Raw genomic sequence first — 141,036 nt, 5'->3', positions numbered from 1 at the left:
TAAAAAATGTTGCACACAAGCTTCTGACAATACATATATAAACAACATGTTTATTGACAGGCCATTAGAGCAGTCAAATTCAGTTTATAAGTATTAAGACATTCAAAATGAAGTAATCAAAACTTCCAAGATTCATATTAGAATACAAACATGTAGTTGGGTTGACTATAAGACATAAAAGGGACAAACACTGAAATACAAAGGACCAGAGTTTCCCCAGGAAGTAACTTAAAGCAAATCCATTAGTGTGACTTCAGCTGCAAACTCGAGCCTCTGGAACCATAAGATGGATTCTGCTTAATGATATTCAGGGGTGAAAATGGCAGTTTCTGTAATATCTCAAGGTAAGAATGGAAGCAACGGAAGCGAAACCATAGATATTGAATCGTCACTGTAAGATGGACCAGAGAGCAGACTGCAACATCTAAGTCAGTAAAGCAAGGGTGATGAGATGTACTTAGTAATTCATAGCCACTACATTATGTACTTAAAAACACACAATAAATCCTGTTAATGTAAATAGAATGAAAGGGCTTGAGTGTACACAGGAGCAATGAGAGGACATGGGTGACGGGCTTGTCTAGATAGTTACTTAACATGTACCACCAGGTCCTTACAAGTATTGTCATCTTACTATTTATGTAATGTAGTTTTTTGAGAACATATATTTGCTAGATGGGAATGGGAGAAATCAGGCTCAGCTTTGCAAAACTCACTAGTCAGATTTTGGCCACCAAGTGAATTGTTTTATCTAAGCTTTGAGGACACTGAAAAGGTCTGAAGAACAGAAAAAAAATTTCTTAGAGATATATAATCATATCCTAAGGCTAGTAATATTTCAATGTATCATTTCTCATCTTTTACTTCCCCATTTTACCATTCTCAGTATCCTGTAGCCTTAAAAATCAACTAGATAGGACCACTGAGCTCCTGGGCAGTTACACTTGGTGTGTTCATTTCCTTCACTCTGTTTATCAGTCTGGCCTAAGAGGGTAAGTAGAATGGCTTCATTCCTTAGGGAAAGGCAAGTTCATCATCATTATGACTAGACTTTTCAACTTCATCTGATTTCTTACTGACTTTACCCCTCTACCTGACTCCTTGATATGGGTGACCTAGCACAGCTCCAGCAAACATTTTCTGTAAAGAGCCAAACAACAAATACTACAAGATTTAGGAGTTGATCTGCTATGGACCAAATATGTCCTTCCAAAATTCAAGTGTTGATATTTTATCTTTGAGAGGTGATTGGATCATGCCAGTAGAGTTCTTGTTAAGAGGGTCAGTATGCTTAGAAGCATCCGAAGAGACAACAGTTCTCCCTTCACCACAGGAGGATGAGGTACCTTCTGTGAACAAGGAAGTAGCCCCCCACCAGACCCAAACATGCTGGTGCCTTGGTCTCTAGTACCAAGTTTCAAGCCTGGTTTTGAATTTCTCTTGGGTTATAAGGTACAAATCTGTTGTCTATACCTATTCATGTTTATGAAATTGCTTACAGCAGACATAATCTCTGATCATATTCCATTCTGACGCTGCACACAAAAGCAGCCAAATAACATGTAAACACTGAGTGTAGTTGAATTTCAATATGACTTATAGGAATAGGTGGTGGCTAGACTTGGTCAAGAATCCCAAATCTAGCTTGCCAGATCCTGCTCTAATAGATGAAACACTGACAAGTAATGAAAGAGTTGGGTGCGTTTCCTTGAATCAGCCATTCTAGTCTGACTTCAAACTTTGTGCTGGCTAGTTTTATGTCAACTTGACACAAGTTAGAGCCATTTGACAGGAGGGAAACTCAGTGGAGAAAATGCCTCTATAAGATCAAGCTGCAAGACATTTTTTAAAATTAGTGATTGATGTGTGAGGGCCCAGCACACCATGGGTGGTGACATCCCTAGATAGGTGGTTCTGGGTTCTATAAGAAAGCAGGCTGAGCAAATCATGGGAGCAAGCCAGTAAGTAGTGCCCTCCATGGCCTCTGCATCAGCTCCTGCCTCTAGGATCCTACCCTGTTTGAATTCCTGTCCTGACTTCCTTCAATGTGGACTACAATGTGGAAGTGTAAGTCAAATAAACCCTTTCCTCCCCAAGCTGCGTTTGATCATGGTGCTTCATTACAGCAATAGAAACCTTAAACAAGGCAGACTCTAAGCCTTTCCACCCAACTTAACCTCCTTAAGTGAGTTTCTGTTCATTCCAAAATGTCTTTATGAAGAGTTCTTTACCCTTACTTTTCACGATCTCCATTGCTACTGAATTTATACTCATTCACCCATCAATCAGTGCTTTCCACTACCACATCCTTTAAACTAGCCCCTCACAGCTTCTTTTAGTCATACAATGCAAAGTGTACTAAAATAAATAATAGATGGAGGGCAAGAGCATGGACTAGGAGGGAAGGGCCCAAGGGATGAGAAACTACAAAACTGTGATTAGTTTTTCCTATAAGTTTTCTATATTTTCTTCTCATAAAACTTGTAATACAGAAAAAAATAATAAAAAGTCGACGTTGAATGCTAAGTGGTGGTGGCATACACCTTTAATCCCAGCACTCAGGAGGCGGGGCAGGCAGATCTCAGTGAGTTCAAGGCCAGGATGGTCTACAAAGGGAGTTCCAGGACAGCCAGGAGTGTTACACAGAGGAAACCCTGTGTTGAAAAACCAACCAAACAACAACAACAAAAATAAAAAATCCTGGCATTGTGTACTTATTTGAGCTTTTGTTCTTGTGTTTCTTATCCTCTCACTGATTTTTGGTCACCTCTGTCACATTAATAACATTAATAGATCAATATGATTTCATCATGTTTACTCAAGAGGTGAGGGATAAAGACCAACTAATATATGGAAGAATAACATGTGAGTAAAACATGAAAGCCAGATAAATGGAAGAATAAAAGATGTTTATCTTTAGGTAGGTCACTTCAGGGCTGTCCCATGTGCCTTCCCCGTGCCTGACAGGAAAGTATGCTACTGTGCTCCATAGTTGCTTCAGCTCTTTTCTTCAATGGGACCCCAAATAAAATAATTCATTGGCCCCTGTCAACTTTTCAGACATATTCTAATTGCAATACACTTAGGGAGTTTTCTAAAAGTGACAGAGCATAGTTTACCGAAAGCTGAGCAATGCAGTAGAATGAACTCTCCCTGATGTTCTGACTATAAAAACAAACAAACAAACAAACAAACAAACAAAAAACCAAGAAAACCAAGGGCTCAAACAGTGCCCAAGATGGGAAAAGAGGACACTGGCAAACAAAAGCCAAGTGAAGACTCTAATCCATTAAGTACTTTAGGCTAACTCCAAGGGAACCAAAAAATTGAATCTTCAAAACAAAGGGATAACAACGTGATTAATGTGAATCAGTGACCAATATTGCTCATGTAATATTATACATACATTTTAGTTATATTCATCAAATTAGCCAGCACTTTGTAGAGTCTGGAATCTTAAGCAACTTTTACCTCTTACCCTTTACTTTCCAGCACATAAATTACTAAGGAAATGATAACATATGTCTGTCTTGGAGTTCAGAGTAATGACTTTGTGTCTTCCCAATGATAAGGCTGTATGTAAGTCTCAAGCCTAACCTACAAAATAAGATATCCTTACTAAATGAAAGGCTCTTACAAAGCATGGGGAAACCAGATCTCACAATGGTCACAGCACTACTGTCTCCCAAACATTCCCTGAATTAAAAAAAAATGGGTATTTGAAAAATTGGAAATAAAAAATTTGAGATATATAGCCAGAGTTTTAAAAAATTGGGTATTTGGAAAACTGGGAACAAAAAATTTCGTGATCTCAAGCCAGTGGTTTTCATTATCTGTTGTTCAAAGTTATACACTGGACAAGTGAAATCATACACATATACAAATGCTCCCAAGGGTCCCATTATGGGCCTTCTATTTAAGCATTCAAATGTTAAACACAGTGATAAAGCCAACTTACATGTCTTAACACTCAGCATGCTTTCAGGGTTGCTGTTCCATGTGAATTCTTTGATGTCGGATAAGAGATGAACTACACTTAAAGCTCTTCCCACATTCATTACATCTAAAAGGTTTCTCTCCAGTGTGAGTTCTCTGGTGTTGAATAAGAGCCGAAGAATGAATGAAGGCTTTCCCACATTCATTACATTTGTAGGGTTTCTTTCCAATATGAATTCTTTGATGTTTAGCAAAATTTGAGCTCCGGCTAAATGTTTTCCCACATTCATTACATTCATAGGGCTTTTCTCCAGTGTGAATTCTCTGGTGCTGAACAAGATGTGTGCTCTGACTGAAAGTTTTTCCACATTCACTACACTCATATGGCTTTTCTCCAGTATGAACTCTCTGGTGCTTTGTAAGGGATGAGCAATGGCTGAAGGCTTTCCCACACTCTTGACATTTATAGGGTTTCTCTCCAGTGTGAGTTCTTTGATGTTTAATGAGTGCTGATGAATGAATGAAAGCTTTATCACATTCATTGCATTCATAAGGCTTCACCCCAGTATGAATCAACTGATGCTGTGCAAGATGTGTACTTCTGTTAAAACCTTTCCCACACTCACTGCATTCGTAAGGCCTCTCTCCAATGTGGACTCGCTGATGGATAGCAAGGGATGAGCTTTCTATGAAGGTTTTCTTGCACTCACTACACTCAAAGAGAATTCTAGTATGAGTTCTCTGGTGTTTAGTTAAATTGGCTCTGTGGCTAAAGGATTTCCCACATTCACTGCAGGTATAGGGCTTCTCTCCAGTATGTACTCGCTGGTGTCGAATAAGTACTGAATGGTAAGTGAAGAGTTCACCACAGTCATCACATTTATGAGGTTTTTTCTCTTTATGAGATCTCTGCTTTTTCATTAAGTTTGATTTCTGCCTCAATCTTTCCCCAAGTGTATGAAAGTCATAGGATCGTCTGGGAATTCTCTCATCAGTCATAAGGAGAGGTTTCTGATTGCAATTTTCCCAATATATATCACGTTTACTATCTTTTTCCCCAGGGAGGGAGTTCATGTGATTAAACATTTGTCTTAAGTGCTTTTCCTGATTTCCTTGCTGATGCACTAACCAATGCTCACAATCATGAGCTATCTCCAAGCTGGAGTCATAATCAGTATTTTGTGTCAGGTTTTCTGCTCTTGTAACATGGTAGGATTCTTCTGTGGAAAAGTCTTGTATTGAAGTTGCATCCTTGCTCTCAGGTCTAGTTTCCATGTCTGAAAAGACATTGCAAATGCAAATTTTGTTTCCTGTGCTTAACAAGAACATAGGTCTATAACACATATGAATTAATGAAGATGAAAGAATGCCTTTGAGGAATCAGTAGGTCTGACACTCTTATTGGATGGTTTTCAGAGGATAAGGAAATTGGGGGAAGTAAATATGAAAATGAATAGACTCTATCCAGGAGAATCAGATGGGGGTAAAGATGATCAGAAATATAACAGGAAGAGGGAAAAGAAAAATGTGTCAGTGGAGGAGCAGGCAATGAGCACATTAAATCTGGCTAGCAAAAACCACGTTACAGAATCCTTCTAATGTTTAAGAAACCACAAACACAAATATGCATAGCTAAATATATACACATTTAATGCTATGTAGGATAGGAGTATAATACTATGCTACTATAAATACTATTCAGTATAGTAATTAAAATAGTATGGTACTAAAACATAGACAAATAAGCCCAGAAAGAAATTCAAATATATATGAATCTTCTCATATTTGTATGTGCAGGTGTATGTATGCACATATTCTCTGGCCACCAATACACATGGATATGTGCCCACACACTTGCATAAACACACACATGATTTAGTGTTAAGGTTTTAATTACATCTAATTTAGGGAAGTCAATGTCACCATTCAGAATATAAAACTTCAAGACAAAAAGGTTACTTCTAGAGAATGAATGAGAGGGCTTTTTCTGAATCTGTAAAATTTCTATTTCTTAAAAAGTAAAAGACATCACATAGCCATAGAAATGGCTAAAATAAACACAGATAGTAGTTATGGGTTGATAAGCACATGGAAAAACTAGATGCTACAACTTCTCTCAGTGGAAATGTAAGTGGAAAGATTTTGTAAACCCTCTTTGGCAATATCTACATTTTACACACACAGGCACATGCACACACACAGCACTAACACACACAAAACACTTATGTGTTCATCAAAAGAGATGTGAATGTCTACAGGAGCAGTATTCATGCAACCCAAACTGCACACTATCCAGACGACTGTCTTTGGAAAAACAGGTACTCTGGGGGACTGAAATAATGAAAGGCCACACAGCACTGTGAATGAGCTAATTCAGCAACATGCCACAACATGAATGTTCACCAGGAGAGCTTAGAGAAGGAAGCTGATCTCAAAAGAATACACAATGACTCCATTTATTAAGGCCCAACAACAATGAAAACTAACTATGGTATTACACTTGGAGACGAGGTTACCCCTGGGAGAGGACAGAATACTGGGCACAGGGTGCTTCTCAGGAGACTAGTGTTTTCTTGATCTGTGCAATAGTTACATGAGTGTGTTCAACTTGTAAAAATCCACATAAACATTATAATGCTTTTATGTATTTTACTGTTACAATAAAAAAAAAAAAAAGAAAAAGAAAAAAAAAAAGGAAAGAAGAAAGGAGCAGAAAGCGAAATAAAACAATTTTAGCGATGGTTACATTATTTTATTTTGACTTATATATTTAAAAGCTTCAAACTCTAAAATATTTTGAAAATTGGCCCCACAGGCATTTCAGACACTCTCCCGAGCACTGCAGAGTGCTACTCATTCACTCTTCTGCTCAAGTGCCCCACTGAGCTCACCTACCTGAGTAACCACATTTAGCAGGTTTTTTCTCAAGCTTCAATAGTTCTTTTTCATCATTCAAATTATAGCTATCAGGGTTGGAGACGGGAAGCCCTGTTCATTAAAAAGAAAAGGAAAGAAAGTAAAATGAATGAAACAAGTATTTAGGGTGCGAACAGAGATCTCTGATGGAGTTTAGTTCCATGCCCTTCATCTAGATTCGATGATGCAAGGCCATCTGGAGTGAGGGAGGAAGGGCCTCTCAACGGGGCTCAGAATATCTGCAAGAGTCTAAGACTGGAGCAAACTTAAACTGAGTTTATAAAGACAGATTTGCTTGCTGTAAAGGAAAAGAAAGCCTCTCCATTTCCTAATTTTCTGTGGGGGTTATAGAATAATAGTGGAGATTAATCTTCACTTCAGAAAAGAATATTAATAATATGGGACTTCAGTGGCACCCCAAAATTGTGACTGTGGAACTATAGTTTTTATCTTCCAATATTTTTCCTTCCTTTCTTTTTCAATTACTAGATTTCTTCCTGGAGATTATACAAGGGTTTGACAGGGGCCACTACAACCTATACTACCCTGAAATAAACAAGTTTGCACGTGCGCACGCACATACACACGTATGTTCACACAAACCCACACAGAGTGATGCAATGCACACAGGATCCAAAATGGGCCACAAGCATCCCCCCCCCTCTGCCCTACACTGTTTATCTGATGGATATATGCCCATTAGTGGGATTTTCAAAATAAAATAAAAGCATCTCCTTTCTTAGCTCAGCTCTCTCAGCTAACTGGAAGAATAATCTAGCCCCAGAGCTGCTGACACCACCTCGGCCACATCGGGGAATCTCAACTAAGTTAACAGATAAGATGGCAAAGACAAGCCAATTTATGTTAAATAAAAACAAAATTCCAATGGCACCTTTGCTTCCCTAAGCTCCTCCCCCACAAAGCCAGTGTACATTAGGCTGTCATTTGAATCTTGACAAACAAAAAGCCTAAATATTTCACCATGGACCTAGGACAGAATGGGGAGGGATAGAGCTCAGTGGCAGTGTGTATGTGATGGGGGATGTCCTTCTGTGTGCTGTGAATATATGTTTCTCTTATTGGTTGATGAATAAAGCTGTTTCAGCCAATGGACAGGCAGGATTTAGTCAGGTGGGAAATCCAAACAGGAACAGAGAAAGGTAGTAGGCAGAGTCAGGAAGACACCATGTAGCTATCAGGAAGGTAGGATGTCTGGATATTCTCCAGTAAGATTAAGGCCATGTGGAGATACACAGATTAATAGTTATGGGTTAATAATTAAGAGAGAGATAGCCAGTAAGAAGCCCAAGCCAATGGCCAAACAATTATAGATATTAAGTCTCAGAGTGGGTGTTTCATAGTGGCTGTGGGTGAGAGAACTCGGTCTGAGACTAGACGGAGAAAATCTCAACATCTCAGCTCAGATTCAATCCTCAGCATTCAACAAAACAAAACATTTTCCCCCTTTTTGCCAAAAAGAAATACTTCACGACTTCTAAAGTGAAAAGTGAAGGCTTGTTAATGCATTTCATTTTCATGAAGTAATATCAGCCCCAGGAGTGGATCTCAGAGTCATGGGAAGACTTACAAAGTGAGACCAGGTTCCTGTAGTTCTCTAGCATCACATCTTTGTGTGCAGGATCCAGTTTCCCCCATTCCTCTGGTGTAAAGTCCATGGCCACATCCTTGAATGTCATGGTTTCCTAAAACACAAATACGCTTTTCTTCATCATCTTTTGGTTGATACCTGTGATGGCTACTCTTGGCTGTTAACTTGACTACATCTAGAATGGATTTTAACCCAAGCAGCTGGGTACACCTGTGAGGGATTTTTAGTTAATTGGACTATTTGATGCAGGAAGACCCACCTTAAATTCAGATCTCTTCAGGTCAGAAGACCCACCCTAAACCTAGATCACACTTTCTCATGGCAGCTGATATAAAAAGATGGAACCAATCAGACTTCTCACAACAGAAGGAAGCTTTTGCTTTGTGCCTGCTTGCCCTCATTCTCACTGGCAAGTTACATATCTTGCTGCTGAGGCATTCCTTCATACAGTAACAGTAGGGCCTACTTCTTTGGGAACCTGACATATATTGAAGACCAGCTGAGATGTCTCTCCTCATAAACTAAATAACTACTGGATTCTAGAACTTTCTGTCAGGAGGAAGCCACTGTTGGATAGCTGGACTAGTCTCTAAGCCATTCTAATAAATCCTTTTTATATATATTTATTCTGTCAGTTCTGTTCTTCTAGAGAACCCTGGCTAAAACAACTCCCCTTCCTTTTATTCTGTTCCTGATGGAAATAATGCATGCAGCCAAGATACACTCACCAAGAGAAGTGATGTGTTTTCTAATAGTGTTTAGATTCCAAATAGTCTATGTACTTTCACTGAATATCAGGCACACTCAGAAATAAGATTGTTTCTACCACTAAGAGACTACCATTTTTCTTTAAAAAAAAAAAAAAAAAAGATATAAGCACTGAAAAAAATCTGTATGCTTTCCCTATAAGTCTTTAATAAACACAAATATAATGCAGAACTTGCAAACAGAGAGGTCATAGAATAAAAAACCTGTCAGCGGACAACAAATCCAGCTAAATGTGCAATTAATTCAAGATAAAGGACATTAAATTAGAAAATGTGATAAACTGATTAAGGTTACAGACGTAACTCAAAGGTGGTTATGAAAAAAACCTCATAAGGTTACATCTCAGTAACATTAGAGAGAGAGAGAGAGAGAGAGAGAGAGAGATGGCTACATATTGGTATTGAATATGCTCCTTTTACTTATGCCATAGGGAATGGGAACTATATCCCAAGTGTGCTGAAACAAATGTGTAATAAATGCTTAATTGGACAGGAGGCATCTTCTATTTAAACATTCATAAGGCAATTGCAAAAACCAACAAAGTAGATTTTAGTAAATTCCCAAATAGGAATAAAGCTATACCTGATGATAATTGTAAAACTACATTGGAACATAAAAATAAAGAAGCAAAATGCAAAGCCCAGTGCTAAATGGCTAAAACTCTGGAGATGCACAGTACTTTTGAAATTTCTTAGATTTTGAAAACCTTTCCTGTTCAAAGCTACACAGGGAAACCCTGTCTCGAAAAACCAAAAAGAAAAAAAAAAAAAAAAAAAAAAAAAAGAACTTTCCTGTACTTTCAAAATATGTAAATACATGAGAAGGCCACACAAATCTTATCAAACAAATTCAGAAAGAGAATTAAAAGACAGAAGCAGAAATTTTATATACAGAAAAGTGAGACATCTGGGAAAGGCCAAAGGTCACTATTATGCTAACATTAATGTCCCAATTCCAAAATGAGGATAACACAAAATAAAATGTTAACTTCTGGAGTTTGGATGAAATGGAGAAAAGAGATGTCCATGTTGCTATTTGTAACCGTTCCTATGTCTAGATTTTTCTCAAAGTAAAGTTTCTAAAAATAATTTGATATTTTAGAAATAAAAGAATCTTTGAAAATGAAATAACAAGCAAACCCCACTCCCCCAGCAGCCACTAAATAGAAAAGTCCTCATTAAAAAAAAAAAAAAAAGTGTCCTTGATTCCAGAACTCAATCAACAGTCAGCAGAAATAAACTGCTCATCAATGGAAAACAAAACAAACAAAACAATCAAAACAGAACAGTAAAAATGAAAATGATTATACAAGGTAGGAAAAACTAAGTAGGAGAAAAACTAAGTACTTAGGAGCACTAAGTACCCACTGTGTGGGAGCAGAGTTCCTTACAAAATGATCTTGTTAAAAGCTCTATCCTCTTTACAGAATAGTTTAACCAAAGCACCCCTCAGGTGGGGGAGGGAAATGGAAGGAAATACAGTGTACCTCATGTCATCTTGACTCAGTACTCTAAACGCAACAAAATACAGACAAATACACCAGACAGTGATTCTTTGTAGAAAGAGGTGAGGGGATGATTTGGGAGGAATGTTATCGTATCTATGCATTTCCATATTCTGTGCTGCTTGTTAAAGCAGTAAGAAATGAAACTAATATACATATTTTCTAACCCTACTAAGAAAAGATTAAAAATTTTAACTGACTCAGGCAGAGTTGAACACAAAAGTTCTAATATTAGCGTTAAATAAAATCTAGTAAAAGTAAAAAGGACAGACTTTAAAACTATCCATAAAAGAGCCAATTCACCATGATGATATAACAGTCTTCACTCTAGTATCAAGGTATAGAAATGCACCAACTGTTCATCCTTCTTTTGGTATCTGTACATTGATTTGTCTGTACCCTGGTGCCACTCAAGCCTGTGGAGATGGGGTAGAGCTGATTCTATCGGAGTCAGGGGTGGAATGTGTCTACATACATGTGCACTGGTATACTCCACAGTTACTCTTGGCCAACACCAATAACGGTGTAGGAAAAGGCCTTAGATGATGCTAGAATTAATCCTAGCTCTAGGGGAACAGCTAACCTTCAATCTTGAAGATGCAAGCCTACACTTGTTTGATGAGAGCACTAGAAGAAAAGCCTATTTCAAAACAACAAAGGTCAACAAAACGGATAAGCTAGCTCTCCATGTTACTGCCTAAATCCTTTACCTTGGACTTTCAGTTAGGTTGGCTAATCAAGACCTCTTTTTGCACAAGCCAGTTTAAGATGAGTATCTTAAGACTCTGCTGAAGCCTCTTGGGTTAGTGCAGTTTGCCAAGACTCCCAAGGCAGTCGAGAAAGTATAAAAAGGGCCAGAAGCCATTTTTACAAGCCTTATATCTAGCAAAGGCTGACTGAGGGATCTTTGGGCTGTAGAAAGCAACATGAGCACAGCAATTAGTGCAACCACCATCCATCCCATGTCCAATAATTCTCCCTTGAAAGACTTGCTCTATGTGGGAGGGATGAAAAGTGATGAGGAAACTGTAGACATAATACTTCAAATTTATCCCCAGGCAGGACTGGTTCCTAACCCCGAGTTTCTGAGCCTTCCTTCAAGGCATAGGGGTTTTTCCTCCAGTATCAGTTTTAACTGAGTATGTACTAGTATTCTAATCACTTCAGCATTTAAGGTGTTTTCTTAAGTTCCTACTTACATGTGTGCTGTTTCCCTTAGAGAAATGCAAGTTTCAAGAAGTATGTACCCTTATATCACCCTTAAACTAGCTTTCCACATTACCAAATGCAGAAATTAGCATAGTGGGGCAGGGGAAAGAAGACAAATGTGGCTTACTTGCCTGTAGAGAGAGAACAAATACCAGAGGGAGAAGAAAGGCACTATGAGTAAGTAGAAAATATTTCCTACTGAGTCCTTAGTCTCTGAGAATTAGAACTCAGGTCTCTAGATGGGTTCTGCGGGCAAAGAAATCCCACATGAAAAAGGGAGTGCATATGTGCTCTGAGACACAAGTTGGAATTGCATCTTAAGCCATGGAGACTCACCTGGGACTTGGCTGTGAGCCTCAGAGAAGCCACTTCCCCTTCTGCACGCTTCTCTTGGGAAAGGAGGGAATCCTGGGAAGACAGAGCTAAGGACAAGAAAGCAGTAGTAACAGAGTCTAGATCCATCTTGATACTCAGATTACAATCTAAAACCCCCTTTATCACACCAAGTGCACCCTCTGTTAACAAAGACTGCAGGGAATCCAAAATAAATGGTTACCTTCCAGTACTGTGGAACATGCCCAGGAACGTTGCTTCTCTGGCTCTACTAAAAACACATCCCAGAAAACAGAACTCTTTAGTCTACCAACTAGGATAAGTAAGTTCCCATCATAGTCTACCTAAAATTTTAGAAGCAGACTCAATGGTTTAAAAAATTTTTTTTCTCTTAAACCTCACTTAAGAAGTAGATTGCTAGATTTCACCTCCAAATTATGACTGGTTGAGTTTGAGGTGACATAGAAATCTGACAAGCACCCCGGGAGGGAATTCTGGCATAGTAGGTCACAGACTAAAGTTCAAGAAACACTGGTTTAGTCATCAGCCTCACGCTTCTTGACTGTTAAATTAACTTCGAGTTATCTGTATTGAGATGTTACCGTTAACTGTATGGATAAAGTGGGATAATAGGTGCGGAAAAAATATATTTGTCAACTACAAAAATGAACTCTTGTATCTAACGATGGAAGCCAGGTTGGACAATAATTTGGAAGAACTTGTGACAACATTGTGACCCTGCTGCCACTGCGGGTTCCACTGTGCAGCACATTTAAATGGATGGGGACTGACCCCACAGCAAGCAGCGCAACTTCTCAGAGCCCATTTATCCTCAAGACAATTGACAAGTCGCCCTCTTTTTCCAAGAACCACCTAACTCAGGGAAAAAGTGCGTTTACCCTTCAAAGGGAAGAATTCAACTTTTCCACGATGCAGAAACAACCCATGGATGAGCAACTCTACCTCTTTTCTGGGGCACTTCAATCAAATCCATCTTCAAGATCACCACCTCTTCAATGTCCCCAATGTTCTGCTCTTCTCTGGATGGCACAGTTAGTCCTCCACTGAGCCTCGAAGGCTTCTTTCCTCTTGGGCTCTGCGGAGAGCGTCACTCACATCACGTGGGACCTGGAAATCAGAGAAAGCATCCTGAATCTGGGTCCTCACATGCCTGTCCCTGGTGCCTGGAGCTGTCATTGGGGAACCAAACACTTGAGATAGCACAGGGTGCAGACAACCATGCCTCACGCCCAGCTCCGCCCGCTGCTCCCGTCTGCACCCGGGTCCCTCAGGGAGCGATCCCCGCGGGCGCGTGGGGCAGGGAGGGGGCGAAGCTCAAGTACTGCGAACTCCAGTCCCATCTGGCGCGGAACCACCAGTGAATCACCGCCGAGGTAAACGGGGGACCGCAGCATCCCACCTCGCAACTCACCTCCCATCCCGGGCCTGACAAAGACACGAACTTCTCGGGGTAGCTCTGAGTCGCGCATGCGTGACATTCTGTGGGGCAAGGCCAGAAACTACGATTCCCAGAAGCTCCTGCGTGCAGCGGGACCCCTGGTTTCTTGGCAGGTGGGACCAGGAGTGGCTCAGCGGCAAAGCAGTCTTCTTCTCTCGCGCGAGAAATTGTCTGTGGTTAGATTCCACAGTAGCCGAAAGTGGGAAGTGGGGGACGCAGTCTCTGTGGCTCTCTCTGTGCCTTGTCTGCGCAGTTACCTCTATGCAGCTTCAGCCCAAATTTCTTTACCGTAGGCTTGAGTATAAGGCTTTAGCCATGGTTTTGCCCTCCCCAAACTCATTCTTTGTCTTTAAACTATATGAAAGCTGTATTTTCTAGATCAGGATCCTGGTTTGATACCCATCCATTCTGATGGTCTTATATCCAGAGACTATTTGTAATCCTAAAAACTCATATGAGCAGAATTGAAAACATTGAGACAGTTTCCACACATTTGAGCAAGACAAAAAACAAAAACAAAAACAAAAAAAACAAACAAAAACAAACAAACAAACAAACAAAAAAACCCAAACCCAAACCAAAAAAAGCAGTTCAACATTTGTCAAAAAAGTTGGTTTCTCAAGAGACCATGGTTAAGTCATTCCAGTTGTGGAACCAGCCCACCCACTTTGAATTCACCATGTCTAAACAGCCCCACCTCTCAGTGGGTGCATTTACTGCCAATGCATTATTTGCATAAGCCAGAATCAGAATATAGTTAACTTTTGATTCTCACCATCTAAACACCAGATCCATTGTTGTATTTTACTCTCCAATTTGTTCATTTCTATTTCCACTAGGCCCTCTACCCTCTTCCCCACTTTCTTCTATGGACCCACACTGCTTATCTTCTCCACTTCTCAATCTATGACCATCACTCTCCCTTGTGATGAAGACATCCCATTTCCTCTATCTCCTTCATCCCCATTGGCTTCCTGCTTGAGGTCTCCTAATGCTATAGGATCCTTAGACACAGCCTCTCCCTTTCCATTGGGAGAAACCCTCTCCCTCCGGAGTCAGAGGGGAATTCAAGGAGAAAAGAGACTGGGAGGGAGGCAGTGCCCTTCCTAATCCATGTCTCCTTTCTTACTTCATATCTGTATAAATGCAAATCCCCCAACATCCCTTTCTCTGAAAAAAAAAAACCAAACAAACAAACAAAAACAAAACAAACAAACAAAAAACCCAAGCCCTGAATTTTCTTCTAGAATTTGTTCTCTTTTTCCACAACCTCAGCTGGGATGATTGACAACTCCTTATGACTCTGTTTACTTCAGTGGAACTCGAACAAGGGACAGAGGCAAAGGACTGCCCTTGACCACTGGTGCTGATGGAAACGGGAGACTGCACAATTTTGACAAAAACTCCCCATCCAAATGCCCCCATTGGGATCCCAATATGTGTAGGATAAAAGGGCCAAGGGAAGAACACCCTGACCCTGACTTGACCCCCAAACCAGGGTCAAGGACTTGAAATCCTACCAATCCCTGAGCTTGCCCCAGAATCAGGCTTCAAAACCCCAACAATCCCAAGCCACCCTGGAAAGCTCCACCATGCCCTCAACCATATATTAACCCCTTGTTCCATGCAGAGGCAGCCCACCCTCCTGGGTTTTCCCCTCCTAACAAATATCTTGAGTGAAGTTTGTTGTGTGGTGTGACATACATTTTCGCTAACGACTCTCAGCAGAGCAGAGCAGAGCTGTAAAGCTTACAGTGACTTTGTGGTATTCCTTGGCTCCTTACCACCGGGGATACCTTTCCGTCTGAGCTGAAACACCAGTTCTCAAGACTTGATCCCTTTTTGCTGCTACCATATGTCTAGGATTTGGGGTTCAGCTTGAACTCCCATTAAATTTTCTAAGATAACCGAGGTTCTCTGGGGACTGGAGGAATCTCCTGGGATGTTTCTTGAGTGATTACAGGAAGGCTTTCAAAGTTACATGCCTTTCCACCCACTGGCTCCAGAAAACACTAGGGCATTGAATTTGTCCTTTGTGACTCAGTCTGCTCCTGATACTTGCAAAAATTTAGCTGGAATGAATACTCCTAGCTCACAGAAGTGGCCCAAAGGGTTTTCTGTAACTGAGAAACAAAAGCAAGCTGTCATGGTCACTGATCAAGTGACACACTGGCAGGAAAATTCATGATGGTTGCATTCCAGTCATCTCACTCCGAGTCCTCAACTGCTCCCACCCAGAGAAGAGACCCACCCCAAACAAAACAAAAAGTGGGGAGAATGGGGAACCCCACACTGGAAAGGGACCCACGTGCCTGTAGTAAGGAAAAGGGACCCTGGAGGAACCAGTGTCCAAGCTGCTCCAAACCCAAGAAAGCACAGACTCTCCTGCAGCAAGGGAGCTGCACAACATATCAGAATGAAGGAACCAGGCAGGGCTCTGGTCTCTTAGGCCTCCAACAGCCCTTGGTTGCAGCATCAGCAGGAGGTGCCCCAGTTAAGCTCTTGGTAGATACCAGAGCAGGGGCTTCTGTTTTTAAAGACTCTGTGAATAAAAGGAAGGAAGTTCAGGGAGCCACTGGCGCAGTTAGAAACTACCACCTCACCCTGAAAGAACAGTTAGCCTGAGCCACAAACAAGTGACATTTCTTTGTAGTGGTCCCAGATTGTCCCTTTCTCCTTCTGGACAGAGGTGGGGGGTGGGGGTGGGGGTGGGGGTGGGATTCTATGTGAGGCCTGCTGCTTCTGTGCTAAGGAATCAGGACTTATGGGAGAGACTTTAAGAAAGATTAGAGATAACCTTGATAGGAGACAACAGGCACATGAGTGAAATAACTCCTGGTACTCCAGACTCCCATGGCTCACAGGTGACCCACAGGCTCACAACCCTCCTCACTGCTCTCGCTGGCCCTCTACCCTTCCTTCGCATAGGACTTGCAGCGGGGCCCAGTATAATAAATTGCTTTTTAAAAATTATAGGACAAACAGATTGCCTCGATTAAGCTAATTACCGCAGGACCCAATATTTATCCTTTAGTCAAAACCAAGGCTTTGAAAGTCACTAAAAGAAATGGGGAAACAAAGTGGCAAAGGCAACGCCATCTTGTCCTGGCTCTATTTTTGTGTCTGCTTAGACACCTCTCAACACTCTACCTCACCCCCACCCCAAGGAGCCATGTCAGTCTTAGCAACACATCCTGGATTTTCTATGACTCTGACTGTGGTCCTGATGTATTAACCCAAACAATTAATGTTTGTGCAAGGTAAACATAAACTAAAATAACTGAAAAAGGTATAAATCAATTGTCATGTTCTGCCAAAACAAATGTTGGGAAGTACCCTGACCCTCATCTAAGATTGATATAATTATGGTCTGTGTGCCCTTTTGGCTTTTAAACCACTGCATTCCCAGCTTCTAAACCAAGAGTCTTTCTGAGGTGTTAGCCTGATCTTGGTTGCTGGACAAAAATAAAGGGCTCCTTATACTCCTTCCTTCCTTCCCTCTGCCCTCTCTCCCTCCCTCCCTCCTTCCTTTTTTTTTTTTTTTTTTTTTTTTTTTTGAGACAGGGTTCCTCTGTTTAACAGCCTTGGCCTTTAGATCTTATGAGGCTGGTCTTGAACTTAGAGATCCACCTGCCTCTGCCTCCTGAGTGCTGGAATTTTGGCTTGCACCACCACTACCCGGTGTCCTTATACACTCAATGGGCTTAATAAGTATGGTGGTGTGGAACTTTTTGTGTGCATTACTTCAATAAGTCATCAATGGGTGAAGTATGCCATGCGGGAAAGAGTGGTGGGTAATCCTTAGAGCCTACCCAACAGCCCCAAAGTACCACATGATATGGAGCAGGGCCGCCTCCTCTTGAGAGCCCTGCTGGTGGATCATTGCTCTGCCCTTCTGCTTGAAACCTGTATGTATGTTTGTAGATTAAACTTTTTTTTTTTTTTTAATTTAAAACTTATACAAGTACCCTGGAGACAGACCTGGGGCTAGCCAGGACTTTAGTCTTAAAACTAGTACTAGTTCAGGGGTAATGTTATTCATGTTCTTCCATAAAGTCTGACTGGTCCACCTAGTGGGCAAGATGGCAGTTATAACCAACATGGTCTTAATAATGTCCAGCTCCACCCCTGCAAGGTTCTGGGGACACAGAAGGGTGTGGGATACATTTCCAATGCTGGAACCTGTTTAGATTGTCACATCTGAGGACAGGCAGCCAGAACCATTTTTTCCAAAGTGAATAACAGGAATTAAGTCTGATGAGGAAGGCAAAAAGCCAGTCAGGGAGGAGAGGTAGGCGGACCATGGAGCGTGAGCAGCAGAAACCATGTCTGTAAGTGGAGAGGGCCATGTGCTGAGGAGCCATATGCAGACTCAGTGGGGTGATCCAAGCTTCCTGGAAGGTGGGGAGGTACAGCTTGAAGTGACAATTTCGTGGCAAAATGCTTTGGTTACTATTGGAATGTGGGCTTAGTGCAAATATTCCTCATTAGGGTATTTCAGGCTATCTGCAGTTCCAATGTAAACACTTTTTAAAAAAAGTATTAGTCAAAGGAGTTATCCAAGATAATGAAGGATATTTATTTGGAAACAACAGCATTTGATGGGGATGCTTATACCATAGTAAAGCTATGGGCACATTCAACACAGTCCAGGCAAAGGAAAGTTTTACAGGTGAAAAGGGAGACAGCTCTTAATTCACTAAGACACACAGCTTCCTGGTCTAATAGATAAGAAGGTTGAGTTCCCACGGCTCACTGGCCTTGCCATTGCTTCGGGAAGAGAGTATCTGTGTGAATTGTTACAGTCTGCAGAAGGTTAAAGACAAACATTGTTACAAAACCTGCACTAAGAAGGCAAGCAAAGCTCCCTCTTAGAACCAGAAGTCTCTTGTGGGAATTTCAAAAGTCTTTGAAACAGAGTTTGTCTCAGACAGGCAGCCTGGCTCTAATTTTGACTCGGGGAGGGAATTAATATTAAACCTGAGAATCTTGAGGAGAAGAGACCAAATCCATGATTGTCCAATCAAAGCAGGTTGTATTTTGGGGTGCACCTGAGACTGACCAGCTGGTTGCCTCACCCTAAGTCTGTTTTAGCTGCTGGCTTTCCAATATGGCAGGGGTACATTTACCACCAGCACTGAGAGCTGTGCTCATTGCCTTGGTCTATGCTGCCATGAAGCAGCATGTTGCTGGCTTGGAGATGTGGTCACTGCTACTGCTAGCTGCTTGTGCACACTGTTCTTGTTTGGTAGCAGGGCCTCTTAAGAGAGCCCTGTAGTTTTTGCTGCTTATGCTGAGTCAGGAAACCTTCCTTAAAGGAGCATCATGAGTCTCTGCTTGTCTCTAGCAAAACAGAGCCCACCCAAGAAAAATGCTGCTAGCAAGAAGCTGTGCCTGTCTCTGTTCTTTTGTTTCTAAAATCCCTTTTTTAAGCTTTTGTCAGGTTTTAAGTGGAAGTTCTTCGTACCCACGTTGCAGGCCCCACTTTGCTATGAGCACTTTCCTGCCAGCCTGGTCTGTATATACATATGTGTGTGTGTATGCATGTGTGTATAAGTGTATGTGTATACGTGTATATATGTATGTGTGTATATATATATATATGTGTGTATGTGTATATATATGTGTGTGTGTATATGTGTATTTGTGTATATGTGTGGGTGTGTGTGTATGTGTTTGTGCATGCACTGAGGGCTCTGAGTCTGTAGTCCTTACTTAGTGTTAAAGATGGGTATGATTTTTTCTAATTACAGTTGTTGAGAAAGAGTAGCATGGAGATGGTTCTCTAAGATTCCTTACTACTCTGAATGTCAAGACATCACTAGTAAAAACAAAAACCTGTATCCAGATTCACCTGTTGGCCCTTGCCTAGCAAGACTGACTTGCCCTGGCTATTGGCTGCCTGAGCTGGTGAGGCATTGAACTTTGATGACCACACCTTGGCTGATCTAAGATAATTCTCCCCTTTATGAAGGTGTGTACAGCTTCCTGGAATGCATGGCACCCAGCGAACAGTAATGTTAGAGGAAAGCACCGTGACTGAGTGCTGGGTGCTGCCCAAGTTCCAGAAGACTGGCAGTCTCAACAACAGTGACTTGGGACCTCTGTCTGAGCCAACCTTGAAGGTTACGTCATGTCCCAGGCAGGAGAGAACATTTCTCACATATTTTAAAGATTTATTTTGCTCTCTGTGTATAGAGTGTTCTGCCATTTTGTTATAACCCATAAAGATAACAAGTGTTTAATTTGGGCTACTACTCTGAGACTTACTATACCATAATTTGTAATACTGTGTGGAGGGTACTATGGCAAGTCAATGAAGCACGGTTCAAATATTCTAAAGAGGATGCCTCTTAAAAGCCACGTTCTTGTGTCTGGAATGTATAATTGGGGTTCGAGTCAAACTTTTACTCTTCATTCTAAGGGCATTACAGATTCCCGTCCCCAGGAGGCTCCACAATGAGGCTTCTGCTAATCTTTGCCTGCTGAGCCTGGCAGAGAAGCTAAGAGAAGTCCTGATTGAGACCTTTTGCCACTCAGGGAGGAAACTTGCTCTGGTGGTTTCTGAGACAGGCAGGTACCTCTGAAAGATCTGAGAGATTGCCTAAAGCTCATAACAGCCAGTTTTCTGTGCCCATAGCCAGCGTCCTCCAGACTTTGCTCTATTTGTTGAGCAAGACAGGCAGGCCATGTTATTCTTTCTGTGCTACTAGCAGGCTGTCCCGTGCATCACAAAAAAGTCATCCTGTGTTTGTGGAGGGAAAGCATGTGCAATGCCCCGGGTGACTCCTTTCCGAGAGTATGCATCACTGTCCCTGAAATGTTGGAAGCTTGGTGATGGGGTGATTACAACAACTATGGTTTGAAATTAGACTAATGATCCCTTAAGCCTTAGATGCTCTGTTCTTCTCTTCATTTTGTGCCCTGGCTTTTCTAGCAATAGATACCAAAGCAAAACAAGGACCTTCTTGATATACAAGGAAAGCTGGGCTAGAGGTTTAGGCCAGGGGCAAGTTCCCCCTTCCTCATCTCCGGGAGAGGCAGAAAACCCAGGGCTTTTTTTACAGAAGGGTGACACAATTTCAGGTTCAGGAGTTCTGAAGTTTGGGGGGTTTACTAGAAATACTGCCAGGTAAAGTTTAGAGCAGTGGCTTGGATATGATCCTTCCACACAGCCAGCTGTCAATCTTGACAGTATTCCTTTCTATTCTGTGCCATTGCCTTGCTTTTGAGTGAAGTTTCCTAGACACCTTGTAATCTGTGTGGGCTTTTATTTCATTCCTGAGTAAAACACCACACCCAGATCCTCACCACCAGCGACAGCATATCAGTTGTCAGGAGCTCAATGCAAGGAATGAGCCATCATTTCTCACCCACCGGCCTACCAGTCATTGGCTGTGTGTATTATGTGAGTCAGCATGATTCTGGATAGGGAAACCTCCTCTTATTTTGGAAGGGGATAGTAAACCTAACTGGTCCTCACAGTCCTGATGACAGGTTTGTCTTTGGAATTAGCTGAAAAGATAGTGGCTTTGATTGGGTTACAGAGGCGCTTCACTTTACAGAAGGCAGAATGCTTGGGCTTCTCATGAAGCCAAGGAGACACATTGAACACCTGGTGAATGTGAGGAATCTCCTCCTCCACGAGGCAAGTGAGCTTCGGATGTGGTCAGAGAGCAGGATCATCAGCTCACACATCTTGAGGGGAAGATCCACAGTGAATGTGAAGTCAGGAGTGAGGAGGGAAATCCGACACATGCTACAGCATGGATGAACTCAGAGGATATTATGCCAAGTGGAATTAGCTAACTGTGAAAAGATGAACTCTTCTACAAAGGACTTAAAATAGTAGAGCTGACAGGAGTAGAGGGCAGAAGGATGGTTTCAGGTTTGAAGGGAGAGGCAACAGGGAGTTACTGGTTAGTGAGCACAGCCTGTCAGCTGTGCAAGATGAAATACTTCAGAGATAGATGATGCCAGATGTAACGTGTATGGTTTTTCTGCCTGCCGCCGCTGGTTTTGTCCTGCTGCCACGCCACCAGCCCCAAATAACACACAGAGACTCTGTATTTGATACAATACTGTTGGCCCGGTTACTTGTTACTTATCGGCTAGCTCTGCCTTTAATTATTAACCCATTTCTATGTATCTTCACATGGCCTTCTCTTACCGGGGAGGCGGCTGGCGTCCAGCTCTCTCCAGACTCTCCATCTTGACTCTCCTTCCTACTTCCTATTTCCTCCTTGTCTCCTAGTCCCTCCTATCTTCCTTTCCTATTGGCCAACAGTGCTTTATTATTAACCAATATGAGAAACATATATACATAATTGCATCTCCCATCAGCCAGATGCTGGGTGCCTGATACCATTGAAACATGTGTGAAAAATGGTTGAGGTGGGTATGTTCTTATTATTTGTGTCTCATGCTATGGGCACTTTGCAATAATTTAAAGATGAAAAGAAACCTAGGTGTAACCAAAAGTTGGTGAGAAGCATTCAGAGAGTTTCTGAGAATAGTGACAGTATTGGGATGGAAAGGGGGGCTGTGACCCAAGAGCTCAAATCTTCCTTCACGTTGGGGAGTGGTTGAGAAGCTGGCAGAAGATAGGCAGGAAGAGGGGGCAAGGTAGTAGTGGGGGCAGTGCCGTGGTTTATGTGACTGTGTCCCCTGTAGATTTGTGTGCTGAACAATTTACTCTCTATGTATGATACTCTTTGGGATGTGGAGCTCACTGGGAATGGTTTGGTTTTAGAAGGCACTGCCCTCAGAAGGATTAATGTAGTTCTCTTGGAATCCTGATTAGTTTATGCAAAAATGGATTGTTATATAGAGAAGTTGGGCTATGTGTCTGGCCTTTTCTGTACATGGCTTTGTTATGTGTGAATACAATCAAGGGGACTTTGACTAGAAGCCAAACAGATGAGATTTCTTGATCTGTGGCTTTCAGCCTCTGAAATGTGAGTTAAACAACCCCCTTTTCTCTATCAAGTTCCAGCCTTGGGTGTTTTATAGCAACAAAATAGACTAATGCAAGCAACACTTGCAAGAGGGCTGGGGAGTGGCGTCTGCATGTTGCAGTGGGGAAAGGGGGCTCCTATTGTACCTACGCTTTGAGAATTATAAGAGATGAGAAAAGGGTCGGGTCCAGTTGAGAAGTGGCAGGAGATAGACATTAGGGGAAATTCAAGTTTCAGTTACTGTGTAAGGCGGCAAAAGAAACTGACTGAGTGACTAAAATTGTCAGAATGTCCTGGGTCTTCATGGAAAGGAGGGGCAGTCATTGCAGAACACTTGGTTCAGTAGAAAGTTAGAGATTAGAGTATAAGAGAACCCATGACTTTATATCTTTAACCTTCTGGTGTTGAGGTTCTGAAGGGCACCGTAGGCTTGGAGAGATATGTTCCAGTCCTTGGTAGTGGGGTCAGAGCTTGGGCCTAGCCATGACCACCCCTCCCTCCAAGACTCTATTTCACAGGTGAATGTTGAAGCAAATTCAGACATTTTGATGACTCCCGTGTTCCCAGAAGCTTGTGATGGGCCCCAAGAGAGACTTGTGTCTTCCACTCTCATTCCCAGGTTGTTCAGGCATAACTTTAGACCTTCTTTGAACCAGTTCTCCAGGAACGGAATCAGAACTGTTTGCCAGCTTTGGCTTAGGTCAATGTCTCAGTTAAGAGGTTTGGAGAAGGTAGATGATATGCCAGGTGAAGCTGGGAGCCACGTTTAGGTTTCACACATTTTCATGGCTATGTGGTATGTGTTAACTCAGGGCACCGATAGAGGGACAAGCACTGCCCATATGCTGCATTAAAGTGTTAGTTGTAGAAAGGGGAACCTAACAGGAAATAATTGCTAATGAGAGATGAAGGGTGGGGATGAGAGAGTAAAGGAATGAGAGATGAGTGGGAGTCACATGGAGACAGCAGACTCTGTTCTTTCTCCTCCACCTTAGAGGCATAGAATGGGTCAGTCAGGGCAACCTCCTCACTTCCTCCTTCTGAGAAAGAGCAGAGTCATGTGGGCAAACAAGTTCAGCTTTTGGTAAGTACTGGCTCCATTGATATAGAAGAAGTGTTGGATGGGCGAGCTTTCTTTTCTTGGCTGGAGATATAAAAACCATGAAATTAAGTTCTGGGAAGTGTCTTCTGGGGAATCTTCCAAGTGTAAGACACTTAGGAACAAGGACACTTGGGTAACTTTTCATGGCTAAAATATAGACCCTAGGAAATTGTGGCATGGATGTTCTATGGTGTCTTCAAAGTATACAGGGCTGTACCTGGGATGAGCTTGCAGACTCTTACGTGCTCTGCTTCTGAAGAGCCTGTGGATTTCTTGGGGTTTTGACATGTTCTGCTCAGAAATATCTTTGTGTCTGTCTAGTTTCATCCCAAGGAAGCAGAACAGCATGGCAGATAACCATAGTAGAACGACCCCAATCCTAAAGTTCAGGGTTTACTGCACCCGAACCCTTCTTCCCCACCCTGTCTCTCTTTCCGTTCCAAACGTTCTCCAAATCAACCTGAGTCCATATAGGGACCTGGAAAAATCCTGGGAGAAATTTAGAACATCTCTTGGACACAGAAGTTGGGGGTACATGTGGCCTAGAATGGTCCTTCTATTAAACAATGTGTTATGGTATGGGTGTGCCGTATCCAGGAGAGCTCTTTCCACCAGGAACCACTTGCTTCTCATTCCATCCTCTGGCCTCATGCCATGAGCAGTTTCATTCCCCCCATCACCTTCCAAATTCATGTACTGGGTTATAACCCCTGCTATCTCAGAACATGACTGCATTTGGAGATAGGTCTTTGAACAGGTAACTAAGGCAAAATGAGGTAAGGTCATCCTTTAATCCAGCCTCACTGATATCTCTCCAAGAAGAGGCAAGCAGGACACAGATAAGCATCAGGAAGATGTGAAGAACGGGGGAGAGGGAGGAGGGCCACCACAATCCAAGGAGTGAGGTATCAGACAAAGGCTATAGCCATCCCCACCCACTGATCTTACATTTGCAGAACTGTCAGGAAATTAATTTCTGTTGTCAAAATCAGCCAACCTGTGGCAGTTTGTTAAGACAGCCTGAGAAGACAAGGAAGCCCTATCTAGGAACACTTTTATTAGATGAATGTAGGGCTAGGCTAATACTTGTCCCACCCTGGCAATCACAGAGTAGGATATGCAGACTGGAAAGGCTGTGTGGAGCTATCTGTGGAAGGAGACAGTGTCTTCCCTGGTCTCCCTGACTCTTCTCCACTAGAAGCTGACCCTGGGGGACCAGGAGTAGAAACATGCATCACACCCTGCAGTTATGGAAGCAGGCTGCTGCACAGGATGGCAAACACCGAGACCATGAGTTTTGCAAAGGAGAAAAATCATATTTGAAGGCAGCTGAGGTGGACTCATAATCAAGTCCAATTCCTGGAGGGTAGGGTCTGGTGACATTTATGGGACAAAGAAGCAGGTGGGGGAAGGGTGGTCGAGGTGATGTAATTGGTCTTCATGGCTCTTCACGGGCAGCATGTTCAGAATATTCCAGCGGTTAGAATGTTCTGAAAGTAGAAGTTTTGATCCTCTGATGTCACAAGCTCACCCACTGGTCACCTGCTCAGATCCAGATGAGTCAATTTCAACAAAAAACCTTCAAGTTTCAGAGAAGTGACCCAGTCAACCATTATCACCAGAACCCCCATGCTAGAGGTGTTTGTGTCAGAGAGTGGAGGGCCAAGAGCCTGCCCAGCTGTGTGGCCTCTCAAACGAGAGATTTCTAGAAAGTCAACTAGAAGCGGGGCTAGGAAGATAGTCCAGGAGTAAAGTGCTTGCTAGGCATGCACGAGGACCTGAGTTTGATCACTGGTACCCATGCAATGGTGTGTGCAATGGTGCTCACCTCTAACCCCAACATGGGGCAGCAGATGCAAAAACATCCCTGGGACTTGCTAGCCAGCTGCTCTTGATGACCTAGCAAGTTCCAGATTCACTGAGAGAGCCTGTCTCAAAAAATGAGGTGGAGAGCAATTGAGGATGACACTGAACTTTGAGCCCTGTCTGTCTGTCTGCTGTCTGCTGTCTGCTTCTCTCTCTCTCTCTCTCTCTCTCTCTCTCTCTCTCTCTCTCTCTCTCTCTCTCTCTCTCTCTCTCTCATGAACCTCCCCACACAAAAACAGAAATAATATAGAAGTCAGTCAGCTAAAAGCAAGTTATTAACAGCAAGTGAAGCTAGATGATATTTATTTATATATGTCACAGTTTTTGTGGTGGTGGGGGATCGGAGCTGGTGGCTCATTTAAGGTAAGTAGCGGCTCTACTGTTAAAGTCCTTACATTTTGGATCCCTTTAAAACATACGAAGCAAAATATGGCTTGTGGGAACACTCAAAGCCACACAGGCTTACACTAGAGCTCAGGAATCTCTTACTTTTTTTCCTGACCCAAAGGCTCATGGGGTCTCCCTCAGAGCCTATGGGAGATGAACGAGTTCCATAAGAATAGAAGTTTCTGGGCTGGACTGGGAATGGCAAGGGGAAGTCTGAGCCTGTGAAGAGACTTCAGAGACAAAGGGCAGCTCTGAGTCTGAGTTTCTAGTTGTCACTGCGGCTGGCTCCTCCTCCAATGCAGAGGAGCCCAGTCCTGTCTGAGTTACTGAGCTTCCTGGGGAGGGAGGAAACAGTTAACGTCTCAGGGCAGCTGCAATCAGCTAGGCGGGGCTCTTTGGTCTGACTTGGGCTCACAGATCCCAAGCCAAGGGGCAGAGGAAGGACGCTGTAGTCCACAGAGCCTCCAGATGGCTGAACTGGATCTGATTGCCCCAGGACCACTGACCGGGGTCACCGTTCATCCTTTGGCTCCTCTCGGCCCAGGCCCTGGGTCAGCTATCCCAGTAGAAGAGGATGTGGACTCTGTGGGGAAGTCAGAAGAAGAAACCCAGGAGCAGGGCTGTGATCCTGCAAAGGTCGGGGCTCCTGGTGACGAGGGGTCGGAGGAGATCCTGTGTGACTTCTGTCTCGGGGCCAGCAGAGTAAGGGCAGTGAAATCTTGTCTGACCTGCATGGTGAATTACTGTGAAGAGCACCTGCGGCCACACCAGGAGAACAGCAAACTGCACAGCCACCAGCTGACAGAACCGGCAAAGGACCAGGATCTGCGGACCTGCCCTGCCCACCACAGCGTTCTGGTTGCCTTCTGCCACACACACCAGCAGTGCATCTGCCAGACATGTGGAGAGGACCAGCACAGGGGTCACGACACGGCCTCCCTGGACGCAGCCCGCAGGAACAAAGAGGTGAGTGATGGGATCTGTCCACACGGGAGGGGCGAGTGGGAGATGGTGCCCCTAGGGAGAGGCCAGACATGCCACCACTCCTGGATCTGTTGATGTCACTTTGTGTTCTGGGTGTTGGTCCGGTGTAAGTAAATATCTATCTATAGCCGTTGGCTTTGGAAACAAAAGTGGGTCACTGTCCCCATCTCTGTGTCCCTGTTGCTGTGCTGTGTCTATTGCCTCTGTCCCTGCGTGGGAATTTCCTGCTGTTTCTTGCTGGCTTTGGTAACTTGTGTTTGGGTGTGGGTTGTAGAAGTTTTGCCTCAGGAGGGTGGTATTTCCCTCTGACAGGATCTGTGAAGCTTGTTTTACTGTCAGCCCACGAAATACAAACCTTGGCAGAAGTCCAAGAGAAAAGAATAAACCTCGTTTCATTTCTTGTTTTCTTTTTACCGCAAAAGAAGCCAGTAAAAAAGGCTGCATTAGAGTTAAAAAAAAAAAAAAAAAAAAAAAGCAAGATAACAGATTTTGAAACACGCTGAGGTTAATGCTAAGAACAATTTAACTTACTGGAAAATAAAAGTTTCTTAGCAGATAGGACTATGAGGAATTGCTAAGAAATACTGTGCTCACAGTCTGAAATTTTACTTCCATCAGCTAAAGAAACCATTTCTGGAACACTGCTTACCTTTGTCCTCAAGCCAAAAAGCCCAGACAAGACCTTGGGGATGATCCCACAGTTTTACATGGTTCTTTCTCCCACTTTGAGCTTTTCCTGGTAGGAAGTGAGGTTGACTCTTGTCCAGCAAGTCCTTCCCAGTCAGGGCAGTTCCCTCTTTGCAGTGCTGACAGGGCCACCGTCATTCTGTGGCATGTGTTCCTGGGCAGTTAAAGGAAGAGGTACCTGGGTAAAGGACTTTCCACCCCAGGCTACTTCCCCTGTTCCTATGCCAGAGGTAGATTCTCTATAGTCCTGGTGGGCGTTGTTCAGGAAAGTTCTGCATTCCAGATGCTAGTGAGTCACCATTTCCGGTATGGGAATCTACTTGCTGACTGTTTCCATTATCAAGGGATGTCCTGTGAGGGAAGTACAGAAATCAGCAAATACATAAAAACAAAGGGCCCCACCCAATGAGGGAGACAGCCCTTGCTGGGCATTGCCATTTCAAAAATACTTTTTATGGAATTTTTTTCCCATCCAAAATTTCAATATGAGGGCTCTGATTGTCTTTACTGTACTTGTTCAAGTTCACACAGTTGAATGAGGCACTGAAGCTTCTAGAATGCCGTCTTATTGGAGAAAAAATGTAGGAAAACTCAAATCACAACATTGTAATCTTAATATTTGTTTTATATGTGGATGTGTGTTCATGTGGATGTATATGTTTGTGTGCATGCATGTGGAGGCGGGGCTAACTTCAGATATGTCCTATAGGTATGCAGTGAAATATGATTATATGTACCTCCCTACTTCTTCCTCCAACTCTTCCAGATACACCCAATCTGTCCCCTCTCAACTCATCAATTTTTGTTTTTTTTATAACCCACTAAGTCCAGTTAGTATTGCCTATTTAAGCATGGGTGTGGGGTCATCCACAGGAACATGGGAACTCTACCAGGACATATCCCCAAAAAAGAGAGTAATCACCTACCCTCCCACCCCCAGCAAGTATCAACTGCCAACTAGCTCCCTGTGTTTTGAGGTAGGGCTTCTTCTCATTTGGATGTAAGTTAACCAAACAGTCAAGGCTGCCTGACCAGCAAGATCCAGGGATCCACCTGCCTCTGCCTCCCCTGAACTGGATTACAAGTACATAACACTATACCTAAATTTTTTTTTAAAACCTGAAATTTGTTTTAGATTTATTTTATGTGTATATTTTATTTTCAGAATGTATGGGCATCACCTGTGTGCCTGGTACTTGTGGATGTCAGAAGAGGGTATCAGATCCCCTGGAACGGGAGTTACGGACAGTTGTTGAAAACCAAATCTAAGAGTCTTCTGCAACTGCAGCAAGTGTTCTTAATGGTTGAACCATCTCTCCAGCCCCCCCAGCTTTAAACAATATTTATTTTCTATATATATATATATATATATATATATATATATATATACATATATATATATGTGTGTGTGTGTGTGTGTGTGTGTGTGTATGTTTTGTCTACATGTATGTTTATGCACCACTTGCATGTCAGGTATCAGAAGTACAGACGGTCGGGAGCCACCCTGTGGGTGCTGTGAATTGAATCCAGGTTCTCTGGAGAGTAGCCAGAGCTCTTAAGGCTGAGCTATCCCTTCAGCATCGCCAGCTTTTTCAAATGTAAGTTCTGGGTATTGAATTTAGGTCCTCATGCTTGCCTAGCAAGCACTTTACTGACTGAACTGTCTCCCCAGACCTAACCTTACTTAAAAAGAATAACAAAACAACTTTTAAAACAGATAAACAAAGCTGGGAGGTGGTGGCACCTACCTTTAATCCCAGCACTCAGGAGTCAGAGGCAGGCAGATCTCTGTGAGTTGGAGGCCAGTCTACTCTACAGAGCTAGTTCCAGGACAGCCAGGACTGTTACACAGAGAAATCCTGTCTGGGAAAACAAACAAACAAACAAACAAACAAACCAACAAACAAAAGCTTCAGATAAACAAACCACCACCACCAACAAAACAACCATGATCTTGTATACAGACATTAGACACATTTGGGCATAGCATGTTGCTATTCTCTTTGGATATAGTATCTGAATTTTACGAATTTTTCACTGGAAAACCTATGCATGAAGATATTAAAGACAATCTCTACTAAACAATGCAACTGATTTGAGTAGGAAGGAAGTTCTTCAGCCTAATTCCAGATCCCATATCCCTTTCTTCTGCTCAGAACTATGTCTGGTTCCCTCAGAAATGCTCTAAGTCTGTACCAACACAGATGCAATACAAACTGAAGGCTACACCACCCAGTGTCACAGAGATTTGGGTGAGCATTTTAGATAGGAGGAGCAGTGTGGAGCACAGAGAGCCCCAGATGCAGACATCTTAGGAGACAGCTGTGAAACACAAAATGCTAGCTGGGAGGCTGTGTATGTGTGTGGGGTACAGTGCCACAGATTTGTGTCATGTGCCCCTCTCTTTCTGGTTTGCTTTAGAGAGCTGTGTCCTTCCCACCCTATATCCTTATTGTCAGCCCAGAGAGCAAGTTTACTCTGTAGGTACAGCCACACTGAGTTACTCCACCAAGTCTTAGAAGCCAAAAGATTTATTGCAAGGAGCCCTAGAGCCCAGCTCAGGAGACAGTATCCTGGAGAGACAAGCACTATTAGGATTGTTTGGAAAGACTTATTTGACATATTGAAGGTTTCAGAGGGGTAATGTTCCTTTCAGCTACCCCACACCTCCAGGAAGAAAACTTGCTTTCTGAAGGTCAATCTGGAGCCAGTCAAGGGCTAATAACTCATGCAGGCATGTTGTGTACAGGAAAAGGCAAAGTAAGGTCAGCTGGGAGGGTACAGAGTGACGTTTCTGTCAGCCATCTGTGTGCTTTCGGAAGTGCCCATGGTTACCACCAGTTAGACTGACCGGTGAAAGCGAGGCGTCTAGAGCTGGATGTGTGTGACCACTGACTCCATTCTGATGAACTTCCAGAGCTTGGCTTCTCCTGATAGAGACTTTGGTGCTCCCCTTAGCTCGATATCAGCGTCCTGAGACCTCCTTTACCTTGTCAGAATTGCAGGCCTGCCAGTGAGGAAATGAGATCTCCATCTCCACTGTTGTCCCCAGCCTGCCCCCGTGTGTGTGTGTGTGTGTGTGTGTGTGTGTGTGTGTGTGCGCGTGCGCGCGTGTGTGCACGCACACACACACACACAATTTAGGTTCCTGGGACTACTTTGGTTATTTTATTTTCTCTGCCACATGAAGTGCATGTGGTTCCCTCCTGCTCCTCAGAGTGCATCTGATGGGTTAAGCCGTTCGTTGGTTGTACTGTGTGCCCTCAGAGAATTTGGGCTCAGGAAGCTATGACACATACTATGATTTCATGGCATGCCAAAGGGTTGGTACAACACAATTGCTGTTTGAAGTGGGGATCTGGTCTGGAAGTGACTTCTGGGCCGTGCTCCTGGAGGAGGGAAGGCCTGAATTAAACCATGCTTTAGGCCTTTGAAGACCACTAGTGCCAGGTCACCAGCTCAAGCTTAGTATTGATTCCAGAAGGTCAAGGTGGATCCTGATTGCATACGGTCTCCATGAAGAGAAGGTACCAACCATTGGAGAACTGGAAGGTTTTGTGCTTGTCTGGAGAGCTGTTACCCAGCATCACCCAGTGTGTTTGCTGGTAGTCAATAGGTGGTATGGGGCCTCTGGGGATAGTAATTTTTCACAGAAACTCAAGTGAGTGTCTTGGGGACAGTATTATGTAACTTGTTTACTCACACGCACCAGACTATCCTGCTACGTTTTCCAAGAGCCATGAGTGCATGACTTAATTTATCTTTCTGGCATGCAGTAGGTCTTGGTCCAGCCATGGAGGAATGGAGTCAGAGTCCAGGTCTAACTCATGTGATATTAAAGTCAGTCTTACAGCAGAGTAGAAACTAAATGACTCGACAAGGTGCTACAGCCAGGAACAAGGTCTTCACACCCCAGTATGGTCCTTTCTCAATGCTCTTCCACTCTGTGCCTCTGCTAGAAGCCGCAGCTGGCTATGCTCCCAGCAGCTCTGTCTTGTTCTCAGGCTGGGTACACCAGGGCCTGAGATGAATGCAGGGTTGCTCTCTTCGGGGACTCTGAGGTCAGAGACTAAGGCAGCCCATCATTTTCTAGCAACAGGAATAACTGGAGAGACAAGACTCTGAGGCAGCCCCACCTTTGTGGTAATCCGGAATGGTGACTCAGAGGGACCCTCCTATGGTGTGTAGGCATCTCTTTCTCCTTTTGTGGAACTCTGAGAGCAGAGGCGAGAAGTCCCTTGCTGGACACCTTGGGTATCTCTCGGAGGCTTAGCTAGAATAGTCACTTTAAAACATACTTGTGGTACCGCTACTCAGTTGACCTAAGCTGCTAGGACGTGCTCTGTCCTGTCTTCCAGTCTCTTCAAAGAAACAGTTCACTTTTCCCTCCTTGACCCCGGGGACTGGGTCACTGCAAAAGATCCCGAGATTGCCCTTAAATAGGCCAGGCACTCCTCTCCTCTCCCCGCTCCCTGCTCCTAGGCATCGGGTCTCCAGGGTCAAGGGTGTGATCCAGGAGGCACCCACAGCTATGCAGCTTCCCTACAGTGACCTAGAGCTTGTGCAAAGTTTGCCTGCCCGCCCTCCCCAATGTCCCGGTGCTCTCCCTACAGCTGATCCTTCACTGTGTGTGTGTGTGGGGGGGGGGGCAGTTAAGGGAGGTGTGAAACTCCCCCAGGCTTCATGGGAAAACAGCCAGATGCTTAATTTATGACTTCTGAGGTCTATTTGGCATAATGACTTAGTTTGAAACAGGCAGAAGCTATTAAAAGCACGGAGAGCTGCTTGTTTATTAAGTGTGGGTGTGTTTTGTTTTTTGATTTTTTTTCTTTCTTTCTTATCTCATGCCCTTGTGGACACAGGAAAGTGGCAGTACCTCTGAGGTTTGCAAAGGCTTAGGGTCTGTATGTTGGCAGATTGTCCTTTTGGCAGATGACAGTGTCCTCTGAGCCCAGGAGACAAGAGTGAAGAGTCAGGGCAGGAAAATCTAAGATTCTCAGGCAGGCACTTGCTCTGGTTTGGGCAGGAGTGAGATGGGGAGGGCAGAGCTTGCCTCCAGGTGCAAATGTGGAGCATGAATAGGAAGCAGCTATGGTAGCAAGCATGGTGATGAAAGTATTGGCACATACACTTACAGTGTGCCTGGTCCTACAGAATTCTTACTAATTTCATTTAGTTCATTATTTCATAACCTGAAAAATAGGCATTTTTATCCCTATTTCCCAGGAAAAGACATAGATATTTAGAGACATGCATAGGTGTCAATTGCTTTTCTTGGTGTTCTGGCCAGATACCTGACAAAGACAACTTACAGAAGGTAGAGTTTTTGCCTTACAGTTTATTTTAGGAGGAGTGCAGTCTGCCATGGTGGGAAGGTAGGATGGCAGGGGGTTGGGAAGCTGATCGCATTGCATCAGAGAGCAGAGGCTAGAGAGATGAATCAGCAGTTCAGAATGCTTGCTGTTCTTTCAGAGGACCCAGGTTCGAATCCCAGCACCCACATCAAGTATTCAAACACGTGGGACTCTGGGAGACATCTCATATCCAAACCACAACATTCTGCCTATTCCTGACCCCCATAGATACATGGCAGTGTAATAATGAAAAATACAGTTGTTCTAACTTCTGAAGTACCATAGTCTTCAACAGTCCCAGTACTGTTCAAAAGTCCATAGCTGCTTCCAAGACTAAAGGCAATCTCTTAATTGTGGCCCTCTGTACAATCAAATGCGGTTTACACGGTTTGGATATCCAAGGCACAGAGTAAATATTCTTATTCCAAAAAAGGAGGAATGGGCATAACAAGGAAAAGTTAAACCGAACCAAGGTTAAAAACAAACAAACAAACAAACAAAACCCCCAAAACAAACAAACAAACAAAAAACAAAAAAAAAAACCGCACAACAAAACAAAAAACCATATCCTATAGCTTCATGACCAGTTCTGACACTTGAGATGGAGCCATCTGGGTTCCAAATGATACTTCTCTATTCTGATGACTGCATCAGCCTTTTCCTAGGCAGGTTGTGTTCCACGCCTGCTCCTTCCCTCAGCAGATATCCTATGGATCTGGAATATCCCAAATTTCAGCTTACCTTCACCTTCACACAGGGCCCCGTGTAGAGAACCAGCCCGCCACACATCACCTGGCCTCATTAGCTGTCTTGAGTGCTGGTGCAAGCCTCCATGATCCTCTTACTCTTAAATCTGCTATGCTTGCAAAACCAGGCTCATGCGAGCGAGACTGCCTGGCTCTCCTGGCTGCTCAAGATGTAGCTTGACCCCCTTGAATGGCAGCTGTAGTGGCCTCTGTGTGCATTGCTGACTGAATCTTGGAAAACACTTCACCAGGTGGTTGTTTTTGAGCAGAGAACCTCTTCTGTGACAGTCTCAGTTCAAGTTTATTTGCATCTTCAAAATACACAGGGCCTTTTGATGAGAAATCTTGCTCTCAAAGCACTTTCCCTATGTCCTACCCAGAGCACGAGACTTCTCTTCAACAGGGCTAACCCCTTTGCTGATTACAGATGATTTAGACTCCACTCTTGCCTGCATCTTCAATTTCTCATGCTAATTCCCTTGACAAGTTGCGTATTTTTTCCTGCCCACTTGTTGCTCTCTCTCACTGCAGACCTGGATGAGGGCAGTGAGCAGTAACTGTGACTCAGCCTAAATGTTAGTCTGTCTTGAGATGTCCTCTGCCAAACAAATTAGTCTATTACTTTTGAATTAACCCTGAATTAACTTCTCAGGACACAGGGAGAATGTAGCTAGATTCTTTGCCAGAGTGCAGTGTAAATGACCTGTAACCAAGCACAGCATTCAAGCTCAGGACATGGTAGCTGGTTCATGTTGAATTCTGTCCTGGGAGGCCACTGACACCTGTCTGACCCTTTGTGCCTCTGGGCTGGCTTCTGAAATCAGCTTTAAATGCCATGCTCTCCTTTTCAGGGGAGAAAGGCCTGGATATGAAGGGCAGACAGCACCATTGCCCTTGGGGACTATCTGTATACACCAGACTCTTTGCTCCTTAATTCTCTCCTTCTTCCATCTTAGGCTGACCTCCGGTGCATGCAGTTGGACCTGGAGCAGAAGCTCAAGCTGAATGAAAATGCCATTGCCAGGCTCCAAGCCAACCATAAGTCCGTTTTGGTAAGACTGGTTCGGGTCACCTCTCTGGCTTCAGCATACTTGGCTGCCACTGCAGGGATAGTGAGACCCAGTTGGGGCCGTAGGACATGGGTTGAAGATCCAGCAGGGTTCTCAGCAAGTGAGAGTAGCAGGCATAGTTGGCCACATTATGAGGTACCTTCACCTTGACGGGGTTTCTTATCAAATGGGCTTAGGCAGGCCGGAGAGATGGCTCAGTGGTTGAGAGTACCAGCTGCTCTTTCGAGGACCCCAGTTCAATCCCCAGCCACCGTGGCAGCTCACAACTGTCTGTACCTCTAGTTCCAGGGGATCTAATAACCTCTTCTTGCCTATATGAGCATTAGGCATGTGCTATATAGACAGAAATGCAGGCAAAGACCCCTACACATAAAATAATAAGAAGAATATTTTTTAAATTGACTTGAGTTTTAAAACTGGTTAAGTGATTCACCTTTTAATAATATGAAATAGATCCAGATTAGTCTTGAACTAACAGCTTTCCTAATGTTATGTGTGCGTATTTGCTCTCTTTCTCATTCTCTCCTTCCTTCTGGGGAGCACACTCACTCTCCTTATCTTTCTTTTGACAGAGTTTCACTTTGTAGCTCACACTAGCCTTGAACTCACTATGTAGAGCAGGTATCACCAAGCTCTTAGCAATTCTCCTGCAGAAGCCTCCCAAGTGTTGCTGGGATTACAGACACACACCACCACATCATGTTTTCTTAACGAAGGGAAATGTGCTTGTATCTGTATGCTTGTGATTGGCTAGTCAGAGCTCCAGGAATTATGTGTTCCACAGCTTCTTCTATCCCTGGAGGGTGGTCTGCTGGAAGCTGATAAAAAGAATCAAGAACTCCTAGATTAGCCAGTGACATTTGGTAAGGTCAGTGCTATGACAGGCAGCTTAGCTTTAGTCTCTTCTGGTTTGATTTTAATTTCCCAGTAGTAAATTCCATAAACACCTCTCATTGGTGACAAACCAAGAGCCACCACTCAGAAGAGAATGCAGAATATCTACTCTGTGGCAGTGAGTTGGAAGTATCATCTGCATGCCAAGAATGAATGATTTTATTCATCTGTCTGTCCACCATTCACCCACACTTTACCTATCTACCTATTCACCTACTCATCTACTTATCTCCACCCATCCATCCATCCATCCATCTATCTATCCACCCACCCACCCACTCATACATTTATTTTAATCTAGTGTCCAACTTAATTTTTGTCTCCTCAGTATTTATAACCAACTAGCTGTTGAAGGATAAAAACCTTCCTTATCCACAACTGTTAATTAGGCCACAGGCCTTCTAATTCCTGTGTTTTCTGTATCTCCCAGCAATCAGGCCACACCCCTGAAGTTTCTCCTTTAGGCACAGAGTTGATAAGCCTTGCCTATCCCTTGAAGCTACAGAATAGGTCCTACTTTGTGCTTCCCTTCATACCCTTTGGCGTGAAGGCTAAGTCAGGTAGGTCACAGTATAGTGCTTACTTCTGATCTCCATGAAAATCTATAAGGTGGAGGGATCCCCTTTGCTGTAGGGGTTGGAAGGGAACTTATATACTTAGAGACTCCTGTCTCTCTCTTCAGGGTCCCTCATGGCTGCCGATAGCTATGAGGTGCTTGCTCTGAACAAAGCTAAGCAATCTTTCATTGTTAGCGTCTGCTGTACAGACTTAACTTTCTTTGTTATAAGCACATATTTTTCTAAAGAAAAAAAATTGCTCCTATAAAGTCTCAGACTTGATTTGCAAGTCCTGATGATTTGGAGGATCACACAGGACACTGTCTGGCTCTTTAATTTGATCCTTACTTAGTTCTCATAATGGCATAGTGACCATTGAGATATTGCAATGGCTCTCATACACCAAGGAATGTGGAGACACACAGAGAGTTGTTAAGACTGTCTTGGACTCTTCATAGTGACTGGATGGGAGGATCTGGGATTGTTGTTTTTTTGGCCCAAGGATGATTCAGTACATTACTGGATATGTGCACCATCCTCAGAGTTTTAAACCACTAACTACTGACTACTTCACTATGTTTATGACTCCCTCTTTGCATGGATTACTCCTCATGGTTTGGGAAATAATTAACCTCCTTCACTCATTCCATTCTTATACAAATAAACATTTCTCAATGGGAAAGTTTAGGAAGGAGATGCCACAGTAGGAGCAGGGGTCTCATCCACCAACATCATCACCAACATCATCCATCATCAGATGCCTCCCTCAGGCTATCCTTCATCAGGATGAACTCTGATGGGATGGGGAGGGATATGACCTTGAGTTTTGTCTTTGGACTAATGCCATTTAGCCTCACCTAATTGTTCTTTTATGAGGAGCCTACATATTGTAAATATGGAGGTTAAATGGACTATGTTCTCTCCCCATGATATCCTCATATTGATTTCCATGCCTTTTCTGTTTCTGGATTTTAGAGTCTGTTTAAAAAGTGGCAGTAAACCAGAGAAGCCAAAGCCTAGCAGTGTGATACTTGCACTGGTCTTATCAACACCACTTACTAGTCTAGGAATTCTTGACTCTTTTCTCCAGCCTCCAGCATGTATGACTAGTGATCTGCTCAGACAGAGCACCCTCCCATGATAGAAGAAGCCTGGGCATGTATAAATGCTGGAGCTCTGAGCAAAAGTTCCACACACCCCCTCCCGTGCAAACACACCCTGGTTCAGAAAGCAGACACTGGACAAACCACTGAATTTGCTGGTGTCTCAGTGTCTTCCTTTCAGTGATAGGGAGCATAAGGGTGCCTTCTTGTTAGGGTGGTTGGGAGGAGATGGGAAGTTTGCCCCAGTGCCTGTAATGTAGAGTAACACTGTACTCATCCTGGTTGCTGTGCTTATACTGTTGTATCATTGTACAAGTAACCAGATAGGCAGCAGGGATCCAAGACTGCTTCACGCTGCCCTGGCTCCTGCACTCCACCACTTCTCCCAGGGCTTTTCTCCATCTGGGCTGGAGGAATTTGGAGGAAATCTGCTCGGTGTCCTCTTTCTTAGTGGCTTCCTGCCCCATCCAGCTGCCCTATAGCCTAAGGAAACCAGCAGAGAACAGAAAAGCTGACATGCAGTGAGTGTGTGGGCATCTCTCTCCAGGATGGATGCCGCTTGCTCTCTTTCCTTGTGCCACCAGCCATAGATCAAAGGCTGGCTGGAGACCATGTGTTCCCGCAGCATTGCATTATTCCAAGGCCCAGCCTGAACCAGGCAGTGGCTCTCCTACCTGCCATCCCTTCTTGCTTTCTCTCTCCAAAGCTGTTGGCTCCCACAGCCACCAGGATAGCCCTTTCCTTACCAGGTTACCCAGTTTGAGTTGCTGCCTCTTTGGAGAAAGGGGTGCTTATGTACCTCACTGAGGACATCAGCTGCTTTCATTTCCCTAGAAGCCTGATATAGGCCTAGTCCTGGCCCTAAATAAGGAAGAACAGACCATGGGGAGAGAGCTCAGTTATGTGGGTGGTGCAGATGTAAAAGTTGCTGAAGCAGGCACAGAGTGGGGATGCTGGGATTAGGGCAAAGGAACCTACTACATCCAAGACTTTCTCAGAAAGTGTACTCAGTGATGGGCAACACAGTTACCACAGTCACCAACACTCTAAACCTTCCTGGCAACTGCCTGCTAGAGACACTGTAATCTCAGATGCATAATGAAATGCTAAGAATACTTTACCAAAACCGCACAATTGTTTCTCTTTCTTGAAACACATTTATCAAATATACTGAATACTGGACTGTCCTTATGACAATCAGTACAGTAGTTCTCACAACCTGTGGGTCAAATAACCCTCTCACAGGAGTTGCCTAAGACCACCAGCAAAACACAGATATTTACATTATGATTTATAACAGTAGCAAAATTACAGTTATGAAGCAGTGACAGAAATAATTCTATAGTAGGGGGTCATCACAACAGGAGGAACTGTATTAAAGGGTCACAACATTAGGAAGGTTGAGAACCACTAGGTATATACCTAGAAGAGGACATCTGTCTTCCCAGGAACCCAGAATTCCCACAATAACAAAATTGCCTTTTACAGTCTGGTGGTCCTTAGTCTTTGGACTTTCTGCTTCCTGACAATGTATGTTGAGCTTTGAGCATGTCGGAGGCCTCTGTAATGGAATCTTGCCTGATTCCCATTCCATCCCACCAGGTGTCGGTGTCGGAGGTGAAGGTGGTGGCTGAAGAGAAGTTTGGGGAGCTCCTTGCAGCTGTGAGGAAAGCCCAGGCTGATGTCATGCTTTTCTTAGAGGAAAAGGAACAGACTGCACTGAATCAGGTCAACGGCATCAAGACCCACCTGGAGTACAGGAGCATAGAGATGGAGAAAAGCAAGCAGGAGCTGGAGAAGTTGGCTGCCATCAGCAACACTGTGCTCTTCCTGGAGGTGCGGAGGCTGTGTGCGTGCGTGCGTGAGTGCGTGTGTGTGTGTGTGTGTGTGTGTGTGTGTGTGTGTTGGGCAGGGGTGGGGGGTTTGCAGGGACCCTCCATTCATATGGCCTCATACACAGTCATGAATGGGACTGTCTTTTCATACAGAAAGCAGGGCGATTCAGGTCTTGACTCGTCCAGGAAACAGTAGTCCAGGAGGGACAGGGAGGACTGTTCAGAGTGGGGAAGATCCTGGAAGGTGGCTCAAGTTCTAAGTTCTATACTTGCTGGATAGAGACCACTATATGCAAAGACAGAGGACTGTGAGAGAGTCCTGTTGGCTCAAGGAGCCAAGGCACTTTGACAAGGAGTGGGTGTGGGGGTCTATGGTGATGGAAGATGAGCCTGGCAGGGCCAGACTGGCATGCAACTGTGAAGGACTTCAGGTGGGGAAGCAAAGAGCATAGAGATATGTTTCCAGCAGTTGTGCAGAGGTTCTCGTGGCAGTGTGAGACGGGAGAGACTGGCTGGTTTTCAGACTGGGCTGTGTCCACTGCAGTAATTGAGAAGGACTTAGCAAAGGGATGGAACTTTCCGTCTCACAATGTATCCCGTGTATGGAGGCATAAACCAGTTAGCTCTGGGCATACACAACATGTAGTCTTCTAGAATAACGAATAACACTACACGTGGTCTTGGATCTGTCACTAGATATCACTGTGTAGTGCTTAAAAAAACTCACCCAAACTCTCTTGGGTATCAAATTTCTCACTTAGCAAACCAACATGTGGGAGTAAATAATCTCCAACTTTTCTTTCAGTTTTACTATTCAAAGACAAACGACTTTTTTTTTTTTTTTTAACAATTCCCTTCTATTTACAGAAAATCAAAAACCTAGGGGGTAAACCAGAAATATAGGAAAGAAAAATAAGCAAAAAAAATTGTTTACAACTTCAGTACCTAAAGATAGCCAGTCTGTCTTTCAGCAAGTGAAAGAAACAGTTATAAAATTTAGTGAAAGATAAGCTATTTTTTCCATGAATAATTCGGTCAAAGTGGCAGCATTTCTTTATTTATGTAGATAGAGTCTCCCTATGTAGCCCAGGCTGGCCTTAAAATTGGGCTCCTCCTGCCTCAGCCTACTGAATGCTGGGGTCACTGGCATCGACTATAACTTACACCGACAGTACCTATGTTTTGCTTCACCTATTTGCATTACTTTTTTCTTGCATGTCACCAAATGAATACACATTATGAAAGTGCTTGTCTACAGAGCTCTTGTTGGACTTCTCTTCTATAGGCTTGTGGTATGACCAATTTCATTCCTATCTATCCAGTCTGGTATCTGAAGGTTCATCTGCATCTGAGTAATGATGTTGTTTTACACATAAAAACAATCTTCCTTGATCCTACAAATGGGGTATGGAACTTAAGTAGCTTAATGGGGTTTACTGATGTGTACATATCTTTCAAATTCTAAAGCAAAGTTCAAGAATAGCAAATGTATGCTCTGGGTTGACAAGGACTGAGGGTTGGCTTGGGAATCCTTAGAACACAGCAGCAGTATCGAGTTCTCCCATTCCCTCCACAACTTGTACTTAAGCTATGGAAGTGGAAAGAATTCAGGGAGTGGATGAGGTAAGAATGTTCTCCTTCTTTGGTCCCCTGTTTGAGTTGTGTATGGAAGCTGCCTGTGGTCATATATCTTTTGACATTAAGAAACTAACTTTTCCACTTGCTTTTAAGAAGACTAGGTTCCTTTGTAGGGTCTAGAAGCATAGAAAAACACTTTATACATGCTTCCTCAGTGAAGCACACAAATTGCCCTCAGCCCATTTCACAGATGCAGAAAGAGACATGTTGAGAAGAGCTGCCTGGTTCTGTTTCCCTCTCTGCAGGAGTACTGCAAGTTTAAGAAGACAGAAGATTCTGCCTTCCCCAGTGTTTACATAGGGTTGAAGGATAAACTCTCAGGCATCCGCAAGGTCATCACAGATTCAACTCTGCACTTAATCCAGTTGCTAGAGGGTTATAAAGAAAAGCTACAGGAGTTTTCCAAGGAAGGTGAGGAGCTTTCTAGAATGGTCACGAGGAAAGAGGGAACCTGGGAAGATAGGGGGAAGGCACCCATTTCCAAGCCATTCTTTGGTTAGGCCATTAATGATTCTTATCTTGACTTTATTTTGTAATTGTAACCCAAAGGAGGTAAATCTGTCGAATTGCATCAACATTTCTATGTCTAACTTCACAGGCTGCTGATGTCTGTATTTTTAAAGTAGATTCTGTGTCCACCTGGGGTCTTCTCCAGCAGGGTTTGTCTGGTACATGGAGTGTGACCGGGTTCCCAGGCACCAGACCCTCCAGAAGCCCGGGGAAGGATGGACTGTTTCTTGGGTTCTCCCAGCCACCTGAACAGGTGCTATTCACAACTCTCTGGTTTTTCTAGAGGAATATGACATCAGAACTCAAGTGTCTGCCATTGTCCAGCGCAAGTATAGGACCTCAAAACCTGAGCCCAGAACCCGGGATGAGTTTCTCCAATGTAAGTTGTGAAAGGTAGCCCCTTCCAACATGCTGACGGCAGTGGAATGCTTTGCCAAAGCAAGAACCACCATATCTTGCAGAGGATTTAGGTTCTTGTAGCCTCTCATCTATTCCTAAATAATATATTTTAAAGTTTTTAATAGAAAAACTACTTCCTTAAACAAATTTTTTAAAATGCAAAAATTGGATAAAAATTCATATATTTGTATCTATCACCCAGTTTCTCTAAAATGTTGATATCATACATAACTATAATACATGATGCAAGAAATTAGCATTGCTGCAATATTTTTAACAACTTTTCTGATTTCTTTTTCTGGCAGTCTTTGTTGCTTTTCTATTGCTGTGATAAAACTCCATAACCAAGGCAGTCTATAAAAATGTAAAACAAAGTGTTTGCTGGGAGCTTAAAGTTTCAGAGGGCTAGAGTCCATGACCATCATGTCAGGGAGCATGGAGGAAGCAGGCATGATGCTAAAGTTTACATATTGAGATACAGCCTAGAGGCAAGAGATAAAGCTAGGAATAACATGGGTTTTTGAAACCCCAAAGCCCATCCCTAGTGACACATCTCCTCCATCAACCTCACATCTCCTACTCTTTCCCAGTTTCACTAACTGGGAACCAATTATTCAAATATAAGAGTTTATAAGGACCATTCTCATTCAAACCATCACATTGGCCCAAAGTTGAACTCAGGAACACAGATGTGTGTTCTAGCTTCCTTTCTGTTGCTGGGGTAAAACATTCTGGGTCTAACCTCAACCAACCAACCAACCAACCACCAACCAACCAACCAACCAACTAACCAACCAACCAACCAACCAACCAAGTGAATGAACAAACAAAGCACAAATAAAAGCACTATAAGGGCTGGATAGATAGTTTAATGGTTAAGGGTACTTGCTGCACTTCCAGAAGACCCAAGTTCAATTCCTAGAACCCAGATAGCAGCTCACAGCTGTCTAATTTCAGTTTTAGAGAAGCTAACATCCTCTTCTGGGTTCTGAGGGCACCAGGTAGGCACATGGTGCACAGATATACATACAGGCAAACATTTATACACAACAAATTAAAGTACCCCATTTCTCAGCAATGCTTTGTGATATAATAATTTAAGAGACCTATCATACAACACATACTGTAGACTTGAAAAAAGCAAGTATCCCTTCCGCCCATGTACAAAAGCCATGCGCATGATATATGTGAACTTACACATTAACCTGCCTGATTTAGTCATTCCATGGTGTGTGTGTGTGTGTGTGTGTGTGTGTGTGTGTGTGTATTTCAAAATATCATGTTGTGTATAATGAACAGAAGAAATTTTTATATGTCAATTGAGAACATAAAGTGAAAAAGTACTCTTGGTAGTCAACAATTCATCAAGTTTCACCTCCCAACACAATAAACTTCACTATAGTGAGTGCTCATTTTTGTGGTACCCTTCTGGAACATGCAACTAAGGCCTGCTTCTGTGTGGTTTTGGAGAGCAACCACTGCCCCACCGTTTTCTCTGGCTATTACATGGGCCCCATAAGCCTAAAACTATGTCTTACCTTTGTTGCAACTCTGAATGTCTTGGCCTCTGTCCACTCTGTCCTCTCCCGTTTCCTGTCTGACGCACACGTATATTTTAGAGACAGACGTAATACCATATATTAAAAGCCACTTGGTCTTAGAATGAAAAGTTAAGCATGTCCTAATATAATTTGTCTTTCTTTACAAGCGCTTTTACATATGTTGAACTTTTTTGAATATTATTTTGGGTAATAATACAATATATCTTTTGAAATATTCTTAATGTGGGCCAGGCAAGAGTTGCCCATGGCTTAGCTACAGGTGAAGCAAGAGGCTTGAAAGGAGTGGCTGGAGTCTACGGGACCTTCTGTTATCTGTATTGTAGGAAGCACGAGGGCAAAAGAAATATGAGAAATGGTTTTGTGTGTGACTTGAGTAGCTGTGCATGGCGGCACTATTATTAGTCTTTGGGGTTGAGAAGAGTATGCGTTTGATACCATGTCTAAGTCTAACCATGTTAAAGCTGGCCAAAGGCTTAACAAACAAAGGAGTGGATCAAATGTAGGAATACGAGGATTGCCTCTCTGAACTCACCCATAGATGAATGCCTGACTTCCTGTATACAGATCATGAATGAATGAATGAGTTAATTTCTTTATTCAGTTCAGGTATTACAGCAAATGCTAATTACCTATTCCTTGTCCTAGGGGAGTGTAGACTGGGTAAACAGAACCAAATGGTGGATGTATTCTCACGAATGCCTTGGGGCATCAGCTGTGTTTAAAGCTGTCTTCTATGTTTCCTCAGATGCATGTGACATCACATTTGACCCAGACACAGCACATAGGTATCTTCGCCTGCAGGAGGAAAACCGCAAGGTCACCAACACCACACCCTGGGAGCACCCTTACCCAGACCTTCCCAGCAGGTTTTTGCACTGGCGGCAGGTGCTGTCCCAACAGAGTCTATACCTGCACAGGTATTATTTTGAGGTGGAGATCACTGGAGGAGGCACCTACGTTGGCTTGACCTGCAAAGGCATTGACCGTAAAGGGGAGGAACGAAACAGCTGCATTTCTGGAAACAACTTCTCCTGGAGCATTCACTGGAATGGAAAGGAATTCACAGCCTGGCACAGTGACACAGAGACCCCACTCAAGGCTGGCCCTTTCCGGAGGCTTGGGCTCTATGTCAATTTCCCAGGAGGAACCCTTTCCTTCTATGGTGTAGAGTATGATACTATGACTCTGATTCAGAAGTTTGACTGCAAGTTCTCAGAGCCAGTCTATGCCGCCTTCTGGCTGTCTAAGAAAGAAAACACCATCCGGATTGTGGATCTGGGAGAGGAGCCCGAGAAGCCTGCTCCATCCACAGCAGAGGCTGCACCCTAGATTCTAGGATCTGTCTCCCAGACTTTGCTAATTGTGACATTTGGGCTGCAGCTGGTATTTTAAGATAGACAGAAATATCTGCTGGGAGAAGCTGGTTCTGGAAACTGTGTGAGTCTTGAACAAACTTTCTTGCCTTTTCTCATTACATTCTTGCATGAATGCAGAAACTCTAAGGCACCAAAGCCTCTCCTCAAATCTAGTCATGAGTCTGCTCACGTGACTGCCACCCTCCACTCTGAACTTATGACTAGGGCTCTTCAGCACACAACAGGACTGCATAGGGATCATAATAAACCACAAACATATCATATATTTCTTATATTCTTGACAATGTCTGGAGTGTTTTCTCTGGGTTATTTCATATCATCTTCATGAGATAAACATTTATATTGTCCTCATGCTACACATTAAGAGAAGTACCAGGGCAGCTAGCTAACTTGTTCATGGTCAGTCTGGTCACTCAGTATATGAGGGGTAGAGTTGGGATTCAAGCCTGAACAGGCTATTGTTGAACTTGTGACTGTGTGTTAAGCTTACCTCATTAGATCACTGTGGTGACTTGAAAGAAAAGGGCCCCCAAAGGAAGTGGCCCTATTAGGGGGTGTGGCCTTGTTGGAGGAAGCGTGTCACTGTAGGGGTGGGCTTTGAGGTTTCTTTTCCTCAAGCTTCCCTCAGTGTGACAGTCAGTCAACTTCCTGTTGCCTCTGAGTCAAGATGTAGCACTCTCAGCTCCAGGACCACGTCTGCCTGTAAGTTGCCATGCTCCTCATCATGATCGTAATGGACCCTGAAACTGTAATCACACGAGCCACCTCAGTGAAATGTTTTCCTTATAAGAGTTGCTATGGTCATGGTGTCTCTTCATAGCAAAAGTCAACCCTATACGAGACAATAATGAACTTTATGTACAAAGTGTAAACCACATGCTAAACTTCATAGCCAACAAACAGTGTCTTCAGCATCCCTCTCAGAGTTTGCTCATCTTTTTGCATGTGCCAGGCTCAGCTTGGTTACCCAGCCTCCCACCATCCAAGCCCTCGCCCCTCACACAGCAGCAGCAAACACACAGTGTTGAACAGCAAGGGTTAGAACAAATGTTTTAGTGAGGTCTTTTAGGGAGGATTCTTTGTCCTCACCTCTAAAGTTACCAAGTCTTCATGGACTTGTCTATTTTCTTGTGCAAAAGGATAGTTCTTCAAGAGTTTGGGGACAGTGCTCACCTCTCCTAGGAGCTAAGTTGATAATTTCCTCCATTGTTCCCATTTCTCCCCCACACTCTGTTGACCCCATTCTCTTTTAGACAGATGACAAACATACATCAAGCCTTTAGGCACACCATCTTTAGATAGATATCTATGGACCTAACCTAAAGTCCCTGGTGGGATTTACCAGAAATATTACTTCCCTGTCTTTTCCCATGACCTGTGTCAATGCAAAATCTCTTCCTGTTCAACCAGTCTTGTGATTCTAGACTTTAGAGAGTCTGTACCTTTGTCGTTAAGGATGTGGGCAGTATGATATTTCATTGTTTTCATGTCCTCATATCTGCTGTGCTGAGACACTTTCATGATCTGTTATTTAGTACATTACCTCTCTTTCTAGCAGAAATAGATTTTTTTGGCAGAATCAAGTCTTCTCTTAAGTCTGAATCTCATTGGCAGATATACTGATTATGATGGGGTCAAATTCAGAATGTGGCAGACTTGCTTAACTTCTGGGTTTAGCCACACATGAGTTACTCAGTGGTAGAGCTGGGCAGTGACACACTTCATTCTTTGCCTCCTTTTCCCACTGAATGCAATGAAACACTTTTTCTTTTCTTTTTATTTGAGATAGGGCCTCACTATGTAGCCTAAGCTGGCCTGGGATGCACTACGTATCCTCAATTGGCCTCAGACTCTCTTTTCTTAGTTTCCCAAGTGCTGGGGTTATAAGCATAAATTATCAGTGTGATGCTCAGCTCCATGAAAGACCTTTCCAGTAGCAGAAATCTATGTCTGCATTTTTTGGATCCAGCTGTTAAAGAATACTCTTCAAAAGAGAAAATCATATCATCTTGGCCAACCCCCTTTTTTAAAAATTAAATTTATTTTAAACTGGACAGTGGTGGTGCACACCTTTAGTCCCAGCACTCCTGAGGTAGAAGTAGATGGATCTGTGTGAGTTTGAGGCCAGCCTGGTCTATAAAGCTACACACAGAAACCCTGTCTCGAAAAACCATATATATATAAAAAACATATATATATATATATATATGTGTGTGTGTGTTTTTAATTGATATGAATAGCTATGTATAGCTATGTATACTTATGGAATTCAGTATGGTTTTTCAATAAATGTATGTAATGTATAAAACCAACATGAAAAGTTAACATGTCTATATCACCTCAACTATTTATATATTTTTTATAAGAACAAATTTTGTCTTCCAAATATTTTGAAATAAAACTACTTTTTAAAAAATTGTTATTATTGATGGTAGTTATCATTTTAATTGCCACAGACTATCTGATAAGACATTTTAGGGTTTTGCATTAGATTAATGTCACATTTGTGAGTCTGTTGTTTCCAGGAGATGATTATTATTATTTTTTTTGAGACAGAGGACTCATAAATGCTGAGATCACAGGAGTGTTCCACTGTGTCTGGTTTACTTGGTGAAAGGGTTGACTCTGAGGTTTCATGCATTCTATATTAATCACTCCATCAACGGAACACATCTCCAGCCCTTTATTAAAAAATTTAATTTATTATTGACTCAGTGTGTGAGGGGGAGAGGGAGAGAGACAGACACAGAGAGACAAAGAGAGACAGAGAGAAAAAGAGTGAGCACACAACATGGAACACATATGGAGGTCAGAAGACAACTTGTAGGCCGCTCCTTCCTTTCTTTATTATTATTATTATTATTATTATTATTATTATTATTATTATTTTCAGAATAGAATTGACTTGAACTTATGACTTTCTCACCTCAGTGTTACCACAAAGCCAGGGATTAAGCTGTGCACCACCAAATCTGATTGTTTTTTAAGGAAAAAAAACATCAAACTGTCTCCATTTCTGCCATTCTCTCCACTTTCTCAAGGATTCAGTGTCCTGAAATGCAACTTGATTAGGCCAAAATATCCAAGCTCATATAAAAAGAGCCATTTAGCTATCTCTTTACCTGGCTTGAACTTTTGTTTTCAGGTTTAAGATTCCTTTTGATATAATAGATCAAAGCAAAGTTTAAGAGTCTCACATATTTGCTTGCTTTATGTCATTGCCTCAAGTGATGGACATATCACTTTTCATTTTCTTTGAAAACTAAAAATTAGCTGTACTGAACAAATAAAAACTAAGCAAGGGGGGAAAAAAGGAGAGTGAGCAAAAGACCATTTTTTGTATGTGTAACAAACTGTGGACTTTCCCCCAAGCTTGTGGAATTGTGTGCCAATTGTCTGTATTCTACTGTTCTCTGTCTTCCAACTTCCCATGATCTGGCCTTACCTAAAAAAACAAAGCAAAAAGCAAACCAGACCTCAGAAGGAACTCACTTTGATACAGTTAGATGGAATTTAGGCACTGCCTGATATTTATTTATTTATTTATTTATTTATTTATTTATTTATTTGAGACAGGGTTTGTCTGTGTAGCTTTGGAGCCTGTCCTGGAACTAGCTCTTGTAGACCAGGCTAGTCTGGAACTCACAGAGATTCACCCACCTCTGCCTCCCAAGTGCTGGGATTAAAGGTGTGTGCCACCACTGTCTGGCTTGTCTTTTCAAGTAAAAATATGTTCTCAAGAAGTTTACATAAAGACAGGTGGTGGTGGTGCATGCCTTTAACACCAACACTCAGGAGCTGAGTTTGAGGCCAGTCTAGTTTACAGAGATAGTTCTAGGATAGCTAGGGATACACATGGAAACCATGGGGAGGTAATATAAAACCATTATCATCCTCCCTTCAGACCCATCCTTCGATTCCTTCTTTTCTCCATCTCCCATTTGATCAAAAGTTTAAGTTTGGTGGGAAGCTTTATTTTCCAATGGGATGACTTGGGCTTACTGCTGTTCTTGTGGGTGATGCCACTGGTGTGGTGTAGCTAAATGCTGCCCTGAACACTCCAATCTTGTGTTGGAAACGTGGGTAGGGCCTGGGTGCTGAGGGAAGGCAGATGAAGTAGTAGACAGGGATTGGCTTAGGGGCCCCTTGCGTAGAGAGATGTTCTTTCAGAGGCAGGGTCCTCATCTCTTTTGCCCAGCTTCCTGGGAGTTATTTTATCCAGAGCTAGGGGGTATAATGGACTCCCCACGAGAGGACAGATCTCTCAATAGCCAACCTGCTCCACAGTATCCTGAGCAGAACACTAGTGCTCTAAACAGCACCAACAGCAGCCAGACACCCACCACCAAAAGCTTCTTGACCTCTGGTCACTCCTCAAGCATGAATGGGAGCCATCTGTAAGTTCAGCCAGCCAAACACTCAGACTCAGGGTCTCTATCTATCTTTAAATATGTCTATGTTGAGGTTCTGATGAGGTCTTTATGTGTCCTCCCAAATAGTCAGATTGGTTTGAAAATTAATGCAAAGTAGAAAGGAGTTTGGCTTGTGTGTGTTTATGTGTGTGTGTTGTCTTAGTTTAGTGTTGCCTTAGCTTGCTATGAAGAGACACCATAGCCATGGCAACTCATAAAGGAAAACCTTTAATTGGGCTGGCTTACCGTTTCAGAGGTTTATTTAGTCCATTATCATCATGGTGTGACATGTCAGTGTGCAAGCATAGGGTGCTGGAGAAGGAGCTGAGAATTCTACATCTTTGATCCACAGGCAATAGGAAGTGAACTGTCTCACTGGGCATGGTTTGAACATATATGAGACTTCCACAGTGACATGATTCCCTCAATAAGTCCACACCTACTCCAACAAGGCCACACACCCTCATAGCACCACACTCCCTTTGGGGCTATTTCTGAACACTGTTTCTCATTTCTTCTCTCACCTAATCCTGGAATGCCTGAGATATAGATACTGTTACGTGGATGGAAGATGAGATGTCACCAAGGTCAGAGAAATTAAGTAATTTGCCCCAGGTCATGCAGCAAGAAAGCATGATAGAGTTAAGCAATACATCCTTGTATCTAAACTGGAGTGGCTGACTCTAAATGCTTCTGGATGTAGGTCAGTCTAACAGATTATAATTCTAATGTAGCCAAACGTTTAAAAACAAGGCAATTTTAGCTGTGGCACTTGTGAGGTTGATCCACCGACTCTTGGGTATTCAGACAGTGTGCTTTGGGCCTCCCTCTTCCTGTCTGCCTCCTCTGTCGTGAGTCAGATTTCAATGCCCTCTGCCTGCTGTCCAGTTCTCTCTACACAGAAGAGGGTGAGCTTTTAGAACTAACCTCATTTGTCCCTGACCTAGTCCCAATATGTGACCACCAATGTCAGCAAACACAGGTGATGATTTCTACTGTCTTCCTCTATCTGCCCTAGCCTTCAGAAGGTCACTGGAAATCATCTAGTGTTATATACCAGAGCAGTAATGAAAATAATAATATCAATTGAGCCCAAAGTGTTTACCTAGACCTATGTATCAGCTATAACACATCTAGTTTTCTCCCTTCAGTTCTTCTAAGTAGAGAAACTGAAGCCATCTCAGAAGAGCTGTGTAACTTTCGAGACCACATAGCTAAGACATGAACCTAGTTTTGTATGAAGGAGAATTATCTTACTGCACCTCAGTGACTGCTGCTAGGCCTTTTCCAGTGATTCCATTCCCCATCTTTATTAGTTATTTGGAAAAATTTCAAAAATATGAAAAACTGAGAAACTAGAACATTGGACACCCATGTACTCTTCATTCATACTCACTAATTCCTAGAATTTGGTTATGCTTGATGTTGAATATTTTACAAAGCTCAGGGAAAGTCTTATTTTCTTCTAGGATGTCAGGGTGAGCAGAAGTCTCCTTGAGGAGCCATATGTACATGTTTTTGGCTCTAACGTCCAAATCATTGTTTCTGGGGATATCATGAGTCAGGGCTAAAGGAAAACTATCCCAGATAGCAGGTAAGACATACATTTCATGTTGCTTTTTGTTTAAAAGCTACACACACACACACACACACAGTATTTCCTTGCATGCATTTGAGTGTATTAACTACACACATACACACAAACATTGTAGTGCACATTGACTCAGATAATTCCAATAACAATATAGCAGCTCCTGTTCAATAGGAAGTTTGGTTCCAAGGTTTCAATGACTCTTCAACACCAGTCTGAACCATTGGTGACATCACAAGACAGGAGGGCCTGTGATCTCAGTAGCTGGGAGGCAGAGGCAAAAGAAACACATTTCAGGCTAGTTTGGCCTGTAGAGCAAGACCCTGTCTTCAAAATAATTTTTTTTTAAAGATGAAAATACACTCCTATACAATGTAAATGTTCTGAAAAGGGAGGCCACATTCATATACTTTTATCATATATTATGGAAAAAATTTTCTGTTTTCTGTTTTGCTGTTGTGCTGGCTCCTTTTATATCAATTTGATACAAGCTAAAATCACCTGGGAAGAGGGACTCACAACTCAGAAAATGAGTTGGCCTGTACTGGGGTATTGTGGGGAACCCCAGAGCAAAGTTAGCAGCTTAACAGCCATCTTTCCTACTACTCTCTTAGATACTAACATACTGGTAATTTTCCATTCTCCTATGACTGTTCTCTTGTTAACCATATGATGCAGCCTGACCCTGAAAGAGTCCCAGCTGCAGGCTTATCATATAGCAGAACAGCTGCATTCTGCTTGGAAGGACATTCTGTCTCCCTCACATCCTCCCTTTGGCCCATCCCCCCATTTCTCTGCTACTTAAACCCTGTGGTTATATTCAATAAATGAAACTTGATCAGAATACGGTCTTGTCTCCATCTCTCGTGTCTCTTGTCCCCTCATTCTCGCTCTCTCCCTTAGGGTCCCCGTTGACTGACCCCACAGGCTGGGGCAGGGTATTTCTTGATTGATGATTGATGTGGGAGGAGACAACTCACAGTGGGTGTGCCTTCCCTGGGCAGCTGGCCTGGGTTGCATAATAAAGCAGGCTGAGCAAGTCATAAGAGCAAGCCAGTTAAAAGTGCTCTTCCATGGCTTGTGTATCTTGCCTCAGGTTCCTGCCCCAACTTCCTTTAATGCTAAACTGTGGTATGGAAGTGTAAGCCTCTCCAGGTTCCTTTAGCACAACAATAGAAACCCTAACCAAGACAATTATGGTTGCACTTTTCTTATTCAGCCTTATTTATTAATTAAACTTTAATCACTGGTATGTGTGTGTAGGAAAACACACTATTCAGGGTTTGATGTTATCTTGTGGCTTTTGCTATCCCCTGGGCTCACAGGCTGTATCTCCCTTGGATAAACGGAGATGACAATGACAATAGGGTGATAGCATGTAGTGAGGGCAATGCTAATTGCTGTGCAGTCTTTTGGGTACTGTGTGTACAGTATCTCACGTAATCCTCATCACTCCTCTGTGAAGTAGAAACCATCACTGTCTCCACTTTCAGATGAGGAAACTGAAGAAGATGAAACAACCTACTGGTGTCCACAGAGCAAGGATCAGCTGGGCTGGGGCCCAGACTCAGAAGCTATATCCCTCACAGTCTTCACTACCAAGCCACACTACCTCCCAACTACATGGGTGGGTACGTGACTGAGGATAGACATCAACTCCTGATATATCCTTGGGACAAGTGGCACTTCTAGACAGGACAGTAGTTCTCTGAAGATTTCTGTCTAGCACTGAGAAGTAATTAAATAACTTATATTTATGCTTTTACTGTGGCCATAACTCGCAGGACACTGGAACAGCAGGCTACAAATGTTACATCTAAGTTTATATTCATGAGTATTTAAAAGTCCTTAATAACAACAACTGAAAGCTCCAGACATTTTTGTTTTTAAAAGGAGCTGTGTATATTTTACATTTGGTTAAGGGCATATCTGCTCTAGAAATGAGATGACCAGCTCTTCCAGAATATACAGCAACTGTCTCTACTTTTCCAGTGCCAGGCTTAGAAGATTTACGGTAAAGCCATGTTTCCAAGGAGGTCAGTACAAAAAACCAGACTTCTACAGGCAGTTTCTGGGTCAGACCAGTTTACCATCCATCGCAGTGGCTTCTGTTTTCTCCAGATGTTTATCACGAAGAGGCTCCGAAAAGGCTATTTTTCTGCTTACCCTCTCCCTCTGTTGTTTGGTGGTGTTGCTAACGGGCAAGGTTAAAATGAACTGGTCATCTGAGAGTTATGGAAAATATGGAATCAAGACTTAAGCAGGCCCCGTATTTTCGTTGTGAAAGGGGACTCGATTGGGTTCCTGTGTGCCAGAAGTGTGAAACCTGTGTCTTAGCCTGGAAGATCTTTGCTACCAAAGAGTGGTTCCGGAGGGTCAGTGACATATCCCAGAGGAGGTTCCTAGTCAGCATCCTGGGGCAGTTAAATAGCCTGTATTTATTACACTATTTCCAGAATATCCTACAGACCACCCAGGGAAAGGATTTCATCTATAACAGGTCCAGGATCAAACATAGCAGGAAGGAGGGGAAGGAGGAGAAGATTGTGAAGTCCTCCTTGAACCAGATGTTGGACGAAACAGTAGAGCAGAAGATGAAGGAAATCCTGTACTGGTTTGGCAACAGCACCCACCGGACTAAGGCAAATTACACTCTCTTGCTGCTGCAGATGTGCGACACAAAGTTACTGCTCACTGCTGCCAATGTGATCAGAGTCCTGTTCTTGAAAGAGTGGAGCAATATCGCAGGTGAGAGCAGAGGCCAGAGACCAGAATGCAGGCTTTTAAGGGGGCACAGGTGCAGGCTGACTTGGGAGGACAGTGACTGCCCACAGTGCAGGGCATGCTTCTGTGAACCTTGTCCTGATACCCACTCGTTTACCCGTTTGCCTGGGGAGAAACTGCTGAGTGCAACCTCATTCTAGAAAACTACCAGCTGAAACACAGAAGGAAGGACAGATCTTTCAACCCGGGGACTGAACACAGCTTTCTGTCTGCCTTGGGGCCAGGAATGGCTGGTTCCAGGCTCTGACCACTGCAAACTGCTGTCATTTCTTTCTTGCACCACGATTTGACTGGGTGTAGGAGGGATGCAAGAGTGAAACTGTGATTTGCTTCTTGGCTGCAATGGGCAGAAGCCGAGCCGAACGGCACAATTTACTGCTTACAAAAGTTTCATCTTACCATGTTTCTTGCTTAAGCATGAAACCAAATCTTAATAAGTTGTTTTAGAGGCCAAAATGTGACTAAAAGTCCAAAATTGCCCAGGGCACTAGTTCATAAGCAGTGGTTTGCATTCGAGTCTCCAACAGAGTTTGGTAAAATACAGACTATAGGTCTCTGTCAGAGCCTGACCCAGTAGCTGGTCCTAGGTGGTGTTTGGTGCACCTGAGGGGCCAGGTGTCTGTTTCTGGTTGATGCAGACATTGCTGGACCTTGCTGAGAACCTTCTTGGTCCTGAGTGTTGACAGAAAAGATTTGGAAGCCAAAGAAACCAGAAGAGAGGAGGGAGTCTATGGATTAGGAGGGGTCCTAGGGTAGAGAGATTTAGGGAGATAAGGGAATGGAGGAGAGGTTTTGCCAGGGGTGGGGAGCAGAGCAGGAGGTGTGGTCACACAGAGGAATTTTGGAGTTTGAGCTCTTGAAGGTGGGTATTTCCTGTCCCCAAAGGATATTTGAGTTGTGATCCTATCTGTAGGCTAATGGGACAACCCTGCCCCACTTCAGAGACAAGGTCTGCTTTTCTTGGCTAGCCTAGATGCTCAAGAGTATCCCTCCTCAGTCTCCCAAGAGCTGGGGTTAACTCATAGGAATGCACCGCCATTCATAACTTCCAAAGAAATTTCACTATACAATTAGATCCTTACACATGTCAATTGCCTTTTCCCCCCCCTCTCCTGCCCCCAGCACACTCCACTGTATTGTGTCCTACTGTGCAATGTGCATGCATGTCCCTAGCTCTCTGTCTATGGTTCTATCCCATGCTGTAAGACTCGGCTATTGGGGTTGCTTACGCCTAGTTAAAAATTAAGGCACATTTCTTTGCCTAGGAGAACATCTCTCTTAAAAAGTTAGAAGTTCTGGGGCTGGAGGGATGGTCCAGCAATTAGGGGAAGGCCCTGCTTTGCAGAGGTCCCTCCCATACTGGACAGTTCAAACCTCCTGCTCCTCCTGCTCCAGTGGACCCCACACTCTCTTCTGAACTCCAAGGGCATCTACACTCTAGTGCCCATATCTCCAACATGACACATAGTTAAGAATAATAAAAATAAATACTTCTTAAAAGTTAAGCTTTCTATTACACAAAGAAACCCTGCCTTAGAAACCAAAACCAAACAAAAGTTAAGATATCTAATCTGCTACAAGGCAGTTATCCGTTGAAGGAAATCAGGGAGAGCTTCAGAGATCCATCCTTCCTGCAACTCCTCCCATGGCTCCACCACTCTCTCCTCAAGAACAGGGTGTTAATGAAATCTGCAGTCTAGGTTTGTTGGCAGAACCCCGGTGGAGGCTTCCTCAGATTCTTACACCGAAACTTAGAGGCCTTGGGTAAAAACCAATAAGCCTCTGGTTTGTTCTATACATATGCTTCTCTTGCTATGTCTGTGTATGTGTGCTTGGGAGGGGGAGCACATGGATTCCAGGACCTCAATATCCATAGCTGCTCACATTCTTTTTTTTTTTTTTTTAATGTAAAGCAATCTGATATTTGTACTGCCTATGCAAACCTCCCAGGAACGTTAAATTGCCTCTAGTTCATTTATAAAACTGACTACAGACCAATTGTTGTGGTAGTTGCTATGCTGAACTGTTCAGAGACTAGTTAACAAAGCTCTATGCCTGTCTGAAGCAGACATGGCTTTCTAACTTTTATTTTATATTTTTAATTTTCAGTTAGCAGTTGACTGAATCTGAGAGGTTTAGGAAACTGGCTATATTTAAACCAAATGAGGAAAAGCCAGACCTTTTCTCCCTTCTTCATTCCCCTCTATACACCTACTTCGATAGCAAACTTGTTTTGGGTTTCATTCGTTCATCAGGCCTCCGTCAAGACTCCAGTGATGTAATATTTTACCCAGAGAAAAACTACAACCCTGCATCTGACACCTCATATATCTACTGGGCAGCTAGACCCAAACCCATGTCTTTCCCGATGTCCAGAGCTTTTCGAAATAAAGTCGGGACTGAAAATGTGGAGAGAGAAGCAACTACTGCAGGTGAGTCAGGTCTCCAAGACTTAGATGGCTCCACCTACAGGTTTTTTTTTTTTTTTTTTTTAACTTTTGGTGGGTCTTTTGTGACTTGATAGCATCCTGTGTCAGAGAATAACTGCACTTAATATAGTTTGACTTAAGATTTCTTTTTCTTTTTTAATGGTTATGGGGTGTCAAAATTTTTTGTTGTGGCTTTTTGGGTCAGTCTTAGTATGTATCCTGGCTGGCCTTGAACACCTGATCCTCCCTATCACAATCATAGTCATGACATTATTTTTACTTATGGTGACTTTTCCAGGATGTGACTTCATGTGACATCAAAGAGCTTCTATATGAGGCTGGGAAATCTCAGTGGAGTTAGGGGCACTGGCGAGGCGCTAGAAGCTGGGGACATTAGCTGTTAAGACTAACCTTCACTTAGCATTATGTGTTGGGCTCTTGGATTTTTTCTTTTTCTTTTTCTTTTTTTGTCATTTAGTTCTTACAGCTGGTAAGGGTAGAAGGATAAGATCACGTCAGTATTACCACTAATGCCCATGCTTTCATGTCCATGGGCTAAGATATTCCTGAAAACAGAGACCAGAAAGGAACTTTGGATTTTTCCCTGTATCCTAGGCCACAGTGTACACTGTCTCCTAAGCTCTACTATGGTACATGGTGGCCCTCTAGAGTTCAGCCCACCAGCGGCTGTGTTTGAAGCACTGGATTCAGTTTTGTGAGGGAAAAATAATGTTGTGGGGAATGTGGCTGTGGACCTGAAGACCTTCCCAAGTTCTTTGAAGTGAGGCACATGAACTCATGGGTCGTTAGTCCTAGCTGGCCTGTAGCTTGCTATGTAGATGACTCTGGACTTGAACTGAGCCTTCAGGTGGTGGAGTTAGAGGTGTACAGCACCACACTCAGCTAGGGATGTGTTTTGTGAAATGTATTGTCAGCTGATTCTGCCATTGTGTGAACATCTGGAAGCAAACTTTCATACACCTGCATGGTATAGCCTAGTATATACCAAGGCTAGGTCACACATGCTGTCCTTTATTGTCTGAAACAGTATGTGATTCATGACAGTCCATGAAATATGTATGAGAAATACAAAATACCTTTTAAATGAAAATTTCAAAACTTAAAGGTACACAGAACAGCACAATAGCTAGTCATACTGACCAATGATGATCAATGTTTTAGCAATGCTAGTATTTTTGTGATGCTGGTGACTGAACCTCAGACCTCATCCTTGCTAGTAAGTGCTGTATCACTGAGCTACACCTCTAATCCTGGAAATTTCAATTCATCACCCTTCCCTCTTTTCAAATTATTTTTTTTCACTAGAGCAGTGTGTGTGTGTGTGTGTGTGTGTGTGTGTGTGTGTGTGTGTGTGTGTGTGTGTGTGTAGATTCTGGGTGGGTCCATGTGGAAGTCAGAGGTTGACATAAGGTATTCTTCTTAATTGTTCTGCATTTTACTATTTTATTTTTTGAGGCAGGATCTCTTACTGAACTGGGAGCTCACTGATAGCTAGACTGTGAGCCCCAGGAATCTTTCTGTTTCTGCCTCCTCAGTGCTAGGATTACAGGTGTGGACTACAGCATCTGGCTTTTAAGTTGGTGTGTGGGACCAAGACTTACTTGGGCAGCAAGCACTTTCTGAACTGATCTCTCTCCATCTCTGATTGGAGTATTTCATAGGAAACTCCAGATAAGATGCCACTTCAGTCTTCACTACTAAAAACATATGGAGCTGATAAGCACTTAGATGTTTGAGTGGAGAGGTTCTATTTCCGCGGGCAAAGAGATTGATGAGAAGATCCAGTGGCCCAGGGGTAGACATGAAGATTTATTTGGGGACAAGCTTTCCAGTGGCTTTGTTTGGGGACTAGAGTTACTACAGACTCAACTCAACCATCTACCCCCCCTGCTTTGCTCTAGAGGAAAAAGGAAAGAGTTCACTCCAGTGTATTTCTGAGATGAATAGACAGCTTTCTGGAAAATCGGGCATATCCAAGTTGGAAGATGATCCCTGCAACCTGCTGCTGAGTCTAGACGAAGTCCAAGTGCTGTCCTCCGGGTCCAGCAAATATCGGGACTTTATCCGTTACCTGCCCCTCCACCTCTCCAAGTACATTCTAAGTATGCTGGGTGGTTGTAGGGACTTGGCAGGACTTCCCATCTGGGTCCAGCTCTGGGGGGGGGGTTCTGGGTGCATCTTCTTTCTTCTTCTTCTCCCAGGAATGCTGGATAGGAACAGCCTGAGCAGGTGTGCCTTTGTGAGCCAGCACTGGGCTGCTCTGACCCAGCAGGTCAAGGTGGACCTGTCCATGCACTCCTTCATTCAGAACCAGATTTCTCTCCTGCAGGTACTTTGGGTCTGAAAGGGGTGTGTCTAGAGACCAGCTCTGTTTCCATAGTAAGGCTGAGCATTGGTGTCTCCCTGCTAGACCCCAAAAGGGCTCCCTATCCACATATGCAGCCGCTCCCTGGTGCTCTGGCTTCCCTGTGGGTCAACATGTATCTTTCTGTTGTCATTGTACTCATCAGGAACAAATACAGAAACCTTTCAGGTGGGCCAGAATGATGGTTCAGTGGGTGAAGGAACCTGCTACCAAGCCGGATGACCTGAATTCAATCTCCTGAACCCACTTGATGAAAAGAGAGAAAAAATTTCTGCAAGTTGTCCTCTGGCCACACATGTGCTGTGGTACATGTGCTCACCCTCTATACACACATACACACAAATGTAGGAAATAATCATTTTCTTAAAAAAATAGAAATCTCCAAGGAGCCCAGGTACTTCCTAACCCTCAGGGGGCTGGGACTCCAGCCCATTGGTGGTGTTCTTTTCTAGCATGTGCAGAGCTCTGGGAGCTTTACCTTGTGAAATGATTTAATGTCATTAGCTAATGACCTCATATAGTGGAGAGAACATAGAACATAATATTTTGCATTTTCAAGAATATAATCTATTGTCATTATCTATTGGAAATTTATCATACAATAGACCTCTTGAATTACCATCTCTAGAACCACAAGATCAAAAACCAAACCAAATATATAGAGAGACAGAAAATTCTTCCTCTGCACAGAGAGTTATAGTGGCTTCTACAACCAGGGAGCCCATAGGTGAACTCCTGAATCAGCTTTGAGCTATCCATATAGTTACAAGGCCCAAATGCACAGGGTTTAGGTTAATAAAGTTTTCTCCAACAGTAAGCATCTCTAGCATTTCTACCTTCATTTCTTACCTGGAACCTAACCCAAACCATTTGTTCAGGTGGTGACTAAGGAAGAGAGGCAGGCACAGTTAGTAGGTCACTGTCAGGATCCACTCCTCTCTCATGTTGGCTTCCTTCCAGGCATTTGGCATTCACCATCTTTCTTGATTTGTTCACACACAATCTTGCTTTAACTGGTCAGGCCTGATCACCTTCAGATTTCACCAAGAACTAGTCTTCCCCCTTTCTTCTGGAGGGTAGAAATGAAGAGGAATCATTCTGTGTGTGTGTGTGTGTGTGTGTGTGTGTGTGTGTGTGTGTGTGTGCGCGCGCATGCATGTGCACGTGTGTGCATGCATGTGTGCATGTATGTGTGTGCTTGTACATGCATGCATGTGGTGTGTGCGTTCATGTGTGCACGTGGTGTGTGTGTGGTATTCATGTTTTGAATATATATTTAAGGCTGGGGATGTATCTCAGTAGTAGAGTGGTTGCTTCAACCCCTAGTACCACAGAATATTTTTCTTGAGGTAATAGATAACATTGTACTATTTATTATGTAGAATATGATGTTTTGAAGTATATGTACATCATGGAATGGTTAAATGCCACCAATGAATGCATCACTTCACCCAGAGAGAGACCACTTAGCTTTGCATTTTCAAGAATACAATAATCTTCATTAGCTATTGTGAACTTACCATACAATATATATGTCAAAGCTCCTCCTGTCTAATTCTACTTATGTGTCCTTTGACCACAACCTTTGCCCCCTACTGCCCTGGAACCATCTCACTATTCTTTACACTTTCCATGAGATCAACTTAGATTCCACACAAGTGAGATCATGTATTTGTCTCTATGTGCCTGGATTATTTCACCTAACATAATGTCCTCTACCTCCATGCACATTGTTCCAAATGCTTTGTTGTATTCCATTGTGGGTGCGCGCGCACACACACACACACACACACACACACGCACACACACACACCTTTTTTCTTTATTCTTCTTTAATGGATATTTACTTAGTTCTATACTTTAGTTATTGTGGATAGTATGATAATAAACCCGAGAGTACAGATATGCAAGTATATTATTTCTTATTTTTTTTTTAACCACACAGGGTTCCTACACAAGGGGAATAGATCCTAACTATGCCAGCAAAGTCTCTATCCCAGTCCCTAAAATCATAGATGAAGGGAAGCGTATGCGGTCAAAAAATCAGAAGTGGAAACTGAGAACAAAGGTGGGTTTCACTGATTCCTGGGGTAAGTAGCTGAAAGTGTCAGTGTTCCTCTTGGCCACTGAAGCTTGACATCCACAAACAAGGACACAGGCTCATGGGAGGTCCTGTGTTGCTACCCACACACAAGTCATTCCTTCTATGTAGTAAGCCTTGATGTCATCATATGCTGGCTGAGTGGAATTCATTGGATTGTCTTCTAAGTGGTCTATGCCAATAGCATTAAGTCATCTAAGTGGAGATTTTAGAGGCTGGGAACAGTGTCAGCCACACCCCAGATTCCCTTTTGTCTTAGGAGACCACACATCTCAAGACTACTTGGGAATGATAAGGACGTAAAAAGAGAGCTAAGGCTTGTTTAGAATGCCAGATTCCTCACTTCACTACCAGGTTCATTCTGATGCTTGATGGAGATGGAGGGGAGAATCAGTTACCTATAGCTCTCCTCATGGGTTGAGGCAATAATATAGACCAAAGGGAAGACACTTGGAGCATTATGCATTTAGGTTCTGAGTTCTGCCGCTCTGTTAAAGCTCCATTTATTCTGAAATCTATTCAGTTGGTACTAAAAGGATATTTTAATAAGAAGTGGTTTGATGTGGGTGCCTATAGAGTCCCTGTGGAGTATAATTTAGAGATGGTTTATCTCTTGTGTGTGCAGGGCTAGGGAGAGAATGCAGAGGGAGTGGTGGCATGGCCTGTGAGGGATAGTGAGACTGTGATGAAATGAGAGCCTGCAGCCCTCCCAAGGGCCTGGTTGCTATGCAACTCCAGTTAATTCTGCCATTGAGGACTGGGGAATCTGACCTTTCAGACAGACACTTTGAATTTTCAGGATAAGGGAAAAATCAGTTATGTGAATCTCTTGCATTGCCAGGTGTGGTGGTACACATCTGAAATCTCAGCTAAGGCAGGAGGATTTCCTAGGCTACGTAGTCATAGTGAGTTTAAAGCCAGCTTGAGCTGGCTCAAAACAAACAAATGGAACCTCTTGCCTTTTTAAAACATGATAGCAGCCAGTTAATGGGAGTTTTCACAAACTACGTAAATTAAGAATCTTATTTACCTGCAAGATTTCAACTCCAAGTTGGTCCATCTGTCCATTTTGTAAATAAACAGGGTCAGAAACTCAAGGACTTCTAGCCAGTTGAGTGACAAAGACATATGTTAACCTCCCCCCCCCACACGTCTTTTCTAAGGCTATTTCTCTTTTATGTCTAATAAGCTTCATGGGTCCTGGAGATAAGGCAAGTGTACAGATCCTTCAGGAGCAAGACTGTTAGGTGAGCATCTCTATGTGGTTAAAGCTCAAGGCCAGTGAGAGAGGGTTGAAGGCATTTGAGGAAGAGTCCAGGACATGGGAGAATGCTGAGTTTGAAAGAGGCTTCAAAAGGGATGTTCCCGGGCTTGTCTGGTGCAAACATGATGTTGTTGTCTTTGCTCTCATGACAGTCGTACACTTTATTTCCTACAAGTCGGGTGTGACTGTTTTTCCAGGTTTTTTTTTTTTTTTTTTTTTTTTTTTTAGGACTGGGGAGAGGGATGGAAATGAAAGTTCGGTTCAGTCTTCTATACCAGAATATTTCATGCCTGGTAGACTGGAGCCATTCAGAAATTGTGCGGGGAATGGCTGGAGGAAAGGAAGGAGGAAAGGGGAAAGAAGGGAAGAAGGAAAAATGAGAAGCAAAGGCAATCACCCCTACTGAGATTTGATGAAACCCATTTTCTATTTCTGAGTCTCAGATACGTCACCTGTAAGGTGATGGGAGTACCAATTTTGTGACATGGTTGGTCAAAGGCAGCTGTAATTTGATGTATGACCATACTCATGTGAGTATGTCTGTGTGAGTATGTCCATGTGAGCATGTCTATGTGATCTAGCCTGTGTGAGCATGTCCACGTGAGCTCATTTTCAGTAAAGTCATGCTCCAGGCAACACTTGGAATTCAGCCACGAAAGTGCATAGAACTGAACTGTAGAAAATTCAGAGGTGAAACATGAATTAGTATTCTCATTTTAGTGTTTCCTCGCACAGGTAACTTCAGTGTCTGTTTATCTTCCCATCAACCCTCAACAGCAGCTACATCCTTGAAGGGAAGAGTCTGTGGGAGATTGGGGATGGGGGCAGTGCATCCAGGACTCGGGGTAAAGTCCATGCCACCTTTGACACCAACTGTCTCTTCTTTAGAATGATTACAACTTGTGGACTGCATACCAGAACCAGGAAACTCAGATGGTCCAGATGGAGGAGAGGAATGTTTTCTGTGGCACCTACAACATCCGCATTCTCTCTGACATGTAAGCACTGGTGTGAGAAGTTAGATCTTTAGGCTTCATTGGACCTTCATTGATGAGGGAAGGCAGAGCTCCTCCACTTAGGCTCCTGGTTTGAACTAGTGTCAGATCCTGATTGAATAACATATGTTTACTTTGCACCCTTCTCTGTAGTATGGAACACCTTCATTAATTTTAGGTATTCTGATCAAAAAGTTTTTGTACAGCTTACACACAGAAATCTTTGGTTCTTTGACAATTTCACAATCGTCTTTCTCCAACTTAAGAACTAACACATGGAGAGAAGTCCTATAAATCCAGCCAGTATACAGAGAAATACAAGTCTCTTGTAATTGTGTCACTAAGAGACAGCCACATACTAATATTTGTCTTAGGTAGGGTTACTATTGGTGTGAAGAAACAACATGACCAAAAGCAACTTGGGAAAGAAAGGGTTTATTTAGCTTACTTATCCTGAATCACAGTCAATTGAGGGAAGCCAAGGTAGGAACTCAAACTGGGCAGGTACCTGAAGACAGGAGCTAATGCAGAGGCCATGGAGGGGTGCTGCTTACATGGCTTGCTCAGCCTGCTTTCCTATAGAACCCAGGACCACCAGCCCAAGGGTGTCCCTACCCACAATGGTTTGGGCTTTTTCATATCAATCACTAATTAAGAAAATGCCCTACCGGCTTTCCTATAGCCCTGTCTTATGGAGGCAATTTCGGTTGAAATTCCCTCCTCTCATGTGACTCCAGCTAATTTCAACCTGACATAAATCTAGTAAACACAATATTGACCTCTAACCTCCAGAAGAGTGTCTTTGAACACATGGCACATACTTGAAGGAAATGGGATTATATTATTTATACATTTCTGTAACATGTTACAACAAAACACTCTGGTATCTATTCTAAATATGAAAATGTACTTATAATAATTGTACCATGTGACATCATTTGGATATGCCACAAGAAGGCTTTATCTATCTATCTATCTATCTATCTATCTATCTATCTATCTATCTATCTATCTATCTATGTGAGGCTGGGAACGGAACATGGGGCCTCACACATGCTAAGACAGTATACACCTGCCACTGAGTCATAACCCCAGCCCCAAGAAAGGGTTTTAGTAGTTTATGTTTTGCCATATTTTTGGCCTGGGTCCTTTCTTTTTTATTCACAAGGTTCTGTGGAGGCCACCTGTATTTTATTTTCAGCCTGTGTGGGATAATTTTACAAATTGTTTGGTGACAGCTGCTCTGTAGATGTGTGGGGGTGGGATGGGGGGTGGTAGTGGTTGTACTATAGATACGACAGAAGCAGCCAGGAGATAAATACCAAGAATTTTTCCTGTTCAAAGTGATTTTGTCTTGTTTGTTATAACATTGCCTCCTTACTCTGCAGCCACAGTGTACTTAATAACAATGTCTTCTTTCACAATGAAGGATGACTCCACTTGGACAAATTATTTGGTCATCTTGTTCATAATACCCAGTTCTATAATACTTTTCCGATTGGGAAATCAATTCATCTCACCTGGCAGTGGTGGACTGACTATAAAGCTCACAGTGAGCAAGGGCCGTGTTACACTCTTGTTTACTGTCAGTGGTACTTACTGGTGTAGAATTCCAGTCCTAAGAACTGCTCCTTGGATGCTGGCTAAGGGGAAAAGACAGGGATAGGAAAGTCAGTGTACATGGGTCTTCCCAACTATATTCCTCTGAAGTTTTCTATGACTTCCATGGTCAACCAAACCAAGTTTGGGAACTGTCACTCAGTCTAGTCTATCTTTAGGGGATTTCACATACATAAGCAGAACATACATACATACATACATACATACATACATACATACATTTAACTCATGTCTTCAGGGTTTAATGCTCCCTGGCATAAATTTCTGTGGTGTGAGGCAGGGGTCATCAGTTGTTGTGGAAGCCCAGGAAGGACACTAACTCCTCTCTCTTACCATCCATCCCCTGCACATCTTGAAACCCAGGAGGGACCAGAATAGGATCATCCACTATAATGGGGGAGACCTGATGGCTGTATCATCCAATCGGAAGATCCACCTTCTGAACGTCATGCAGGCTAGGGAGATGCCCATTGAGTTCCGAGGACATGCTGGCAGCGTCAGGGCTCTCTTCCTGTCTGAGGAGGAGAACATTCTCTTCAGTGGGAGCTACGACCTGAGTATCAGGTGAGAGAGAGGTCCACAGTCAAGATCATTTTCCTGCCTAGGGCCAGCAAAAACTAGGCTTTTGTGAGAAGCATGCATGGCACACTCCCCCCCTTTTGTATTTATTAATAGGTTATCTTTTTTTAAAATTTATTTTATATAACAAAGTCCATTTAAATGAAAACAAACATTTATAGACAATATTTGGGAATTTGGGCGTTGTTCTTTCCAAACTACTTCCTGCTGGTAAGGGGCGCTGTCATGGGGGATTCAAAGAAGATTCAGAAATCCTGGCTGTAGTCTGTAAGGCTGCTTTGTCCAGCTGTTTTGAATGTAGGATCACCTCGTACTGTTTCAGGAGGTCTGGCTTGATCAAACCACATTAGTCTGGAAGGAATCCACATCTTCTCATTTTCTGTGGAAACAAAAATAGAAATCCTTTTCCCCAGTAACTTGTCCTTCAACTTAAATTTTGGAGTCAAAGCATTTTTTTTAAATTTAATTTATTATTTTACATGTTGATCCCAGTTCCCTCTCCCTCCCTCCCTCCCTTCCTCTTTCCTTCCCTCCCTCTCTCCTTCCCTCCCTTTTACCCTCTCAGCCCTCTCACATGCACTCTAACCACCCTCCCCTCCCATCCCCCCACCCCAATTCCATATGTAGGGGAATGCCATCCAGTTGGGGTCATGTAGACCCCTGTCACATGACAGGTCATGTGAAGTAGGGACTAGGGCTTCTCTCCTGTCTCTAGATTAAGGCAGTTATCCCTCCATGGGGGATGTGTTCACAAAGTCCTTTTGTGCACCAGGGATACATCCTGGCTCCAGTGTCTGAGGTCCCTTAGGCTGCTCAGTCCTTCTGGCTGAGACCCATATTCAGGGGGGCCTGAGTCAGTCCCATGCTGGCTTCCCAGCTATCAGTCTAGTGGACGTTAGCTCCTCCTTGTTCAGGTAAGATGTCTGTATGTGTTTCTGCCGCATGGTCTTGTCCTCTCCATCTGCATCTGGGTTCTAGTTCGACTCAGTGTTTATGTATGGGTGTTTGATCCTGTTTCCAACAGGCATTAGTTGAGGGCTCCATGGACGGGAAGGGCATTTATGATAGCCTTTCCACGGAAGCTCAAATTGTCAGTTGGGAGCAATCTTGTAGTTCTCTAGACCTTTCTTTGTGTTCAATTTTATCTTCAAACCAATATTGGCGCCCTCTTTTATGTTCTCTCTCTCTGTCTCTGTCTCTCTCTCTTTCCTGTTTTCTATTCCTAACCAGGCTCAATCTTCCTGGTTGCACATGTTTTTCTTTCCTCCCCCTCGTTTTCTCCCACTTCTCTCTCTATTTGCTGCCCCCCCCACTGCCCCTGAGCTCTGGGGGACTTGTCCCTTCCCAGTTCTGTGAGGGACTTTATATGAATCTCTTAGAATACACCTTGTATCCTAGTTCCTCTGGTGGTGTGAATTATAGGCTGGTGATCCTTTGATCTAGGTCTAAAATCCATATATGAGTAAGTACATACTGTGTTCCTCTTTATGTGACTGGGTTACCTCATTCAGGATGGTTTCTTCAAGTGCCATCCACTTGCCTGCGAATTTCAAGATACCATTATTTTTTCCTGCAGAGCAGTATTCCATTGTGTAGATGTGCCACATCTTCATTAACCATTCTTCAATTGAGGGGCATCTAGGTTGCTTCCAGGTTCTTGCTATTACAAATAATGCTGCTATGAACATAGTTGAGCAGATGTCTTAGTTGCATGGATGTGAATCCTTTGTGTATATGCCTAAGAGGGGGATTGCCGGGTCCTGTGGTAAACTAATTCCCATTTTCCTGAGGAACCGCCATACTGATCTCCAAAATGGCTGTATGAGTTTGCACTCCCACCAGCAGTGGAGGAGTGTTCCCCTTTCTCCACATCCTCTCCAACATAAATCATCATTGGTACCCTTGAACAAATTGGTATAGGAGACGGCTTCCTGAACATAACTCCAGGGGCACAGACACTGAGAGAAACAATTAATAAATGGGACCTCTTCAAACTTAGAAGCTTCTGTAAGGCAAAGGACACAGTGGACAAGACCAAACGTCAGCCCACAGACTGGGAAAAGATTTTCACCAATCCTATATCCGACAAAGGGCTGATCTCCAAAATATACAAAGAACTCAAGAAATTAGTCAACAAAACACCAAATAACCCTATTAAAAAATGAGGTACAGAACTTAAGAAAGAATTCTCAATAGAGGAAATCAAAAAGGCTGAAAGACACTTAAGAAAATGCTCCACATCCTTAGCTATCAGGGAAATGCAAATCAAAACAACTTTGAGATACCATCTTACCCCTGCCAGAATGGCTAAAATTAATAGGTTATCTTACACTATTATTAGTCCTATATATAAAAGTAGATATTTTTTACAAGATAAAGGCCAAGATATTATTTACTATTTAAAATTTTGAAATAAATTTGCAAGTTATCAGATGTTGGCATTGAAAATCTTGTCTTTTAAAATATTCTGAAAGTAATTTACATATATTTTTTAAAAATAAATTCCTTCAAAGGAAGTTAGATTTTTTTCATGGGTGTGAAATATAATGTGGATGCAAACTCATGTTTAAACCATACATATTCATATGCCTCCTGAATGTCTGGATTTGTGGTGTCTTTGCTAAGGCCCTATGTTATCTATGTTATTTTATTTTTGCCTTTCACTTTCAGCTCTCCAGTCTACTCACAACTCATTTTTGTTATGACCTCCTATTAAGAGGCTCTCCAGTTGTGTCCCCAACCGTCTCAGCACCGTTTATGAAAAAGAATGTCCTCCCCACCCTGATCTATATGGCTAGCTGTATTCTGAGAGATGAATCTCTATTTTGCCATTTCTGGGCTCTCAGTTCTACTTCAGATTCCTTTGCTTGCCTTTGCTCAACAATGTTTTAATTACTTTGGTTTTTGAATCTCTATATCTGGTAGGGCAAGTCCTTTATCTCATGCACCTTGTGGCTCTTCTCTGACTTTTGTTTGGTTTGGTTTATTTCCAGGTTTGCTTTTGGACATTAAGGGAAATGAGCTGCCTGTAATGGGCCAGCTCATACCGTATGATCATTACAAGTCTGAACAGGGTTTCATTTCTGTTTTTATCCATCTGTTAGTTTGCTCTAGCTTATCTCTGCCTCTACCTTCCCTCCTATTCCTCAGGGTACTATCTGCCCCTAGCCCCAGTGTTGGGGACTGAACCCATTACTTCCCAAATGCAAGACACTGAGTGTTGCTGTAAACACCTCCTAATCTTTTTCAGTGTGTAGCCACTTTTCCCTTTTTTGAGATAGAGTTTATTACTGTCCTAGAACTCACCTAGCATGCTGGGCTGACTAGTCAATAACTCCCAGGGATCTGCCACCTCCCCAGCACTCACATTACAAACACAGATCACCACACCATGCTTTGCATTGTGTGGGTTCTGGAGGTCAGACTCAGGCCCTTGTCTTTCTTACTAAGTTATCTCCCCAGCTCCCTTCTTTGTTTTGTTTAACACTCTCCTTATACCAGTCTTGTGCACTCTTACTAAGCCTCATAATAATATTTAATTCTGAATGGCATCACAGCCTTGTGTTTTCACATTGGAGGAAGGAATGGTTTTGAGTTTTGTTAGGCTGATCTGTGACCAGCAGACTTGTTCACCTCTATTACTAGTTCTAAAGTGCACACTGTGCTTGCTGATTTGGTTTTCCAGTGAGGACAGTCTTACCAGCGCTATCACTGACTAGGCTCTGTTGCCTTCTGACTACCTAGCTATCTAAAGTATCCCAATATAGTTGGATCCTCTGGGCCTTCAGTAAATCTCTACCCCACTCCCCATTTCTGCAGATACTGGGATGTGACAACTGGGGCTTGCATACGAATCTTCTATGGCCACCAGGGAACAATCACTTGCCTGGATTTATATAAGAACAAGCTTGTATCTGGAGCAAGAGATGGACAGGTAAAAGGTGAGAAATCTGCCTTAATTTTCTTGTTTTCTTCCCTCCCTGTTCCCCCCTCCTCTCTCATTCCCTCCCCTCTTTCTTTCCCTCTTCTCCACCTTAGACAGGGTCTCCTATACAGCCTGGGATGCTTTGAACTCATGATTCTCCTATCTCAGCCCCCTGGATTCTGGAATTTCAGGCACATTCAACCTCATTCAGCTTGTGCTTTACTTATTTCTATAATTAGCCTTTATTCTCTTATTTGTGCATCTATTCATACATCTGTCAATCTATCCACCCAACAATACTTCAGAATCCCTTGCTTAGGGAATGGTGAGTCATGTCACCTTAATTAATGTAGTTAAGATAATTCCCAAAAGACATGTTCTGAGGCCCATCACCCAGGTGATTCTAGATTTTGTCAAGTTGATAGTTAACACCACCATCACAACCACTGAGGCAGAAAAGTAGCCACAGTCGGAGCAACAAAGATAGAAAGTAGGGATTTGAATCAAAGACTGTACGGCTCCCAGTAAAATGCTTCTAGCTGCATGCAGTGATCAAAGGGACAATAGAAAAAAAGAGTAAATTAGGAAAAGCCCCATCAGCAGGATGCCACTTGAGAGTGATCTTAAAGATGAGTAGTTTCATAGGCAGGTAGTGGAAGGTAATCCAAGCAGAGTGAACAAGGACAGACAGATATGTAGGAGGATGAAGAAACTGTAGTGAGCACTTCCTATGCTTCATTGTGGCTGGACTGCTGTGTGTGGTATTGGATATTCTTCTAAGATTGTTTGGGGGTGAGTTATAGAGAGCTTTCTGTATCACAACGCAAAATTGAACCTTACAGCCACAGGTGTGTTTTCACCTGTGAACCTGACGCAATCTAACAATAACTCAGATGAGAGTTTGAAGAACTTGGAAGAGGGTGACCATGTGGAGATGGGGAACAAACTAAGACACTTTGGGGCCTAGAACACTGACACAGTGTCTTCACAATACTTGAGAACAAACAAGCATGAGGAAACTCAGATGGATGTAGCTTCATATTCAATGGCCCAGGTGAGAGATTTCCAGAGGGGAAATTGCCAGGACTCTCTCATCAACTGGATATAAAATGAAGGCTATAAAAGACCATTAAAAAAACCCAGGCTGACTGGCATATAAAAATATAATTCATGGAAATAACATAGACTTTAGAGGGAGAACAAAGTAGGGAGAAAATAGAGAGGAAGTCATGGGTTCAGTTTTGGGCATGTCAAGTATGGCAGGCAGAGACAGCAATGCCCAAGCCAAAGTGTTTTCACCCTAACCCTTGGAACTGGTGCCTACCTTATCTTGTGCTAGGTTGTGTTTCCCCTAAAGGCTCATGTGTTGGAAGCTTGGTCACCACTGTGGAAGGTGGAAGTGACATAGGGAAGCTTTTGAACCAACTTGGGACACTGTTCACAGAAAGGATTATGGGACTCCAGTTGCTCCCTTATATCCAGTTCAACAATGTTCCTACACACACACACACACACACACACACACACACACACACACACACTTCTACCAGTAGTGATACAACCAAGAGATCCCTCTACAGAGCTGAGTACCATGCCCTGAAACCTTCAAGCCTTTGAGCTGAATAAGCTTTCTCTTTGTAAATACATATGTCAGGTATTTTGTTAAAGCAACGGCATACAGACTAAAACATCTTGGGAAGCAAAAAAGGATTTTTTTTTCAGATATGGTTAAGTTAATGACCTTAGAATGTGGAGATTATTCTGGATTATCGATAGTGGGCCGGCGTATTCATGTGGCCCCATAAAAAAGAAGTGTTCTTGACTGTGACCCAATGGTGGTATGACTGTGAAAGAGCGTTGGGGAGATGGAATGTTGCTGACTTTGAAGGTGGAAGAATGGATGAATAATGAACCAAGGGGTAGGGTAGTTTCCAGAAGCCCACAGAGAAGGAGAATGAAATGGATTTTCTGTGGTCCCACTGTAGGGGGACTTATTCATGTTGACTCCTTGATTTTAGCCTTCTTGATTTTAGCCACGTGATATCATATCTCACGTCTGTCAAAGACTATACATTTGTATTTCAGCCAGAAACCTTGTGTCAGTATGTAGCAGCCTAAGAGAGTAAATTCAATGAAGGTAAATTCATGAGGACACTCCAGTGAGCATTTCCTGGAAACAGATGCCCTGGGCGAGGGGGTCTAGATAGGTGGAATCTGATAGTTGTCCCCATGTATTCATAGGAGACCAATGCCGGGAAATGCATGTGAAATAGCATGCCACTTGTATTCGACTTCTATATATCCTCCTGTATGCCTTAAACCACCTCCTCCTCTGCAGTATGGCGTAGAGACAGTGTTTGCTCTGTGTGTGAGAGCACAAGGCAGACACTTCAGTTCCTTGCTCACTGTTAATGTTTTGCAAGTCTCAGATATGGCCATTTTCCTCTTAGGTTACTTGTTCTCCCAATTCAGGACAAAAGAACCTCTGGGAGCTGGGGAAGTAGGACTTTTCAGCATTTATCCTGGAATTTGTGGTCCCCACTGAAGCATCTCATAGCTCTATTTGCTCACATATCCATCCCTCCCATCCCCACCTAACCTTGGGAACTCTTGATAGTGCAGTTGCTCTAACACAGTCTGCAGAGTGAAAATGATGCCACAAAATCCCAAGGTCAGAGTCAGAAATACCTAGAAAGTATGACAACTTGCCTTCTGTTGATGGAAGGTATGGGCCAGGAAGAGAGCACTTGGGGAAAGGTCATGACACTAGATATGCCTTGATTTTCATGAACTATGTTCAATAGCAAGCATGATTTAGGCTTATTGTCCATCAGTCGTCCAGCATGGCAGTTCCAAGGCAGAGTTCCAAGGCAAAGGCCCTCTTCGTTGCTGGCTTTTCCAAGGGTCTGTTGTCAGGGGGCTCTGGGTCATTGCTGGGTGAGTGTGGAGGGATACTAGCCAGGTGATGGTTTCTGGGGAAGACTCAGCAAGCAAGCTCAGCTTTGCAATAAGAAGCAGAACTTCACTGTAACCCTCTCCGATTCCCCCTTGCCTCTCCTGTCACCCTCTCCCCTTCAGAATGGGACATAGAGACAGGGAAGTGCCTGAAGACATTTAAACACAAAGATGCCATCTTGGCTGTCAAGATCAGTGAGAACTACATCGTGAGCAGCTGTGAGCGAGGCATGGTCAAGGTGTGGCATATTGCCACAGCTCAGCTGCTAAAGGTGAGTAGTCAGGAGTAGGAACATTGGTGAATGATTAAAAGGACATGAAAGTCTGTCACTCTGTGCAGCTCCCTACACCATACTCAAGCAATAGAGTGACAGCCAGCAACCAGGGAAACTCAGAATCACTCAAGGAACGGTCTCCAGAAACAATCAGGATAGGTCAGTATCATAGGTTCCACCCCCACACCATGTCCCACGTTATCACATAGTGGGTGGTTGAAGGCTGCTTACTATATGAGCCCCAGGGCCTTGTAACTAAGGCAGAGGTAAAGTACCTTTCCTCTTCTGGAGTAGCTTCCCTGGCCTGAGTGGTGGTCAGGGGAGGAACACATTTTTTTTTCCATTAAATTATTTTCTCTTTTTCTAAGGAAGCCCCATCACCAATTATTTCAGTAAAGCAAGAAATGTTTGTCCTTACTGATAAGAGAACACCTGACATCTTAAAAGCCATTAGAAGTTGTCTTAGTCCATGTTTTGTTACTCTAACATAGAGGTTCATTTAGCTCATAGATCTGGAGGTTGAGAAGTCCAAGGACAGTGCTGGTATCTAGTAAAGGCCTTTGTGTCAGGCCATGCCATGGTGGAGAGTGTCAGATGGTGACACAGACAAAGCATGGCAGACATCACTGCTCTGTTAACAGTCTCTCCCGGGACAAGCCACAAGTCCTTGACCAGATCAGTATGTTCCTGAGAGCAGAGCATTACAGGGCTAACCCTCTCAGAGGCCCAACATTGACTTGTGAATTTGAAGGTTCAACTTCTAACACCTGAATTCTGTGGGGGTACATCCAAACCACAGCATGCATCCACAAGCATTCTTGCTGGATTTGGACTCCTGGCTTTAGTGGGTATTAGCAAGAGCTTGCTTGCACCAAGACCACAAGACCAGAGGGAAACGTAGGATCTTTCCATATATACCCTCTGAGCCATGGCAAAGAGCTGAGGATGACAGTAGAAGAGGGACTTTGGACCGCTCTGTGCTCCATGGATGAAGACAGGATAAAGGAAGCCCACAAGCAACCAAATAAAGAAGTAACAGATATTTATTTGGGGAGCACTCACACAATGATGGTAATTAACTGCCGCGGTCTTCTGCTCCTGGAGATGTAACATCTGTCCTGCAGGATGCTTCCCACCACAACCCAAGAGAGCACTCTAGGAGTCCCTCCTCTTCCTTATAAGGGGTCATATCTGCACAATGAAGCCACACCCTAAGGTATGGCCCATTATCTCAAGTCTATTGGCAGAAAAAGATGACACTACACAGGTCATCTACACTGACCCACCAGAAGAAGAACTTACTTTAGTCACATTCTCTCTAAGTGGAGAAGAGCCTTCTGCCATGAGGGAGGCATGGGCATCTCTAGCCTTCTTACAGGAGAAGTTAAGTTAGATGAGGGACATGCTAAGTGAGAGGGAGTCACAGAGGAGTAGAATATAGCTTGTTGATTTAGCTGAAGAAGCCTCCAGCTCTGGCCAGCGGAGGATTAACAGCCTGAACCGAGAGGGTTTGAAAGCAGTGGTGTCTTTTCTTGCAGACTCTCACCGGGCACGAGGGAGCTGTGAGGTGCCTGTTCTTTAACCAATGGCATCTTGTCTCTGGAGGTGCTGATGGCCTGGTCATGGCCTGGAGCATGGTGGGAAAGTACGAGCGGTGCCTGATGGCCTTCAAGCATCCTAAGTAGGTGCTGGGAAGTGGGGTGGTGAAATATGGCATTCCCTTCTTTCCCTAGCCCTGCAGAGAATGCGGTCTTCAGTGATGGGTCCCTCTGTGCACTGCTGTTCTCCTGGCCCTTCTTTTCCTCACTCCTTTCTGCTTTCTTCCCATTTCTACCATTACCCTCTCTTCTGGACATTCTTTCCTTCCCTAGCTTGTTTCTCCCTAGAAATAATAGCACTAGATACAAAATTTGAGAAGTTGCTGGGGAAAATGGGGTAGAGTGGGAGTAGGTCTCCCTATGTAGCCCAGGCTGGCTTTGAACTTGTGATCTTGCTTTGGTCTACTGACTGCTGAGATTACAGAAAATATGTGACACATGACAAACTCACATCTGCTAGCTATTTGGTGCACTGACAGATTGTCCCAAATAATGCCAACTCTAAGCTCAGGGTTCTTGAATTTGCTTTCTGCCAGGAATTGTGCTTGCAAAACCTTAAAATGATCCACATGCCAAATTTTCAAAAATAATGAAAGACATTTTAAGAGTTTATACTTCAAAGTCTATGGACTAGGGTTTTTTCCTCCCCAGGATTGCAAATGGGTTCATTTTCCATTTCAGTTCAAACCCAGTGCTCATGGCTGCTTGGCGCCTATTAAGAAGTTTCCTGAGGTCACAGATGGGCTCACTTGGAAAGGCTATTGTGGCTAATTAATGATTCTGCTGTGTCTATGGTTTTATAGACTACATGGATAATGCTTTTTACTCTTGGGGCATTAAGTGCTAAGAAACATAATGCTATATTACTTGATTAAAAGAGTAAGTGGATTTCCTAGGGGAATCTATCTGAGGACAGCTGTTTAATAAGTCAGGCTCTAGATTTCCTGATACTCCTTATACACCAGCCTTGTGAGAGGCATATGGTTAAAGGATATGTGTATACATGGGTATTATCTTATTAGCAGGTGGGGGGTGCTGGGAAAACACCCATACCTGGTGAATTGATCTAATTCATAGGGACCTCTGAGCAAGCCATTTATTGTAGTACCTGGACTTCAAGGAGAAAGGCAACTTTATGATGTCTCCTGAAATTTATTAACTGTATGTTTTTAAAACCTTCTAGCTGGGCCGTGGTGGCCCACGCCTTTAATTCCAGCACTTGGGAAGCAGAGGCAGGCAGATCTCTGTGAGTCTGAAGCCAGTCTGGTCACCTTTCTAAACTGTATCCAGTAAGACTTGATGAATGGAAAATAATAGTTTCAATGAACCTGTCAGTTTGGTTGTCATCTCAATAACCCATGGGCCTTCTGTTTGCTAGCAGACAGCTTCTGATACCACCACTCTTGCTGGATGTCATCACCAACATACCATTCATTTTGTTATCTAAAAATTTTAAATTATATTTACTAACTTTATTTTTTGTGTGAGTGTTTTACCTGCATGTAAGTATGTGCATCATGTGAACTCGGTACTCGTGGAGGTCTGAAAAGGGTATCGGGTCCCCTAGAACTAGAGCTATAGGTAACTATAAGTAAACCATTGTGTGTGTGCTGGGAACCAAGTCCAGTTCTCTGCAAGAGCAACAAGTGCTCTTGCTTACTGAACCATTTCCAGCCTCATATTGGTTCTTGATACCTGGCATGGACATAGAGAAACCACAGCTACCTAGAGGATGTGGCTAAAGCTTTTGTTTGTAGGCGCCTCTAGCCCTCTGTAATGGTGTTAGCTGGATACAGGTGCTCAAAAATATTTGATTGAGCAAGCATTCACTTATAGATTGCTTTTCTGAACAGTTCTAGTGACTGGACTGATGCTCATCTTTTGAATGTGGAAGACAGTTACTATCTCGAAGGAGAGCTAGAGAAAGGCACCTCTCTCTCTTAAATTCAATTATATTTTAAACTAAAATTATGAATTTTTATTACAGTGTGGAGAAGAATATGAGGGAAGAATCTGAGTGTGGAGTTAGTTTGACAGTTGGTGATCTTATATTCTGTTTGTTTTTTAATAATCCTCAATGACTTTTCCACAACTCATACCATAATTAACATTTGCAGTTTATAATTCAGACATAGCTTTCATGATATGAAACTCACTACATTAATACGTAGCAGGTTATAGTATAGTCACAATGTTATACAGTTGTTACCATTATCTACCCATAGAACTTTCCATCCATCAGCAGAAATGTTCCCTAGTTTCTTCCTGACATTAGTTTCTTGACCCTTCTCGTTTCGTTTTTCAGTGCCAGGGGTTGAGTGGGTCCTCACAGCTGAGGCAAGCATCCCAAGCCACGCCCCTCGTCTTTCTTATCTTATTTTCTTGGTCAGTTTTAGAAAAGACTTTAGTAAAGGTTTGTTGATCTTTTCAAAGGATTAGCTTTTGTTTCATGATTTGCTCTATATCTTTAATTCTCAACGCAATTAACTCATGCTATGAGTTTTTAATTATTTGTGGCCTTCTGCTTGATTTTGATTTCCCCCCCCTCTCCTAGTTTTAACATAAAAGCTTTGGTTACTGATTGGAGAAATGTACACATTCGTGGTGTAAACGTTTTCCCAACATTGCTTTAGCTGTTTTGATTTCAAGACAGGTTCTCGATATGTAGCTCAGGTGCCCCCCAAACTTGAAGTCTCATGCTTCAGCCTCCTGAGGGCTGGGATTGCAGGTGTGTTTTGACATGCTGTATTTTCATCTTCATTCACTTGCAAAATATTTACTCATTTCCTTTCTAAACTCTCATTTGACCAGTGATAGCACTCTCTTCTGCCTGCACAGAACATCATGGGTAACTGGTGGTGAGAGCTCGAGGCTCTCAGATCTTTCCTAAGCATGAGTTGGACTCCATGCATGTTAGAGTCCATGGATGGGGGATATGCTGGAGATTTTTAAGGCTCCTACACCTCTTATTCCTTTTTTTTTTTGTTAGTGTATCATTTGTGTCAAGGAATTTCTAATTCCTCAGGTAATAAGAGCCCAATTATCTATCTGAGACTGTTTCCAGCAAGTGCCCCTTGGGTGTCAGATAAGCACTGAAAGAATTCTCAGTTAACAAAGACAAAGATTTTGAGACATTCTTCCAAGAAAGACACCATTGAGACAGTCCAAGTAATTTATCACGAATACAACCTGTCTGGTTCTTGAACCAAGAACATGGCTATTTTTTTTCATAGCTTCACAACTGAAGAATGGACTAGGGTCAGTGAACATGGTACAACACACAGCATGCTTACCAACTCTAAGACCATTTTTCTTGTCTTAATGCTCCTTAGGCTGCTGCAAACCTTCTGTAATTTCCCAGGACCCTGAAAACGTGGATTCTGACAGTTTTTTTCAGTTTTTGTTGCTGTTACAGAAGGGCGGAATTTTGTAGTTCGCATCTCCACCATCTTCACTGATGTTACTCTCTGAGTAAATTTGAGACAGAAAGAGCAAAGCAGGAGACACCTACAGGGCAGATAAGACCTGAAAATAGTCTGAGCTTGTCTAAGACCAGTAACCACCACTGTGTCAGGTACTGGGCTGATTGAATTGTCACAGAAATGATGAGGTAGAAGTTACGATCCCTTCCACGGGGTGTGAGGTGTGTATGGGTGTGTGCGTGAGAAAGACTGGAGGTTGAGGTACTTCCTCAGTGATAGACAGCGAGTATATGGTGATGTCAGTTTCATAGTAGGCGTCTGACTCTGAAGCTTCTGCTGTAACCACAGGCTATCCTGGTACAGGTTGAACCACCTAATGTTACAGGAACCTGGGGCAAGTGTAGGTCCAGTTCAGCAAAGTCAAGAAAGACACACTGAGGCAAACCCTTTTGAATAGGACATCTCTGTCCCAGTGCTGGAGTACTGCATGGGCAGACTAAGAGGTGCTTAAGGTATTGAAGTACTAGAACTTAGTTGGATATTTACATGTTTGAATAAAAGCGTAGTTTTATATCTTCTACCACCACCTAAGGAGGAACACAAGCCACACAGGCTTCCTTGCTGTTTTTTAGATATCCTGAACATGCATCTATTTTCCCAGGTCTTTGCTGTTTCTCTTTTGATAGTTGTCAGGGCACTGAAGAATCTTCATCTGGCCCCAAGATCAACCAAGGTTAAGGCCAAATAGGGTAGACTTCATTCTTTTAATATTTCTGTAGCAACCATACTCTGAAAACATAAGTCACCTTTAGAATAAATATATATTTAAGACATGCTACAGGCTATGTGTTGAGCATTCATTGTTAAGTATGACAGGAGTTGTTCCTAAGAGAACCTGTCATCGTATGTGAGGTTGTTGTTTAACAAAGTGGCAGATGAATTAGGCCTTGGCTGGTGATTTCTGGTTGCTGAAATGAACCACCCAAATCTGGATGGATTGTAGAGAAAAGAGTCTTAGCTCACAGTTTTGGATGCTGACGACCAGGTATCCCTGTCTGTCCAAGTCTGTGGTGACCGCCACATTGGTGGCATCTCAACATAGCGGATATCCAGAAAGAACTGCGCGTATGAAGTGCCTTTGCTTCTGAACAATACCTTCCTCGGTTACTGACTGGAGATGTGTACAAATTGCGAACTGCATCATCCCTGCTGAGGGGCAGGGCCTCCAGTGATTTAACCAGCTTCTGCTAGGCCCTGCCTCTTAAAAGTTTTTCTTAACATTGCTATCCCAGAGACCAATATTAACACATGAACCATTTGGGGACACACACAATCTGTACACAAGCCATAGCAGATCTAGGTGGGTAGATCATAACCAACAGGCTTGCTTTGCATGCAAGATCTAGCAAGGTGACATGATCACATTCAGCTCTGCAACACCATCAATAAAAAAGGCATTGTATTTGTCAGAACTGAATAAAGCAACTTGAACCCTGTAGTTGGAGAAAGACTGCTTTGGAGGCATATATCTGGGTTTTTCCCTCGCTCCCTCCTTGTCTATTGGTCAACACAAAAAGACACATGTCTCATCCCAAAGTATAATTTCCTTTAAGGATGATGATTGTTGGAAGGAATGAAAGTCAATTTAATTAAAGACCAACAAAGAGAGTCTATAAATTTAAGATGTCTGTTTATATAAAACTAATCATTAGCCTTCTACTGTCCTTTCTCACATAACAACACTTTTCTAAAAGGAATAAGAAAACAATTCTCAATATAAATAAGTAGCTAAGAATCAAATTGCATGGAAAAAAATAAATGGCCATCTGATGTATTAGACCTCTCTCCCCAAATCCCCCTTAAAAACCCTGAAGTAGCGCCCTTTCTCAAACAAGTGCAGAATGGGAATGGGATGGCTGATGGTTAATGCTTTAAATCTAGAATAATGAAAGATAGAAACACTACCTTAAGGATAGATATGGTTCTTACCTCCCAACTGCATACAGATACTACAGACCACAAGCAAATCCAAGAGTCTTCCAGGAGGGGGGTGCTGCCTGTTGTTCTGTTCCCTTCCAGGGAGGTGCTGCAGGTATCTCTTCTCTACCTCCGGGTCATCAGTGCCTGTGGAGATGGCAAGATCCGCATTTATAATTTCCTCAATGGGAACTGTCTGAAGGTGATAAAAGTCGATGCCAGAGGTGACCCGGTGCTATCCTTCTTTTATCGGGGCAACAGGTGGGTGGTAGGTAGATGTGTGGGGCAGAACCATGAGCAATTCTTTGTGATATTTTTCTTCCTTCTTTGGGACTCTGGATTTATTGGCAGAGCAGAGTAGGCCATGCTTCCCTCCAGCTTGGCTGAGGGAAGTATCCCCTATGGGATTAACTGACCTCTAGCCTGGACTTAGTGATGGGGGAGGCACAATTAGAGCTGTATTTTCTCTTAAGGGTGTCACCATGCCTAGCTTGGATGATTTTCTTTGGGTTTGAGTAAATGGAAACCTGACGGAGACTTCTTAATGGAATCTGATTTCTCAAACTCTGTTTCAGCATTTCTAGGCCAAACAAGACACTTTCCTAGAGTTTACACTGCAAGTTAAAGTCTTAAAACTACAGTATTTAGGGAGGAAACACACACACACACACACACACACACACATGCACGCACACACACGTGCATGCACACACATGCATGTATTTCAGTTTCTTCTTATATGTTCAAGAAATCTAGACACACATAGAGGAAAGCAGCCTGCTTTGTGCAAATGAAAAAAAGAAAATAAAGGTGAAAGATATGAGTGAGAGATGGGAAGTGTGTTGGGAGGGGGTGGGAAATGTGAGTTCCAAAACTTTGTTCACTGGGGAGTGAGAGTGAGAATTAGAGGCAGCTGAAATCACCATGCTTTATAAAATGTCCCCACTATGTCCAGAGATCCCAGAGGACACTATGAAGCTAGCTGTGTGGGGCTTTGTGTGGAAGCTAGCAGAGGAGAGGAGACTTACTCATTGATAGTTTTTATTCCAAGGGTAAAAACAGAGCATTGAATGTAGACATTGAGCTTAAAAAGAAGAAAAAAGTGCATTTCCAGCTATCTGTGTGCGGGACACCTAAGCTTTTGTCTTGGGCATCCTAGGTTCTTGGCACTCCAGAATTGGGAATTCACTGAAAAGGTATTCCAACTTGAGCAGTGAAGCAATCATGATTAACTTACAAGGAACACAGTCACAAAACTACCCATCCCTATCTGACGCTCCACTGCTTTCACCCAGCAACACCCTAAACCAGCCCGTTCCCATGGTCATTGCCTTGCCCCAGCTCCCAAGCCTAGGGATCAGATAAGACACAACTGTAATGTATGTTTTGGTGGTCTCCACGCTCCTTTGTTGGGCACTCTTATTTTGGTTCCAGGATGGTGGTCCAGACGGACAGCAATATTCTCATGTTCCAGTTTGAAAACGTAAAGTGGCAATATACAGACAGAGGCAAAGCAAAGAAGAGTAAGGATAAGGAGGAGGAAAGGGAAGACACCAGCCTTGGGGATGCATACTCCAAGTCTAGCACTCAGGTTCACAGCCTGAGAGATTCTGTGTCTAGTAAACAGACTATGACCCAGGAATTCCTATCAAACAAAGCTCAGAAGTCCCGAGTTCTTCTGAAGTCAAACAAGAGGCTGTCTTCAGGTAAAACAGCAAGATTATGTGATTTCACAGATAACCAGTGGGGATGGGCAGTGTGTGCATGTGTGTGTGCATGCGTGTGTGTGTGTGTGTGTGTGTGTGTGTGTATGTGTTTACTTGCATGTGTGTTCACAGAGACAGATGGGGTGGGGGGAACTATTATGAACATTTAATTAAGCTACTACTTCTGTCCTGAGGAGAGTTATTATTCACAGGAAATTGTTCTATACAGAATGTGTTGTCATTAGACTTCTGAGAGAGAATCCATATACCCAAAGATGCTAGTTATAAGGCAGGCATGTGTGGATGTGTAGGTGGGGTTATATGCCTGGTTCCTTGCTATTTAAGACATCTAAAGAGCAAGACATTTGTGAGTTAGAGTAGCAAGACTCCTTCATGGTACCTGTCCTCTGTGGCATGAAGTTGGATCAGGATCTACAGAGAACACTAACAGGTCACCTTTAAGCACAGCACACTGCAAGTGACCAGTTAATTCTGGAGAAACTGATTGTCAGATGCTGAAATCTTGATATTCTGTAGGAAGGGGAGTCATGGCAGAACCTAGATCTTGGAGCCAGGCTTAGTGTCAGCAACATGGATCTTACAGTGGCACCTCAAGTTAAAACCAGTTGAATTGTTGTAGCTCCACTGCTCAGATCTAATCAAATTGCATAATGACTGTGGTTTTTTCTTCCATCTTAACATAATCATGTTAATAGAGGCACATGAACAAGGAAAACCAAATGCACCCCAGAGGGATGTCAAGAAGAAAGCTGGTGGTGACTTGGAAGATGGGCTAGAGAATCTGGAAGCAAAACCTGACGCTGAAGAGAAGATGAGCGGTGATATTTTACTTTGAATAAGAGCTAAGCTCTTTCCCACCTCCAGTCTCTCTCCCCTAGCTGCTTTTTTTTTTTTTTTCAGCCCAAACTTCTGCTTCTTTGGGAGCAGTGTTAGGCTTTCTTCAAGGAAGGACTGGTTTCCCACTGGCTCCTCCTAAGAGGGATCAGTTTCTTATCTCATTACTAACTCAAGGCAAACTAAGCCTTTCTGAGCCCCTTACCCATTTCTTATTTCTGCCTCCCAGCTGGCTCCCTCTTGCATTGTGTCATTCAGAGTAATGGGCACATCAGAAGAAGGAAGAGGTGTCAGGCTAGTTGGAGGGGATTTCTTGAGAGAGGAGAGAGATTGGAGTGTGAATGGAATGTGGTGTGTGTGGTGTGTGTGTGTGTGTGTGTGTGTGTGTGTGTGAGAGAGAGAGAGAGAGAGAGAGAGAGAGAGAGAGAGAGAGAGAGAGAGAGAGAGAGAGAGAAGGAGATGAGGGAGAGAGTGACAGGAATGAGATTTTAAGAAGTACTGTTAGATACCACGGCTAGGATGCCTCTTTGATATTTTTGAAAGGCATTGGCAAACATTTCTAATGTTATTTGACTAGTAATAATTTTCCTTTGAAACAAATTTCCCATGCAGACTGGTTTCAAAGTGAGTCAAACAATTAAGATTTAATAATGGTCTACCCTAACCATGGACATCCTATATTCGTGCACACATACAAGTGTAGCTATAGAGTGAAGTCCTAGGAATAAAACTGTGTGCCAAAGGACAAATATACTTAAAAACTAGAGAGTTACTGTTATGGTTGAATGTAAAAAACAAAATAAAACAAAACACAAACCCACAGAATCAATTTATACTCACATCAACACTGTGAGTGCCCTCACCACATGCAAACCAGCTCTGAGGACTTCCTGTCTCGTTATACCTGCTTAAGTGATGAACAAAAATGTTATTTACATTTCCTTAAGGTTGCTCATTAACAAATATAATGTCCATCAGAGTAGGCAATGGTAAATAGTAAACCCAACTCATCACTATGGATGTTACATAACAACCAAGATACAAACCATGAAGATCTGTATGTGTACTGACTTGCAGATTTAAGATATATTATCATACAAAAAAATATCCATGTTTTCTGGATTTGGAAGGAAAGAGGACAAGTCTGACAACCTAATTATCCCAGTTATTTAATGTTTTTTTTAAATAAAAGATTGTTTAATTGGCAAAACAAAGATCAGGAACACTTGGAGTTTCACACTATCCCCATCTGTCCCTTTTGGGATACCACCCAATGGCCAAGGGAAATTATATGCGCAATACCCGGTTGCTGTTGCTTTGTTGGCAGAACTCTCGGTTCAGATTGTTGTTAGGCAGCTGAGTTCTCCTTTGCTTGACTCAGTTAGTTTTTTTTTTGAAGACAAGGGCCTTGTTTTTCTGGAGGGAAGAAAAAACAAAAAGGCAAAATGGGAACACTGTAAGAGATGGGTTTATCCAAGAAGACATCTTTGTTTACTTAGTGGTCTTAGATACTACAAGGATTCAGGCAAAATACTAGCCTGCCCCTGACATCTGGCAGAATGTACTTGGCAGTATCATGGTCAGCATGCAGGTGCAAAAAATCCCTTTTAAAAGAAAGACACCTGGCCCCTTTTCCTGCCGTTCTCCTGGGGCAGACAGGACTTTTCCTGTCTCCTTTTTTCTTCTGTCCTCTCACTCTGTGTCTCTTTACCTCTTTTCTCTTTCCTCGCTTTATCATAGTAGATGCCTCGACTATAAAGTGGTTTGTAGAAAGGATTCTGTTTTCTGGTGAATATTTTGGATTCGTAACTATTGACCAAAACATTCTGGGAACTCTTCTTTAAGAATCTAGCTTTAGCCATGCTAGCTAGTATAGATTGCATTAGGCAGGAGTGACATTCTTAGAATCCAGGCCTGATTCTGGGAAACATAAACCAAAGCTGGCTAATTAAATGAGAACTAATCTTTGTAGTATGACTATTGATGACAATGTAGGTATACTATAAATCTACAAGACCTGTTTTAAGTGAGTCATGAATAAGATGTGAGAGTCATTTTCACAGGAATTTTTGAGCATGTAGAACATTAGAATTACATAGGTTGCCTTGAAAATATGACAACTGACATGATTATTTGTACAGCCATTAAAAACAAGCCCTTTCTGCTGTCATCATTTCTGATGTCATCTGGGATATTTGATAGCATGCCTTTTGGGCAACAAAACCTCAGCGTGCCTAGCAGTTAGAATAGCTTCAGCATTTATGTGTAGATGGTCCCTATTTTCCATGGGATGCTTATATGCCTTTGTTTTCTTTTTGAAGGAGCAGATGATGTGGAAAGTCCTGCAGAGGAAATCAGTCATCCAATGAAAAAGTTCTGGAAAATCCCTATGACACCAGACAGATTCCTTCTGACCGTCAATGCTTTGCAACAAGTACACAATTCTGAAGAATTTGCCTATCCCCACAGGCCCCATACTCCAGTCATTGATGCCTGGGGACCTTCAATTACATATCCAAGGAAAGTCCTAAGCTTCAAAGGAAAATCAGTTCAACATGCAGTTGACCAGCTGAGATCCAGCAATCATCTTACTGATGTGAAACAAACCAATATTCCCCTTGAAATCCAAAAACTGAAGCCCAACTTGAAAAAATCCTTGCATAGTTCCAGAGTCCAGTCCACCATACCCCAGCCCAGACTTATCCGTTCCAGAGCCCCTGATAGCTTAAAGGGCGAAGAGCACTTGACCAGTTCAATTGATGGGTCGATGCACCGGGCTGGCCCCCTGACCAGCATGCAGGTCATTAAACCAAACCGAATGCTTGCTCCCCGAGGTGGCACAACTACCTTGTCTCTCAAGAAAGAACGGCCACGTTTCTATACAACCCTGGATCCTCTTAGAATGAATACCGGGTTCATGCTGTTGACTGTGAAGGAGGAGAAAGAATATGGAGAAGCCAAGATGAAGGAATATCAAGCTAGTGAATCCACTAAAGTAGTTGACCCAGGTAAAGCCAGCAAAGCTGCGTGGATTCGTAAGATCAAAGGCCTGCCTATTGATAATTACATGAAGCAAGGGAAAACAGCGGCCCCTGAACTTGGACAAAATGTGTTTATCTAAACCAGGCTTGGGAACTTACAGCACCATTACAACAAACAGAAAAACAAGTAAGCGATGGTGTCTGGACCTTTCTTTTCTTTTCAACATTTCTTTGGCAATTTACATGAACCTTTCTAGGAATCAAAGAACAAACATTATTACACTAAGACAAGAGGAAACAGGGAGAGAGTGCCATCTGCCTTCCACTTAGTGAGATGTAGGTGAGTTCACTGGTGGGTGTCCCTGTGATGAGGTCATCATTGGCAGTTAGATGTCAATCATCACTGCCAATTTAGGGTTGTCATTGCCTCCAGAATCTTTTAAGTAAATATCAGGATATATAGAATATATAGAAATTTCCTGGTATTTTAGCATAGAATAAAATAAAGGTCAGTTCTGGTAAGGAGGGTGGGGAGCACAAAAGGTTGAGTTGTATTTAGAATACTGTATGTGATTTCACTGGTCCGAACATACTCCATCCGACAAAAATGAAGCATATTCATATTTGATACAGAAGAGTCACTAATACCTAAGAGTAGCTCACCAGCAGAGATATGGTTCACTGAAGTCCTCGGGATCTGTAGAAAAGGTATATAGTCCCTACACAGAACCAGTCAGACCTTCCCCTTCATTAAGTCCCCGCTCTTAGGAGGTTAAGGTAGGATGGCTGAGCATCTAAGTCAGTTGGTACTACAAGGCAACACCCTGTCTCAAAAGCAAGCACACCCACCCCATCCTCCTAAAAGAAAAGAAAGAAAGGAAGGAAGGAAGGAAGAAAGAAAGAAAGAAGAATCCCCCAAACAGGTCAGAAATTCACTTTCCTGTTAAATGTTCCTGTTAAATTAAAAAAAAAGGTAACAAATTCAAATGGCATTCATATAAAAAATGAAAACAACCAAAAGATAACTACATATAACCCTACAATACAGAGTTGGCCCCTAAAAGCATGCTTCAAGCAGGTTAGGACATAGGTCATCTGTCCACCGTCACACCCGTGTGTGACCTCGATGAGTTTTCTCTCCTTTGGGAACTATGTTGATGTCTCTTCACTATTCTGACAGTAGGTTTGAAATAGTTCTGGCAAAGTGCCAGATAAAAATCTGGGTTTTGGTGAACAGAGCCTCTTCAGTTAAGAAAAGGTGGGGATGGACAGTGCAGGAGTATTCCAACACTCTGACAGAAGCCGAGCAAACAGAATATTGCTGTCATTACAGTTTCAAAGATGGCTTTAAATTCTCTGAATTTAGGTCTAGGCAGATCACACAATCAGCAGGTGACTTAAAACAGTAATAAAAACAACGCCTGGCATTGTACTGCCAACTGCTCTGTTAAGCCATTACTATTTTTCCCGGAGAAAAGATACACACAGAGGTTGGTTATATAATTGATTTATAGGGGGCAGACGCGGAAACCCAAGAGCCTGAGTGCTAGGGCTCATGGGACCAGCCTCTGCCTTTACTGCAATACACCCTCTGCTTTAGTCCTCTTGCCTTTTTCTTACTCAATTTTTTTTTTTTTTCACTTCTTTCCTAGGACACATTTACTTCTCAGAGCATCCATTCTGGTAGTAATGACTCACAGATTGTACTTCACAGGTAGCAAACACCATTTTCCTTCATAACTCATGAAGTTTCCCTTTAGAACCTACTAAATTAGCCAACTCATTCCCAGGTGTTTTGCTTCTGCTTTGAGAAGCAGCTCCTGCCCCGCCCGCGCTCGCCCCGCCCACCCTCGGTCCCGCCCACCTTCGCTTCGCTCACTACGCTGTGCGGGTATGGCTCCGCCCATACGCCCCGCCTCCTACTGCGCGCATTCGCCATTTGGACACTTCCCCCGCCCCTCCTGCTACGTGGTCCTGCCCTCTGAGTCATGGACCCGCCTACCGCTCTTCCGGTCCGGAGAGTTGATCCCTCCCACTAGCCTCACTGAAAAGGAAGTGTTGCCGGCAAGAGGCTTCCGGTTGGCCCTGGAGGTTGGCTTTCTGGCCAGTGGCAGCCAACGCGCGTCAGTTTCACACCAGACCGGGTAGCAGCTGCGCTGACGTGGATCCCGGAAGTTGGGGGTGGGGTTGGCGCAGGGCCGTCATGTTGTCGCAGGTGAGGGAGGGCGGCCGGGTGCGATCGCTTGAGTTGGGGCCGAGGGACCTCTCCAGCCCCCGAGGCTGTTGTGTCCGTGTGCTTGCCCACTGCGTGAGCTGGAGGAAGGGCAGGCTGGGTGGGCAGAAGTGCAGGGCTCGGGCCAGTTGTCGCTAGAGAGTTCTGTGCGCTCCGAGGGTCGGATGGACTAGGGGCCCAGGAGTAGTAGAGCTGAGGATGCTTTGTCTGTAGAGGCGGGTCGCCAGCGGTCGTAGAACTCCGGCTGCAGGAAGCTCTGGGGATGATGTCTGGGTTATCCGGCTCTCCGCAGCCCACCCGGATGAGGGGAGCGGCCTGCAGGCATCATCAACTCTCCTGCCCAAACACTCAAGTGCGGGGGTCCTGTAAGGAGAGGAGAGTACCAGAACCTTGGTTTCCAGTAGATGTTACCACGCTGTTACATTGATAGTCAACGATGGCTATCACATTTGTGCCCCGAGGGATCGTAGTAGCCAGTTGTCTTTCTGCTAGAGATTGATTAGTAAATATACCTTCCTTTACAAATTTACTATGAACTCCCATTTAGAGTATGTATGTATGTATGCATGCATGCATGCATGCATGCATTTCTCATTTTATAAGTGATTTCCTGCAGGATTACCATGGCTCAGTCAACTGCTCCAGGTCCAGAATAGGACTGAATAACACAGACAGGTTTCTTGTCCCGCATTGTGAAGTTGGGGTTAGGGGTGTGGGGAGGGAAGAGGCTAGGTTGGGGAACAACGTATTTTCGGAACATAATAGCAAAGACATGATAGTGGCATGAATGTCTGAGGATGAGTCAACTAGACTGACTATACGATCAGAAAAGTCTGCTGTGGGGAAATGTGGAGTGGGGGAAATCCGTTGGTGGGGATTCGACTCCGCTCCCTGAAGGTGCACCCAGGTTGAAGGGTGCTGGGGAAAGACAGCCATGCTGGCTGTTCCTAACTGTTGCTCCTCTTAAGCCTGTGACTGTGAACCTTGGATAAACACCTGCTGAGCATTTGGCATTTTTGTAGTTTCTGCTTTCCCTTCCCCAGGCAGCCTTTGCATTAAGACTTTTCTTCAAGTTTAAATATTTATCCCTTTGTCTTTTTCTGTGCCTGATAGTCTTGCTGTTTGTTTCACTGAGATGCAGCCCACCAAAGGGATTTTCATACGATCCCTTCCTGACTGCATCCCCCCCCCCACACACACACGTTCTTTTGTGGATTCTGTGGTACTGCTCCATTCCTGGGTTGCCACGAATGCACTGGCTTCGTGCTCACTGGGAAGTTACGTGTTCAGTAGTTGTTGCACTGTTGATGGCCTTCCCCCTCTCACCTTTTTTTTTTTTTTTCTTTTGGAAACGCTTGTTCATGTTAGCACAAAAACATGCTTTAGTTTTTTCTTTGAATATCCTCTCCAACTAGTGATAATCATCTTGACTCAGACTTCTTCTGAGTGCTGGGTTACAGGTACAAGGAGCCACACTTGTAATGTCTATTAAAAGAGTCGACTCCCCAGGTGACATCTGTGATGTCACCCCGTTCATTGTTCTTGAAACACTTGTGCATGCTTGTATTTTAAGTCTGTCTCATCAGTTCAAGTTGTTAGTTCTCCCCGCTTCTCTGCTGTTCTGTATGGAAGGAGTTCACACAAGAATCTCAGAAGCCCAGTGGTCATTTGTTTTTCTCTTGCTAGCAGCATTCTTCAGTTGTTGGGATCCTTCTGGGAGCACTTTCTTCATCTTCCGGGATCATAACTCTGGTGTGAAGGATTTTATATATTGATTAGAAAGACAGTTGAAAGGAAGAACAGGAAGAAAGTGCTGCAACAAGTCCTAGACGCCTGACAGGTGTTTAGCCTCAGATAAGAGAAAGCTTTGTGAGGAGTCAAGGAAACAGGATGCAGTCACATGATTTTCCGAGTTTATCCCCAGTAGCTTCAGTTTTCTCTGTGACTTGGGAGAGAGTAGTTTATGATCGCTGTCAGCTTTTAGGAGCATCATCTGCTCCTCCATGTTCTTTCAGGGCTCAGGCTGATGTTAGCTGATTATTAGATTGTCATGGGGGAGTTGTTGTTTGTTTGTTTGGTTTCAGATGATTGGAGTTGGGATGGAGGATCTGCAGGTGTCTCTTTTCCTAAGCTGTGAATTCCTGGTAGTTGTAACTCATGATTTCACCTTTCATTTTGAGGATTGTATGGATTTGTTTGTAGTAGGCATACACACACTGGATTTCATTTTTATCATAGATCTTTAATTTCCTAATAGGATAGCAATGATGATACTGAAGATGTCTCACTGTTTGATGCAGAAGAGGAGACGACCAATAGACCAAGAAAATCCAAAATCAGGTACAAGGTTGAATTAGAGTTGTGTTTCCTTCTAATCTATTGTGTTTGCCATTGGTGTCAGCTGATGGGATTTGTGTTGACTTTTGCTTTGTTTTTGTTTTTGTTTTTTGTTGTTTTTTGACACAGCCTCACTATGTAGTCTTGGTTATGCCCTAGTGCTGCAGTTAAAGGTGTGAGCTATCACGATAATTCAGCTCAATATCCCACTTTTTGATGTGAGAAAACATCTGACAAAACAAAAGAGAAAAAATAGTTTTTTAAGTGCATTGGGAAGTTTCAGTGCATGGGTACTGTTTTTATTTGGCTGCTTCTGGGCCCATGGGACAGAAGGATGTAGTGGAGAAACGCGGTTCATCTTATGTCAAACTAGAAACAGAAAGAACCATAACCTGCCCTAAGTGACCTGCTCCATCTAGATAGGCCCACCTTCTAAGGTTTTTATCCCCTCTCACACCAGTACTGCCATCTTGGGGTTTGATCTTCAAAAATAGCCCATGGGGTATTCAAGGCAGAGTAGGTTAGTTATGCTAGTGACTTGAAGTTTTCTTAGGAGTAGTTGGCATGTAGAATTTCATTCAACACTGAACTTTAAAATTAGCAAATTTGAAAAATCAGTTATTTAGACGCTGATGTTTTAAAGTCTGTGCTGACTGCTGTTTTCTAAGAATATGTATTTCTATAGGGAGTTCGGTTTAGCTCAGTAGTAGAACTTAAAGCCTTAGGTTCAGTTCTCAGTTTTCTTTTGTTTTTGTTTTTTAAGAAAGATAAAAATGACAAAAAACAAGGAAACTATAATTTCTATACATACATTTTGATTTCTTTTGTAAATTTCAGAATTATGTCTTGTGTAATACAATTCATTGTGCTTCTAAATGTATTTTCTGTAAAGAAATTCACTTAATAAAATAACATTCTATTTGAACCTTGAAAACACTGTGCTAAGTAAAAGGTGCTGAGCATAGGAGACAAAATACTGAGTGATTTTACTTACATAAAATGTCCATACTGGGTAAATCTACAGAGATAGAAAGATGCTTGACTGCTTAGGGCTGAAAGGCTTGGGAACAAAAGAGGAATACTTGCTTTTGTGCACAGATTTGCTTTTTGATATAATAAAACGTTGTGAAATTGACTTTGGTGGTGGTCACACAGCTGACCATATTAAAAAATATTGACTTGTAGACAAATTGTATGGCATTTGAATCAGGTCAATAAAGCTATTTTACAAAACGCAAACACACATACATGTATGATGATGCATGCATTTAATCTCAAAGAAAGGAGGAGGAAGAGACAAAACTCCTCATGGTGACTTTGACGTAATGCTGGAAGTGATTAGATAACTTGAACTGGTATGGTTCTGATTAGGTGCTTTGAAACTTTATACTCAGTGAGGTGTCAGTCAGCCATGTAATATAGTTTCTTGTGACAATAGAACCCAGTTAAGTGGTGGGGACTTAAGAAAGAGGTAAGCTTTGTCCTTCCTGGGACACCCCTTATTTCGTGGTAATTGGTCTGCGAGATGTCTGGTAAAGCGCAACGCTATCTATTGTGTCTTGATTTTCAGACATCCAGTGGCATCTTTCTTCCATCTGTTCTTTCGAGTCAGTGCGGTTGTAGTCTATCTCCTCTGTGAGTTGCTCAGCAGCAGCTTTATTGCCTGTATGGTGACAATTATCTTGTTGCTGTCATGTGACTTTTGGGCAGTAAAGGTAGGTTCTGTTGTTTATTTCAAAGTTATGCTTAATATGTATTCAAGTAGTGAATAAATGGAAAGAAACAGGGCAGCATTTTGCTTTGGTGTTAATTTATCTGTTACTTTGGACCTTCCCTGTGTTAAAGCGCTGGGTGTACCTGACCACTTGGACACCACTCAGTTGTGGTGCCATGTGCCAGGCTTCAACATATCACCAGCAGCCATAGACTCTACATAGTTTATTCCAGTGTCGTTTATAAATTTCTGGGGTATAATTTCTATGTAAAGTTCCAATATAGTTTGTTTACAAATGTTTAGGAAGTTTGTCCCTTTTTTCTTTTTCAAAAACCACAGAGTATTTGGGATCAGTCTTTCTCAACCAGGGGCAAGGGCAAGTTTGCCTCCATAGGATAGTTTTCTGTTTGTTTGTTTGTTTGTTTTTCCTGTGCAACTCTAGCTGTCCTGGAACTCACTCTGTAGACCAGTCAGGCATCAACTCAGAGATCCACCTGTCTCTGCTGGAATTAAAGGTGTTTACCATCACCACCCAAAAAGTTGTTTTTTTGCTTTTTGTTTTTTCTTTTTTGGACTTTTTTTCAATGTCTGAAGCATTTTTGATGCATACAGTGGGGTTGGAAGTAAGGGCACATTTGTTTTAAGGAAATAAATGGTTAAAATCCCATTCTGAAGCTAAGAATTCTGAGATTGGGTTAAAAAACAAAAGTTTGACCGAAAAGATTGAACTGAAACAGCCACACTAGATAAAAGTAGCATAGATAACACCAGATAAATTCAAACACAAAGAAATATGTCAGGCTTTCTCTTTTGGGCTACCAACCAGCTCCCATATCATGACATGGAGACTTATTAGTTATGAATGCTCGGTCTTAGTTTAGGTTTATTTTTTTCTGGCTAGCTTTTTAAACCTAAATTAACCTGTTTCTTTTCATCTACATTTTGCCTTGGGGTCATTTGTCTTTCTTTCCTTCTATATGTCCTACTTTCTTGCTTATTCTGTCTGTCTGTCTGTCTGTCTGTCTGTCTGTCTGTCTGTCTGTGTGTCTGGCAGCTTCCAGGCTGGCTGGCCTCTGGAGCTTCCTTCTCCTTCCTCATTCTCTTTTCTCTCCCCTTCCATATTCTCTCTGTCTGCCAGCTCTGCCTATTCCTCTACTGCCTAGCTTTTGGCTGGTTAGCTTTTTATTCGACCAATCAGGTGTATTAGCCAGGCAAAGAAATACATCTTTACATTATTAAACAAATGCAGCATGAACAAATGTAGCACATCGTCCACAACAAAAGAACTTAGCAGTGTAAGATTAGAAGAAATAGGGGCCCAGGACAGGTATGGTATTGCATAGCTATAATCTTAGCACTTGGGAGGCAGGAGCAGAATGATTACAAATTCAAAGCCACCTTGGTCTGCATAGTGAGTTCTAGGTCATTGAGGGCAATGATATGAGACCCTGTACTGGCTAGTTTTGTATCGGCTTGATATATGATAGGGTTATCAAAGAGGAGGGAGCCCTAATTGGGAAAATATTTCCAAAATAATTGGGCTGTAGGCAATCCTATAGCATTTTCTTAATTAGTGATTTATCAGGAAGGGCCCAGCCCATTATACATGGTGCCTTCCCTAGTCTAGTGGTCCTGGGTTCTATAAGAAATCAGGCTGGGCAAGGAACAAGCCAATAAGCAGTACCCCTCCATGGCCTCTGCTTCAGTTCCTGCCTCTAGGTTTCTGCCCTGACTGCCTTTGATGTTAAACTATGATGTGGAAATGTAAGTTGAATAAATCTTTTCCTCCCTAAGTTGTTTTGGCCTTAATGTTTTATCACAACAATAGTAACCCTAACTAAGACAAACCTCATCTTAAAAATTAAAAATAGAAGGAAGGGAAAACCTAGGAAGGAACTAGAGGTTTAGAGAAAGGACAGTGCTCCATATTAGGGAGAAGAAATAATAGTGTTTCTGGGTAGGCCTGTTGCTTATCCTGTGAACTCCATGCATCCTGGCCTTGACATGACCACTTTGTTTAGTTTTTAGCCAGGACTGGTGCATAGCAGTTAATTGGCTATTCTGGAGGAGAGGTGAAGAATTTTGTGAAATAGTACACTATAGTAGATGAGATTTATAATGCTTTAAATGATGCTTAAAAATGTGTGTTCATATTATTCTTTCCCAGAATGTCACTGGTAGACTAATGGTTGGCCTTCGTTGGTGGAATCATATTGATGAGGATGGGAAGAGCCACTGGGTGTTTGAGTCCAGAAAGGTAAACTGATAAAGAATGTGCAGGTTCTTTTGAGTACTGGAGGATGAATCAAGATGGACAGCACTACTGCAGATCTCTTGTCCTGTTAGTATTAAGTCAGACAGCCTCCAAAGCATGATGCTTTTGTTGCTTCTGCTTCTGTCTGGCAGCAGACATACACAGGCCAGAATCATAAGAGCAGGCCACTGCCTGTCTGCCTGCTGATGAAAGTCTTTGGTGATCCTGGCTTTGTTGCCTTGTGGGGCATCACCATGGATCCTTCTGTGTTCAGCAGACACTTCCTCCCATATCTTTGTCTGTCTTTGTTCCCACTGGGTACCAGGTCAGAATGATGGGTCTATTCTTTAAACCAGTGCCCTCAGGAGCAATGGGGAGCCAGTTTGTTTTGGTTCATCGTGCTTCCTAATAATGAACATCCCGTTTCCTTGTGGAAAGTTTTTGGGAGACAGAGGATAAAAAAATCTTGGCAACAGTTAAATTGCTTGCCCTGTGCTTGGAAGAGTCTTTTCAAGTAGTACTTCTCAGTACTCAGTGAGCTTGTGTTCTTGGCATCAAATCTGCCATGGAACCAACTCAGAACCCTCGTCAAGTCGGGTTTTGCTAAGATGTGAAGTCTCCTAGATCACTCTTTGTTTTCTATAACTCTTACCTAGAAAGGCTGATGAGTAAACTGCTAGTACAAGGCCATGCCATCCTGCTCTGCTGCAAACGTGCAGTGCACAAATTCATTTATTAAGGTTGCTATGGTGGTAGAGCTGCTAGTTTGCGTGTTTGGTTTCAGCTTGGATGTGGATTGTCTATTAATCTTTGAATCTGAGCACAATGTATTTTCTGTTTAAAAAGAGACTTTTACTGGTAAACCTGATATGAGTGGTTGTATTGACTTCTGTATTATTTGTTTTTGTAGGCAACTCCTCAAGACAGCAAGACTATTTCTGAGGCTGAGTCAAGAATCTTTTGGTTAGGACTCATTGCCTGTCCAATCCTGTGGGTGATCTTTGCCTTTAGTGCACTCTTCTCCTTCAGAGTGAAGTGGCTGGTGAGTATCAGAGTCTGAGGGTGACTGCAGTTAGTCATCATCTGACCTGAGTGGGGAGCCTCATCTTGTGTTTCTGAGTTCCAGTCCCCAACTCTGTTTTCCCCTGGGTATCTGGCCATAGCCACTTGCAGTTTCTGTGCTATCAGTGGTTGTTGTGGTCTTTTAAGGGAACTGTGGTTGGTAACCCTCTTGTGTTTACTTATTGCCAGACGAGTAGATCACCCTAGACTTCAGGAGCTTAGAACAACTGTCAGCTGTGTGTTGGGCTCATACTGATTGGCTCATGGTAACCCTTGGGGTGGTCCAGCTCACAGGCTCAATCACCAGTTGATCTCATTGTCACTGTTGCCACTCAGCATGATCAAAGCAATGGAAATTGGATCTCTTCTGGGAATTAGGAGGGTGTGGAACAGCATATGAGACAGAAATATAGTTGCTGCTGTATTTCAGAGATGCAGACTGTCACCATAATCCAGTGACATCTACTCATCAGTGTGCTGCATAGATTCCCTGATCTGCTCAGTGTGCTTGACTTGAGAGACACAGACTAAGAGAATGGTTATGGATTCTATGGTGGTTTGAACGAGATGTTTCCCCTACAATCTCAGGCTTTGAATGCTTGGTCTCCAAATGGTAGTGCTGTTTGGCAAGGCTCCAGAGTTATGACCTTGCTGGAGGAAGTTATGTTCCTGGGCAGGCTTGGAGAGGGTAAGGCCTCCCACTTTGCTCTCTGCTTTGCTTGTGGTTCAAGATATGAGTCCTCAGCAGCTGTGCCTGCCTGGACCCCTGCCCTGCCATTATGAACTCTAACCCACTGGAACCATAAGCAAAAATAAACTCTATTGGTTGTCTTGGTCATGGTGTTTTATCACAGCAACAGAAAAGCAAACTAAAACAAATATGAACAAATATGAAAATGACTATTCCTGGTGAATGATCTGGTGCCTTCTACAGAGTAGCATCGGTGAGGTCTCTTCTACAGGCTAAGGAGTCTCATTGGTTCAACCCCTGACTAACAGCACCTCCTTTTCTCACCACAGTCTGCCTCATCTCATTTAATGATAGAGAGAAAAGCCAGTTTGGGGCTAGTAACTATGGATTCTCTTTTCCTCTCTCAGGCTGTGGTGATCATGGGTGTGGTGCTGCAAGGTGCCAACCTGTATGGTTATATCCGGTGTAAAGTAGGCAGTAAGAAGAACTTAACCACCATGGCTACCTCATATCTGGGAAAACAGTTCCTAAGACAAGTAAGTGTGTTTTGATGCAATAGTGTTTGACTTCTGTAGACTTTACTTTTTAACACTGGCTTGTTTTTAAATTACTTTAAATCTTTTTTTCTGTGGGGGTGTTTTGCCTGAATGTCTGTACACCACATGTGTGTAGTACCCCAGAGAGGCCAGCAGAGGGGCATTGACTGGATCCCTGGACTGGCATTAGAGATGGTTGTGAGCCGCCATGGGTGTTGGGGAATGAACAGGTATCCTCTGGAAGAGTGATTAGTGTACTAGTTAGTGCTTTTAACGGCTGAGCCATCTTTGCAGTCCACCAAATGCTTTGTAACTCTTTTTAAGTTACGTGACTATGTAAGCATGAGACAATGACATGCTTTTTGAAGGCTTGTAGGGCATTTCAGAAATGTATCAGTAATTCTTAAAATTATTTTAAAATCAAGAGAAATAAATTATTGTTGCCAGTCACTCATCTCATAGATTATCTCAAGTTCAGTTGCTTTTCATTTATTGTGGTTGCTTTAAATGCAAGTTCTTAAAGAGTATATAGTTCATGGTTCAGGGTTTATGAACACAAATAAGTTGAAAAGGATTTTGTTGTTGGTGTTGCTTTAAAGTACTTTGATTAACCCCCTAAACAGGGTTTATTTATCTACTTTTGGAATTATGCTTATTTTATTTTGTATGTGTATGAGCATTTGCCTGCATGTGTGTCTGTATACCCATTTGTGCCTGGTGCCTGCAGAAGCTAGCTGAGGGCATTGGATCCTGAGACTGGAACTGTAGATGGTTGTGAGACACCATGTCGGTGCTAGGAATCGAACCCTGGCTCTGTGCAAGAACAGCCAGTGTTCTAAACCACTGAGTCATCTTCCCAGCCCCCTTAAAGTTCTCCAGTATGATGGTTGAAATCAGGGTTTTCAGTAGGATAATGAAGTAGTTATGGTTACAGGTTTGGTTAAATGTCTTGGGAAAGTCCACTGGTCTCTAAAAGGACAGTGGATCTCAAGTTCCAGCATGTCACAATAGTCAGCTCCAGATGGTTGGACTTTACCCATGAGGCTTCTTATACAGCAGATGTGGGCATGGTGTTATGGTTAGCATTTCTAACATATTGGTGTCAGAATTATACTGAGTACCTGAATTGAGAGGCACAGTGAGTTACTCAAGAATGGAAAGCCGGAGGGCTGCCTCTGTTCCAGAGATTCATTCTTCATTTTACCTCACAGTTTCTTGTTATAGAAGATAAGAAGTAGGGGAAACAAATAGTCTTTTAAAATTATACTTGCTTATTAGTGTGTTTGTAAACACACGGGGAGGGGGCGGCATATGTATGCAAGGGCATGCATGTGGAGGTCAGAGGACAACTTTGGTTCTCTCCTTCCCCTATGTGGGTCATGGAGATCAAACTCAGATCATCCAGTTTGGTGACTAAGTACCTCTACATGCTGAACCATCTCATAGGGACATGATTTTCACTGTTGGATTTTTGCATGGTTCCATGCTATGGTCCACTTGTGCATGCTTTAATATTGTAAGATTTCTTTTCTTTGTTCTTATTTATTTATTTATTATTATTATTATTATTATTTTTTTTTTTTAAGACAGTGTCTCACTATGTACCCTTGGCTGATCTGGATCTTGTATGTAGACCAGGCAGTCTTTGAACTCACAGAGTTCCTCTTCAGAGTTGGGATTAGAGCTGTGTGCCACTACAGCTGTTTGTGATGGCTTTTAGTTTACATAGATTAGTCTTTCCCCTTATGGTTTTCAGTGTTTTAAGTTGGGAGGGACTTTGCTATTGAATCTTGGGTCTGGTATGATACTAATGTTATATCTCATGAAATCTTTGCTTAATATGATGAACTAAATGTCTGAGTGGATTATGGAATCCACAGGTTTTCTTCTACATTGTTTTCATGTTTTATACATGAAAATAATAACGATAAGGTATTGAAAATAATGTAATGTAGGAGCTGGCACTGCTACAAATGCAGTATTTTCCTAGCTCTGGTTCTGTGCAGTGAGATAAAGCTGATATGAAGGAGTCATGTTTCTTTCTCTGTTGCAGAACACGGGGGATGCTCAGACTTTGTGAGTGAAGATGGAGCTTATGTGCCATGGACTCTGGGGACAATGGAAAAGATTCTTGACGTTCAGAGCTCAGTCTGTGCTACAGAGCGGGGCATTGTGTTAACTTTGTCACTTAAAAGCGTAATTTAAAAGAAGGAGACCTTGTTTCATCTTAAACCAAATGGGGTTAGAAAGTATGGTGTTACTGGAGACAGAGTTTGCTGGTGGTGTATGTGTGTGTAGACAGTCCTGTGATAGCAACATGCCCCAAGTTTATGTATCCTCCACCTGATGGATCTTTTTGATCCATAGAATGTAGGAAGAGGCCTTCAGTCTGTTTCGTCTCTGTATTTGCAGAGTATTTCTGTGCATTGTTCTCAGAGGTAAGTTTTGATTCGGTGTAAGGGTGAATATGCTAGTTTATCTATGACTTAGAAACAGTTATTAATTTTAATGTGTTCTTTATGGTAAAATTCCTTATCTTAGACTTGTACAAGCAAGTAAAAGCTAAATTAAGACAGTTGTGTTAACTGATTTCTAAAGTTTTGTTTTTACTTGCTAATAAGTTATTTACTCAAGGTCCATTTGAGGTATGTAGATATTTGCAGCTATGTAGTAGGCACCCAGGTGTTGCTGCTGCTGCTGTGTTTCTTTTGTGGCCATAAGTCACTCTGAAATTGTCTAAAATCTCTTAGTGGTCATTGGCTTAATGAAATACTACCTTTTAATAAGAATATTATTCTTATGTAATGGGAGTAATTGTTTAACTACTTGGCATAATAAATGCCTACGAAACATTGTATGAATCTATTTTTTCTTGTTATAATGGGGATATTATAAATCACACATTTGTATTAAGGGTATTTCCTAAGACAAAGCAATATACTATAGACAAAACCAAATGTAAACTGTTGTAGGCAGCTGAATTCTTTTGTAGCTACTGTAAATTTTGTTGGAATCTTTAGATTATGTTGTGACTACCTTTGTCCATATTGACATCTTTTAAATGTCTTGTTTATTGAATAAGGGTCTTTATTAGAGTGTAGCTTGGCAGGTGCATAACTTTATATTTATATAAAACTGCAGTTTACAAAGCATTAGGTGTGTGGTCCCATTTAATCATTGCATTGTGACACCTTTGAGAAAAATGACCTTTGGCTGTGGTAAGGAGACATTACCACAGGACCATCTGCAGACTCTAAAGCGGAAGACACTTACTCCAAAGGCGGCTGCTTCTTTTGGATGAGTTCATTAAGTGCTTGTCAGCCGTCTGGCTGCCCTCTGCCCGTTTCTCCACCTGACAAGGCAGACTGGAATTTATTAAAGATAGGTTTGTACTTGATCAGAAAGGTCTAACCCTTGAGGATTGGGAGGCTGACTGGATCTGTTGGGGTACCCATGTTGTTTTTGAGCCTGAAATTGTAAACAAATATGGATTTATTTTTGGACTGTGCAAATGGCAGGATCTGCCACTTGGCCCTCTTTAGTTTTCTTCCTTCCTGGCTGGATCATGACAACCAATTCCTAAATTTCCTCAGTGAGACTTGATATGACCATGTGATCAGGTTATGTCCAGTGGATACAGGACAAAGTGGAAAAAGGAAAGGGTGTGGACATCTTCATCCTCTTCATTTCCATCCTACTGTCTGATGTTTCGAGAATTTTTTCCTTGGGGAGATGGAAGCAGATGCCTACCTGCCCCTTAGAAGGCCCCAATGGCAAGCTGTTTGGCTCACATGTGAATAAAGGGACAGGTGTGTTCATAGGAATGAAGGCACATCGATTCCACTACAGTGTGTGACCCGTAGTCATTCTAACCTTGCATTCTCAAATGTTTAATGATGTTCTTACATGAATTCTTCACTTGCTTTTCCCTATAACCTAAAGTGGGAGGAAGGACCATTATGTGCTATGTAACTCCTTGTTACAGATTCACAGCCAAGGTTAAGCTGTGGAGAATAAACCCGTTGGTCTCCTGGTTAATTGGTTAATACAACACAGCACACATTGCATGGCAGAGCAGCCTGCTTAACCAGCACAGTGGCACAACCAATAAGCTGTAGCCAGGAAGCTTTAATTTCTTCCCTCATAGGGGCATTGCCCCCATACTTTTCTTATAGCCACAAGGTCACTTGTTAGAGCTGAAAATGACATTTGCTTTTAAGTTTGGAAAGAGGGCTCAGAAATCCCTGCTCACTTGGCTTCTACTTGATAACATGGTATCTGTCAGCCAGTTGCAAGGCAGTCTGGGAAAATAGTTACTTAGTAGGTACAGCAGTGCCTTTAATGAGGGATCTGTTGATAAGGAGGAAGTTGGCTAGGAGAGCAGCAGCTACATGTGGTCATGTTCCTCATGTGAATCGTTACTCGGTGCTATGTACATCTGGATGGAGTGTGGAACATTTGCATCTGCCTTGGGGTTAACCTGAGACATAACTAATCTTGTGCTTTCCCCAGACTGTGTCTCATTGGTTGTCTCCTCCACTCATTACTCTTAGTAAGCAGGGGCTGTGTATTAGTAAAATGTAATCCTGAAGACTGGATCCACATCTCCCTCCTACTTACCTTGAGGCAGAAGGTGAGAGTCATGTGTATTTACTCTTGACAGGGGAATGGTGACTAAATAAGAGGATCTCTAAAATGTCCAGTGTGTTCCCAAGCCCACAGGGATCACTGTTGGTGGTCATGCAAGCAGAATGGGAAACCACCCCTTAGATGGCTAAAGGCCAGTGCTCAGGAAGTCCAGCCCCTAGGCCAGTGCCCCCCACCCCGTTCTAATTCTAACCCAGAACAAGTCACAGATTCTCCAAATGGAGCAAAGCAGTCAGTTATGAGAAAAGATGCGAATCTTAGTTCCTAGTTTGCTTAAAACAAGATAGACATGGTAAAAAGTGGACAAAGCTCGCAGTACTCTGAGCAAATGAATTGGGCAGCCTTCATGACGAGAAGAGGTCCAGCGCATTCTGCCGCTAAGACAAGTGCTCACAACACTTGGTAGAAGAGAAACGCTTAGGAAAACAGAAAGAAAGGAGATTGTAAAGTGAATATTGGCTGCCTAGAGGGATCCCTTAACTCTCTCCTGACTTCTCAGAGGCTCACAGCTATGTTTAGCTTAGTGTAGAACTTTGATGCGAGGTACTCTTGATTTGAATTTTTAAAAGTTTAGTACAGGACTCAGTCCAAATCAATGCCCCTGTAAAGATTTTGAAAGATTAAGATATGATCTGGTAGTTTACAATATTGTTCGCTTCTAATTAGTTTTATAGTTGAAACACATCCTATTCTCTGTTTTGTTCCTGCAGCTGTTGAAACTGCTCCCAGGACGAACCTTTCTCTGCCAAGGGTAGAGGGAATGGGGCGGGGGGCATTCCTTCTTGTGTAACTTGCATATTGTCCACTAGATGGCGGTGTATCAGCATATGTATGCTGTGTGCATGGACCTGCTGGGCACTGCAGCAACAACCAGTTGCTGGGTTTACATGGGAAATGACAGGATTCTAGTTCGCCTTTAAAGAAGGCAGGGCTAAATACATCCCTCCTGTTCTTCACTTAATTGAAATCATTGCTAATGGATGAGTAGATGCTGAGTGACTAAGTGTGGTGACAAAGTACCTGCTTGGCTAAGTATAGCAAAACACCTGCATGTAGTGTACACCTAGTGAGGTGCTTCAGACAGAGGCCCAGGAACTGCATGACTTATGTCTTCCTTCCTGATTATGTCAAGTCCCCAGAAAGTCAGAAGACTGTGGCTGGAGTGTCTGCAGCTTTCCTGAGGTCGTGTAAGTAGAGACGGGTAAAGCTGGGGTTTTCAGAAGGTAAGGCAAAGGTGACTAGCATGGGAAGTTTAGGAAATGCTGGCTTGGAGGTCAGTGGGTCACCACCAAGAAGAATGGAACCTTGGGACTGAGCCAAGGCTACAAAGTGAAAAGGCATCTCTATCATCAGAGCAGAAAATGTAACAAAGTATGGTGTCTGTAAAAAATATTAAAGGTTTCAAGTGTGAATTAGCATGAAGTTGCGTTACACAGCTGAGGTTAAACGTAGGCTTCCTATTTACCAGCTGTGTGTTCATGAGTTAAACACTTACCTCTTTGACCCTCTGGCAGTGACTTCTAGGAGGGAGGTAGCTATCTACATTTTACAGGGAAGGAAACAGGCTTAGAGGTGTAGTACTTGATCAAAGGTCAAAGGTCACAGGGCAGCTAGGATCTAAGATTTGAATCAGAACAAGTCTGCCCTAGGCCTACTCTGGTAAGCACCACATACAAGATCTCCACCTGTAGTACCCAGGACCTGCCTTCTCACATTAGTGGAGTTCCCAGAAAGACACATGTTTGAACACAAAGAGGATTAGATCAAGGGTTTGACTTTAATGATTATGGAAGTTGGCAATATCAAAACCTGTAGGGCGGGTGATAGGCTGGACTTGGGAACTTGCCTGTTGCAGCCTCAAGAACAGGTCTCCTTCAGGAAAAGAAGTCTCTTGCCTTTAAGGCCTCCAGCTGGCCAGACCTACTCATACACTGTGGGAACTTTAAAGACAGCTTTTCATTCTGTAGCCCAAGCTGGCCTTGATTTTGTGGCAAGTCTGCCTCAGCCTCCCAAGTTTTGGGATTATAGGTATGAAGTACTATGCCCCATGGGAGTCCTCTTTCTCTCTTGGCCTATTGGACATCAGCCCAAGAGGGGAAAGAGGCAGAAGGGGTGACAGAAAGCTTTGTATGTGGCCCATGAGTACGGATGGAGACAGTCCTCCAGGAGACAGATTGTGGTGAATTAGCTCAATATTTTTCCATAGTATAAGGAATACATAGGATTGGGAAGCCTAGAGACAAACTAATTTGCATTAAGTGGCATGTTCCTGTCACAAGGCTTAGCATGTGGCAGTAGGGTTCTATAATAGCTCCTAGCACAAGTCTTAGCAGGGATCAATGCCAAGGATCAAGTTAAAAATGAATCAGGCATCTTGTTTAGAGACAGCCTTTAGATAAGATATGTCCTCCAGGCCCAGGGACATTCTCCAGATAAGAGCAGGTAGAGATCAGGAAGGCTTGTTGGGAAGGGAGGGAGTTTCCATATTGCTGAGCTTAGAGAAAGCTGCCAGGCTATGGCGGACTGCAACCTCTAACCAGCCAGCAGTGTATTACAACAATACCTAGCAGGGTATAATCTCAATGATGTTAACTATATACCTTTACAGTTATGTCCGTTATTGTTTGATTAACAATACACTATGGCAATATTGACAAAGAAGGCTAAATTGCACACCCTTCCAGGTGTCTGTAAGACCTGTCAGCAGGAAGTCTCCCTTGTTATTTCTGCATCAGTGCATATAGTCCACTGCACCTATTGACATTCAGCAAACAGGTGTGTGCCACCTCATACCAACCTTGGTGAAGGCAAGCATGTTCTCACCCGGTTTAGCACAGAGTCCCAGTGTGTTAACTCATGCATTACTTTCTCTTGGGCCTCATAGCACATCAGGACTCGAGTAGAAGCAGATAGGTGAACATCTTGGACATCCTTGTCTCATGATGAAAGCTTGAAGGTTTCAAACAACAGAACTGAGGTTAGATCAGCATGTGTAATTATGGACCTGAGAGTGCCTGTAGCCATGGCATGCATCCTTCTGAGGCTGGGCTTCCCCTTCTGAGACGACAGACAGGGTTGTGGACAGCACCTGCTCGGTACAAATATACTTTGGAGAGTCTTCTGTCTTAGTGTTCTATTGCTATGAAGAGACACAATGGCCAAGGCAACTCGTATGAAAGGAAGCATTTAACTGGGGACTTGCTTACAGTTTTAGAGGGTTAGTCCATGATCATCATGACAGGAAGTAGAGCATGGTGCTGGAGCAGGAGGGGGAGAAGGGGAGGGGGAGAGAGAGAGAGCACTACTGTCCATGAGAAGTGCCATCTTGTAAGATGGGTCCAATAGATGGTGAAATAAGCCAGAGAGCTGTGCAGTGGTGGTGCACGCTTTTAATCCCCACACTGGGGAGGCAGAGGCAGGTGAATCTCTGAGTCTGAGGTCAGCTTGGTCTACAGAATAAGTTCCAAGACAGCCAGTTCTACACAGGGAAACAATATCTTGAGAAAACAAACAAAATGGCAACCCCCCCTCCACTACAAAAAAAAAAACAAAAAACAAAAAAAAAAACAAAAAACAAAACCCCAAAACATAAAGAAAGGAACCAGAGAGACATCAAGGAAGGCAATGCAAATTTTCAGGGCATCTTTGCTATCTCTAGGAGTGAAATGGAGAAAGGACATACTAAGTTGCAGGAGCCATGTCTGCAAAGTGTGGGGTTCACAGGAGCACATACTACTGTGCCCAGATGCACATGTCCCCTCTGGAGTACTTCCTGTGTGTGCGGAACGTGTCACTGCTATGTTTCCTGTGTGTATGGGACATGTCACAAGAATTAAAAATTTCTTCTGGTCTGTAACTTTTTTCTCAGGGTGTCTTTAAATTTTTTCGCATTACATTTTAATTAATTAGCTCTGTATGTATGTGTGTGTGTGTATGTGTATGATGTGAGTGAGTTTACCAATGTGCATGTGTGAAGGCCAGAGGAAAACTGCCAGGAGTCAGTTCTGTCCTTCCACGGTGTGGGTCCCAGGGGTTGAACTTGGGTCATTAGACTTGATTGTCAAGCGCCTTTATCCTGGGTGTCTTTTAGTTTTTAGAATGTAGCAAAATTTGTGGATTTTTCTCCTGACTTGGCTTTTCAGTATTAATTTAAAACACTTTCCAAGATAATTATGATACACTACATCTTCTTCCAAGTTACAAAATATTATTTTTTCCATGTTTAACTTTTAAAATAGTCTAGAATTTATTTACATACAGAGTGAAGCAGGGATCTCATTTTATCTTTCTCTATATACAGCTGTTAATTTGTTGTATGAAAGTGGACATTACTATTTGTGAGACCATTCTGGTAATTTCCCAGTGTGCATGGGTCCATTTTTCTTATTTATTTAGGGTGGCATTTTATATATTCTAGTGAGTAATTCTTTGCTGTTGATATGTTGCAAATATCTTACCCCTTTGAACTACTGATGAACATTCAGATTATCAGTCTCATATTTCCTTTTTACCTCTCATATCTGGGAATCTCTTACCCTAAGGATATATTTTCCTACATCATTCCTGAAAGCTCCAAACTTCAGCCTGTAAGCCTACCCAAATTGACTTGCTTTGGTTAACAGGATGTGAATTATACAATGCATGGTCCATGTCAATGACTGTATAGTCTATCCTTAGGTCCTTGTCTGTGGCATGAGAAGGACCTGCCCCAGGTGGCTTATGCTCCTTCAGTTTAGTTCAGAATATGAAAGATGCTGGCATGCTAGTGTACATCTCTAATCCTGGCACTAGGGAGGCAAGGACAGGTAGATCTTTGTGAGTTTGAGGCTGGCCTGTTCTACACAGTAGGTTCCAGGACAGCCAGGGCTACCTAGAGAGACCATCTCAATAATGATGATGATGCCTAGAGACACAATCTCAATAATAATAATGATGGTGATGATGATAATAATGATAATAATAGAGACACACAGAGTGGGCCTGGATCTAACAGTTGACATCCTTGAGATTTGAGAGGTACTTGTTACCTAGCATCATGGCAGTAACATGGCTGGCTAACACAAGATCTAGTTTCTTTTTATTTTTTGTAAGGAGAGTCAATTGTTGAAGTTTCCATTCTTCCCACATTGGTTGACTACTTTGACTCTGTCACACATTTCCTGTTTATATGGGACTCTGTTTCTGGACTCACTTTTTCTTTCTGTTTCTCTATTGGAACATCCAATATCAATGTAAATCAGTATACATGTCTGTTAATTAAAATTTTTTCAGTCTTCTTTTTTCAAGATAGGGTTTCTCTGTGTAGCTCTGGCTGCCCTGGAATTCACCCTGTGGACCAGGCTAGCCTTGAACTCACAGAGATCCATCTGCCTCTGCCACCTGAGTGCTGGGATTAAAGGTGTGCACCCCCATGCCCTGCAGGATTATTATTATTATTTGAGTATAGAGAGATTTGTTCCTTCCATTATCCATTTATCCTCTGTTATGCTAGTTTGGAATTTCAGTATATAGTATTATAAGAACATGTTGGTGTTGAGTACCCTTGTTTGTTATCAGTATTTGGGAGATTTAAAAAAATAAGTCACATTTAGTGGTAAAATTTTAACAGTGCTGGTCACTTTCCACCATGATGTGGTTAAGGGGAGGCCTAACCAGCTAGGAAGCTGGGCAAGCTGCATGGCCCTCCATCAAGCATCGGACAAGAGGCTGTGAGAGCCTGGGATCCAGAGGAAAGGGCAAGTCAAAGAAGGAGTGCCATGGAGGAGATGGCGAATGGTCCTAAGATCTAGATCATGGCAGGTTAGGTGACTGGAAACATCGTGTTTTAAATGGTCATGCTGGGCGTGTGTTCTAGGAGACAGCTTGGGTATTAGAGATAAAAATGTTAGCCAAGACTTGGGTAATGTTAACCACCATTGCTAAAGAGGCTGAGGAGGCCTGCTTCCTTGCTCCCTTGGCTGATGAAGGAATGGAATGGGTGTGCTGGTTGATGCTGGTTAGCTGGGCTCACTTGTTATGAGTACGTTTTCCCTGCCGGCCTGGACCCACCGTGGTGCCAGCCCCAATTAACACACAGAGATTCTGTATTTGATATAATGCTGTTGGCCAGGTACTAGTTTCTTATCAGCTTGCTCTGTCTTAATTATTAACCCATTTCTATTAATCTCAGTATTTCCACATGGTCTCATCTTACTGAGAGTGGGCCCGGACCTCTGTTCTCTCCAGTCTCTACATGCTGACTCCTCCCTACTACTTCCTCGAATCCTCCTTGTCTCCTAGTCCCGCCTATCTTGTTTTCCTATTGGCCAACATTAACCAGTATGAGAAACATATATACATAATGACATCTCCCATCACTCACTGGTAGCTGGGACCCAGTCATACTTTTTTTTTATGACATGTTTATAGCTTGGCCTCTGGAACCAAACTCATCATCATATTGTGAATAGTTTCTGTCAGTTTTGCACACCCTGCATTTATAGTTGAACACCTAACCCTCAGTACCTCATAATGGGACTATGTTTAGCAAGAAGGCCTTTAAAGAGATAACGAAGGAAAAAAATGACATCACTGGGAGGACTCCAGCCCAGTGTAACTGGTGTCTTTGTAAGAAGAGGTTTTGATATAGACACACGGAGAGGAGCCATGGGAAAATACAGGGAGAAGATGACCACTGACAAACTAAGGAGAGCAGCCATGGGGTATCCCTACTGATACTTGGGTCTCAGACATGTAATCCCCAGAAATGTGAGTTGGAAATTTATCTTAAACTCTACAGTTGTGCTGCATGCTACAGTAGCTCTCCCACTAATAGTCTGAGCATCCTCGTTCCAGCTCTCACATCCAGTTGCTCTTATGACAATTGCCTTCATTCCTACCATTGTCTCCTGGCTGTGCACTGCTGCAGTGAGCATAACCCATATAGAGCCTTAAATTCTTACTGCGAAGGCCTTCAGCCCAACTCAGACAATCAGAGGTGTGTGTTTGTGTGTGTGTCTGAGAGAGTGTGTGTGTGTGAGTGTGTATGTGTGAGTGTGTGTGTGTGTGTGTTGGTGAGGAGGTATGTGAAAGCTGGGTTTTAGGGTAACTCTAGTCCTAGCTCCTTGACCTGGTGTTCAGAGGCTTTGTAATCTGTTTCCTGGCTACATAGTTCTGGATCTTCACAAGCAAAAACAATTAACAATACGATGCTTTTCCCCACTTCTACCTGAATCCAAACTACTTTGGTGACATTTTGGCATGAAATGTCTTCCCATTGTGTGTCTCAGCCTTGGAAGCACCCAGGCCTCTACTCTCTGAGGAGACTTTTCTGCTCCTGTGGATGATAAATTCCCCTAGCCTGGTATCCCACTTCATACAAGTGTTTGTCATGGGTCACCTCCAGGAGCAGAAACTTAGCTGAGCATTCTTGTGCAAGCTGAGGTAAGATTGTCTCAACACTGAAGAGTGTGCTCACTGCTACACTGATGGTCCACGTCAACTTTCGGGGCCAGCGTGTCGGACCCCAGCAATCAGTTGAAGGTAAGTGGCTGCATTTCATCCATAGTCAACGAAAGTTCTTTTGGTGCAGCGCATTTTGTCACTTGATGCCCTGATCTCCTGGCTGGTGACAGACCCTGAGTGTTATGGTTTGAATGTGGTATGTCTTCCTGGTGACAGGCCATGGATGTTATGAATGAATGTGGTGTGTCCTCCTGATGACAGGCTCAGGGTGTTACAGTTTGAACATGGTGTGGCCATGGAATCAGGAATCAGGGATTAAAGGCTTGGTCCCCACTTGATGGTGCTAGAAACTTTAGTAGTTATTTTATCCTTGATTCTCACCTAGCTGAAGGAAGCAAGTTACTGGGGAATGGGTCTCTTGCCTGTCTCTCTGTTTCCTGACAACCATGGGATTAGATGGCTTTTACACACGATCCTCTCCTGCCACGATGTCTGTTTTACCGTGGGCCCAGAATCCAGGGCGCTAAAGACTATGGGTAGAAACCATGAGCCAAATTAAAGCCTCTTCTCTTCAGGTCTTTTGTCATAGCTACAAGAAGTGATAACTAACTGATACATGACTGAAATTCCAACACCTGGGAGCTGGGGCAGGAGGATAGCAGATTCAAGATGCTGTGTCAATAAAACTAAGTCAAACCAGACCACCACCACCACCAAAGCTAACACCCACACATGGTTATGGTCATAGTAGTTAGAAGGGTCAGCTTGCCTCCTTCACCACTGCCCCCGGATTCAGGGCTCACTTGAGAAAACCACTGAAGACACCATGTGACACCAGCTCCTCCTCCCTTACTCTGAGCATTAGTCTCACTATAATGGATGGTTGCCTTCTTTATACCTGCAAGGGTACATTAGTGGGGACTAGGGGGAAGTCACTGTCCTAGTGTCCGTTCCTGTTGCTGTGATGCAGTACCCTGAGAAAGGCAACTTGGGAACAAGAGTTCATTTCAGCTCATCACTTTGGGGAAATCAGGCAGCAGGGATCTGAAGCAGCTAGAGGCATCCACAGTCAGGAGCAGGCAGGAAAAAGAGTGCACTCCTGCATAGTTGCAGCTCTCTTTCTACAATCTTAAACAGCCCAGGACCCAAACCCAGGGGATGCCAGCACCCATTTTTAGGCGGGGTCTCTCAAGGCTACTACAATAGTCAAAATCCCAACAGGCCAGCCTGGTGTAGACAGCCCCTCATCAAGACTCCTCTTCCCAGTGACTGTAGACTGTGTCAAGTTAATGATTAAAAGTAGCTGTCATTGTCTGGTAGAGTTATGATCGTGGTGGTAACACTGGGTTTTGTGTTTTACTGGAATGTTCCAGACCACTGATGAGACCATGGCTTGTGTCTTGCTTTGGCAAGTCAAGCAGTCCCAGAAACTAAGTACTTGGCAGACACAAATTCGGCTCCTGGTTGAAAATGTCTTTGCCCTTTGTTCTGCTGTTTGACAACAACAATGAGAACCTTCAAATTTTCAGATGGAAAATTTACTTTGTGCCTCATTTACTTTGAAAATACAAGTCATTTGAGAGATTTAAACCTAAGAGTTTCTGTCCCCTGCTACAGAATCTAGGAGAAAAAGCCTCTGGGGTCACAGTGTCCACCCCATCCTCATCTGAGGCTTGTACTATTCCAGTGACCGTCTAAATGAAGGAAATGGGTAACTCTCAAAGAAGAAACACTCAATTGTTTTCACAAAGAACATTTTTTAAAGCATAGTTTAAGATTCAGTTCACTTTGGGGTTATTTTTAGTCCCTGGAGAATGTTCCAGATTGCTGACTCAGTAAGCCCAGGCTCTTAAAAATGCATGTTTTTAAACTCCACAATGCAACATTGTTTAAGCTTCTTGCCATTTGAGACTGACTGTATATTCTGAAGTCTGCTTTGGTTGCCTGGGGACTGTTCATAGCCTTCCCCAGCCCCAGCCACTCCTTCCTTCCCAAATGTGATGAGAGAGCACGTTCCCAGCATAGTACAGACAAAAGGGGACCTAGGAGTGGCATGTGAAAGAACAGAAAGTTACTGTGCTTCTGGCTCAGGGCCCAAAGGGCTTCTCATCTAATGAAATTTAGCATCCTAGCTTTGGAGAGAAGGAAATAAAGGCCCTAGGAGGAGAGGCATATGTCCATGAAGTCCCAGGGGTCTCTTTTGCTCCCTCTCCTTCAGCCTTACAGCAGGGAGGGTGTCATGGAGTGGCTGGACCATTTCCCTTCTGATTTGATGCAGTCCCTACTTGGGTATCTTCCGTGGTTCACTTGGGTATGTTCACAGGTAGTAAGCCCAAAGCACAGTGGCTTCTTCAGGAGCTGGGAGCAGGCGGTATAACTCAGTGTTCCCTAGTCTGAGTTATATAATAGTAATGAAAACATATCTGTTGCCTTCTCCTTACATGACTCTATAGACATGGAAGTAGAAATGGTTTGACGTTGTGATGATGCAAAAGCCAACCCACAAAACCATTCTTCTGTTCATGTAGCATAGTGTTGCGCTGGCTGGTCTTAATGTCAACCTCACACATCCTCGGTAGCTACGTGTTTATTTGTAGAGGCCAACAGCTACTACCATGCTGTGGCAAAACCATATATTTTTTAAAAAATTGAATTAAAACAAGCAGAAATATAAGTTAGAGCAGCTTTTGTCCATGGCACAGTGAACCAGGGCAAGATGGCAAACATTCCTCAGTTGCTAGGGCACTGTTGGGACAGCACAGACCCCCAGGCGAATACTGGTGAGCAGGCTCTTGGCTTCTTTTTATTGAACAATTGAAATAGGGCCCTGAATGGATTTGCAAAAGTAGCAAGACAACTTCAAAATTAAGCAAGAGTGCACATTTGAGGGGGGAACCTATCAGGACCAGGACTGTGCCAGTGGGTAAGGGACCCACGGACCCCCATTACTGCCTGGGTTTTCCTTTTATGGGGTTCAAGATAAAGAATTTAGTTTCTCAGGAGCAGAGTGAGCAGAGCTGTCTGTATTGACTAAGGCTTGGGTTACATAAGCCCTTGGTCCCTGAGCATGACTCCTTTTATATGCATCTGATTTTAATCACATGCAAGCATAATTATGCATATGCATAAATGGTAAACAGGGGATTCCTTCTAAAAGGTTACTTGAGGACAGTTTTACCTTACTGTGACTGCACCCAAGATCAGTTCAGGCTGATATGGGCCTTCAACCTTCAGATCTGGGTGTTTTGAGAATATGTTTGAATAGAAACTGTCTATAATTTGATAGTCATTAGGGAGGAGAAACTCATTGCACTGTTCAGAGCTGGGTGTAAGTCTAGCCTGATGGTGGTGTACAGGCCATTGATGCTTTGCACTAGAAACGGGCCAGAGGGACACAGGAGAGAGAATGGCCATAAACGATCTTACCAAGCAGGAGACCCAGAAACATTTTCAAACACTACAACCACACCTTGTCCTGTCCACACTCATGGGTTGTTTTGAGGTCAATTTCCTGGGCCCAAAGCAAGGTTATTCAATGTAAGAGAGTGGCTCAAAAACATAGTAATGGTTCGGGTACCATGAGAAGTGCAGGGAGGCAGATAGGGGCTCAGGAATAGAACAGCCAGGATGGGGCTCCTAGTTCCCCAAGGAGCAGGAGTGCAGTTCCTAACCAGGTAGGAACAAGGCACCTCAGGACTGGAGGAGGATGCTGCCAGTTTTGGCCTGGGGCAGCTGAGACAGTATCAAGTTTGAGTTGATGGCTGTGGGAATGGGACAAAGGTTATAGCTGTCCACATTCTTATCCCCACCCTTGCAGAGTGGTGAGTGGAATGGCACAGTGATGAAGAAATTCAAGTGTAGCAGGACCATGGAGGACCTAGGGCTGATCTCCACCAGCACAGAGCGATGCTGTCTTACATGGGGTTTCTATTGCGACAACTTTTATAAAGGAAACCATCTATTTGGGTGGCTTACAGCTCAGAGGTTCAGTCCATTATTGCCATGGTGGGTCATGGCAGCAGGAAGGCAGACATGGGGATGGAGAAGGAGCTGAGAGTTCTATATCTTTAGGCAACAGAAGTGGACTGTCTCACTGGGTGTGGCTTGCTTGAACATATATGAGATCTCAAAGCCCGTCTCCAGAGTGACATGCTTCTTCCAACAAGACCACAACTACTCCAACAAGTGCCACCTTCCACTAGTACCACTCGCTATGAGCTTGGGGGCCAATGCATTCAGACTATCTCAGATGCCTCAGATCTTCAAAGCATCCTCAGGGCGGGTAAAATCACATGGGGTAGAAGTGGCAGTGTTAGGAGTCAGGTAGAGATAGTCTGGAACTAGAACCCGTGCTTCTAACTACTAGAAGTCATTGCCCAAGATTGGAAGGGGAAATGGCACCACCTGTGCTGGTTAGTTTTATGTCAACTTGACATAAGCTAGAGTCACTGGAGAAGAGTGAGCCTAAATTGAGAAAAACGCCTTTCATAAGATTGGGCTGTAAGGCAAGCCTGTAGTGCGTTTTCCTAACTAGTGATTGATGTGGGAGGGCCGAGCCCATAGTGGGTTGGAGGAGCAAGCCAGTAAGCAGCACCCCTCCATGGCCTCTACATCAGTTTCTGCCTCCAGGTTTATGCTCTGTTTGAGTTCCAATCATGATTTCCTTGGATGATGAACTGTGATGTGGGAGCATAAGTCAAATAAACCGTTCCTTCCAAGTTGCTTTTGGTCATGGTGTCTTATCATAGCAATAGTAACCCTGACTAAGACACCCCCCCCAATTGACCCCCTGTCCAAGCTCCCACCCCACTCAGAGGCTCACCAGTACCCATGTCTTTTGGGCCAACATTCTCAGATATCTTGAAACAACTAGTAGTCCTGATAAATTGATCTGGGGCTGTTTTTCCTGCCTAATGGGGCATATTTACTTGGACAAGAAAATAAAAGGTGTCAGACTACAGCTCCAAGTATGTCTTACTATTCCCTCTTCAGTGCTGAGAACATACCTGCATTGAATGTTGGTATGTGTTGGGTGTGGCTTGGCCGAAGGCCCATAGCTTCTTAGTAGTATGATGGAGCCATGGTGGAATCTTTAGAAGGTGGTACTTAGCACTCCACAGACTGGCTTCTTCTTTGTTCTGGCTTCCTGTGTGGTCATGCACTGTCTTCCCTTTGCATCTATCTCCCCATGAGGAGATGTAGTCAAGGGGTATAGGTGGAGTTTTTCTGTGTCCTTGCAGTTGCTCCCAAATAACCATACAGAGACTTAATATTAATTGTAAATGTGTGGCCAATAGCTCAGGCTTGTCTCCAGCCAGCTCTTACAACTTAAATTAACCCACTTCTATTAAGCCATGTGCTGCCCTGAGGCTATTTACTTCATCTATGAACTTCCCATGTTGCTTCTTCTGCATCTGGCTCTCTACACCTTAGACCTTGCCCTTCTTCTTCCCAGCATCCTCTCTGCCCTGAAATCCTACCTTTCAGCCCATCAGCTTTCTATTAACAACGAGAGCAACACATTTTCACAGTGTACAGGAGGATTATTCCACAGCAAAGGGGCTCACGTCTGAGCAGATGCTATGCTGTTTGGACTTTCAGCCTCCAAAACTGTGAGACAAATAAACCTCTTTTTAAGTATCCAGCCTCAATCATTCTAGTTATAGTAACAACAGTGGCCCAACCTATCCATGGTGTTGATTCAAAGGAGTAGCAGTTTCCCTCCTCTGCTCCCCTCCAAATGCCAATGGGAGCAGTTTCCATACTTCAGTCCTTCAAGAGACGGCTGTAAGTGAAGGGGATGGGAGGAAAAGCCCTTCTTAAAACACAATGAAACAAACTGTTGCCCTCCATTTTAAAGAGGTGTTAAAGGTGATTTATTGCACATTAAATATTTTCTGGGGGCTGGAGAGATGGCTCTGTGGTAATGAGCACTTGTTATTGCAGAGGACCCAAGGCTCTGTTGCCAGCACCTGCTGTGGCAGCTCACAACTATCTATAATGCCAGTTTTGGGGATCCGATGCCCTCTTATGGCCCCTGTGGGTAGTGAATGCACATGTGCATACATAGACAAGCACATATGTACATGCTTAAACACATTTAAAAAAAGTTAAATTTTCTGGGACTGAGTCTCTAGAGTTCTTGCACAGAATTGTAAGGCCCTGGGTTCCATTTCCAGCATCCATCCCGTCAAAAGAGAATGCACTCTCCTCCTCCCCAGCAATTGGCATTGCTTTCCTCATCCATCCAACTTCCTCACTCTCACCTCTTCAACGTGGACCCCGTGTGAAAGCCAACAGGCTCCTGAGTTTCATTTCTTATTCAAGTGACTCTTAGTGTCCTCAGAAACCAAAGTCCCAGGGCCGTGACACAGGTCTCCACGTATGCCTTCGAACATTGCTGCCTGCTGCTTCTGTGTCACCCACCCCTGGGGAACTGACAAAGACGAGGGTGTCTTTAGCCAGAAGAGAGAGGGAGTCGGGGCACAGAATCTTACATGTTAAAATCTTCCTGCGTAAGAAGCAGTGGGGTGGAAGAGTCCCTGGTCTTGGCTAGCTGGCATACTCGGGCAGTGTCCTGGATGCTCAGCCAGTCCTGCCTTGATGGAGATTGGCCTGTGCTCGTGCTGCATACAGCTGTCGGACCTGGTTTCTGTGCTCCTCATGGGGCCCCGGGTTGGGCTTCCTTCCTTGGCATTGGGACTCCATTCCTGGCTGCCTCATGACCTCCCAAGCCCTTCCCTTCCCCACCACTGACAGATTTGACTCCATTTCCAAAAGCTGGAATAATAACCCACCCTCCTCACAGCCTCCACACCACCCTGAAAATCCCTCCAACAACACTGCCCTAACTATAGTGGGAGCTTTCATCTCCACATTCCTTCCTTTGAGTTCTTCTACTGACTAGGTGTCTGCGGGCCATACACTTAAAAGTTAATTTGCAGAGTCCCGAGTTTCCTTTAGTGAACACAAACCCAGATGCCAAAATCTCTGCCCTTCAAAAAATGTGATATTAAAAACCACCCAGCTGGGTCCCAGACTGTAATTAAAAAGAAAAAAAGGGGGGGGGAGTAAGGGAAGAAACTGAAGAACAAGGCTGTGAATAAACCTAAGAGAGTTCCCAGACACGGTAGAGTCTTCAGTTCTTTCCTGTGCAAGGATCGAAGCATTCTGATTTACACTCCGGTTTTCCTCCCAGATAACCTGAATTTTCCCACCTTAACCACCTCCTCCTCTTCTTTAGGCTTCTGGAGGCTGCCGGCAGATGGCGCCAGCCTGCATGTTTTTGTTTTATTTTTTTTCCTTGTGGCCTTGGGAGCCAGAAAGGGAGGTGGTGGTGAGGGGGAGGTCCGAAGTCAGAAGAACGCTGAACCCAGGCCAAGATTTCTTCTGGCATCTGGAATGCATTAAAAACAACCCACAGAGCTGACTATAATTCTCCTTCGAAGAGAGTGAGGTGGGGAGAGAGAAGAAGAAGAGAGAGAGAAGAAAACAGGACGGGGTGGGTGGGGTGGTGTGCAGCGGAGTTTATGGGTCATAACGAAGAGGGTATACCCCCTCTCGCTTGAGCACACCAGCTTCCAGCATTTTGGTTCTGGGTGGACAGGATGACGCAGTTGGGAGGAGGAAGGAAGCAACAAGCAGAGGAGTCTAACGCAGGATGGCAGCATGGCAGGATGGGATTCCCAGCATTCTCCTGTTAGCTCCTCCTCATTGGCATGGAGGTATCTCCTATGGGGGAGGGCACCTCCTCTGCACACAGCCCTATCAGCTTACAGCATGATATGCCCATCTTTATTGAGGCTTTATGAGTCACAGACTTGACTCATGGGTAAGACCCAGCAGATTGAATTCAGGGGATAGCTAGCCTTCGCTGTCACTAACTCTCGGTCCTCCAACTCCCAATTCAGTTTCGTGTTTCATTTTCTTATGGGTCTTGGCGATAAAATGTTTTTAATGGTTGCTCAGTTCCACCCCTTAGTTGTTTGTTGGCACTGAATGACCAGCAAGTAACGGACAGAGAGGCCAGCTCTGAGTGAGGACAGAGGTCCTGGGGGGCAAGTCATCTGGGAATGAGGCAGTTGAACCTCAATGGTGACCAGTCTCAGGCTTGGGGACCGGTTCTTCTTCCTACTCCTGATACCAGAGAACCCACAGTGGGCAAGGCTGGGAGAGAGCTGGGCTGGTTGTGCAGCTCTGTCCACGTTCTACCCAATCCTACTTCTGCTGGCTGCAAACCGTGGATGACCCCATGGTTTTCTGTTGCTCCTGGAAAGGCGCCAAAAAGGAGGCACAGAGCTATGAGACAGAGCTACCAGGCCAGGCTAAGCTGCCTGTGGGTGTTGAGGTGTTGAGAGGTGGATTCCCCAGTGTGCACTATTGGGAGGTGATGTGGAAACCTTAGGTGTGGCCTAGTGAGAGGGTCACCAGGGTATGTTTGTCCACGAGCATGAAGGCACCCACCATGAAGCCTACACTAGATGCTGGTGCCCTGCTCTTGAGCCTAAAATCTTTTTCCTTAATAAAGTAGGTAGTCATGGGTGTCTTGTTTTAGCCACAGACAAAGAGTACAACCGCCCTGTCAGGCTGTCTGATTTTCATGGTTATGCTGAGCTTAATCAAGGAGATGGGCCACCATGAATTGTGTTTTCACATACAACAGCTACCAACCAGCCCTGTGCTGCTGAGTGACTCAGCTGAGTGTCACAGCTAAGCTCCAGCCGGACCTCAGAGCCCACAGCCACTTTCCTGCCCTTGTAATTCTGCCACCCACCCTCCTGGCCTTTCCTGCTCCATCCTCACCGTTGGCCCCCTCAGGGCATCTCACCCTCCCGAGCCCCACCTCCCATCTCCTCTTGCTCTTTGTCTGCCAGGGCTTCCTTTCATGTTCCCTCTGGGGTCAACATGAAGTAGTGGTTGACACCACAGACTGAAGCCAGTGCCAGAGATCAGATCCTGCCCTCTGTGTGTGATCTGAGCTCACTGTGCAAGCTACCATGGCTCCAGTTTCCTCATAGGAGAAATGGGGTGGCAATAGCAACTATGCCATTGCAAGTCTGAGGACATGGACAAGCACCTGCTAACAGTAGCTGTTGTTAATAGAGTCCCTTCTCTCAAATCTGGTTGCCCTCAGGAAGTTCTTTTTTTGTGGGAAAGGGACTGTGGGTGGCTATGTTAGTCTGTATCTGGCCCTCTAGACTAATAGTTTCCAGATAGGGAGATATGTACTCCCACAGGTGCTCAGGGACTCTTTTAGGACATATGGGGGGCAGGGGACTTGGTTTCCTATGCAGGGTTTACTGTATATTCACCATAGTCCATGACCGTCTCCTCTTGGAGACAAGCTACACTACATTTCCCAGCCTCCCTTGAGGAGGCCATTCTGTGTGATGTAATCAGGGCCTCTGTGATGCCAGAGTGCTGCCAGAGTGCTGCCCTTTTCATGTCTGCTCCTAAGCTCCTGTGTATCATCCAGCCCTTAAGGCTGGCTCCCTCGCCATCTTTCGGTTGATTGGAGAGGACTCCAATGTCCTGAGATAGGGAAGCGCCTGAGACAGAAGGACCCTCCTTCAGATGAATGAGGGAGACAGCTCCAACCTGAGGAAGACATAAACTTTATCCCCTTAAGCCTGTAACATTTATCTTATGATTATTTTATACCAGGTCAACTGGTGTTAACATGTAACTTGCAACATTATCTGTTGATTTTCTTTCTTATGCTATACATGTTTCAATAGAGAAAGAGAGATGCAGAAGCTCACATTTACAATTTAATGCCCAACATTTTAATAACACAAGCATGGGCCATTTGGGATCTTCTCTCCATGGTATTTGTGCGACTTAAATCCTAACTCACACCAGTGCCCACAAGACTGGGGGCCCTTGGCCATCACTTTCAGAAGCAGCCTTTCATCTTTTAACTTTTAGCTGTGGCTACTGTTGCCTGGAGAAAGTACAGGGAGAATGAACAAGAAAGAAAGCAAGTGAAACATTTTGTAAAGGGTCGTAACTGGCTTGGAAGAATAACTTAGAATGTTCTACAGACCAGTAGAGTGACTACATTTGACAACAATTAACTGCCTATTTAAAAATAGGAGTTAGCAGAGGGGATTTTGAATGTTCCCCATGCAAAGGAACAGTAGTACTTTAAGGTGGTGGCTTATGTCAATTGCCCTATCTAATTATTATATACCAGTATCATGATATCACACTAGATCCCATTAAAATGTAATATGTACCAAGGAAAATGTAAAAAGACAGTGTTAGCAATGGAGGAAAGCAGACTAGGAATTAGAACACTAGAGTTGTTTTTGTTTGTTTGTTTTTAATCTTCTAACTTGGTAACTATAGGCAGGAGCTGTTTCCTCTGGGGGTCCAAGTTCTTATCTCCAGAATTTGGTTGCTCTGCTGGACAGTTCTAGAAGCACTTCTTAGCTCTAACATTTGATGGACTCCGTGGTCTGCTGGTTCAAGCGGGTGTGAGCTTTGTTGGGGACTAAGACTTCAAGAAAGGTTTTAAAGCAACCAAGGTCAAGCCCTGCTCTGCCCATCTCTGGCTGCAGCCGCTCCCTTGGAGGCATCTCTTAGCTGCTCTCTGGGAATTTGCATCTGCCCAGAAAATATAAGATTGGACCTGTCTGAGACGGCCTATTTTCTTCTATTGAGAGGAATCCATGTGTCCTCTGAATGCTTCGTGTAACTATCTCCTCTCTCCAGTTCCTGCCCCCATGCTACTTCCTGTAGAGAAAATTCTTGTGTTTCCAAAGACCCCAACGCCCAAGCTGCCTGTTCCAAGGCAATGTTCTGAATTACAGATGTTTGTTCTCAATGGCCTCCAAATGTCTCTGAGGCCAGTGTGCTCCTGGCACAGCCGTGGAGCATGTGTTCATATGTTACTTATGACCAGAGCCAAAACAAGAGAAGCTGGCCTCAGGGTTGGGATCTTAATGGTATGTTAGGGCCTCCAGGGTGAGCATTTCCTCTTCTGAGCTTTGACCAATCCACAGATAAAAAACCCATCTTTCCACCAGACTTAGGAGTCCTATATAGATTGGAGTGTATGATGGAATTTAATTTTCAAAGCTTGTATTTGGCTTCACATAAAGAGCTCTGCTTACCATAACCATGTCATTGCTAGCATCTTTACCTGCTAGTAGAACACTTAATTAACCTTGCCAAGTGAGTTCATGTAGTCATTTCAAACATTTTGATTTTCTTTCTTCTCTCTCTCTCTCTCTCTCTCTCTCTCTCTCTCTCTCTCTCTGTCTTACATTCAAGTCTAGATTCTTTAACATCTACTGCCTCTCTTGCTCTCTTGCAGGGGACACATCTGAATTCAGGCACACATCATCTAACACTGAGGCAGGTAGGAATGGTTGGAGGTTGGAGTAGTTATGTCACCATGACAAATTACCCAATAAAGACAACTTTAGGGAGAAGGAAGAATTCATCTGGGCTCCCGATTTCAGAGATTTTAATCTGTCCTATATGGGAAGGCATGGTGGGAAAGTTCCTTTCCTGGTGGCAGGAGTGTGAGGGAGAGAATGCTGGAAACAAAGGCTAGATTATACACCATCAAAAGCCTAGCCTATTACCCTTTTTCAGCCAGTCAGGCTTCAGTTCTGAAGGGTTCAAAATAGTGCCACCGGCTGAGGTCAAGCATTGAAACCATGGGCTGATTGGGGGACATTTCAGATTCAAACCACAATAGTTGGGGTGAGTGGAAATGAGAGGCATCAGCTGTAGGGATGTTGTAGGTCAATGCTGGCCTGCTGCTGTACCTTTTGTCCTGTCTGCTATGGAGGTCCCTGGCAGTCAGATCTCACGTCTGATGGCTATCCATTGTTTCTACTCCTCTCTATGCAACATTGGGAGTAAGCACACAGCAGCCCACTAACCTCTGGGAGATGTTCAGGACCCTATGAGGTCACATGAAGCTCCATTACCTGGGCACCTCGTTCTAGAATCTATCCACTGTCTTGATGGCCACTTGTCTGTCAGGGGTGGAGATCTCACTTAAAAGGAGGCAGAAACTCTGTTTGGGAGGGAGAGAGCTGGGAAGAGGGCAGGAGAGGGAAAGAGAGAGGGAGAAGGAAAGAGAAAGAATGAGTGAGTCAGTAAGTTCAGATGAAGTATGTCTCACATTCCTCTCAAGTCGTTAAGGAGGTTTGTCCCCAGGGGCCTGTGTCTTTCAGGGTGGACTGGGAGGGTCTTGCTGTAGAGCCCTTGTCTTCATGAGAAAAGCTTGCAGGGCTGATTCTTCAGTGGCCACATGCTGACCAGATCACAGTGTCCCTGACTCATTTAAAGACGAGCCCACTTGTTAGCCTATGCTCTGCTAATAGGAAGGGTGTAGGATGCCTCTTCACCATGACATCATATGAGAGCATCACAGTCAGGTGACAACCACTGACCCAGCCTCAGCATCTCTTCTACAGCATAGACTTTACAGAAGGCAGAGACAGAATCCTCAAACCTTTAATTTATCCCCCTCCTCCCCTGCTCCTTCTTGGCCTCCACTGCTGTTTCCTTCCTCGCTGCCTTCTTTCACACCCCCCCCCCTTCTCATTTGCACAGCATTGGTTTACTTCAGTGTTTGTAAGCCAGCACAGTGGGCAGCGTGGCAGTGGGGGAGGGGTTTCCTTGATGTCAGCAGCAGCTTTCCTGACTTCTCCCCTCCTCCTCCCCAGAAGCAGCAATGGAATCATTGCCACACTCTGCCAGATATCCCTGGGTAGAACTAACTGATCCTGGCTGAGGACCACAATGTTTTATACAGATTACAAATGTAAAAAAAAAAAAAAAAAAATCTCAGCAGCAACTGCTTTTACCTGCAAGGCTGCAGCAAGTGAGGGCTGCAGTGAGTGAGGGCTGCAGTGAGTGGGGGCTGCAGTATGAGACTGCAGTGAGCTGGCGCTGCAGTGAGTGGGGGCTGCAGTGAGTGGGGCTGCAGTGAGTGGGGGCTGCAGCAAGTGAGGGCTGCAGTGAGTGGGGGCTGCAGTATGGGGCTGCAGTGAGTGGGGGCTGCAGTGAGTGGGGGCTGCAGTGAGTGGGGGCTGCAGTGAACGGGGGCTGCAGTATGAGGCTGCAGTGAGTGAGGACTGCAGTGAATGGGGCTGCAGTGAGTGGGGCTGCAGTATGAGGCTGCAGTGAGTGAGGACTGCAGTGAATGGGGCTGCAGTGAGTGGGGCTGCAGTATGAGGCTGCAGTGAGCTGGCGCTGCAGTGAGTGGGGGCTGCAGTGAGCTGGCGCTGCAGTGAGTGAGGGCTGCAGTGAGTGGGCGCTGCAGTGAGCGGGGGCTGCAGTGAACGGGGGCTGCAGTATGAGGCTGCAGTGAGCTGGCGCTGCAGTATGAGGCTGCAGTGAGCGGGCGCTGCAGTATGAGGCTGCAGTGAGTGGGGGCTGCAGTGAGCGGGGGGCTGCAGTGAGTGGGGAGTATAGTAAATGGAGACTGCAGAAGGAGGCTGCAGTGAGCAGGGACTGCAGTATGAGGTGGCAGCAAGTGTCAGTAAAACCAAATGAGCAATGTGAGCAGTAGAAAATGAGGATATGGCTCTTGAGATGATCTGCGCTTCACCAAGGGCACATTAGTCCTGCTGTTCATATAACTTGGACCCAGAACTTAGGTTTAACAAGCTAGGTTTTAATAACTACCAGACACATACTTTTACTTTAAAATATATGAAATAAGGGGCTGGAGAGCCAACAGTGGTTAAAAGCACTCACTGTCTGCTCTTTCAGAGAATTTGGTTTTGAGTCCCACACCCACGTGATGGCTCACAACTCCAGTTCGGGGGATCTGATGCCTCCTTATTGTGTCTTTCTGCACCATGCACATGTGTGGCACACAGACACACATGCAAGCAAAACACCCAGGCACAAAAAATAAAATTTTATCTGAAAGGAATATTGGAATGTCTTGAAGAATTAGTGCAATGCCATTCTTAGGCCAGCGTCTTCATTAGTTTGGGCTGGTTTACCAGAATGCATAGACTGAGTGGCTTAAAGAGCAGACCTTGACTTCTTACAGTCTGGAAGCCGAGGCCTCTAAGCCTACTGTCTGGTGAGCAGACTCTCCTGGCTTTTCATGAAGTCACTCTCTCTCCTGGCCCCTTCATCATTCATAAGGATCCAATCTCATGACCTAACTACCTCCAGAGCTCCATTCCAAACAGCAGAAGTAAGTACTTGTGCTTTCCAGGGCCCATCAGAAAGGTACTGTTACTGTTTGGAAGGGGTTTTTTTTTTATTTATTTTTTTATGAGAAAGATGAAAGATGGATCACAAGAAAGACAGAAGACAGTAGTTCAAATTCCACATAGTTCCTTCTGGGGCTAGACAACAAGCCCCCTAAGGACAATCAGAGGTTTTGTGGTTCCTGTGAATCCATCCACTGCCCCCAGCATGTAGCTCTGACCCAAATCAGACTAGGCTCTTCCATAGCAGGTGCTGTGGGTTCTGCCCTGGTGCCCTTATAACTAGAGCATCGCTTTCACCAAAGGGTGAAGCCTAGGCTAAAGCACAGACAGACAGTTCCACAATGGCAAGCCTTGCGGGCTTTAGCTCTGTAAATCTGCTGTTTTGACAAAGCTGGTGCTCTCCTGGCACAGCACAGCTCATCGGGGAGAGCTGGCCCCATGGTGACTCTGGACACTATGGCTGGCTCGTTGTCTGGAAAACACACAGTTGTCCTCCCCAGTCAGCAGCTGACCTCTTCCAACAGATGAGCTTCTAACTTAGCTGTGGGTAGAGGCGAAGGGTTGTGTCCATCCCTTCCTGTGAGAAGTTTTAGGGATATAGATAATCTTTACTTCTCTCAGCCTTGTCCTGTTGTTTGGTCAATCTGTTCCTGCAGTCGTATTCATGCCCATTTCTCTTAGAGTTTGGATGTCTAGTTGTGAGGGCTTCAAGTACTGCTGCTTCTTTGAATGCCTTCCCCTGTCCTGCCCAGGACTCCTACATGTGGGAGCAAGCTGGTGGTTTCTCATCTTTACCAAGGATAGGGTGGAGAAATTAAAGATGTAAAGAATTGAAGTTAGACTCTCTTAAGATTGCCCTATATTAATTCAATTTTTGAAAAAAAATCTCATCATAGTGTGTTGGTTAGGAGGATGACACTGAGGTGTGGTTCTGGGATGGGAGGACTTGATGGGAGACCCAGGTAGCAGGGCGGAAGTATGGTAGTAGCAATAACACCATTAAAATTGTTGTGGTAACATTTATTGTAGTTATGATTGCAAGGTATAGTATATGTTTCTCTCATTTTCCCCTCACAGTCCTGTTAATCCCCACCCGAGAGTGGAGGAGACAGACCCGGGAGGTTTGCCAGCTGTGAGCTATGGTGTCCGGATGCCATGCATCCATCTCCCAGCTCCTGGAACTGTGATAACTGGTGAAGGGTCATAAACTCTACTGTCTTTAGTTTTGCTTTGACAAATACCCTTTCCTAACCTCTGCAAGTCCCTGTGCTTGGGTCACATCCTAAAATGGGTGAAATGGAACCTTCCATCTGGGTTTCTTCCCTCCCCTAATCTTCTCCAGGGCTCACTCCAACCTTCCCAGGGGGTTAGTGGCTTTGCATAATTTATCATTATTTCTGCCTTCAACACAAATCTGCTGGAATGTTTTACCTCTCCCGGAGTAAATGAATGGTAACAGCTTAAGGCAGTCACGTTCTATCTAATGAAGGAACACAGACCAGCATGTAGTAGCAAGGAATGAATGGGGACCATCAAAGGTGTTAATATCATTCCAATGGCAAAAGCTGTCCCCAAGAACTTGCTCCATCCTACTTTCTTCTTCTTTTTTTTTTTTCAAGACAGGCTTTGGAGCCTGTCCTGGAAATAGCCCTGGCCTTGAATTTACAGAGATCCACCTGTCTCTGCCTCTGGAGTGCTGGAATTAAAGGCTCATGCCACCACCGCCCAGCGGCATCCTACTTTCACTCTCAGTTAGGCTTGTGAAGAAACTAAGGCACACACACACACACACACACACACGGGGTGGGGGGGTCATTAACCGTGACTGTCAGTCCTTTGGAAATCTGTAGCAAAATTCTGGTTTTGGATCTTCTGTCCGGAAATCACACATAGGGATAAAAAACTTGAAGCTGGCTCCCACCCTGGGAGTGTGCTCAGATCCTTGGCTCACAGTGATTCAAGGGGCTTGGAATATTCCAAAGGAAACAAAGCAAGACAAATAAAGAAACAAAGAGCCATGAATGCCAGACTGAAAGTGATTGGGTGAGGGTGGCTGCAAGCTACCCGAGGACTGGTGGCTGTCCCGGTTCAAGGGCACTGAAGGGAACACACCGGTTCCCTGACTTAGGAGGAAGGCTGGGCTGTGCCTACAAGCCATGCTGGTGTGAAGCCTCCACGCTTTGAGAGATGGACCAAGGTGACTCACACTTCCTGAGAAGTGTCTTATCTCCATCAAACAGACATCTGTGCCTTCCCTTGACCAAGAAGTCACCCATGCAGGACCACTCCCTCTTAGGCGGATCGCTGACTTTCATTGCCTCCTAGGGTGGGTCCTAAGAACCATCCCATGGCAAAGAAGAGGGAGAGCTTGTTGACTGTCTCTCTGGGATTTCTCTTTCTTTTGCTTTCTCATACTCCCCTCCCTTCCCAGAAGCTGCGGACAGAAGCAGAAGGACTTGACTAATTCTCCCCATGAGCTCCTTGCCTTCAGGAGTAATGAAGCCATCATGATACAAACTGCATTTTGCTAAAAGGGATAGAGCTTTAATAAAGATGTGCTCTCCTGCTTAGAGGACCACTGGTAGCTTGAGATTACTTAAGACTGGCTTTACGTATGGGTTCCATGGATGCGGCTTTGCCCACAGGGAGACAGCAGGGTGGGTACAAATCACATGTAAATTGTTCCTAGACTGAGTGGCTTCTACTTGGCTCAAGAGGCTCATGATACATAGGCTTCTTGAGAGAGCACATGGGAAGGGATCATCATGGGAGATAAACAATCCCATCTGGGTTTGTTTGATGACCATGGTGGGGAACATGGAGCTTTGTTGCCTGAGACAGCATGATACAGTCATCAGAATGGGTGTGTGAGTGTGTGAACGGCTCACAGAGAAGGCACTGTTGCTACATGTAAGGGGCTCACAAATCTGGCATCGGAGGCAGGCATCTTAACAAGTGCTGCTGTTGTGATTGTGGCAGGAACATTAAGGGCGCCAATAAAGTTCTGTTGAAACTTGAGACATTGACTTAGGTCAAGGGGCTTCACAGACAGGTTGGAAGCCGAGCTGGGTTCTGAAGCAAGAGTGTGATTTCTGATGACAGGGAAGGGAGAGTGGAACCCGAAAAATAAAAACTCAAGCTTCAAGGTGAAGACCATAGCAAAGCAGCCAAGCCAGTTGATCTTACCTCTACCAAGCTGGAATGGCAACCCTGTCTCTATGAATCCTCAGGGCAAAAGCTCTCAGTTCCTGTCTCCTTTCCTTATATTCCTTTCTCCACCCAGCCAGACCACTCCTGTCTCTGCCTCCCTCACTCTTGTGTAGGCCAGGATGGCCTTTGACTCAGAGAGATCCATCTGCCTATCTCCTGAGTCCTGGGATTAAAGGTGTGTGCCACCACTGCTAACTAGTGTGGCTGGCTTTGCTTTCTGGTACTTCAGGCAATCTTTCTTAAATCATAACTAATATATGACCACAGGAGAGGATTCTAGGAGCTTGAATTGGGGAGCTTACAGTGAGTTCTGAATTGCCACCAGTCCTGTTTGATGAGGGTGGTGTATTTAAGACATGTTCCACAGAACTCTAGGCCTTGGAGATGAGCCATTATAAAGGGATCTTGGGTCAAAGTTTTCAGGGTTTGCCTCTTTTATGGCTTTCTTAGAGTTCTGTGGTTCATGGAAGCTTATTGAAGGCCACGATTGAAGCAAAGAAAACAAGACAAAACTATTTAAATATTTTAAAGGGAGGTACTCCTTCTTTTTGTGTCAGAAAAGATCTTTCAACTCCAGGAACCAGAATCTGGTTGGATTCTTTTGGCCTAGGGTAGAGCACAAAGAAGGGGGGAAGGCATGATGTCTGAAAGGCCAGGCCTGCTCATGGAGCTTAAGGTCTCACCCTGAAGGCGATGGGGGCAGCAGTGGGACCCCTGCCTCCCTCATAAAACATTTTTTCCCTAGTATATAAGTAAAACATTTTAACATTAGAAAGAAGGAGAAATAAAAGGGCCTCAGAAAAGGAATCGGAGCTTTCCTACTGAGCAGTCACAGAGGTAGTTTTCAACCATGGATGTATGTAGGCATCGAGTGTGTTCTGGGTGGTGCTCCTGCTCTAGGCACACTGAACACAGCTGATGCCAACTTCCTGCCAGAAGGTGCCAGACACATTTAGGGTGGGACTTCCTGCTTCAGATAGTCTGATCAAGGAAATCCCTTGTAGGCATGGTCAGCAGTTTTCTTTGTAGGTGATTCTAGATGTCATCAAGTTGACAGCCAACAGGAGCCATCACAAACCCCGGTGTAAATCATTCACCATAGACGATGTTGAAACATCAACATCAGTCATTTGTAACAAATGTACCCCACTTGTGGAGAGATGTTAATGGCAACTAGTAGCAGATGAAGTATGCCGGATCTCTGGACATCTTGATTTTTCTATAAAGCTAAAAAGCCTATTTATTTAAAGAGATTTCTCCAACACATCAACACGCCCTTGATCTTCTTCTTAGGATGCCTTCTCAGTTGGTGACTTCACTAACTATCCAATTATGCAAGTCCAAAATCCAGACATTGACTTTTCTGTCTCCTCCTGCCCAACTCTGAAGCTAAGGAATCAGCAAGAGCTGTTGCTTTGCCCTCCTAAGAAACACTGTAATCTTTCTCTATCTTCATGTCCTTCACCATCATCCAGGGGATCATCCAATGCCGCGGGCCACTACAATGACCTCTTCAACCTGCTTTTCCCTTGCTTTTCCTCCATGCTGTATCCACTGTGGCTCTAAAACACAGACATGAATGCATCATCTGTTGCTTCAAACCTCTGATGCATTTTCTGTTGCTCCTAGGATGAAGGCAGAGCTATGCAAGTAGCTTCCATTCATGATCTGTCTCCCCATCTTCTCCAGGTTCATTCCCACAATGCTGCTGTGGACTATTCCTTTAAACTGTGTGAATATATGTTGCTGTGATTGGTTTAATGAAGACTGGCCAATAGCTGAACATGATAAGGCAGGGCAGGAGAACCAAACTGAGGATGCTGGGAGAAAGAGAGGCAGAGCTTGAGAGTCACCAGCAGATGCAGAGAGAAGCAACATGGGCTGAGAAAAGGTACCAAGTCACATGGCAAAGCATAGATAAGAAATATAGGTTAATTTAAAATGTAAGAGTTAACCAATAACAAGACTGAGCTATTGGCTGAGCATTTATAACCAATATTAAGCCTCTAGGTGGTTACTTGGAAGTGCCTGGGGGGGGGGGACAGAAACTTCCATCTACACACTGCCTTTTGTGTATCTCATGCCTTTTGGGGTCTTGCTAAGGTTTTACCACTGACTACTGTGCACTCTATTACTTCTGGCAAAGTCCCATTTCTTTTCAACTTACTTTCTACTCAACCCCACAAGTTTTGACCTAGTGGTCACTTCTTCAGAGAAGTATGACTTTCCTGTTGGGGTGAAGCCTCCACATTCCGGCTTCAAGAATCTGTAATTGTGTGAGATGGAGTGATGCCATTTTCCAGGTTGTACAAACAGTAACTAGGTGGTTTAGTTACTTTTGCATAGTGGTGACCAATTACTGACAGAAACAACTTCAGGAAATATTTATTTTGGCCCATGGTGTCAGACGGCTCAGGCCATAGTCTCTTAACCTCATGGCCTTGGACAGAAATTATAGCTCAAAAAAGATACACTGATTAGTGAAGGCAGCGACTAACACTGAGGATGCCGACGGTGGCAAATGTGCCTTATAGCCAGTGTCACCCACTTTGCCCTGGCACAGGAATCTCTCTCAGCTGCTTCAGGCCTCCCTCACAGGGAGCTCATGTTCCAGAATTCTCTCTGCAGACAGCTGTAGGCACTCGGTGCGTCTGTGACCTCATCCAGGGAGGGAGCACTTGGAGCTGGACACATTTGGCTGTTGCATGATCCAGATTGCAAAAGTTGGTGACTTCATGCTGCTTCCTTTCTTCCTTAGAGTGGACACAACTCTCATCATGCTGAGCAGCTTGGCAAGAGCTCATTCAGCGAATAGAAAAACAGCATCAAAGAGACATTCGGTTTTAGCTCCATAGAAGGATCAGTGCCATAAGGTTTATTTGTTTTTGTTTTTTAAATTATTCTTTAACTTTGTATTTATTCTTTGCGGATTTCACACCATGAATCCCGATTCCACTCATCTCCCCTCCCCTCCCCTCCCCCTCTGCACTTGTGAACAACCCCCCTCCCCAAACCCAACAAAATAAAAATCTCAGCATGGAAGCTGTAGTGTGGCCCAGTGAGTCACACACACAGTGCACCTCTTAGCCCATATATCCTTATTTGTATGTGTTCATTGCAATGGATCATTGCTCTGGCTCGAGCCCCTCTGGCTTCTGCTACTCTCTCGATACTGAGCCCTCACTGGGATTCCTGTTGTTGTTCTGTGTCATGGAGATCCTGTAGCTTTGGATCTACAGGTCTGGCCCCTTTGCATGCTGCAGCAGTTCATAGATGGGGTGGATGTTGGGGTGGGTGAACTCACAGCCCTGGTTCTAAACTTGGGTGGTAGCTGGGTTGGTCAGCTCACCAGCTTTCCCTCATCAACACCACCAGGGTGAGTTCGCCCAATGACGCCAGCACAAGGAGCAGGGCCCGTCTCCAGTCTTGATGCCCTCCGGTCCTGCTCTCCCATACTTCATCACCACAGGCCATAGACATCAATATAGCCTTAGACTGCAATAGGACCGTGAACCCAGACACGGTCCTTGGTAGCAGCCTGGGTCCAGATGTCATTGTGGCCCTAGGTGGCATTATAGATTGTCTAGATCAGCATGGCCCCAGGTGGCAGGCAGGCCATCTGTGTCAGCCTGTTCCTTATGTCCTCAGCTCTCCAGCTCCACCCCTCTCCTCATGTCCACCTTTCTGCATTTCACTTTCCTACTTCCTCACCCTAATGTGCCCCACTGTCTGGCTCCAGAGGGCATGGGTTTATGGTTGATTTTGCCACCCCAGACCAGGGAGCCTGGGGGGGGATGCGCTCTCTGTCCTCTGTGTACACACTCAAGCGGCCGGCTTGTAGCTCATTCTGTCCTAAGTTTTTCATACCAGCTTTGACAATCAATTTCCCATGTGTTTGTTAAGGAAGGACACGTTTGTGGGTGGCAGGCCCTCCACTGAGAGTGAAGTCACAGTCACCTTCTGGAGACTCAGAATTCAGCTTCCTCTTTGTTCACCGATATCGCAGTCTATGCAGTGTTGGGAACCTATAATCCTTCCCTATGTCTTCACCTTTCTTGTTTCTACTCTTCTATTCATTCAATAAACCTTCAGATCACATAAGATGACAGGTCCTAAGCTGGCCATTGTGGCTTCCTGGCTTTTTGTGCCGTATTCTCCTTGCAATAGAGTGAAAGCATCAGGGGTACAGTGGTCCGTGCATTTTCCTCACTAGAAGTCATTTACACTTAACCTCTTAGTGACCTTACGGATTCCGTAGGTGACTGTGTTCAGGTGTCTTCCTGATTGCCTACCTAGGTAGCACTCAGAATCCACTTTCCCCAGCTAGGTAATGGGACCCTCCCTCCCCCTCCTGTATTATATGCTAAACATGCAACCCAGGACCTCCGTTACACTCAGTAAATGCTCTAGCCACATAGGAAAATCTATTGATTTCAGAGCCTGTGGCACAATGGAGCTAATTCCACTTCAAATTCAGTTCAGCTGACTTGATGCCCTGTCTAGGTCAAACTTGGGCAAAGGAGGTGCAGTAAAGAAAGGCGAACAGAGCGATACATCCAGAAGCTGAGAGGCAGGAGAGGCCCTCAAGAAAACCACCAGAAGCAGGGTGAGGGGCATGGGCGAGCGCCTCCCTCACAGCCTTGGGAAACCACCAACCCCTCTCCCCCGAGAGCCTTGACACTAGAGGATTGTAAGGCTGACATTGCTGTGGGAGGGACGCCCACCGTGACATGGCTGCAGGCATGAGTGAAGCCCAGAATGAGGAAAGCAGAGGTTAGAACAACCCAGATCCAGATGGACTGGGCTCTGATGACATTGCCATTTTGGTGTAAGTTCTGTTTCCTGGGGCTCCGGTACCATGTACCACAAACAAAACTTTTTTTTCTTTCTTCTTTCTTCTTTTTCTTTCTTTCTTTCTTTCTTTCTTTCTTTCTTTCTTTCTTTCTTTCTTTCTTTCTTTCTTTTTCCCTTCCTTCCTTTCTTTCTTTTCTTTTTTTTTTTTTTTTAAGACAAAACCTTACTATGTAGCCCATACCCCTTCAGCCTTGGCCTATTGTTGTCCACTGCCAGACCTTCACAGACATAATGGATTGAAATCCCCTGAAATGTGAGCCAAGGTAACCTTTCCTCTGCTAAGTAGCTCCTCTCAGGTGTTGTCAGAGCAAGGGCTTATGAGCAGGAGGAGATGTCCACTCTGGTGTCCCTAGCTCCCATGTGCTCTCCTCTGGCGTCCATTTCACCAGCACTTTTCCAACAGTCCACAAAGCACGGGAACTGTTTTCATTTTTCAGCGTTGGTTGCCATGGTTCCTATGCTCCTGGCAGTTTAAATTATATCCAGGTTTTCAGTACCGGAATGAGAAACCCAGTTCCTTTAGCTTCAGCAGATTTCACTCACTATGTGTAGAACAAATGTACATGGAAATATAATGACTGTTTTAATCTAGGGTGTTTTTAAGGCTTTCTAGAGAGTTTTAAGCATCAGACTGGGTGGAGGCTGATTCCTCAGAAGGGAGTTGGGCTTTCAGGAAAGTAGAAATGACCTCGGTTCTGTCGTAGAGATGAAGGCCCTCAGCTGTTTCCCACCCAGGGTGGAGCAAGGTCATCCCGGGGGGAGTGGGCTCTCACAGTTCTGTCTGGGGTGTGGGAAGGTGAAGGGTGGCTTTAGGGCAGACTGGGGTCTGGAGCTTGGCCCTGCAGCCCTCCTAGAGAGTCACAGTTATTGAGACAGTATATGTAAGGTGTTTAGCTTAGGCATTAGCTTTTATTATAATAACTTTGTCTGGAAATAAAATAAATAGCTTATGACCCCAAGAGAGCAAAGAGTCACATTGGAATCATGATATTTAGTATTTTTATTAATTGGAAATCTAGCATTAAAAGAATGTTATATTTGCATTTTTTTTTCAGAAGATGAGCTAAGCCAGCTAATCATAGAGTAAAATCAGCTTCCTATTTCTCCGTGCACCATCAACTCTTGTTTACTGTAGCAGTGACCATGTTCTGCCTTGACTCTTTTTGGCACATAAATGACAATGTTCTCTGCACTGAGATAGGCTCCGTACACATGGTAGGAGCTAAAGGCAGAACCCGTCCATCTCCATGGCCTGATAGGAATCCCGGAATGGTTCTTTCAGCCCGGGACTCATCTGGGAGCATCCTTGCTATGTTGAGTAGTGCAGATGTTATCCCAGCTGTCCTCAGAAAGGAAGAAGTCAAGCTCCCCCAGAGGAAAGAGATTTTTCTGGAGACACAGGGGTAATAAGAGGGGAAGCAGAACTGGGTAGCCTGCTCCAAGTGTTTGGGATAATCATATGGAATGCTGAGCCCTAACAGTTACACAGAGATATTCTGAAGAAATCACTGCTGTGTGGTGAGTCAGTGGGCAGAGACCTGCTCTATGGAATACGTATCATGTCTTCTAATGGAGATAACAGGGAAAGAGAAACACCAAATTTATGAACATCCACAAGCTTCTGGTGGCATGGTCCCATCCCGAAGGGCTGGTGCATTTTCTATGTAAGACTTTAGTGTTAACAAAGGCAAGAGAATAGCAGATCACATTAGGTTCCTGGAACTGCAGAAAGCAGCAATGAGAAGATTCTAAATACTTTATAATGTTCTTTAAAAAAAATTAAAATTTTTGTATGTGTCTGTGTGAGTATATAGTGTTCCTGTGTGTGTGCATGTATGTGGACATGCGTGCATTTGTGTGTGCACATGCATGTGTGTGTGTGTGTGTTGGATTCGCTGGAGCTGGAATTACAAGAAGTTGTGAGCTGCCCATGTGGATCCTGGAAACCAAACTCGAGTCCTGTGGGAGAGCAGGAAGCACTCTTACCCACTGAGCCATCTCTCTAGCCCTCTTTGTGGTATTCTTGATGCTCACACTGAAAAAACAGTGAAAAAGCAATTGCCCATCAAGATATGCAGAATGCCTTGCCACATAATGGCATTATTTTGTATGAGCTATGGGATTTCAAAAGATGGATCATTTAATAGCACATAGCAGGAGGGAAGCCAGGCCCAGCACCAGCCTTAGATAAGGCAGTAGCTAAGAGGACCCTTAGCCACTGGTGCAAATACATGACCCACTCACACCACTATAAGAAGGAAAGGGGTGTTAGGGAGACTTCCTTAGGACAGGTCAGCTGTGCCGGCCAGAGATCTGGAAAGGCCACAGAGGGAAGAGAGCCTTGACTGGAGGGTCCAAACTCTCCACTTTGAGCATCAGCCCCCACCCCCACCCCAACTTCCTGTCTCTGCTCATTTTCATCCCACTGGGCCCCTTCTACTTCCTAGGCTCCAGTCTAGAGAAAAATGTTCTTTGTTGACTTGCTTCCAGATTTCTTTTTCAGCTATGGAAGTGATTTGGTTTCTTCGTGGTTTCTTTGAGCCACTTTACATGAAAAAGCATCCTGTGGGAATATGTAGGAAATAAACTAATTAGCACTTTAAAATTCAACACCACTCTTGTGGCCTGGTTGCTGTGTGGGGCATGTGAGAGTAGCATTGAGGCCTGGAGAAGCTGATGAGATGGGCTTCTGCATTAAGGTGGGGTGTGGGTGCTGTCTATTCCTGGGGGGAGGTGGTGGTGAGGAGCTTTGTGGAGAACAGCTGGACCCAGAGCAAAGCTGTGGGTTTGAAAGAACTCCAGCTGCTATGTGGGGAATCTTCCTTAGTGGTGAGAGGTCAGAGGCTGTGGTCATCCCAAATTTAGTTTCAATGTCGTGGCCACTGGCATCACACATACCCGGAGAGATGCAAAGGAGTGTGAGGCTTTCTGGGAAGAGGGGGGCAGATTTTGCAAGCCGGCTCAAAATGGCTTGAAAGAGGGGGAGGAGACAGGCTGGTATTTTTATGGTGGTTACAGAATATTGCTAAGTCTGGGGTATGGCATACCGGCAGGGGCTTGTGTGGTCTGAATTTCTTGATGGTGCCAAAAAGGAGAGCATCCAGGATGGAGTGTTCAAGGCCAGCTCAGCCAAGTAGTAAATTGAAGACCACCTTGGGTGTCTAGCAAGGTCCAGTTTAATAGGTCAGCCAACCATCTGACCAACCCAAAATCAGCTTTTTATTCTTCTAGCAGTTTCAGATTCAACCACGAGTGAATCACTAGGTGACTTTTTTCATTGTATGAACACCACAGAGTGCACGTAATATAAACTAAGATAGTTATGCTATCACTAGGTGATACTGTATAGAACTACTGCTCTGTGCCTTCTTTATTCTTTATTAAATGTTATGCAGATCATGGCTGCATGCATTATCATTAATTATGGCCATTGTGTAACTTAGTAAGTCAATAAAGCTTGTTCCTCCATCTAACTGAAATCTTGTACCCTTTACTCTCCCTCCCTCCCCTCTTAGCCACTTTGACCCTTCCTCCTCTCCTTCTCTCCACTCCCAACCACATTTCTGCCATTTCTATGAAATTGACTGTCTTATTTTTTCAGTATACGTGAGATCACATAAGAATCTGTCATTCTGTACTTGCCTTATTTCATTTAACACAATGTCTTCCAACTTCATTTTGTCACGAATGACAGAATTTCTTTCTTTTTAAGGTTTGTATAGAAAAGTGTTTATATGTATATATGTGCATGTGTATAGAAAGGAAATGTTTGTGTGTCCACATTTTTTTCCATTGATGGACTCCTCAGGTTGACTCTGCGTCCTAGGTCCTGTGTGTGTACTGACTGAGTGAACATAGAAACACAGCTATCTCTTCCACAGTTCCATTTTAAATCCTTTGTTTGGCTTTGTATCTAGGAGTGAGATTTCTGGGTCATATGGTAGTTTGGTTTTAAGTTTTTTGAGGAATCTCATTGTCTTCCCAAATGGCTGTCCTAATGCACATTTTCATCAAGAGCTTACAAGACTCCCCCAACATCTTTTTGCCAGCTATCATGTGGTTTTTCTTGAGAGCAGCCATTCCAGCAGCCAAGTGAGAACTCACCAGGGTTTTAATTTTACTTCCTTGATGATCTTTCATATCTCTACTGGCCATCTTCCTTCCTTTTTTTTTTTTTTTTTTTTTTTTTTTTTTTTGTTCTTTCAGTCTTTCTATTTGAGAAATAGCTGTTTAGACACATTTAAAGCCCATTTAAAGATATGAGTTGATGGACAACTGCTGATTGGATTTTTGTATAGCGTACCCATAGATCAAAAACCACTGATCACTTTGTACCCCATAGGCAACACAATTATTTATCAGTAAAAAACATAAACAAAAATGAACAAATGCACTAAGCTTCCTAGACTGTGCCCCAGAGCTAATGAGAGCCATTCTTAGTGTAGACTGTGCAAATCTGGGTTTGTAACTTTCTCTGTTACTTGGACAAACATTTCATGGAACCGGGAACACAAGACTGTAACACTGAAAGGAAGGACTGAGAAACTCCAAACAAGAGTCCCAAGTTACAAGACCTAGAGAACTGTCTCCTTCGAGGATACACTTTTTTTTTTTTTTTTTTTTTTTTTTTTTTGGATATGTTGACATGTGGTTGCATGATCACTTTATGGACTTGGGGAAGAGAAAAGAAAATCTCCTAGATCTTCCTTGAAATCTATGTGCAAGTGACTGTAAGTCAGTCTTGCGTTTTCCTGTGCATTCCCTGCTGTCTGCAGACACACCAGGACAAACATTCTCTCACTTCCTGGACTCCTCCAGCCTTGGTGCTCTGTGTCTTTCTTCAGAGCTGTCCTGGGAGTGGAACCTTATAGTAACTTGCCAATGGAAAATGGAATTAATTAGCAATGAGACCGTCTTGCAAAATAAATGACGTAATGTGTTCCAAAGATAAAAGAAGCTGTACGAGATTGTCTGCGATTCTGGGTAAGGACACCACAGTGTTCTTTCTGGAGCTGAGAGCTAAGGGTTGGGTCAGGAGACTCTGACTTGGCTTTGTCAGGACATCAAAGCTTGAAGCTGGGACATTTGATGTATACCCAAGAGAGGCAACAGACAACTCAAAAGATTAGAGCTGTCAGGGTCGAGGAGAAAGTGAAGCAGCCAGAGGAGGCAGCACGCCTGTCAGTGGGGCTCTGCTATTGTCTTGATAATGGAGTCACCTTCCTGACTTGTCCGTAGACAGCCTCCTGTACTCCCAGGCTGTTATAGAAGGGAGGGAGAAGAGAAACAGTCTCTAAATCTAACTGCCTCTCTATCCAGACAGTTGTATGCCTAAGTAGTTAAAAAAAAAAAAGATTTACATGTATGTGCACATATGTGCAAATGTCTGAAGAAGCCAGAAGAGGGTGCTGAATCCCCTTGGATTTGGAGTTACAGGCGCTTGTAAGCTGCCCACTGTGGGTGTTGGGAACCAAACATGGGTCCTCTGGAAGAGCAGCAAGTGTTCTTACCTGCTGAGCCACCTCTCCAGTTCCAATAGGTAGCTTACATTTTTTTAAGTTAGTATGAAAGATGATGGGGTTTACTATGACATTTTCATACGTGCCCATCACTGCTCCTTGCTCATATCCCTTTCCTCAATTGCCCTTCCCTTTTCTCCCCCTCACGTGTCCTTCACTGCTGAGTGCTTCCCCTTCTGCTTTCATTTCACATGTATGTATGTATATGTATTTAAATCTGTGAGAGAAAACATGCAATATTTTGCCTCCCTCATTATCTTTTTATTTTAACTCTCTTCTTTTAGAATTCTTCTTCCCCATAGTATTCTTCCACCTTCCTCTCTCTCCTCTCTCTCACCACACACACACACACACACACACACACACACACACACACAGAGAGAGAGAGAGAGAGAGAGAGAGAGAGAGAGAGAAACATGCCCATGCCCTATTTGAGTCTGGTTTAGAGTGATGTCCTGGTCACCTATTTTCCTACAAGTGACTTAATTTCCATAGTCAACAGTGGATGGCCTCACCCGCTATTTTGTCATACTTATCAGTGATGTCTTTCACTTATTCCCTGTTTCATCCTAACTTTGGCATATTTTAGAAAATGTTCCACTTAGTTTCTTTAAAGGCTTTGTTGAGGTACAATTCTCATTCCATAGACTTACCAGCTGAACACTTACATTTAACTTTTTATACCTTCACAGGCTGTACAACCATCATCACAACCAATTTTAGGATATTTTTGTCATCCCAACATGAACCCTGTGTCATTTAGCTACCATCCCCTAGCATTCCTGTGTCCTGGCAGCCCCATAGAAGTGTCTACACTGAATATTTCATATAAATGGAATCCAAGGCTTTGTTTTGGTGACAGGATTTCACTTAGATTAATGTTCCTAAGATTTGTCCACACAGTAAGAGTGTAGGGCACCAATCCTGGCTTTCCGGAATAATGTGCTGGCCAAATGGATAGACTCTGGAGCCAGACTGCCTGTATTCAAATCCAGTTCTGCCTACATGTCCTACCGCTAGCTGTCTGGGTTGAAGCAAATTTACCATCTTGGATTTGGTCTCCTCACTAGAAAATAGAGATAAGAAATCTGTAGCTTGTTTCCAGGGTGGCATGAGATCTAAATAAGAGCATGGCTGTAAAACTCTTGGCCTGTTGCCCAACCTCTGGTAGCCCTGCCATAAGGCTGGCAATGACTGTCATTAATTATTCAAAGAGCTGCAAGCCCCTAAGGCACACGAATGAGTGTAGTACCTTGTATGTTCACGAGAGGACTGTGATGAAAGGCCACGGAGCATGGCAGCAGGAGCCCTCAGTTCTGCATGGGAGGGAGCCTTTTTTATTTTTATTTTTTAATGATTGCTACTAGAGCCTATATCTATAACCGGGCCACTACTGATCATCGGGACACCGCTGTCCTGTTTCAAAGACTTTTGAAATTCATCACTTTAGGCAAATTGAAACCTCTGTCATTCCCTAATGATTCAAACCAGCTTGTTTAGGATATTTACAGCATTGATTTAAGTTCTGTGCCATGTGTAGGGAAATGACCTTTGACCTAGGACGTAAAGGCGGGTATAGTACGTATCGGGCAGAGGTAGAGAGGATTTCACATTTGCTGACCGACTGACTTCAGTGTGGGCACACTTACCAGACATCTGGTGTCACTTTTCAGGGACTTCCTCCTTGAGGTTAGTTTTTCCATAATGAGTATGTTGTACCGACTTATGGGAACATTCCTGTGGGGTGAAAAGCCTGTCTCCATCTCTGGTGGTCTCCCATTTCCTCCTCGTTAGTCACAGTTGGGGTCTTGCGCATCCTAAAGGAGTATCTAAAAGCATATTTCAACGTTTGAGTGTATACTTGTCACCCTTCCTTTCACGACGCAAGTATTCTGAAACTTGTTTTGTCTTCATTGCCAAGAATGGAATACTGAGCCTTTTTGGGCTAGGCAGGGCTTTTACGATCCAAACGTGTACTCAGCTCTGAAAATGCTTTTCAGTAAAACGTTATAAAACACATAACTTAAGAACAAGGCTCAAAGTCGTGTGGTTTCATTTGTATTTTCATCTTAGTACCAGCGTTTTCTCAAAGGAATGTGAATATGGAGAGGCCAGTACAGTGAGTCCTGATACAGCCATCATCTACCTTCCAGGGTTGTCAAGTTGTGTCACCTTCCTTCATCTGTAATCTGCTTTAGTTTTTATGTGTTTTTTCTTAGGGGGGCTGTAGTATTTTAAAGGCCATGGCATTTTCCTTTCCCACACAGACAGCTTTGCCTTATTAAAGAGGCATAGAATTTCCATTATGTAGGCATTTCATACGTTAACCACCCTCCCCTTGATCAGGGTGGATATTTCCAGAACCTTGAGAGTATTTTTGGCAGGCCACAGCATACCTTCAGTTTTTATGTGGTTACATTTGTTTGAGGTGCCCATTCTCTTGATGTTGGCAGTCTGGTAAATTTGGTATTTCTCTTGATGTTGGCAGTCTGGTAAATTCGGTATTTCTTACTGATGCCTGTGATAGCACTGGTTCTAGAGTAGGTTCACACAATTGGCATCTGCTCATCCTGATAGTTAAGTTCCTATCTTTAGTTGGAAAATGTTTACATAACGACTGTAGACAGGGGGTCTGGAGATGTGAGGAAGGAAAGCACTGGGCTGCATCAGCCAGCATTACACTTGCTTCTGAATGGTAGAATGTCCAGCTGAAGCCAGGCAGAAGTTACCTTTATCTCATGTAAACACCTGTCTGTCGATGTTCCACCATGGGACTGGCTCTCCGTGGGAAGAACTTTAGCTCTGTATGTTCTCTGACGTCTCTCCTGTCAAAGTCAGTGTTACGGTACAGATGGCCCCAGCTCTGGCCATTGGGCCTGTGTCTCATCAGTGAGAAAGAAAAAAGACAACGCAAGGCTCACACCCTCTGTCTTTAGGGACCTTCTCAGATGTTGCTATCATGTACATCCCAAAGCTAGATCTGAGTCTTTTACATCCCAAGGCTGGATCTAGACCATCTGAGGATGGTGTAGGTTATTGTCCTTATACAAGCCAGCTGTGAACTCAATTATAAACCAGCCTCCTGCTGCTGGCTGTTAGGTGCCCAAGGCTCACCAGCATTCCCGAGGAAAGACTGTGAAATGGTTGTGAGATTTATGTCAAATAACCAGGCAATTGGAGGGGGATCAATAGAAAAGAATGTAGTTTCCCACATCTTCTAAAGTTTGTATAAAGTTTTAGGACAGCGGTGAGCCCCGTGAGGGTGCTGGGAAATGAACGCTGGCCCTCTGCAAGAACAGAAAGTGCTCCTATCCACTATGCCACCTCGCCAGCTCCCTGTACAAAGCTTTAGGGAGAATTTAAGGAATGCAAACTTCCTAGAAAAAGAGTGAATTTGCAGGAGAGACCTGCCACTGACTGACAGTGACAGATTTGATTGGTCAGAACGGAATGGCCCTCGGTAGGGCTTCGTTTGTGGGGTTTCTGAATGGAAACGTGTCTAGATTCATTCTATTGTTTACACTGTGCATAGGTTTAATATTGTGTTCATTTAAAAAGTGCTGAGGCAAATAGCCTTTCACATGCAATGTTTTTTTCAAGACTGGGTTTCTCTGTAGCTTTGGAGCCTGTCCTGGAAATCGCTTTGTAGACCAGGTTGGCCTCAAACTCACAGAGATCCACCTGCCTCTGCCTCCTGAGTGCTGGAAATTAAGGCCTGTGCCACCACCCGGCTTTCACATGTACCTTTAAAGCGACTGGAATTGCTTGTAGATGAATGAATATATGACCAAGGGGCAAGTGTTTGTGAGCAACAGTGTTTTATGAAGATGGCCGGAAAGTGCGACAGCAGTTACTCTCCTATGCTGCTTAATTTCAAATTTAACTTTAAACTTGGACACAGGAAACAGCAGTGCAGGGCTGGCTAAACACTACAGGTCCTAAGTGCTTGGGAAGAAGGAGGGCTTTGGATTTGGGTTTTCTTTTCTGATATGGGAGTATTTGTATGCACAATGAGATCTTAGGAATGAGTCTAACCACAAAGTCTGTTCTTGTTCATACACAGTGTATAAGGACAGGCTAAAGGTGATTTTGTGCATCTGCATTTTGACTGTAGCCTTTCACTTGAGTTCAAGTGTCAAATTCTCATGTGTCAAACATCATGTGTTCTCTCCAAAAGTTTCAGGTTTTGGAGCACTTCAAACTTTGGGGTAGGGACAGTCTACCTGTATTAGCCACTGTTTTATTGTTGTGAAGAAACGCCATGACCAAGGAACTCTTAGAAAAGAAAGCATTTAACTGGGGGGGGGGTTGCTGACAGTTTCAGAGGTTTAGTCTGTCCATTGCCATTGTAGCAAGGAGTGTGGTGGCAGACATGGCACTGGAGTGGTAGCTGACAGCTATATCCTGATCCACAGAGAGACAGAGGGGGGAGGGAGAGAGAGAGAGAGAGAAGGAGGGGGAGGGGGAGAGGGAGAGGGAGAGAGAGGGGGGGAAGAGAGAGAGAGAGAGAGAGAGAGAGAAGGAGAGGGAGGGGGAGAGGGAGAGAGAGGGAGAGAGAGGGAGACTTGGCCTGGTTTGAGCTTCTGAAACCTCAAAGCCCACCCTCACTGACACACCTCCTCCAACAAGGCCACACCTCGTAATAGTGCTATTTCCTATGAGCCCATCAAGACACAAGTGAATGTGAACCCATCTAAGCCTCTAGATGTCAACTTGTAGGAACAGAAGGACCGGTGAAAAGGTCCGAGGAGGTGTATTCAGTGACTCCAGCATATTAGCAGAGTTTCTCCTATAGATATAAGGAAACAAAGTGAAGAGGCAGGACACTTGTCCAACTTGATTTGATTGTGTGTCTGCCTCTGGTATACTTATCCAGAGTCACAGGGCCATGCAGGGTACCACATTAAGACCGAATGATGTGTGTTGATGTGTTACATCCTTGAACAGACTGTTAGCCACGAGTTAAACTTCAGAACTAATCATTTCCCCTATGATATTATTCTGCTTTCATATGCAACTTGAGTGTGGAGGCCAAAGGAATATCTCTGAGGCCATTTGGCCAATGATTTGGGGGGGGGGTCAGAGAGGCAGGTGGAAGAGTCAAGCATGGAGGAGAGGGAGAGTTGGGGGGGCTGTGCATGTCTTCTGTGCATTTTGGGGTTGTTACACTGAACTGCTGCTTAAAGATGTCTGGGGAACATGCGTAGAAATTTCCCTGACCTGAGCATTCCCTATGTCCCCCCACTTCCACTCCCAAACCCTCTCCACCATTCACAGCTTTGTACACCGTCCATCCTGCCCTTATTTGGAACATCCTACTCCAGAAAGTGTCCCCTTGCCATGGTTTGTGTTCTGCAGTTTGCACTTTGATTCTTTTGCTAATAAACTATGTCCTCTAGGACTCACACATAGGAAACTGGACCCCTCAATGGTGTTGGGAGGTGGTGTCTTTGTGGGGTAATTGGGGCATGAGGATAGGCTCTTGTGAGTGGTGGGCTAGTCCACTAGTAGATTAATGCTTCAAAGGGCTATCAAGGGAGTGGTTTGCTATGGAGTGACCATTCTGTATATGCTTGTTCACATAGGTTTGCCATTTAGGATGCAAGGGGAGTCCCTCATCAGACACCATGCAGATGTCAATGTCAGGTTCGTGAACTTTCTAGCTCCAGAACCGAGAGCCAATAAACTTAAATTCTTTGTTTCCAAGTTTCCAGTATTTTGT

The 141,036-nt window shown here is 43.8% G+C and overlaps 4 protein-coding genes across 4 annotated transcripts; 3 read left to right on the top strand and 1 right to left on the bottom strand.

Annotated features, from left to right (window-relative positions):
- Positions 1-3,713: 3,713 nt before the first annotated feature.
- On the bottom strand, positions 3,714-13,329 carry Znf286a (zinc finger protein 286A; the record flags this gene model as incomplete). The annotated part of the gene is made up of 5 exons (XM_051181596.1): positions 3,714-5,213; positions 6,832-6,924; positions 8,441-8,555; positions 12,279-12,364; positions 13,239-13,329. Coding segments are annotated over 5 exons (1,617 nt in total), but the record flags the coding sequence as incomplete, so codon positions are not given.
- Positions 13,330-26,342: 13,013 nt separating this feature from the next.
- On the top strand, positions 26,343-46,915 carry Trim16 (tripartite motif containing 16). Its single transcript, XM_051180400.1, has 6 exons — positions 26,343-27,012; positions 34,774-34,869; positions 39,044-39,277; positions 41,160-41,325; positions 41,708-41,803; positions 44,131-46,915. Exons 1-6 carry the CDS (start codon positions 26,515-26,517, stop codon positions 44,712-44,714), a joined length of 1,674 nt encoding a protein of 557 aa, XP_051036357.1. The 5' UTR covers positions 26,343-26,514; the 3' UTR covers positions 44,715-46,915.
- A 5,882-nt stretch (positions 46,916-52,797) lies between these two features.
- Fbxw10b (F-box and WD repeat domain containing 10B) lies at positions 52,798-84,807 on the top strand. The gene is made up of 14 exons (XM_051180399.1): positions 52,798-53,512; positions 55,804-55,976; positions 57,902-58,100; positions 58,200-58,327; positions 60,309-60,431; positions 62,617-62,726; positions 64,707-64,907; positions 68,742-68,863; positions 71,926-72,074; positions 73,616-73,758; positions 79,177-79,335; positions 80,509-80,780; positions 81,497-81,619; positions 83,957-84,807. Exons 1-14 carry the CDS (start codon positions 52,999-53,001, stop codon positions 84,754-84,756), a joined length of 3,216 nt encoding a protein of 1,071 aa, XP_051036356.1. The 5' UTR covers positions 52,798-52,998; the 3' UTR covers positions 84,757-84,807.
- Positions 84,808-86,668: 1,861 nt separating this feature from the next.
- On the top strand, positions 86,669-98,298 carry Tvp23c (trans-golgi network vesicle protein 23 homolog C). Its single transcript, XM_051180393.1, has 7 exons — positions 86,669-86,831; positions 89,107-89,189; positions 90,757-90,901; positions 93,068-93,157; positions 94,065-94,196; positions 95,315-95,443; positions 97,497-98,298. The coding sequence occupies exons 1-7, from the start codon at positions 86,820-86,822 to the stop codon at positions 97,521-97,523; spliced, it is 618 nt and encodes a 205-aa protein (XP_051036350.1). The 5' UTR covers positions 86,669-86,819; the 3' UTR covers positions 97,524-98,298.
- Positions 98,299-141,036: the final 42,738 nt, after the last annotated feature.

The sequence above is a fragment of the Phodopus roborovskii genome, unplaced genomic scaffold (assembly GCF_943737965.1).
Source record: "Phodopus roborovskii unplaced genomic scaffold, PHOROB, whole genome shotgun sequence".
NCBI classification, from domain to species: domain Eukaryota; kingdom Metazoa; phylum Chordata; class Mammalia; order Rodentia; family Cricetidae; genus Phodopus; species Phodopus roborovskii.
The sequence above is the reverse complement of the archived record's forward strand: the minus strand, read 5'-3'. Positions and strand labels throughout refer to the sequence as shown.

Coding starts and splice junctions, on each gene's coding strand:
- Fbxw10b (XM_051180399.1), top strand. CDS start 52,999: ATGGAAAATATGGAATCAAGACTTAAGCAGGCCCCGTATTTTCGTTGT. Junction 62,727..64,706: donor ATCCGCATTCTCTCTGACAT/GTAAGCACTGGT, acceptor CTTGAAACCCAG/GAGGGACCAGAATAGGATCA. Junction 79,336..80,508: donor TTCTTTTATCGGGGCAACAG/GTGGGTGGTAGG, acceptor TTTTGGTTCCAG/GATGGTGGTCCAGACGGACA.
- Tvp23c (XM_051180393.1), top strand. Junction 89,190..90,756: donor CCAAGAAAATCCAAAATCAG/GTACAAGGTTGA, acceptor CTTGATTTTCAG/ACATCCAGTGGCATCTTTCT. Junction 90,902..93,067: donor GTGACTTTTGGGCAGTAAAG/GTAGGTTCTGTT, acceptor ATTCTTTCCCAG/AATGTCACTGGTAGACTAAT.
- Trim16 (XM_051180400.1), top strand. CDS start 26,515: ATGGCTGAACTGGATCTGATTGCCCCAGGACCACTGACCGGGGTCACC. Junction 41,326..41,707: donor ACAGGAGTTTTCCAAGGAAG/GTGAGGAGCTTT, acceptor TGGTTTTTCTAG/AGGAATATGACATCAGAACT. Junction 41,804..44,130: donor CCGGGATGAGTTTCTCCAAT/GTAAGTTGTGAA, acceptor ATGTTTCCTCAG/ATGCATGTGACATCACATTT.